Here is a 131,419-nt window from a genome sequence, read left to right as displayed (position 1 = left end):
GGGACGGCCCTGTCTCCCCTTGGCGGTGTTCGGGCCAGGGCGGGAGCACTGGGAGATTTGAAGAAAGGCTGAACGGGCCTTTGGGGTGACCTTGGGGAGAAAGATGGCCCAGGAAACAAGGAGGGTTGGTGGCCAGAGCTGAGGCTCTGCCAAAACCAGGGCTCGGAGTCACCTGCTGGCTGCGGGACGCCCCGCAGCCATGAAGGACATTCGCTCTGTGGCCTGGCGCCCCAGCGGGAGGGCCCCATGGTCCTGGAAGGCATGCTGAGGTCAGTGGGACTGTGCCGTCGTCGGTGGGCATTTGGACAGCCGGCCACCGTGCAGTCCGCCCCCCCAGAAGCCTCTCGTTTCCCAAAGTGCTGCTGCGGGGACCCACTCGCAGGTCTGGCAGGGCAGGGGGTTTTAGAGGCCTCGAGAAAGAGCTCTCTCCTTCAGGGGAACACATAAACCCGAAGGGTCGCTCTCAAAAGTCCCCTTGGGGACCAGGGCCTCAGGCCTCCTACTTGCTCCCATTAGCACTGGGGGGGCCTCGGGCCCACTCACCCAGGTTTAGGGTCTGGGGGGAGCAGCTCCTGAATTCCCCCCACAAGCTGCTGGGTTGTCCAAACCCCACCCCCAGGACGCTCATTTAGGCCTCCACGTCCCACCACAGGTGCTGGGACGTGCCCAGAGAAGGATGAGGGCAGGGGTCCTGGGGTCTCTGAGCAGTCGGCTTGAGCCCCCTCTCCAGCCAGAGGTGGGCACAGCCCCAGCCCCCGCCCCCCCCCACCACACGTGTGCAGCCCCCAGACCACCAGTGCCCAGTCAGAGACCACATGTGCCAGTGTCGTTTATTGGGGGGGGGGGCACCACCCTGGGCGGGGAGTATGCACAGCATACATAGCAGAGCCCTGGGTGTCAGCCCAGGAGCACCTAAAACGGCGCGGGGTGGCAGGGTGGGTGGTGGGAAGGTGGGATGTGGCGGCCCGTGCTTGGGGGCGCCCCACGGCCCCTCAATGTCTAGCAGACCTTCTGGGCCCCTGGCCTGGCCGCTCAGATCTTGGCCAGGGTGGAGTTGGCATCGGCATGCTCCTCTTGGATGGGGGTCCGGAAGCTATTTCCACCTGGGGAGGAGGAGAGGGGGAGAGGTGGGCAACGGCTCCACCCCTTCGGGAAGCCGTCTGGGCTGGGGACACACTGCACACTCACCGGGGGGTAGCCGCCAGGCTCTGTGGTGCAGGAGCAGGGCCAGTGCGGCCGCCACCGGGGCAAGCAGGCCCAGGCCCAGGCCCAGGACCGCGGCCAGCTGGGGACCTGTGGGGAGGCGGGGCCTGCTGGGGTTGGGGCCACCAGAGGAAGCAGTCCACCCGCCCCAGGAGGACCCCAATGAGGGCAGAGGGCGTCTCTACCCCATCCTCCCCCAGCCCCCTTCTTTTTTGGACTGGGAGGAGGGCCCTGCTGGGGCAAGGCCAGGCCCCCTTACCCCTGGGGGGCTCTGCAGGGGGTGTGAAGGGCTCCTGTGAGGTCCTAGGCCAGGCTGTGGTGGGCGGGGTGGTAGGGGGCCGGACTGGGGGGCCCTGGGTCTCCCAAGGCGTGGTGGCTGGGGGGCTCCTGTCCTCACACACGGCATCTGAGCCTTGGCTGGCCGGCCGCAGCGTGCGCTTTCCCGCCAAGGTGCAGCTGAGAAGGGCAGGGGGTGTGGATCAGGCCACAGGTCCGTACCACCACCTCCCCTGACTCCTGCCAGACTGACGGGATGGGCCCAGCACTGAGACAGGACCAGGGGATGTGGGGAGCAGCTGGGGACCCCGCCAAAGACCCGCCCAGGCCCCTCACCGCCCCCCCAGGGGGCCTCACACCCTGCAGGGTCTCCAAGGCCACCTGCTCACACCCTCACTCCCCATTTCCCCTCCCTCTGCTCCCCACAGTCTCCTCCCAGCCGGCTCCAGCCCAATCTTGCCCTCTCACACCACCAGCTTGTTCGTCTCTTCCCGCCCCCACCACGGAGCCCCCAGCTACAACCGACTGGTCTCATAAACTCCCAGGGCCTGGGAAAGAGTCTCACACACTCCTCACTCCGGCCCAGCAGCCAGGCTGGTGGAGGAGGCTGGCCCGGGGCTGAGCAGGCAGGCAGGGGCCACGGTGGGGCCAGGGTCATGGGCCGTGAGGAGCAGGAGTCATGAGGGGACCGGGCCATTTGTCAGGGCAGCAGGAGCCAGGAGCACCCCACCCCCAGCCGGCAGCTTCCTGCTCCCAGGCCTGGCCCCTTGATCCCCAGGCCCCCAGGACACTCACTTGGTCCAGGGCTTGCAAGCCTGGTCATCACCTGGGGAGAAATGTCCCGGTGGGCACGGGGCACAGTCTGCAACAAAGACAAGGACAATCTCAGTCCATCTCCCGCCACCTCAGGGACCTGGACGCTGCAGCCACTGGGGGCTGGTCCTGGAGGGCTAGGCGCTCACCTACCGTGCCCTCTGGAAGCCCCTCCCTGCCCACATCCACCCACTGGCCGGGACCCGGTGCCCCGCCCCACCCCCTTCTGGGCACCTGTTTGTTGGGGGAAAGGAACGTGGTGGCAGGACTGGGATGGGGGTACAGGGGAAGTGAGAGCGTGCGATATGGAAGACATGCTTCTTTTACAGCTCCTGAGGCCCCCCCAGGCACGTGAGCCTGGCCTCTCACACACACACTGCCCCCCACCCCGCCCGGGGCTCACCACACACACTGCCCCCCCACTCCGGGCTCACCGACTCCACGAGCGTAACCGTCCTGGGGCTCGGTGCCTGGCCTGCAGCGGCAGACGGTGTCCTGCGTGGGTGTGCATCTCTGCCTGGGCTCGCTCCCACTTCCTGTGGGGGGGGGGGTCAGGTGAGGCAGGCACAGCTGGCAGGGATGCAGAGAGGCCGGAGGACAGAAGCCGAGGGTCCCCGGACCAGCAGCCCCACACACAGCCCCTGGAGGCCATATTCCTCTGGCCCCTAGGGCATCCGGTGGCCGCGGCAGCCTCCCTTCCCACCTTCCCTCAGGCCTGCACCAGGACCCTACATGGCCCTTGGATCCAGGTCTCGTCACCCCAAAGGCCACCTGGCAGGCACCTGCTCCTCCCTGACTCCGCGTGGCCTCAGCCCCCCTGGGAGGAGGACAGTTCTCCTTGGGGACCTCCGTGGTGTGGCAGCCCCACTATGGTTTGGGGTTTGTTTCTGTGGCACTGGGGGCCTCACGAGAGCGCTGGGCGGGGCAACGGGACGCAGGTGGGGGGCCAGGGGCCAGGGCCGGGGTGGCGCTCACTCTGGTTGCACTGTGTGCAGGGCTTGCAAGGCTCGTAGTTCACGGCCTCATTGTAGAAGCCGGACGCGCACTGGAGGCACTTGGTGTCCTGGTCACTGCTGCAGCGACTCTCCATCCCATAACCTGCAGGACGAGGAGGGTGGACTCAGCCTGCCCAGCCTCTGGCCCGGCCACTGTCCTGAGTCCCCTAGTCCGTGACACCTGTGTCCCAGGACCCCATCTGCACATCCCTGTGTCCCAGGCCCCCGTGTTTCTATCTCCCTCTCCCCATTCTTCACCCCATGTCTCCCATCCCCATGTCCCTTGTCCCCATGCCCGTCCCCCTTTCCCCATGCCTCCATCCCTATGGCCCTTGTCCCTTTGTCCCCATGTCCCTGTCCCCCTTTCCCCCTCCCCGATCCCCGTGTCTCCATCCCTATGGTCCTTGTCCCCTTGTCCCCATGTCCCTGTCCCCCTTCCCCTCTCCCCGATCCCCGTGTCTCCATCCCCATGTCCCTTGTCCCCATGTCCCCATGTCCCAGGTCTCCATGTCCCCTCTCCCCATGTACCTCATCCCCATGCCCCCACAGGCATCCCTCCCCAGTTCTGTGGCCAGACCACTCACCTGGTGGGCACTCGCTACAGCACTTGCCGTCTTTGGGGTAGGTGTTCCCGACACAGTGGAGCGCGGCCGCAGTGCCCAGCACAAGCCCCAGGAGCTGGACAGCTGAGTGAGGCGCCCTGGGCCACTGAGCCCCCACAACCACCCTCATCTCTGCCCGGTGCAGGAGTCTGGGGTTTTTCCTTGCAGGATGTGGCTATAAGGGCTGCGGGGGAGGGGTGGGGAGGGAGGGAGGAGGAGGGGACCAGGAGGACGGAGGCCCAGGAAGGGCTGGCGACCCCTGACCCGGGCTGGTGGCAGGAAGGCAGCCTGTCTGGGATGTGGGCTTCTCTTCTGCCCCGGGGCCCGGCCCCCATCCCCTCAACGACACCTACTAACCTCAGGCTCAGCCAGCTGGCAGCTGGGCACCAGCCCAGACCCCTCCTGCAGCATGCAGACAGACCCCGGGGCCAAAGTGCGGCCCCACAGCCCCCTGGCCCCTGCCAGGCCCATCCGGTCTACGTCCACCCCCCCCCCCGACACGGGACCCCTCTGGCTCCCATCTCACCAGGGAAGCGGGGCACCCTGGATGCCTTCCTGCCCTGCTCTGCCCACTCAAGCCACTTGGAGGAGGGTTGGTCTCAGAACCCCTCCAAAGCCCGCTCCTTCTGGGCACCCACTCTCCCTGTACAGGGCAGGGTCGGCCCCTCCGGGGGAACAGGCGGCTGGCTATTCCTACCCCCCCCCCACACACACACACACAAAAGGCCACATTCACGCCAGTCTTCACCCCCTCAGCAAAAGGGTGCACAGAGGACACGGGTGAACGGAGGCAGCACACTGGGTCGGGAGACAGGCCCTTCACCATCTGGACCCGTGACTGGGCACCAGCTCAGGGGGAAGAGAAGGAGTGCTCCCGCCTCCAGAGCACGGTCCCTGGCACAAGTGCCCAGAACTAGCTCAGAGCAAGCGTGCACACGTGGGAGCACGTGGGAGAGCGTGTGCAGGTGTGGAGCAGTGTGGCAAGCAGGCAGGTGCGGACGCAGGGGGGTGCTGGTGTGGGAGAGTGTGCGTGAGGCTGAGTGTGTCTGAACACCGCAAGTGTCAGGGACTGAACTGTGTCCCCACGTGCTGAAGCCAACCCCCAGCGTGGCAGTGTTTGGAGATGGGGCCTCTAGGGGGGTGGTTAGGGCTAGACGGGGTCAGAGGGCTGGGCCCTGACCCCACAGGACCGTGGTCCTTTTGGGAGAGACCCCAGGAGTGTCTCTTCCCACCTTGAGGGAGGGAGGGTCTCTTTGCCTCGCGAGGACGAAGGAGAAGGCGGCATCTGCCACCAAGGAGAGAGGCCTCAGGAGAGAGCAGCCCTGCCCACACTTGACCGGGGCCCCGGGACTGCTGTTTAAGCTGCCCCACCCATGGTGCTGTGTTCGGACGGCCCCACGGACCAAACGCCTGCAGATGCATCCTGGGGGCAGTGTGCCCAAGAGCACGTGTGAACCCGTGTCCGTGCGCGGGCACATGTGTGTGTCACCGGCCTCACGTGCCGGGACCTGTGTGAACACCCAGGTACTTCTTTGGGGTGGGGGTGGGGAGTCCTGTGAAAACAAACCATCAGCACCCACTCCGACTCCCCGGCCGGGCAGAGGCCAGCAGGACAGCTGTGAGCCCTCTGCTGGCAGGGCCAACTCTGCCTCCCCAAGAACTTTAGAGGCCACATCAGGCTCTCCCACCCTGCCCCACACCCACCCTGGGCTTAGGGTGTCCCCACAGCACCAAGGCAGCAGTAAAGACTGGAACGACCCAGTGTGATCCTACGGAGCGCATGGCGCCCTCAGACACAGATCCGGGTGGGTCCAGGGCAGGCAGGGAAGGCCCGCGGGGGAAGGACACAGGCACACGCATGTGCGCACACCAGACGAACGTGTGCATACGTGTGCATTTTCTCTCACACCCCTCGAGGAAGGGGACGCTCTACTGTGTCATTTTTGTACCTTTCACATCACAACCGTGAGATGAAATTAACCATTCAACAGTTACTTTAAAAAGTTTCAGGCAGGGGGCCTCCCTTGGGGATGGGACGAGAGCGGGGTAGGAGCTGGAAATCCCCCTCCCCGAGAAAAACAGGTAAGGAAGCTGAGCTCCCCCGGCCCGTCTGTGGGAAATTCCTCCTGGGCTCTGCGGGGCAAGGCTGCCAGGGAGGCGGCCACGGCCCACAGCGGCTGGGGCGGAGGCAGAGGCAGCTCTCCCAGCGGGCAGGGGGCCGCTCAGGGTCAGCCTTCGCCACGCCTGCCAAGTGAGACGGGGTCCACACAGGGAAGGGGATCAGGGCGTCCAGACGGCCGGGTGTGGGTGCGTGCGCGTGCGTGCGTGTGTGTGTGTGTGTGTGTGCGCGCGTGCACGCCGTCTCCCACAGGTGGTGAGAAAAACCTTTTCTTAAATTGACAAAAACAAACCGGAGCCTCTGAGGTTGAGGGAACAACCCGGGGGTCTGGTGGGCAGCGCTCCCCTCTCCGGCGGCGCCGGCCTCCACCGCCTGAGGCCCTGCACACCTGGCCCCTGTATCCGCATCGGTCCACAGCGGCCCGTGGAGCACAGACAACTAACTGTATGTCACCCGCTCGATCCACCGCCATCCTGTGGGCCCAGCCGACCCCCCCCCCAGCTCAGCCCACACCCCCAAGTGTCACACACCTGCTTGCTGCTGATGCACCCACGTGGGCCTGGCCACCATGGGGACCCCTCCCACCACGCACTCTCGTCCCTTCTGAAGTCTTTCCTCTTGTTTGCCTAGAAACCAGCCCAGGTGTCACCGCGCCCTTGTTCCTCTGCAGCGGCCCCGCTCCCACGCTTTTCGGAAGCGGGTCCCTGTGGCAAGGGTGGACCCGCTGGCTGGGCGAGCTGTCCACCGAGGAGCCACGGACCACGGCGCAGGGCTCCTGAGAGGATGGCCAGCAGGGAGGGGGTGGGGGGAGCAGAGACCGGAGGTGGCAGCTGAGAGGCGTGTGGGGTCAGGGGCCGCGAAACACTCACAGTTCAATGCCCTCTGTCCCCAACGCCAGTCAAGCACGGGGCAGAGCTGACCCCCAGGAAGGACTGGGACAGCATGTGTGAGAAATGCAGGTCTGGTGGAACCTCAGCCAACATCGCTGTCCTGTCCCCAGGCCCTGACCACCGGCTCAGGGAGACTCCAGGCCCCCACAACCGACCGGGCTGGGGGCTCTGAGGCCAGTCTCGGTGGACTCCTGAGTTCTCACCACCCCCCACCCCGGTCCCTCCCCTAAGGGCTTGTTCTCAGATCTTCCCTTTCTACCAGGAACTCCGGTTCCCTTGCCCCGCCCCCCAGCCCCTCCCAGGGGGTCTCACCCAGGCCCAGGCTTCAGGCTCCTGACTTTAAACCTGTAGCCCACACCCTTGGCTTCCTGCGAAAGCCATCTCCCACGAGCTCCCAGAGGTCCCCGTTGTCGGTAAACACATCTGTCACATGCAGCCCCACCCAGGACCCTGGTCCTTCCCGCACCTGCCTGACCAAACTCTCTGTTCTCACCAAATCGCCCACCTCAAAAGCGCTAAGTGGAAGCCACCTAGCCACAAACGTTCCAAAATCATTGTATGGGCTTAAAAAAAAAAAGAAGCTGGGAGAAAAAGGCAACTATATTTTAAAGTAAATTCGTAAGATTCTTGTCACAAGTGTTTGTGTTTTCGGAGACCGAGCGTCCTCCGCTCGGAAGGGCAGGCACCCCCAGCCACTGGCCACCGGCAGCACATTCGAGCACGAGCTCCACCGCTCGGTCTTTAAGGAGGCGGCAGGAGCCGCGTCACTTCCCACAGGTGTGGTGAGCCCGCAGGGCGCCACTGCGGTCCGTGCCCTCGCACGACGGCACCCGCTTCCCAGAAGTGACACGTGGCAGCACGTGGGGCCCCGCGCACAGGGGCGGCCGGCCCGTGGCGCGCCTCGGGGGCTCCGGCCTGCTCGAGCACAACTTCGAGGAGCCCGGACCCGGGGCCCGAGGACGGCAGGAGGGAGGGAGGCTTCCGGGAGGGGCGGGCGGCGGGGGGCTCGGGCTCAGAACTCCTCGTGCACATTGCGGGCATAGTCCATAAGCTTGCTGCCCGTGAAGAACTCGCTGTACTTGAGGACCTCCTCGGGCTCCAGGTGGTGGTTCTGGTTCTCGTCGGCGATGGCGATCATCTGTTTGGCCTCGTTAAGGGCGTTGTACTCATTCATGGGGTCCATGTAGTCCTACGGTGGTCGTGGGCACCGCGTCAGCGCGGCCCTGGCCGCCAGGGCCCCCCTGGCCCGCCCGCTCCCCGGCGGCACTGGGACCCCTGGACCTCAGGTGCCACTGTCACAATGGCGCCCAAAGTCCGCGCGTGGTGACACGGCTGAGAGCCCCCACCGAGGTGGACGCCCCCGCCCCACACGGACACCCGGTCAGCGAGGTCAGCACCTTGTGCCTCAGGCAGCAGCAGCAAGACTGGAACCCTCTAACCAGCTACAAAGAGCAAGTCCTTGTTTAAGCCCCGCCCCCCCCACCCCCCCAATGGCTGATAGCACAGAAGCAGCAGGAAGGGGATGGCGGCGTGTTCCTGGATGTTCTGGAAGGCACACACCAGGCTGGAAGTGGCTCAGGGCCAGGGAGCCTCGCCTGTGTGGGTGCAGGAGATTCACTGCCTCCCCGTCCTCACCAGGGAGCCCCCACCATGGGAGGGAGGGAGGGGAGCTCTCTTGGAGCGCAAGAAGCTTTGAGTGGCCACCCGCGGCCTGGCAGTGGGGCGTGCGGGGCACAGACACAGGCGGAAACATGGACCAAATCAGCCACCGTTCGACCCCTGAACCACAGGTGTCCGTCCTCCAGCTATCAGCAAGGGAGCAGAGAATTCTGATGTGCGACAAACGAGTCATACAGCAATGGGGGAAACAAGCCTGCATGGCACCAGTGAAAACACTTCGGGGGAAGATGGTGGGTTCCAACGTGGCCCACGGCCCCAGCGTCCAGCCACATGCCCACTGGGGAGCGGCTTCTTGGAGCCTCGAGAGGCCAAGACACCCGGACACCCCAACCAGGGGGCACCCTGACCAGGGGCAGGCACAGGCACCCTGCTCGAATCCCCTCTGAGTGCCAAAGGCGACCAGGCTGGTGGGGTGGACCCCCACCCCTGAGGGAGCCCGCTTCTAGGTGCCACTAAGTGACCGGCCACAGCCGGACCGGTGCCGCCTTCCCGCCCACTGCAGCCCCACGGGAAGCCTCGGGGCCCTGAGCCCAACCCCAGAGGCGCCCCCACGCCCCCCACCACCTGCGCTCACCTCCAGCTCCGCCATGGTCACGATCCCATCATGGTTGGCGTCGATTAGCTCCTCAAACTCCTTTTTCCGGTCTCTGACCCAACTGTCATCGATGTCCTGGCCCTGCTGGTTCTCCACCGTGCCCGCGGGCAGAGAGATGAACTCAGGCAGCGAGAGCTGCTTGTCACCGTCCTGGTCTGCAGGACAGAGGTGTGGACACTCAGACCCCAAGTGAGCACGGGACCACCCAGGCCCACCCAGAAGAAAGTCCATCAGACAGGTCTGCTGCCAAATTTTCAGCCTAAAGCAGAACAGGTGTGTCTCAAAACAGGTGCCCAGGAGCCTGGTGGAAGTCAGACGGCCCAGGGCAAGTCCTGACCTTCCCTCACCAGGTGGCCACACAGCCTCCGAGACCCCCAGGCTGACCCCTGACGGGAGAGTCGCTGCAGGTGCCAGTGGGCCCCTCCCTCCAGCCCAGCTGCCCCTACCCCCACCCCCACCCCGGGGGCGCCAGGGCCTCCGGCCAGGCCTCACCCAGGTCCCGGACAATCTCCTTGACCATGAACTTGAGCATGCCACGGCTGTGCTCGGGGTGAAGGAACGACAGGAACTCGTCCTCAGTCAGCAGCAGATCCGAGGGGGGGTTGTCCGCCTGGTACCAACGGTCTTTGAGGTTCTCCAGGACTTCCTGTGCTGAGAGAGGCACATCTGTGAGGACCCAGGCCCCCACGGCACCTGCACACACCAGGAAAGCTCTGAGGTGTGCTGCCCGCAGAGGAGGGCCCGCTCAGGACGCTGCGGCAAGCGAGGCCTAGCGCCGCTCTCCCGAAGGAGAGCTCGGCCCTCAGGGAGGCAGAGGGGGCAAAGCCCCCAGACACAGACCCTCCCAAGACACAGACACAGGTCCCACAAGACACACACACATATGCCCCTGGACACAGATCCTCCCCACCAAATACAGGGGCTGACCCTCCTCCAGACACAGCCCCCACCCCAGCTCACTACTGCTGTTTGCTCCTCGGGAGAAATGGAAAAGCACGGTGGAGGCTGACTCACCCTCCCCGCGCACCTACAGGAACAAAGCATAACCTTGTTCCTTTCCATCTGTTTCACGTGCGCCTTACACGGAGGGCAGGGCTCCGGAGGAAAACCCAGCTTCCAGATATGACTCAAGCATCCCCCGCACACTCTTGCCACACCCCCGCTCTCCCTCCGTGGGAAGGCCCGCGGCCTCGCAGGCTCAAGGACCGTCCAGCTGGAGGCCAGGCGAGCAGGAGGGGTTCAGGCAGGAGGTGTGTCTGCACCGCACCACCGTCACCAGGAACAGGGACTCCCGGGCCTTGGCACATCACAACAGGGGAGACAGCTGCATCCCACACGGTACCCGTCGCCTCAAGTCTTAGCGCCTTCTGATGAACACCAGATCCCACGGTGGCCTACCCTGAATGGCGAATCCACTTAAAGGGAGGTGGGGTGACTGGCTCCCTCCTGCCCATGTGCAGGGCCGAGAGAAACAGGGGCTGCTAGCACACACTCGCCTGCAGGCTGTCAACAGCACCTGACCTGGAGAACGGTCTGTGCAGCCATAACCACTTAAGGGTCTTGAGATGAGGTCACCAGGCACTCAAGGTGGGCCCTGAAGCCAACAGCAGGACTCCCGGCAGAAGACGACACACAGAGACTGCGGCAATGCGACCACAAGCAGGGACAAGGAGGGAGGCCGGGAGGGAGGGAGGCCCGTGAGCCCACAGGCACCTGCCGAGTGAGGGTCCCCCGAGGAGGCAGACCACCACGTGGGGACCCCCAAGCCTACCTCTGAGCCCCTGCCCACCCTCCCCCGGCCTCCGAGACCCTCGGCGCCGCTCCTCACCTGCAGTGCCCCACCGACACTAAAGAAGGGAACAGGGGCCTTGAAGACATGTGCTGAGGTGACAGAACTCACACCCCTGGAGGACAGCCCTGACCCCAGACATGGCCAAAGGAAAGGCGCTGAAGACAGACTAGCTCCCGAGAGCAGGCAGGGACAGGGGGCCTGCGGCCCACACCCCAGCGGCCGCCCCAGAAGCTGATGCCAAATCACCAATGCTGGCAAGAGGGCAGAGGCCCCCCAGGATGCCCAGACACCTCCAAATTACACCTTCGGGGAACAGCCGGAACCGCAGGACAAACCGTGGGAACACAAAACACAAACAGATATGAAAAAGGCAAACAACCAATTCAGAAAAAAATAGTAACATCCAAGGAACAGGGTTTAAAAAGGACAGAACTAAAATTCTGGATGACGTCCTGGGAAGTGGGAAAGGCCGACTGGCGTCGGAGCGCATTCAGAAGCCTCCTCACTGTTTAACTTGAGACTCTGCTGAGTTACACGTGCTCCAGGAACAGACTGAGCAGGAAAAATAAAGGCATGAGACATTAACGAGGTGCCCGTGACAGGTGACCCCCAAGGAGACAGCTGGAAGGCTGGGAACTCAGACACTACCAGACCCTGCAAGAAAAGGAAACTACAGACTGGTGTCTCTCATGCAAAAATGCCCCACATCGCCTGGGTGGCTCAGTCAGTTGAGCGTCTGACTTCAGCTTAGGTCACGATCTCACAGCTTGTGAGTTCGAGCCCCATGTCGGGCTCTGTGCTGACAGCTCGGGGCCTGGAGCGTGCTTCGGATTCTGTGTCTCCCGCTCTCTCTGCCCCTAACCCACTCACATTCTGTCTCTGTCTCTGTCTCTGTCTCTCTCAAAAATAAATAAACATTAGAAAAAAAAATTTTTTTAAATGCCCCACAAAGTATCAGCAAATTGAATCCAAAAACACAAGAATTATATCCTACGACCAAGTGGGAGTTACCCCAAGTATGCATGGCTGGTTGAACATCCAAAAATCAATTAATGTAACCATCACATCAACAGGATGAGGAAGAAAAACCACATGACCCTATCAACACAGAAAAAGCATTACACAGAATCCAACACCCATTTATGATCCAAACTTCCAGCAAACCAGGAACAGATTAGAATTTCCTCAACTTGACAAAGAACATCTACAAAAAACCTACAGCTCACGTCATGCTTAATGGTGAGAAACTTGACACTTTGCCTCAAAGATCAGAACAAGAAAAAGATGCTTTTCAACACTGTACTGGAAGTTCCAGCCAACGCAGTAAGATAAGAAAAGGAAATTAAAGGGGCGCCTGGGTGGCTCAGTCGGTTAAGCGGCTGACTCTTGACTTTGGCTCAGGTCATGATCTCGAGGTTTATGAGTCTGAGCCCTGCATCAGGCTCTGTGCTGGCAGCACAGAGCCCACTTCAGATCCTCTGCCCCACCCCCACCGCCCTCCCCACATTTGTGTGTGCGTTCTCTCTCTAAGGTAAACAAACATTACAAAATAAAGAAACAAACTTTAAAAATTAGTTAAAAACAAAAAAGAAAAAAAGGAAGTTAAAGATACCCAGATTGGGAAGGAGGAAATAAACGGTCTTGGCTCACAGATGTCACAATTGCCTGTAGAGAAAATCCGGAAGAGCTGACAAAGACTCCTGGAGCCACTAGGCAATCGTATCAAGACCACAGGACGAAGGTTAACGCAGAAAGGCCATCACTTCCCTGCACACCCGCAAGGAACACGGGGAATCGGGATTAAAGACTAAAGGGAAAATCAAACAGAGAGAAGGTATGGCTACAGTCCCGACACAGGACACAGGGGTCCAGGCCTAGATACACAAACACTGGCCCAGACAAGAGGGCCCATCGTTCATCTGGAGACACAACAGCAGTGAACACCCGTGGCCCAGGGGACACAGCGGCACCCTTCGCAAAGCAGAGGCCACCAGCACACTCACCAGCACAGCCGGTGGACACGTGAGAGACCGTGTCACAGGCAGAAAGATGCCGCAGAGAAACTCCCACGCTTGCGCATCCACCAAGAGAAGACACCGTGGGACAAGGGTGGGGACGGTGACCCACCGAGTGGAGGAGGAACAGGATATGCTGGGCCCCGCAGGGGCCCCCAGGTAGGACGGGGTGACGGAGCAGAAGGCAGTCACTAGGGAAAGGCGCCAGTGTTCTCCGGCCGCGCTCTAGAACTTGGCCAACACCCTAGTGCACCGAGTTTCTGTCCCTGAGGTTTTAAAGGCATGTCTGTGAAAGGCTGAGGGGCGGGCAGAGTTCTGTGCCCCACCCGCCTCACCCTGCGGGCCCTCCTCCTGGCCCAGACCCGCCCTCTCCCCGGCTGGGGTCCCCCTCGCGGGCTTGCGGCAGGGCCTGGGCGCTCACTCTCCTCGTCGACCTTCAGCTCCTCGCCATTCTTCATCTTCTCCTCGACTTCTTTCTCGTTGTGCCCTTTGCTCACCAAAAACTTCACCTTATACTCGTCCCACGACACATGGCCTAGAAGCAAAGACCAACCATTAGGGTGTTTGACGACGGACAGTTTTACAAAGACGTGAGCAGTGGAGCCTGGCCGGCGCCATCAGTTAAGTGTCCGACTCTCGGTTCCAGCTCAGGTCGCCATCCCGTGGTTCGTGAGTTCAAGCCCCGCTGAGCCGTCAGCACAGAGCCTGCTGGGGGTTCTGTCTCTCTCTCTCCACCCCTCCTCACTTGCGCAGTCTCTCTCAAAATAAATAAGCGAACTTCAACGAAATGGTAAAGGATAAATACACGAGAAGAGGTATGTAACCATTTTTAGACGTCAGGCAACTGAAGGAGCAGAAGCAGGGGAGCGGCCGGAACCCAGCCCGAAGCCCCGGCCCACCCCCTGCACCCCGCCCTGCCCTCACCGGCGGAGGACACGGGAGCCGGGAGGGCGGTCTCGCGGGCAGCATCAGCGGGCGCCCACCCCCCCCACCCCTGCCCTCTGCGCACCGCCCCCTCCTGGCAGCCCGAGCCCTGCTGGCCATACCGTCGCCGTCGGGGTCCACGGCACGGAAGTGCACCCTGCTCTCTTCGATGGCCTCCTGGAAGTGCTCTGCCGTCTTCTCCATGATCCAGTGCTGCATCTCCTTGGCGCTGATCCTCCGGTCGGTGTTCACGTCGACCCTGCGGGCAGAGGGGCAATGTCACACGAGGCCTCTGGAACCCGGAAGCACAGGTGGACCGATGGACATGAGGATGGCTGGCAGGGCTCCACCACCGCGAACGGGGACACGCTGGCGTGGATGGACTGGGACCCTGCTCGTGGCAGACGCCGAGGCCCGAACCAGAGCCGCGAAGCCAGAGCGGGGTCGCGCTTCATACGCGGGTGCAGACGGCTAGCTGATGAAGCAGACGGCTAGCTGAGGCGCAAGCACGTGTCCACGTGTGTGCGTGGGCCAGCCCGCCCCCGTGCAAACACGAGTCAGCGATGCTCACGCGTATGCACCGCCTAGTGCACACAAATGCACACATATTAGCACGCGTGTGCGTGAGTTAACACGCCTACGTATACACACGTCGGTACGCACGCACACGTTATCTAACTGCGTCCGCCAACAAGACCTCAGGCCGCGACAGCCACAGCAAGCCGCACACCAGTGCCCAGGTCCTGGCTTCTAAACACCGTCCTTCAGTAAAAGACACCAGGGCTCCTTGGAGACGTGGCTGCCGCTACGGCTGAGGCGGGCACACGACGAGATGAACCTGGAGCCCCCGGCAGGGCCACAAAGTAAGGCGGTGCCCCCGAAACAAGCAAATGAAAGAGCCCCCAACGGCCAGGGCAAAACAACACAGTGCGGGACTGGACCCCAAGTACATGACACACATCCAGGAGTCCCTGCTGGTGGAGGGGACCGCTGATAAACGTGAGCACGTGGGGGAGACAGAACTCCTCCCTCCAGAATTCCAAATACTACAGCGGTTCTTCCCCGCCGCTCCCCGCCCCCCGCCCCCCGGTCCCGGGAGGGAGGCACAGCTTCGTCCCCAGCCCCGCAGGGAGACCGCCTCACTGAGTGGCTGCTGCCCAGGAAGACAGGAGGGACACCCGGCAGGCACCACCCGAACCAGGTGACCGGCCAACAGGACCCCCTGATAGGATGTGACAAGAGGGCCACCTCACCTCTGGGGTGTCCTTTCCCCAAGCCACAACCCCCCTCTGACCATGAGAAAACACAGAGACAAACCCGAAACGAGGGACATTCGACACAACACCTGTGCGGTCCTCCTCAAAACCGTCAAGGTCATGGCAAGCGAGAGCAGACAGCCACCCCTCAGAGAGACTGACGGGCAGCCAGCGTGTGAGCCCACGGACACTGTCGTCGCAGGCGGCAACGCGGCTGCCGGTCTGGTTTTCTGCACTTCAGGTGATGTGACCTTAGCATCATGACCCCTGAGCAAGCGCCCGCCTCTCCACACTGCAGGCCCCTCGTGGCTCCAGGCACACAGGCCAGCGGGCGCCCAGGTGTGGCCCGGAAGCCCCCCACCCCCACACGGACATCCGCACACCCGGCCCTCAGAGCCCTGCCAGGTGTGAGATGCGGGTGGGGCCCAACCCCAAAGGGGCTCTGAGCACACGCCAGCCCTCATGGCCCCGGCCTGGCTGTGGCACCAGACTCCTCGGTATCGCTCTGTACCCATACCCACCTATGTGCCAACCAGCTAAAGAACCAACCCTCAACACTTAAGGTGTGTGCACAGCAGGAAAGAGTCCCACCTCCCCACTGCGCGCCTTGCTCCTTCGGAACCTTGCTCCGGTGTCACGCACCTGCTCCTGGCACTGAGTCTCTGGGCGACATCCCACCCTCTCTGGATTCTGCCCCATTGCCATCACCTGTCCAGTAGGCCCTGCCTGGCCCCTCTGGGGCCCCTCCCTCCCAGAGCCCTAGGCCCATCCACCAGACCCTCCAGGCCCCCGAACACGCAAAAGTGCCAAGGGCTCTAAGGCACAGAAGCCAGGCCAGGAAGAACCCACTGCTGTTTCAACAGCTGAGTTTGAACCTGTTCGGATGAAGATCTCACAACAGGCAAGACATTCACAGGTTCAAAGTTCTCAGGGACCCCATCAGGGCCCTCAGGGACCCCAGGGACCCCAGGGACCTCAGGACCCAGGGTGGGGCCACCCTCTCTCCCGAGAATGCCCAGAGCAGGCCTGGGTAGATCCCCTGGACCGGGTTTTTAGCCCAAAGACTGGCTGTGGGCATACACTTCGCCCCCGGCCCACCAAGTGGTGCAGCCCACCCTCCCCAGGCTGCCGGGAAGGCGGTTCTCAGTGTAGGGATGGGTACTCCCAACAGACTCCTGGGAAGAGCCCAGCGCCCTCTGCATGAGCTGGCCGAATCATGAGCGGCGCCCACCTCTGTCCTCGGTCTCGGCCAGCCCACCGACGGACTGCCCCCAGCGGGCAGCCCACCTGCTGCTCCCCCTGCCCCCACCCCCACCCCTGCACCCCGTGCACAGAGCACCTCACACCAGCGGGCCTCCGGGATCCACATCTCTCACCAACACCCATCCAGGGAAACCCCATCAGGGCACCACGGAGAGGAAAGAACGGGCACGCCAACCTCGCTGCCTTCTGTGGGTCGGCCTCCATCTGACCGCCAAGAAGGAGCCACCTGCCGCTGGTGGCTCAGTCCCCAGCTTTCCTCTGCTCACTGGAAGCAGCAAAGCTCACTCCGGACGACAGTGATAAAATCTGTATGCTGGACGAGGCTTTGACGCACAGCTGACCGTCACCGTCCTCCAGGGCGGCGTCTGAGGGGGCCGTGCGGGAAAGCGACGCCCTCTCTCGCCACAGCCTTCTGGCGGCTTCTCCTTTCTCCTCACCTCTGAACCCCCCAGGCCCTGGTCTGGCCACGGTCCTCTCTCTGGATCTGTCACCCAGCACCCAGACTTGGCCTTCGACGCCGAGGACAGAGACACGCCTGCTGGCCGCTCCCCCTCAGCCCCGCTCAGTGACCGGGGCTCGGCCTGCAGGAGCGTCCCACCCGCCCGTCCTTCCTTGCCTCCACCTGCAGCTGCCTGGTCTCCTCCCACCCACCCACGGGCAAAACCCACCACGCCCCTCAGCCCCGCTGCCCTCCACCTGTGCTCCGCCCTCATCCCACCCCGTCCCGTCCTGCGAGTAGACGGCAAGCACACAGCAGGTCCCGGGACTTCGTTCTCACCGTGCCCGGGAAAGCGGGGCTCTCAACACCCCCCTTCACAGACAAGGAAGCTGAGGCTAGTGGGCTCAGGAAACAAAGCCCAGTCCAACTGCCCAGGGCCTCCTCCTGAGCTCAGGCCCCAGCCTCGAGGCCCCTCACCTCCCTCAGAGGTTCCAAAGCCCCAGGCCACGTGACCTCTGTGTGTGCTCGCAGCCAGCGCGTGTGGCCTGTGTGTGTGTCCACGGCCCGTGTGACACCCGTGTGCGCTCAGAGCGGCTCCCACAAGAGAGTCAGCCCCACGTCCCAGCTCCTCTCAGTCTCTCTCCTGGAACCGAGAGCCACGAATCCTGGGTCCTGGCACAAGACTGTGCCACCACGTCACCAATACCGTGGGAGCCTGGAACTCACCAGGCGCGTGCTGAGGCGCTGGGCCCCTGACACCTGGGGACCCCACCCAGCCCCAGCACGCGACCCGCCTGGGCTTGGGCCACAGTACGTGCCGGGTGAGCAAATCAGTCGGACTCTAACAGCCCCCCGCCCCCCAGGCCTGGACGCCTACTTGGAAAAGATGACCATCAGCTTCCTCCTGCTCCTCCGTGGCTCCGCGTCCTCCTCGAACCCGTCCGTGTCCTTCCCCAGGAAGACCTCCTGGTGGAAGTCTTTGTTGAGGTGCCCGTCCATCTCCAGCTTCACCCCATTCAGGTGGTCCGGGGGCAGGATCTCCCGCTCCTCCCTGTTGCCTGCCCTCTCCCGAGCGGATGAGTGGTTGGCAGGCCGGGCAGACACATCCATCAGCAGGATGACCCCCAACAGCCAGAGGCAGTGAGACGCCAGGCCACGGAGGGAAGCCCGCCTGGACGCCATGGCCACCTGGGTCCGGACTCCGGGATGTCCCGCAAGTGTGGCCAGGAGCTGGGGAGAGAGGGGCGGGACAGGTGAGGAAGCGAGGCCTGGGGTCGCAGCCTTCCCGCCACCCCAGACGCTGCAGAAGGCCAACCGCCCATGGCTGCCAGACCCCAACGTTAATGGTCTACGAAGAGAACACAGCCATCGTCCAGGGGAGCCTCAGCAGATACTTCACTGAAGAAGCGTTCACTTGCGACGTGAAATAGAAGCTCTGGCTTGATGGGTTCCGTACTAGACGCGCTACTTTTTCCTTTGCCAAAGATGCTGGGTTTCCGGCCCTTCTCCCTCCTACTCACGTAAAGCTGCCCCGTCTCAAGGGCTGCCCAGCACCACTAAACCTGCCCCTTTTCAATGCCTACAGCAGGCGTTCCCAGAACAGTCTCTCTCCACCCCTCCCGCCATCGACACTGACCCCAGGGACGTGGGAATTCACTCTCCGAATCCCAATTCAGTATTTGTGAGCTCTGTGAACTTGGCTAAGCTACCTGACCTCCCCTGCCTCAGTTTCCCCGATGTAACAGGAACACCCAGCAGCCCCTCCCCCACCCCGAGGCTTTGTGAGAGCTGAGCCTGGTGCCAGTGCAAACGCCCAAACCCGCCCAGCAGGGCACCAGCCCCTTCCCACCTTCCCACCCCCGTGACCTCTGCAGATGTGCACACACGTACACAAACACATGCATACACGCACATGCGTGCACAAGACAGACACGCGTAAGTGTGCACATGTCCATGCCCATGCATGTACAGGTGTTTGTGCATACACACCTACACGTGTGCACCCACATATACGTGCACGTGTGTGCACACATCCTTGCTCGTGTTCACACAGGACCAAGACTGGCGCACCAGGAAGTCTGTCGTCCTAGGTATGCCTGGGCCTGGCAACGATGAAACGAGGCCACCTTCCCATCCATGTCACCACGTTAAAGATCCCGGGGCCACAAGCACTCACGCCTAGCACTCGGCCATCCCAGCCTCCTCCCATATCTGCTCCTTTGCCTGGGCCCTCCTGCTCTCCCTCACCCTCCGGGTGCCTCCAGATTCCCTTCTGGCTGGCGCTGGGACAGTGCTGCCCACTCCGCTTCCCATGGACACCTGCATTCCACACTTCCCAAAGAAGGCTCCAGCTCCTTCTTGCCCCTGACATAACCCGGTCCTCGCAGGTGCAGCTGAGACCCTCACCTCCTCCGGCAGTCTTTCCAGGGAGGAGCGGCAGAGGGAAGCCGCCAGTACCCAGGGCCCAGCGGCGGTGGCCCTGGACACACTGGCCACAGGCCAGGGTGCCCTCCCGCCGCCAAGCTGGGGCATATGGGGCTCAGGAGGTACAGCGCCTGCCTATGCTGGCCAGCAGCACAGCCACCACACCCCAGCCTGAGGGCACACAGCTCGAGCCCCGGCTGGTCTGGGGGCACTAGCAGATGCCACCACTTGCTTCCTCGATGCTTCCCTTTGAGGCTACCTGCTCTCCTCACCAGCATTACTCTCCCGACACGTGATGCCTTGATGCATTAACCTTCTGAAGCTGCGTACCGTCTGGGCCCTTCGACAAGCCCTTGGTCTCTCACCTCACATGTCTCACCCCTCTGAGGGAGGGCCTCTCACAGGGTGGCAAACGTCCCTCTTCCCAGGCCTGTGGGGCCTGCGATCTCCCCACGGGCACGAGCACCCGCCAGCTGCCCCATGGTGCTCTCTGTGCTGTGACTGCCCTTCAATCACATCTACCGGAACGCCACACCCTCCCCCACGTCGCCATCCAACGGCCGTCACACCGTCTACACCCAGCAGGCACTCCACAGAAGTGAGCGAACACATACAGCTATTTCTGCCACATCACAGTATGCACGTTCCTGGACACGTCAGCGCAAAAGAGCACACAATAAAAACACAGGGCCCATGGGAACAGAACAGGGCACGTGACTCAAAACCAACAGGACTGTATGTAAACAGACCACAAGGAAGTGGTGCCTGGCAAGGAACCCACAGCTCTGGCAAGCAGGTCACGGGGGTATTAAACCAAGAGGAGATGCTCTGCGCAGGTGCCAAGGAGATGCCAGTGGCGCTGGCCTTACGGTGGGCCCGGGAGGAAATGCAGCGCCATAAGCCAAGACCTGTATGAGCCTGCGGCCACCAAGGTAGGGAGCCCCCGACGCAGGTGCTCATGCTGGGTTTTCTTCCCATGGCTGAGGACGGTTTCCTTTCCTGCTGGAGTGTGACTCCAGTGCTGCGTCCCAGCTCTCCTGGCTAGGAAAGTGTCGTGCAAACCCAGAGAACTTTCCCCTGACGCTACTGTAACTCTCCCTGACTGTGGCCATAAAAACACACTGTGTCCAAACAGGCTGTACTTTGCTCCTTGAAAGAGCAAAATCAACTGTCCGCTTATCTTCATGGGTAGTACACTACGTTCTGTACAAAAAGTAATGCCAAGATAACTGAACGGACATCAGGAAGTCCAGTGAAACTTCCTCCTCTCCGCTTACGACAGTTACCTATCTTGGTAAGCACAAAAGGAGCAGCGCGGCTGAATATCTCAGTCAACTGCTCAGTTCCTCGTCCCCTGCCTGCCCCACCAGAATGGGATTTCAAAGGGCAGGGGCTTTGCCCCCTTGACTAGGGAGTCGCCCTCCTCTAGAAACGACGTCAGGGGAGGGTGTTAACGCCGCCCCAGGGTGACCAGCTTAAGTGGAGGCGACACTTCTTGGCCATCCTGGGGTGTCCGTTCAGGCGAAACTAGATCTCTTGCCGATAAAAACGCGAACCTTATTCTCACAGCTCTGTTCCGGTTTTAGGAGTCCCGCTAAGAGTGTTCCTAACACCTGCCACTGGCTGAACCGGAAATCAAGGGCTTTACACGCATCATTCCAAATCTTCGCCAAGCCCTACCAATTAGGGCACCTTTTACAGACTAGGAGAGGGAGGTCACCTCGCTGGTAAATACCGGGGTCCACCCCACTTCCCTGCCGACCTGTCTCCCCCAGCCTCAGTTCCCCGGCGGCATCCGTCGGTGTGGGCGGAGAGGACAGGAGCCCAGGGTCCAGCGGCCCGAGGGCGCGTCTGCGGGCCTCCCGACGCCCCCCGCCCCGGAGCCCTCACTCACCGGCCTCCCTCCCCTCGCCCAGGATCCGCCAAGCGGGGCCCGAGCGCCCGTGACGCCTCCGACGGGACGCGCCTAGGCCGCGGCCATCTTTCTTCCGGGAAGAGGCGGACCAGGAACGGCGCGCGCTGGCGCGACCCCGCCGTGACGACGCCGGCGCCGCCATCTTTCCCCTGGGCGGAAGTGGCCGCGCGGCCCTCCCGAGGCAACCAACGAGAAGGGCGCGCGTGCCCACGTGACGGGAGCCCACGTGACGGGCGCCCCGTAGCCCTCCGCGTCCGCCGCGGGGGGACGCGGCCTGCGCGCCAGCCGCGGAGCCTCGGGCGCCTCCCGTGCGCGCGCGCGCCATGAAGCTGTTGCGGCGCTCGTGGCGGCACCGGACGGCGCTGGCCCTGGGCGGCCTGGCGCTCTGCGGCGCCGGGCTGCTCTACCTGGCCCGCTGCGCCGCGGACGGCCCCCGCCCGCCGCCCGGCCGCAGCCCCCCGCCCGCTGGGCCCGCACGCGCCGCCGCCTTCCTGGCCGTGCTGGTGGCCAGCGCGCCCCGGGCGGCCGAGCGGCGCAGCGTGGTCCGCGGCACGTGGCTGGCGGCGGCGCGGCGCGGCGGCCCGGGCGACGTGTGGGCGCGCTTCGCCGTGGGCACGGGCGGCCTGGGCGCCGAGGAGCGGCGCGCCCTGGAGCGCGAGCAGGCGCGGCACGGCGACCTGCTGCTGCTGCCCGCGCTGCGCGACGCGTATGAGAACCTCACCGCCAAGGTGCTGGCCATGCTGTCCTGGCTGGACGAGCACGTGGCCTTCGAGTTCGTGCTCAAGGCCGACGACGACTCGTTCGCGCGGCTGGACGCGCTGCTGGCCGAGCTGCGCGCGCGCGAACCCGCGCGTCGCCGTCGCCTCTACTGGGGCTTCTTTTCGGGCCGCGGCCGCGTCAAGCCCGGGGGCCGCTGGCGCGAGGCCGCCTGGCAGCTGTGTGACTACTACCTGCCCTACGCGCTGGGCGGCGGCTACGTGCTCTCGGCCGACCTGGTGCACTACCTGCGCCTCAGCCGCGAGTACCTGCGCGCCTGGCACAGCGAGGACGTGTCGCTGGGCGCCTGGCTGGCGCCGGTGGACGTCCAGCGCGAGCACGACCCGCGCTTCGACACCGAGTACAAGTCCCGCGGCTGCAGCAACCAGTACCTGGTGACTCACAAGCAGAGCCTGGAGGACATGCTGGAGAAGCACCAGACGCTGATGCGGGAGGGCCGCCTGTGCAGGCAGGAGGTGCAGCTGCGCCTGTCCTACGTCTACGACTGGTCCGCGCCCCCCTCGCAGTGCTGTCAGAGGAAGGAGGGCATCCCCTGAGCTGCGGCCGCAGCCGACCCGCCGCGAGTCGCACGGAGGCCGGGAGAGGGGCCCCAAGGCGGCCGCCGCCGCGACGGTCGTTCAGGGCCCTGTGAGGCAGCCGCCGAGGCGGCCTCCCGCCGGCCTTGCACGGGCACGGCTGACGGGTTCTGGCCGGGTGTCCGGAAGGAGCCCAGCCCTCAAGGGGACCCGGCTTCTGCGGCGACCGGTAGGGTTTTCAGGCAGACGCCAAGCGGCGGCGGACGGCTCGCAGGTCCCAGCTCCGGTGGGCGCGCCCAGGGCCGTGCACCCCAGCGGCCGCCACCGGGCCTCGCTCGGGAGCATCTTGTTCTGGGCCTGGGAGGCCCCTGGGGCTTGCCAGGGCAGCACCTTACGTCCAGGTAGAAACGTCCGGTCCCTGGATCTCAGCCGGCATCGGTCTGGCTGTGAAGACGCCCAGCTTTGGGCGAGCTGGCAGGGCTTTGCCACCGCGCCCCGGCCTGTCCTTCTCCCGACGTAGGGGCCAGCAGCAGCGAGAGGCTGGAGCTGACGGGCACTTGCGGACCTGACCACAGAGAAAGAATCTGGACTCGTTCAGGGGTGGGGACTGTGCCTTGTCCTGCATCCTGTGGTGACCGTCCACGTACGAAATCACTGCCCAGAGAGCCGCGGCTGCAGGGATCTGACCCTCGGGCCCTTGCATGTTGCGCCTTCGCTGCGACGCACTCCAGTGGCTTTTCATCAGAATTGCTGTAGCCGTATCGAGTTAGGTTACCTGATTCTGTGTTTCATGTTGGTACCATTTGTCATGTGCAAGTCTAGGGTTTACACTTGGTGTCACTGTTTCACAGCCTCAGTGGTGTTTTGGTCTGTGTTGCTCCAAAGTGAATCTGTGATCAGTGTGCTTCGGCGCGAGTCTGTGACTTATAAATATTGTAAATTCGTGTAGATAAGAGTTTTAAGTTGGGAGCGTGTGGGTCTCAGTATATTTTTTAAATTATTTAAGGGAAGGCTTTTCTATCAGAACTTGGAATTTGTGGATTAATCTGTTTTTACAGCTTGAGTTGTAGGCTCGTTGCTGCATGTGTGTTTAAATGTGGAAGAATTCTAAAATTGCCCATTTCTCTTTCTGGTTGACACTGGAAAGTCGGTCCCATTGTCTCTTTCTGAAAAGACTCCTTTTAAGGTTTCCTCGCGGCCGTGCAGGCCAAAGTGTTCCTCACATGCACATCTGTTATTTTAGACTCTGGGCCCAAGTTCCAGGAATCTGAACCCTTGCAAGTATCGGTGAGGTGTCTGTTGTTCTGTCTTTAGAAAGGCTTCACCGGCTGCCACGTCCTTTTGGAGACAACGCATTTACGTGCACCGCCCCCCTGACCGATCACCCCTCTCAAACCTGGACACATCCTCGGAGACTCGGGCTCCCTTTTTTCCCCGTTAAATGTGAAAGTGAGCGCTGTGACCGTCACAGAAGTCAAATAGAGAGGCTCCGGGACAGCCGCGAGCCCCTCCCGGTGCAGTGGTGTGTGGTCCTACAGAGCTCTTCTGGGGTCTGACCTGGGTTTGCTGTCTGGGGAGCCCGGCCACGCGGCCAGTGTCCGCAGTGCACCTCGGGCAACACAAACAGAAGGCACAGACCTCTGACCTGCCACTCTCTGGTGTTCTCGGGCCGTGGATCATGAGAGCGGGCGTCTTAGCTTGGGCCGCGGTGACAAAACGCCACAGATGTGTGTCCCTCACAGTCTGCAGGCTCTAAAATCACATGTGATCGGCCCCACCTGGGCTGGGTGGTGAGGGCCCTCTTCCCGGCCTGCAGGCGGCTGCCTTCTCACCGCGGCCTTGTGACGGGAGAGAGCCAAAGCGAGTGCCTGGTGTCTCTTTTTACAAGGACGCTGATCCCCCCAGAGGGCCCACCCGCATGACCTCAGCTACCGCCACCTCCAGATACTATCACATTGGAAGTTGAGGCTTCAGTCTGAGTTTGGGGGGATGTAGTCCACAGCGGCAGGTTTGGGTTATTTTTGTTGAAAGGTAGAAGGATATCCGGAGTTTGGAGTCTTGGGCCAGAAGGAAGGGGGGGATGGTCTTGTGGTTGCGATTCTCCTACCTTTAGAAGGTGGAAGCCGGGCCAGAGAGGTCCCAAGATCTGACAAATTCTGATTACAAGGTGAACGTCGGCTTTCTGATTGGCCAGTTCGAGCCAGGACTGACCTTCCCCGTGTGAACACCTGGTTCGCAGGACAAGGGTTCACAAGAGGAGCCAGGTTTGGGGACACCGGGGTGAGCAGAATGGGACCCTGCCGACCTTTTTCACCTGAACGTGTTGTGTGAACGTCGGGATCGTCGAAGGAGTTGGCGTGTGCCCGTGTCCATCCTTCTTCTGCAGACAGCTTGCCGGCACCCACGTGCCGGGGGCAGAGCCAGGCTCCGAGCCCAGGGGTGGACCTCTGATCCCTGCCCTGCGTTGCAGTCCTGCTATAGTTTCCGGTTTCTCCAGAGCACACCCCATGGGAAGGAAGCATGGCAGCCATGTCCAAGGCCTCCTTGTAAAAAATCTAAAAACCCAGAAGTGTCTCTTGAGGTGAGGGGGACCTACGAGACTGAGCATTCGCTTGAATCACATGAAGGTGCCAGTATGCAACCAGTTTTGACAAAAATGGAAACTTCCTATTGTTCAGCCGAAATCATTAAATTTCTATACAGAACAAACCCTCTCCTGGGCTGACTGTGCACATCATTACTGCAGTTGTAACGTCAGGATTCAGACCACACGTTCGATCTGATGGCCAGGGGTCCCTTCCTGGAGTGACCCTCAGCCATCACCTTGCCGGCAATACTGGGGCCCACGGACAGAGCCCGCCCTGGCTGGCGGGTTCTCCAGGTCAGGGTGCCCCCCCCTCCCAGACTGCACCTCCCGCCCACTGAGCCACACACTGCAGGCTGCACACCACCTGGACACGTGTGTCCTAAAGGTCAGTGGCTGAGCCCAACGCCGGCCCAGGGCCCAGGACACGGTAGGCTCTTGGGAGATGGGGAGTCAGACCACCGAACTGGTTTTTACTGGGGGTTTGGGACACAGGACAGCCCACTCTCTCCCAGCCAAACCAGTCTCTCTTTAAGTGGCCGTCAGCCCACACTGGCAGAGAGCATCAGGCCCGGAGGGGCATGGGCCACCCAGCACCACCTCGAGTGGTGCCCCTCTTCTCATGGAGGGCCCTGGCCCCGCCCCTCCCTCCCCCGGGGCCAACGTGGAGAGCAGGTGTCAGGAGAGGACGCGAGCTGTCGGGACACCAGGATAACACGCCAGCGCCTGCATTCAGCACTTCTGCGGGCTGGCGTGCAGCCCTGGCAACGGCCCCTTCATTTTCCTGAGAAAGAGGAAGAGACGGGGCATAGAGACTGAGCGCTTTGGCCAAGGTTCCAGGACTAGAAAATGTCGAAACTTCAGAAACGTTGGCAGTAACAGGATGAAGCTCCAAAGAGTTCCATCAAGCAAGAAAAGCCAATCCCAAAAAGTCTGCGTGCCAGCTGCTCCTTGATGCTTGCGCTCCGGACCCAGGGATTTGGAGAGAGGCTCAGGTTGTTTTTAGTCAGTGTGCCCTGGGTTGAGCTAATGTCTCTCTCCTTCTCTGAGCCTAGGGAGCGGGCGGGCACCTCCTGTGTCTGTCCTTAAACCACGGCCCGGCCTCAGAACAAACCCTGGGCTCTCGAGGGGTCACAGTCCAAGCCCTGTGAGTCTTCCCGTTCCTGAGACCCCATGAGCCTCCACTCCAGGGTCTCCCCCAGGGGTCACCTTCCGGCCACCCAGAGGACCTTCCCCACATCCTACAGCTTGGGAGCTGAAATAATCCCGTCACCTGGCCTCTGTGGGCACCCGTGCCCCCATCTTCAGGGCCAGGGTGGGCTCACTGCCAGCCTGGGCTACCCCCTGGAGCTCCCTACCCTCCTCTGCTCTCACCCCCACACTCTCCTCTGACCCAGCCCTTCCTGCCCCCCGTCTTTCCTGTGGATGGTGCCGTTGGCCCCCGTCCATCCCCGTTCCCCCACTTCATGCCCTCACAGTCTCCTGCAGAAGGCCCAGCACTACCCCCCATGGCCACACCGCAGCCAGGTAACCCTACTCACTGGGCCGACTGCTTCTGAGATCACCCAAAGCCAACAGAACAGCCCACCGCCCCGTGTGTCCTGGGGCCTCCATGCCCTGGGGACTGTCCTCTGCTGGGTGTCTCTGGAGCCCCTCCCCCCCCACAGACCCTGCGCCTCCCCCACTGTGGGGTCCCATTGCAGGTGGTGCGGTGGGTGGTGTGGCCTGACGAGCTGTGCGGGGGGGGGGGGGGGCAGGGAGGAGAGGGGGAGGGGAGAGGGAAGACTGACAGCGTCAGGCCTCTGCTCCGGCTGCAGAGAAGGAGACTCGCAGTGGGGCCTCGGCAGGCATCCCATGGACCGAGCTCAGGCACGCTGCTCTGCCCGGGGCCTGGTCCAGCGGGCATCACGGAGGCCGATGGCCATCGGTGCAGGGCGCCCACTCCCAGCTCCTGGCCTTCCCCTTGGCCCCCGAGGGGCCCAGAACAGGAAATGAGTGAAATCAGAGAAGATCAGCAGTTCTGCAAGGCTAGGACAGGGCACCAGGGTCAGGAGAATGTGTTCTGGGAGGTCCCAGGGATGTGGGACCCCATTCTGGATGCCAGCCTCAGCTGCCCAAGTCAGAAGACTGGGCAGAGGCGTGGTCCCCAGTCTGAGCACCAGCAGGTGCCCAGGGGTGCCCATCTAGCCCCAGGTCCCTGGTGGGGACCTGGAGAGCATCCCGAGCCTGGGGTGGGGCTCCTGACAGGCAGCTCTCAGGAGACCCAGCCTCTGCAGAAGCTAATGGTGGGGTGGAGTGGCTTCTGCCCCTCCCCCGCCTTGACACAGACCTGAGGGCTACACCAGGGCCATCTTGGGAGTAGGGGGTGTGGGGGGGCCCAGGAAGTGACGAGGGTCAAGGTTCTCTGCAGAGAGGTCTCCACTTGAGCTTGGAGATGAAAGCTACCCCCAGGAAGGGAGCCTTGGCAGCTGGTGGGGGGGGGGGGGGGGCGGCAGCAGGAACTGGAATCCAAGGAGGTCTAGGCAGGGGTGGCAGTGGGGGAAGCTGCTTGGCCGGTCGCCGCCACTCAGCAGGATGGTCAGGGGCCCTCCCACACACACCTGTGGCCACCTGCCCAGGTGCCCCTGTCGCCCCTGGCCCCAGGTGCCTGCACTTCCTGTGCACATGGCCCCAGAGGCCCTTCTCCCAGCCAGCAGGGTTCACAGATGGCTGGGTGGCAGGGCCCGCCAAGCAGAGCTCAGCTGGTGGTGGCGCTCACAGGCCGGGGAGAAGCCAGGGCCACGGAGAACCCGGACCAGGGACTAGCCCGTCTTCCAGAGTAAACACCACAGGCTGCAGCCAGCAGGATGGGAACCCCGCGAGGACCCTCACCTGCAGCCTGCCTCCCACGACCCAGGGCCTGGCCCAGCCCGGTGATCCAAGCCCTGCCCCCGACCTCCAGCGGTGTCCGAGGATCTCAAAGGCCCAACCCCCGAGGGGCCCGGCACCCTGACGCAGGCACCCACTCGATCCTTCAAAGGAAGTGACAGGTGGATGGCCAGAGCCAGGCTCAAGCCCGCGACAGGAGTCACCACGTCAGGCCCTCTGAGCATATCTCCAGGCAGGCCCCCACCCTGTCCCTCTGGCCCCAGAGGAGGGATCAGACGACCCCACGACGAAGGTCCCGAAGTGCATCCTTGGGTCTGGCCCTGGTACAGGCTGCTGTGAGGGCCCCCTGCGGATGGGCTTCTGGGGCCCGGAGGTGGGGGAGGGGGGCAGGGATTCAGGGCTACGGCAGGGGGCCAGGAGGCAGGCGAGGGGCTGCAGGAAGGCCGAGCGACTGCTTCCGGAGATGCTTTACTTCACAACTGGAGTTTCGCTTGGCCCTCTGACACCCTTCCTGTTCACTCCTGCTCTCGCTGCCACCCCCTCACATACCCAGGTTCCAACAGAGCAGCCTGGAGGGGCCGCGAGTGCAGGTGGGGGTCCCTCCTACCCTCGAGGCCGCCCCGGGTGTGTGTGTGACCTGCCGGCTGTTACAAAACTGACATTATCAACCAGAGGAACCCATGAGTCACTGCCCCGGGGCAGGGGCTGCACCCCAAACTCCCCCGAACAAAGGCCTTTTGTCCCCAAGCACCACACCCCCGCCCCTAGGCCAGGCCCGCCCGTGCACACCATCAGACTCACAAGTGGGCAGACGTGCCGATGGCGGGAGCAGGCACGGGCTCGACATCCGGACGTGCTTCCCAGCCTTGCTTAACGTGGCTGCAGGGGCCGGGCTCGGGGAGACCCTGAGATGCTGAAGGCCTCAGCTCCTGGCTGACCCTGAGGCAGGGCCCTAAGGTCATGCGGAGCTCGGAGCCGCCTGAACTCAGAGCCCATGGAGTGCACCGTTCAAGCCCGGCCAGTGAGCAAGACCCCGGGGTGCAGTGCCCCACCCTGCTCCCCAACAGAGGGCTGCCCGGCCTCGGATCGGAGGCCTCAGGTGAGACAAGGCGCACCCCCGCCCCCCGCCATCCCAGTGAGCTTCTGTCCCAGGACAGTGCGCTGCGAGCTTCTCCTTGGGGGTGAGGAAGCCCTCTCCCTTGCCCCCAGCACCCAGAGTCCCCAGCTGTCGCAGAGAGTCCAGCTCGAGGACTGACAGCAGCACATCCCCACCCCGGGGTCCAGCGGCTTTGTGACCACGCGCACAGCCCCGCCAGCCGGCCTCTCTGATGCCCAGGACCGAGCACAGCCGTTCCCGAACTCAGGGACTGGCTGGCCAGGGGCTCCAGCCACTGGGCCCCAGACACCTGCCCTGTGTTTGCTCCCCAGGGGCCTGGTGATTCTAGCTCAGCACACAAGCCCCGGTCCCAGGGCAGAGACAGAGGAGACACAGAGACTCCACCCCACACACATCTCACACACAGCAGCACCGGGCAGCTCCCCTGGCCCAGAGACACGATCGCAGCCGCAAGGACAGCAAGTCAGCACAGGGAGCCCCGAGAGAAGCACGGACACTCCCGCCCAGACCCCCCCACACCCCAGGCCAACTCTCAGTCCCTGGCCCAGGCCGTAGGAGTCGGGACGTCCCGACGGGGTGTGAGAACCTCCCAGGTGTGCTTGGAGGACAAGCAGCCGCCCTTGGAACAGCCCTCCCACTCACCAGCCCCAGGTCCAACCCCGAGGGGGGGAAGTCACGCCCAAAGCTGGGCCCTGGCCACCAAGGGCCAGCCTGTCCTGGCTGTATCCTAAAGTCCACACTTCTTCCAGGGCCCAGGCTGGGGGGGGAGGGTGCTCTTCTGGAGACCTCACCCCTACCCTGTCCCATCCCACGGGCCTCTCAGAGGAGGACCACGGGAAGAGGGGACGGGCAGCCTTCTCGCTCATAGCCAGGACGCCCGCCCCATCCTGCCCCTCCAGCCTCCTGCCACGGACCGAGGTTGGGGCCTGGCTGCTAAGCTAGTGGGGGCTCCTGGCCCCCAAGAGGGCTTTCCAGCTGTCCTGAGCCAGATGCCCACATTCCTGTCTGCCCTCAAACACAGCACATGGAGGGCACTGGAGGGGCAGGCCATGACCCGGCCCCGAGACACCCCACCCCCAAGGCCCCAAGGCCTACAACCAGGCCATGGACCCACGACCAGGGATCTGGCAGCGGAGGGCTGGGGGGTGCCAGAGGAAGCACACCCCCTCCCAGGGGCCCCTACCTAGCACAGCAGGGCCTAGAGCCCTCCCTGGCAAGCCCCAGGGTCAGATGGAGGTTCTGGGACTGAGCCCTAAAAGAGGTCAGTGAAGTCAGCCCATTACTTCCCGCTGCTCCTGGGCAGGGCTTGGGGTCAACAGTCAACCCGAGGCTCTCCAGAGCTGTGTGGCCCAGCCAGACGCTCAGGCCGCCCCAGAGCCCAGCTATGAAACCAGAAGAGACCAGGCCCAGGAAAACGGCCCCATCTCCCAAGCTCTCCCACTCCCTGGAACCCTGCTCAGGCTGGGTATCACTGCGAGGACCCAGGGCCACTTAGGGGGCTCCAGACCCTTCCCAAGGCCCCAGGGAGCTTTTCAAACACCACAGTTCGGGCTGAAGAGAATACAGCAACAAGCTTCCACTGAAGTAGGTCCCAGAGTCAGCTACTTAAGAACCTTGATCTTTTCGGGGCGCCTGGGTGGCGCAGTCGGCTAAGCGTCCGACCTCAGCCAGGTCACGATCTCGCGGGCCATGAGTTCGAGCCCCGCGTCGGGCTCTGGGCTGATGGCTCGGAGCCTGGAGCCTGTTTCCGATTCTGTGCCTCCCTCTCTCTCTGCCCCTCCCCCGTTCATGCTCTGTCTCTGTCCCAAAAATAAATAAACGTTGAAGAAAAAAAAAAAAAAAAAGAACCTTGATCTTTTCCATTCGACAGAACACTGCTTCCCTTTGTGTCTGTGAGGGCTGTACCTGGGAGCTCCTGAAGGCAGGAGAGATGAGAGAAAAGGATGCAGCTCGGCCCAGGGTACGCCTGTGGGAGCCTCGCCCTGCACTGGCCCCTTGCTCACACTGGGGGGCCAGCCTGTGTCCTTGGGGGCCTGTCTGAGCCCGGGGCCCGAACGCTGTGACCACCCCAGCTCACAGCGCTCGAAGCTGATTGGCGGTCATGACGGCCCACCCCGGCCCCCCATGCCTCTGCTCTCACATCCTCAGCCACGGAGGCTCAGCTGGAGACAGCACATTCCAGGGGACTGCAGCAAAGTGGCTAATGACCTCTGATTAGGGTGGCAGAGACAGGGGGAAAGACCAGACGGACCGGGAGGCAGGTGCAGTCCGGTGCCACAACCTGGCCCTGGCCCCCTGCCCCCTGTGGGCTCCAAGGGGCTGGCCTGGTTCGTCCTTATCCTCGCGTCCCCACCTCTCATCTGTCATCCCCTGTCTGTCACTCTCTGCAGGCTCTGGGTCTCCGTCTCTGTCATCGCCGCCCCCAGAGCAGCTCTGGGTATGTGAGACCTGCCCCCTCCCGGACCAGGCTGGGCGGGGGACTGGCTGGTGTCGAAGGACCTGCGGGAGAGCTCCTGGATGCAGTGAGGCCCCGGGCCCGGCTGAGTCTGGCTGGGTGCTGGCCACGATCCCTCAGTGTCCCCTCCCACTGTGCCCTGGGCAGCCCCATCAGCCCACAGCTGTTACTCCTCTATAAACTGGTGCCCATGGCCAAGCCAAGCTTGGCCGGCCTGGTACGGGACCTCGGTCATGGGAAGTGGGGGATGGTGTGTCCTCCCAAGCCTCTGCCTCCCCTGCGTGCCCCTCCTCTCCCAGCCTCCTCACTGGAGACCCCAGGAAGGCACCCGCGCCCCACCCCCACAAGCTACCAGAGTATCCCCACTCAGACCAGGCCGGTGCCTGCAGCTGAAGCAGAGACAACCCCCACTCAGCCCCCCAGCCCCTGACGCCAGCCTGGGACGACCAGGGAGAGAGGTGGGGCGGGTCATCGGCCAAGCCCTGGGCTGCACGGGCTGGCGCCAGTCTGGCACCACTGCTCTCCCGCCTCATTACCCAGCAGGCTGCAGGGAGGGTCCCTCCCATGCTCCGCCCCCCCCACGCCATGCCCCCCCCACACACACAGGGGTCAGGGTCCCCAGGGGGAGAAGCTGAACGATGGCCCTTGGGCTCCAACCTCTACCTGCCCCGTCCCTCCGTCTACAGGGTGAAAGAGGCCCTTCCCTGCTCAGCCTTGGAAATGGGGCTTCAGGCCCTGCTGCTGCGGACCCGAGCCCCACCTCCAGCCCCCAGGCTTCTGTGGAGGGGTCAGGGGCCTCACCTCAGCCCTCCAGGTGGGGCCGCCTGCCGAGGACCCAGGTGCCAACCAGAGACAGTATCTCAGCAGCTCTGCGGAGGCCCAGACATCCCAAGATCAATTTACATTCTTTGGTCTGGGTTTGCTGGGGCCAAGACGGGGTAGGGGTAGAGGGCCCCACACCCACAGGACGGGCGGGCACGGCCTTGGCCGCCCCACCTGGGGCTTGCATCCACCTGATGTGGCAGCCACCAAGGAGAGTGGGGAGTCAGCGAGGTGCCCTGCCGGCCTGGGCCTGGACCACCCTGGGCCCCGCCCTGCAAACGCAGGCGCACTCGGCACCCCAGTGTGGGCAGGAACGCCCTCTGGGCTCACGTGTGGGGTTTGGTGACCTGCACACGCACGTGCAATCTTGTGTGCGGCCCACACCCGTGGGCTCCCCGCACCTGCCCCACGGGACAAGGCCCTCCCAAGGGCTCCCCACCTTGCGCTCCGCACCCCAGACAGGCACAGCACGCGGCATCTGGCCACCATCCGACCAACTTCTGGTGCTGAACGGGTCTGGGCCCCTGGCCCTTCACGTGTCCACAGACCGCTGCCTCCAAGGCTGGACATGAGGCCACACGTCCTTCCAGGGCCACACCTGCGCCCCCCCCCCCATGACTACAAAGTGACCAGGCGACAGGGAGGGCTGAGAGCTCTTTATTGCTGTCACCACAGGTTTTACAGAGGACAGTGGGGGGCGGGTGGGGGGCCCTGTCTGGCCCTCACGTGCCCAGGAGCAGGCCGGAGAAGCTGGAGCCACTCTGGATCGTGAGGGCTGTCCCAGAGCCGTTGTCCACAAAGATGGAGGCGTACTGTCCGGCCTGCAGACACCCCACAGTGGACGTCACCACCCACGACGCCCGCCTGCCCGGGGGAGCGCATGGAGGGATGAAGCTCAAGCCCCAGCACACAGCACCCACCCCAGGGGTCATCTGGCCGATGCTCCGGGCCTCAGATCCCCCCCCCCTCCGGTGCAGCCCTCCCCCGGCCTCACCTGCACCCACCCCAGGGGTCATCTGGCCGATGCTCCGGGCCTCGGATCCCCCCCCTCCGGTGCAGTCCCCCCCGGCCTCACCTGCACCTACCCCAGGGGTCATCTGGCCGATGCTCCGGGCCTCGGATCCCCCCCTCCGGTGCAGCCCCCCCTTGGCCTCAACTGCACCCATCCCAGGGGTCATCTGGCCGATGCTCCGGGCCTCGGATCCCCCCACTCCGGTGCAGCCCCCCCCGGCCTCACCTGCACCCACCCCAGGGGTCATCTGGCCGATGCTCCGGGCCTCGGATCCACCCCCACCCCCACCCCCACCCCACCCCCGGTGCAGCCCCCTGGCCTCACCTGCAAGTGCAGCAGACCCTGGACTTGCATGGTGAAGACCCTGCCTCGGCTCTCCAGGCCCGAGATGGCCTCCAGGGACCTGGACAGGGCGCGCAGGACAGGGGTGAGGGCACAGCTGACTGCGGGGCCAGGACCCCACCCCCATACACAGTGCGGTCGACACTGGGGCACCACCCCCCGCGACCGCCCAGCATTCAAGGTGCCCCCTAGGAAGGCCCACTCACATGTGTCGATGACACAGGGACTCAATGCAGACGAGCGCCCGCACTGTGTCCCGAGCCCGCAGCCGTGCCCTGCCCTGCGGCTCCCTGTGGTCTGTGGAGACAGGGCCTGGCCTGCAACAGCCCTCAGGGAGGACGGAGCAGAGAGGGGCGGGGGGCTGGGACTGGGGGCCTTCAGGACGCACTGCCAGATGTAGGCCCGGGAGCGGCTGAGGGCTGGGGGAGGGTGGCCCTGAGCGAGACCCCCAGGGAGGTGGGGTTGTAGCAAAGGACCCGGGCCTGGGGGCCGGCCCCACTCACCCACGTGCAGGCTGGCAGAAAACTGGAAGATGGCGGTCACTGGGGCTGTGAACCGGCCCGAGGCCAGGCTCAAGCCGGACCCCCGCAGGAAGGCGCCCTGGGCAGTGGGCTGGAGGGACAGCAGGTGAACAGCCAGCTGCAGCGCCTGGGCCCTCATCTTGCACATCCAGCCTGGGGGAGGCGCCTGTGACCAACAGCCGCCACCCCGAGCAGGCCCCAGGTGGGCAAGGTGGGGGGTGACCTACGCGTCTACGCCCCTCTGGGCCCCCGGGCACAGGCTCCAGGCCCCGAGGGATGGATGAACCCTCAAGAGCCCCCACCTGGAAAGGTATCCCTGCCTCCCGGCCACCTTGGATCCCACCCAGTCATGGCACACGAGACCTGCTGACCCTGACCTAGGTCACCTCCCCCTGCATGTATGTGCTGGGTGGCTGTCCCAGGCTGGCTGTGAGCACCGCCCCCCCCCCAGTGGTGGGGAGCCCACCCAGCACCACGCACCCCGCTGGCCCGTGCTGGTACATGAGGAAGGCCTACAGCAGATGCCCCAAGAGGACCGGGGCCCCCCCGAGCCCCCGAGCCCACTCACAGCCTGGAAGCCACGCAGCTCCAGCAGTGTCCTCTCGTCCACCACTGTAGGGCCCTTCAGTCCACAGTGGAAGGCCTCAGCCACCAGCCACCTGCCTGTCCCTTCAGGCAGCAAGGGGCTCAGCAGCCCCAAGAACCGGCGCTCGGTGGCCTCTGAGGGGAAAAGAGTGAGGCAGCACCTCGGGGTCAGTGTGGGGTCACCCCCGGGGCCCCAGGCGGGAAGAGTCAGAGACAGGGGCCTCACCTTTCAGCATCTCCTGAAACTCTCGCAACAGGGCCTCCTGGTTGACTGCTGCACCGGGGGGGCCGGGGGGCCCAGGGGGCCCAGGAGGCCCTGGGGGGCCAGAGAGGCCTCGCTGCGGGGAGGCAGGAGAAAAGTGAGGGTCCTAGTTGGAGCCACAGCCACCCCTGCCCTGGGTTCAGACCCCGGGGCTCACCGACTTCTTGTCCCGGCCCCGGCACCGTCTCTTCGAGGCCCCATCATCTGGCCGCCGGACAAAGTTCAGCCATGTCATGTGGGCATCTGAGAACTCAGGCCCCAAGGCCTCAGGCGGCTGCAGGGCCAGGGAACAGGGCTAGTGTGCTGGCCACCGGGCCCTAATGAGTCCTGCCCTACTGCCCCCAGCGGACAGCGGGGAACCTCAGGGCCCAGGCCACCTTGGGCAGGACTCAGGGTACACACAAGAAAAGTGGCAACGGGGCACCGCGGGCCACCCCTGGGGACCCAGACCAGGATGAGACACAGGACAAGGGCTCGGGGCTTGATATCCAGGCACCGTGGTCTGGGTTCTGTATTAGAGCGACCGTGTCCCCTCCCACCGGACCCCGTTCCCAAGCGGATGGGCACACCTGTGTATACACAAGGCCAGCCCCACAAGTCTCAACAGAGGCCTGGCCCTGGCTGAGGCGGGCAGCAGTGAAGAGCAGTGAGTTCTCTGTGGGGCTTCTCGAGAATCCCAGAGCCATGCGAAACCAGGGGGAGGACAGGCACAGGCCTTGCTTTGTGTTGGACATGAGTGTGTGAGCTGGTGGCCTTGGCCCCCCAGCCGGCCCTGCTGTTCAGGCTCTGACCCAGCCACAGCTGGGTCACTGTTGGGAGCGAGGTCTGGGAGAGAGCCACCACCATGGGGCTCGCAGAGTCCTGGCCGCTCTCTTCAGGCTGACCCAGGCAGGGCAAGCTGAGCAGTCCTGACCCAGGGTCCAGGCCGGCAGTCAGCCCTCAGTCCCTAGCATAGCAAGAGCTAGGCGCCCGGGACAGGTGCCGCCTCCTGACCTGGGAAAGCCAGGGCCTCCTCTCCATAGACCAGGCCAGGTCTCTATCCTGGGGGGGATGGGAAGGGCAGGTAGGGTAGGGTAACTCCCACCCCTGGTCTGGGCCCCACCCAGAGAAGAGAAGGACGCCAAGAACTTCAGAATGTCCAGGAGCGCCTGGGGGGCTCAGTCGGTTGAGCGTCCGACTTCGGCTCGGGTCATGATCTCGCGGTTCATGAATTCAAGCCCCGCGTCGGGCTCTGTGCTGACAGCTCGGAGCCTGGAGCCTGCTTCGGATGCTGTGTCCCCCTCTCTCTGTCCCTCCCCCACTCATGCTCTGTCTCTGTCTCTCAAAAATAAACAAACATTAAAAAGATTAAAAAAAAAAAAAAAAACTTTGGAATGTCCTGGTTCCTCGCATATCTGGTATCTGCCTGGTCCCCTGGCTGCCACCCACCCTGGCCACGCTTGAGGGACCCAGGAGCCCTGAGAGACCGGTACATCAGTGGCGTCTAGGGGCCAAGGGCTGCAGGAGCAGGGGACAAGTGGAAGATGAGCTCATCCCTAGCAAGAAGAGCAGGAGCTCGTGTCTGGGCAGGGCTGTCCGGGGCACGTGTCCCATGGCAGCCCCCCAACCCACGGAGACCACTCCTGGAATAGAGATTCTCCGTTTGTCCCCAGGCTGACTCGTGCCAGGCAGGGCAGGGAACGGCCACTAAGCACCTTCCCCTGGGTGACTGGCCGGAATCAGCCCCAGAAGCTGCGGGGAGCCCACTCTTCTCCGGCTCGGCCTGCCCGTCTGGCAAACGGGGCCCCGGGCTCCAACGGGCCGCGTGGGCTGAGAGCAGCCTGGCTGGCCGCCGCAGAGACGCCCTTGGGAGGCGGGAGGCCAGGATCAAAGGCGTGAGGGCTGGGGGGTGGGGGACCTGTCCCAGCAACGGCCTCTCCCTTCCCAGTCCCGCGGCCCCCAGGTGGGCAGCTGCACAAAGCCACCAGGCCTGCTGGAGTCAGCTCCGAGACCCCCTCTGGAGACACTAGGTGCAGGAAAGGTGGAGGACCAGGGCTGAGGTGGGTGCGGGGAACTTTGGTCTCAGAGAGGACCCAGGGCCAGACTGGGGCCAGAGGGACTGCAATAACCAGGAACACAGCCCGTGCCAGAGGCCGGAGAGGGTGCTGGCTACGCAGTGAGCGATCAGGGTAAGGACCTCCAGGAAGCACAGGGTCCAGGCTAGCCTGGGCCTCTCCAGCCACTCAAGTTGTGGGGGACCTGGATTCCCAACGAGGAGTCTAGAACTCCTCCCCACCCACTCCTGAATTAGCAGTTACACCAAACGGCAGCACGTGGAACCTAGGGCTTCAAAGGGTTCACTGTAACCCCTCTGGGAAGTCCCTCTCCTCCCCCGCCCCTTCCCCTGGGCCAGGGGGGCCCCATGGATGCCCCAATAGCAGCCGCTGCAAATCGTGCCCAAAGTCCCACTTCGTGGGGACAGGATGGGGAGGGCTGCAGAGCCGGGGGCCCCCCTGAAGTCTCCAAAGGGCGTGCACACCCGCACCCACGTGCAACCGGCCCGCATGTACCTTGGGGGAGCCTGGCAGCCCCTCGCTGTTGGACGCGGTGGCGGTGGGGTGCTCGGTGCGCTGGCCGGGCTGCCGTGGCCTCTTGGGCTCCCGCCGCGCCCCGATGCCCCCGAGGAGCACAAGCTGCAGCCAGAGGAGGGCCGCGGAAGCCCGGGCCCAGTGCATGGCGGCCGGCCCGCAGCTCCGGACCTCGGTGATGGCTCAGCGCTGCGGGTGGGGACAGCCCAGTGTGCCCATGGGGGCAGCAGCACAGCCGCACTCAGGGCCCCGGTGCGGGGACACGGCCCCAGGGGGCGCCTGGCTGCTGCCGGTGCATGTGCACACAGGGTGAGCTGGAGCAGCGGCGGGGCGGGCACGACGACGGCAGACGCGCTCCTGCTCCCTTAGGCTGGGGCCGGCGCCCGCCTCCCCTCACGCTCGGCCGCCGCCAAATAAACCCTCCCCTCCTCCCCGAAGCTCCAAGGGGGAGGGCTCACACTCGGCTGGTCCGCCGGCGCCGCCGAGGGCTCCCAGGCCAGCCCGGGGCGTGGACGGGGCGTTAGCAGGGGCCGCGCCTCCCGCAGGCGCTCTGAGCCTTTGGAAACAGCCCCCACCCTTCCCCCCCCCCCCCGAGGGCCAACTCACCCTGGAAACTGTTAACACGAATTCACCCCACCCGCCTCCCAGCTCAGCTCCTGACACCTCACATCCAGCCCCTTCAGGGTGGTGGCCCAGGGTAGGGGAGCCCTCCATCAGGACCAACAGCCCCAACTGCCCTTCCTCCGTATGACCCACCTCACTCGGGCCCCCCAAGCCCTCTACACAGCAACCCCTACCCCAACGTCCCGGCGATGCCCCGAAGCCTGGCTCAGATCCCACTCGAGAAAGGCGGGACCCAGGAAGCAGGACGGCTGACCCACCAGGCTCCCAGCCTTGTCCTGGCAGTGGGCGCTTGCCCTCCACTAGCGGGGAGCCTGGCTAGTGAGGGGAGGGACTGACTGACCTCAGAGCAAAGGCACGGTGGGTGGCCCCGGCCGCCCCAACGTCCTTCTGCCCCCTCCTCTTCTTGGGGCACGAGGCCAACTGTTACTGCCTGAGGGGCTGCCCTCACCCAAACAGGCCTCTGTGCTTCTGATCGTCCTGAGCCAGCAGGGGAAAGGGAGCGGAGTCCCCAGGCCTTTGCACCCCAACCTGGAGGTCAGCACAAGTGTGAGCCCCTGGGTGGCCGTGTGGCGCCAGAGGAGCCGGTTCCCTCCACAGCTGTCCGCCCAAGGAGAGGGAGCTCGGGATCTCCCCTCAGCTGGACCTGAGCAACAGTGGGCGGGTCCCCAGGGAGAGCTGGGACCCATCCTGAACCACCTCCAGGGTGCACGCCGCGGGCAACGGGTCCGCCAGGGCCAGCTCAAGCCAACAAGCCGCACAGACTCACTCGCCCCGTGGTGAGGGCCTGCGTGGGGACCGAGGCTAGGACGGGTCAGAGCCATGGCTATAGCCCCCGCAGGAGCTGCTGCTTGCAGTCCGGCCTAGAGGAAGGTGGGGCACACCGGTCCTGGTGGAGTCCTCCAGGCACCCCTCAACTTCCCGATGTCTGCCAGGAATGCTGAGGCGCCGAGACAAGCCTGGTGGGGAAGGTGTGAGGAATGTCCGCCCAGGGTCATCAGTCCCCTCTGCTGGCTCAGGCAGAGATGGTCGGTCACCTCCAGGGACAACAGAGGCCGGCTCTGGTGAACCCTGAGCTCGCGACTGGGAGCCTCAGGTCTCTTGGGTGTCCAGCTGGTGAGCTCCCAACGCCCGGGGCCTGAGGAGGGCGCCGGGTCCTGAGGGGGGCGCCGCACTGCAGAAGATCCCCTTGTGCCCTGCCCCGTGGAACCCCAGATGTGCCCTGCACCCAACACCGGCTCAGGAAAGGTAGCCAGGAAGACTCCTCCTGAGCTGCCAGACCCCCCTTCGCAGGCTGGGTACCTGTGCTCCCATCAACTGCATCCTGACAGTTTGATCCTTCGAGGCTCAAAAGTGCGTCACCGGAGTGCCATCGGCAATGCGCCGTCTCTGGCTGCCGTGTGGACACTGCCAGCTGCACCAGCCTCCGGCACGGTCCTCCTAAAGGCAGGCCAACAGCGGAGGGCCTCTGAAGCAGGATGGGGGAGCCACATGGCAATGGGCCTCAGACAGGTCCAACCATGCCTGAACCATGAGCTCTGCTCCCATCCCCAGGCACCTTGAGAACAAGCAGGAAGCAGGAGCCACTTCCTCGGCCCACTGGTCCAGCAGTCTCGGCCAAGTCATGCTCTGCGGGAGGTCACTGCCCCCTTAGACTTGGGTCCAGTGTCAGGGAACCAGCTCTCTGCTTTCAGTGCCCCCTCCCCCACATCCCACGGGTCCTCCCAGGGCCCAGCGCCCCCAGTGAGCACGGGGGCTGCCGGGAACCACCAAAGGGACCCTGCTCTCCAGCGTCCACGCCTCACTGCCGCAGACATCAACTGCCTGCACAGGAGAGGCTCAGGCCAGCTGCCACACAGCCACAGCCCAGATGCTGGGTGCCGTCCCTACAGCGGGCTGCCTGAAGTCATGCCCTTGGCACCGGGAGGGCCGCTCCAGCCTCAGCCCAGACCTGTCGGCTGCCTGGGAAGTTTCTTGGGGGAGAAATAAATGTCGGGTATGCCCTTCTCTGGGACCACAGGGCACACCTCCGGGACTGTTTCACCGGCGTCCATACAGGACCAGTTTTTTGGGGGGCTTCTCCCCCTGGACCCAGAGACTTCACAGCACGGCTTACACTCAGGGGTTCAGCCGGGCCAGCTGGGGAAGCACACGTCCAATGGGTGGCCTGAGGGGGTCCAACTGCCCTCCACCGGGGACCCCACACAAGAACGAGGGGCCAGGGACTCCTCCGAGAGGGAGCAACACGTGTAGCCCCACAGGACAAGTTCATCTTTGTTTCTGAATTTTTATTTATTTTAAGCAATCCCTACACCCAACGTGGGACTCAAACTCACAACCCCAAGATTAAGAGTCGCACGTTCTTCCGACTGAGCTAGCCAGGTGCCCAAGTGCATCTTTAATCTCGGGTCACTTCAGACAGCACACCGCCTTGGACCCTTGGTGAAGGCTCCGTACCGCACGGATCTACCTCTACTGCTGACAAAGGGTTTTTGATAGTTGAGATTTTGCATACAGCAAAGAAATAACCCGCGTCGAGTAAAATGTTTGCTAAGCCATCTACCTCCTCAAAAACCTCAGGAAACACTAAGTGTTTGATCAGATGCCCACCTCCACAGACGCACCCTTGAGCCAGGTGTGGACAGAGGGCGAGGCCCGGCATCCAGCACAGCAGAGCCTCGCCACTGCCCAGCACCGCCCACGCAGGGACCCAGGCCCAGCAGCATTGCCACCAGGGCCCGCGGTTATTCCTGGGGCACCACCGAGCTGCAGATGCGGCAGCTCCAGCCCCCCCACCCCTCACAGGCCCGACCGCTGGCCTGCCCATGGGCTAGCGGCTAGCCGGGCACCGGGCTGAGACGGACTTGCATTTCCGCCAACAGAGACTCAAACGGCACAAAATTTAGGAACAAAGATATAATGAAAGATTTTTTTTCACACGAGTGGGTTAAATACACACAAGTGGTAAATTATAGGGCAATTTTAAATAAACTGATCAAAACCCAAAGTCGAAGATGTACAAGCGCGTGGCTGCACCTGAAGCCCCCTCTGGCCTCTGGAGTGAAATCACAGCACCTCAGCCCATGACTCACAGACACAGTGCTTCCAAATAACGTGCAAGGGAAACGATCAAGCAGGCGCTTAACGGAAGACATCAGCGACCCGGGGAGCCAGCTTAACCCCACCAGCCCCGCCCGCAACTCAGGCCAGTCCTCCCGGGGCAGCCTTCACCTCCTCTTGATGCCCAGTTGCGTGTGGTCTTCTAGGGGAAGAGCCCACACCGGACGGGGAGCAGCTGTGAAAAGGAACACAGGAGCCTATCTTCAGGGTACACCCAAGATCTGGGCCAAGTGTGAGGGGAGCCTGTCAGGTACAGAACTCCACGGGGCTGCTGGGGTCAGAGGAAATGTCCTGTGGGTACCAAAGGTCACCCCTGCAGTAGCCAGGAACCTGGAGGTGGCAGTGGGGAGCCCAGCCTGGCATAGGTGTGGAGGAAAGGCGGGGGGGGGGGGGGGGAGGCGGGGAGTAAAGTGAAAGCAGCCTTCGGGACCGCAGAGGATAGGGTGGCTCTTTGAACAAAGGACGCCACCTTGTGGTCAGACATCAAGCGGATGTGGAATTTCAACTTCAGCAAAACAAGAACCCACTCTCCTAGGAAGGATTGCTTCTTTCCAAGAGAATGCAAACACGTTTCAAACGCTGAGGCCAAACCCCCACGTCTCCTGGACCCCCGTCCGTGGCCGTCCTTGGCCAGCCCCTGGGCCCCCTGGCCAGGCCCCTGAGCCCTCTGGCCAGGCACAGCTGTGGTAACTGCTCCTGCCTGGTGAGCCAGGGCTCCACTGGACCAAGAATTGCACGCAGAGTATTTGCTAATCGAGTTTTGTATTTTTAAGTGACCAAATCTAGTAAAATGAAAAACAGGTTTACTAAAACAGGTCCGAAAGACGATACAGGAGATTAAGCTATAAAACCAAAGCATAAGGTCCCTCCTCGACACCCAAGCTCCATGGTTCCCAACAGACCCCAGGGCGAGGACAGGGAGCGGAGAATCTTGCACCTCCTCTAAATCCAAATTACACGCTTTGGTTTTTGTTTTCCTTTTAAAGGTTTTTAAAAAGCTAACCCCAGAAGTCAGGCAGGTCCACCCTGCGCCTGGCGGCACGTCCAGCCAGCCCATGGCGAGCTCGGGCACGGTGCCCTCGGTTCGACCACCTCTGCCGGCTGTGGCGCGGGGCTCACTCCTGCGCTATGCTTCTCAGCACGTACTTGACCGTGTAGGCGAAGGCTGCAAACCCAACTATAACAAACAAGTTCGCCAGGGCGCCGCCCAGGAGTCCGTGGTGCCGGTTGGCCTGCTGGAGGCCCGCGAGGTGCGGCCCGGCCCCCGGCGCGTGCCCGTTGAGGAGCTGAAGCCCATTCTGACCATGGTGTGTTTCTCCGTCTGGAACCACGTCTGGTAAGGGGAGAGCCTGGGGTCGGCTACTGAGTTCGTCTTGAGCTTTCTGTTTTTGTTTTATTTCCTAAGATAAAAACAGAAAGGAACAAGGCTTGGTCGAAATAAACTGCTTCCTTTAGGACAAGGGAGGGTCCTGAGATCCACCACAAAGATCCTGCCTGGGAGGCCAGTGGTCACCGGCCCGACACTCACCCTCGGAAGCGGGAGGCGCCCTTAACTCTGTTTAACAGATGAGGGGACCCAGGGACTCGTCAAAAACACCAAGCCTGCGCCGCTCAGGGCCTAGACTGAGCATGTCCAAGCGACACAGAATCACTGTGGCCTCGACCTGGGTGCGGCCTACCCTGCTCCAGAGCGAAGATGAGGGTACATGCCAGCCCCTCTTGGCAGGCCCTTCCCCACAGCCCAGCAGCCCACCCGAGGAGCCCTGCGCCCTGAGGAGGGGGGCAGGGCTGCACCTGCCAGTCAGCACCTACAGGTGCGCGTGAGAACAGGCGCCCTATGTGCGGTGTGTGTGCAGCAAAGGGACACACAGCAGCACAGTTCTCTCTCCGGAAGAATCAAGTCTGGAAGTGCTCCTGGCGAGGGCATCGCAAAACGCACCGCCAGCATCTGTGCCTTACCTCCACGACTTCAGGGAATAATTCACAGAAGACTTTGTCTTTTAAATTAAACACTAAACTTTGTGCCGCCAGCTGTCTTTTCTAGGAAGAAACAGAAGGGAAATATCAGCCTGAAGATTAATTTCAACTCTTTCAAATTCTACACACATTTTATCCTCAAAAGCTGTTGTCTTCGTGTTGCTGAAAGCACTCGATAAACTCGCCGTTCACCACAAACTAATTCAGCCTCATCAAGGCTTACTCGTCTTTCACTATCATCAATTAACGACATGAAACTTAGTTCCCACTTAGACGATAAGAAAATAAAGACCAGTCGACAAGGACCAGACACCGTGCTGTCCCTGGAGGAAAGCCCGGCCTGCTCTTCCCACTGCCGAGGACATGAGCGGGAGCCCCCCAACATGCGAGCCGTGCTCTCCACCCCTCACCGTGAAGTCCGACGTCTCTATACTGCCCAGGGTGGGGCCCTTCTCCACCATGAAGCTAAGGAGCCCAGTCAGGATGGTGGAGACGGACCAGGCCGGGTTCCACGTGTCTGGGTGGAAATCCGTGATGGAAAGACACAGCCTGCAAGACAGGGACCCACTCAACAGAGCACACACACTCGTCATGACCACATTCACACTTGAGAAGCACGGCAGAAATGCCTTACCTTGTATTGCACTTGAATCTTCCATTGGGTGTTATCATATAAATACTAGGAGGTTTAAAAGGAAATTCTCTGGGAAAAACTAGTTTTCCATGGTAATAGCCACCTATAGCAAAACAGAGAAAGAGCCTTGTCACGGTCTACAGTGCACCCCCTGTGGGGGCAGCCCCAGGTACCAAGCTCTGCTCCAGCCCTCAGGCTGGTGCCACGACCCTCAGTCTCCCACTCTGCCCCCACCCTGCCAGCGCCGCCCCCCTCATTCCGGGCCCAGCGGCTGACCACCCCCGGAACACGAGCATCTTGCTGGCAGTCTCACTGGGGGCTCATGACCACAAATCAAGAGTGGCCCTTGCCCCACATGCACAACCCTGCTCACCCTTCCCGGGCCCCCTGTCACTGAGAACTGAGCCTCAGAGGAAAAGCCGTACCCAGCTCCTCACTGGGTCCTCTCGCCCACCCCTGAGCAGGTCAGCTGAGGTCACCCCTATTCCAGACCCCTCTCCCGCACTCCTGGTCTCTCCTTCTCCACCGAATGACACCCTGCAGCAACCAACTGCCATCATGTGATTCTCCCATCTCAGAAAAACAAAAACCAGGGGCGCCTGGGTGGCTCAGCCGGTTAAGCATCTGACTCCGGCCCAGGTCACGATATCACAGTTCGTGGGCCTGACCCTGCATCGGGCTCTGTGCTGACAATGTGGAGCCTGCATGGGATTCTCCGTCTCCCCCTGTCCCTGCCTCTCCCCAACTCGTGCTGGGCCTTTGTCTCTCACAAATGAATGTTTAAAAAAAAACACAACAACACACCTGACCCCACCTCACTCCCCCTCCTGCCAGCCGCTCACCCTCCTTTATGTAAAACCCCTCGAGAGCTACATCCAGGTCCACCCTGCCGAGGCTCCTGCCCCCACCGCGGTCCCCCAAATCCGACACGGAGATCAGCAGAGCCCGCCCCGTACCTCACAACCACGCCCCCGGCCTCCTTGGGCGCCACCCCACCTTGGCTCCCCACTCCCGTCCCACTGCCCCGAGCACTGGCCACTGGCTCCTCTGGTGCCCTCCCTGACCCCTCACACTTCTGGCTCCTCAGGCTCACGTGACACGGGGGTATCTCCAACTGGCACCTGCACCTGGCCCTCTGGGGCTCCTCCCCCCACTGCTGACCCACGGGCCGACCATCCGGGCGACACTGCCCGGACAGGTCCAAGACACAATACCCATTTCCCTCGAACAGCAACGCCACCCTCTTAGCCGCTCACACCAAAATCTGGGAGGCCCCGCTGCCTCCCTGCCCCCACCCACCGCCATCACCTCACACCTCCTCCACCAGCAAGCCCTGTTGGCCATGCCTCCAAACCGATCCAAACTGCTCACTTGGGATGACCGCGCGGGCCTCAAGGCTCTCGCCCCTGCCCACTCGGCTCACGGTCCCACGGGCTACCTCACCTCACACCCTTCTCTCGGGGCTGCACCTGGGAGCCTACTGGAAACGCAAAGCCCCGGGCCCACTGCAGGCAGACGACACGGGACGTGACTTGACCGGACACCCAGTGATGCGTGTGCACGTGCGTGCCTGCGCAGCGAGGCTTCAGGAGTGCCGCCCTGCCCTCCACCCGGGCCCCCTGCCGTCCCCAGCACCCTGGGTGGGGCCCCACCTCAAGGACCGGGACGCACCACACACGTCTGCTCTCACGCCACTCGGGTCGGGCCTCCCCACGTCTCGTACGGATCGTAGCGCCCCGGCCGCCTCACGTGAGTGCCGTCTCCCACTCCAAGCTCTGCCAGGACCGGAGGGATGACGTGAGCGAGTGTCCCCCGTGAGGCCGACTCAACAGCCAGACGGGCCCCCGAGCGAGAAACTAGCACTATGAACGACACTCGAGGCACAGTCAGCCGAAATCGCTGAGAAAAGCCCAACTGGAAAATAAGCAAGAGATACCAACAGGTGCTTTTCTCAAGAGGAAGCAGGCTCGGCTGACGTGCGCTTGGAGCTGGCCGCTCAGGACACGGCTCCGTCCGCAGCGGAGGGCAGGTGGGCAGGAGGATGCGGCCTCGCGGCGAGCCCGTGAACGTCAACACCCACACTGACCCGGCAGCCCCGCCTCCTGCGTCCACCCGAGAGACGCCAGGTGAAAGCCGGCCAACGCCCGCTACCCTCCGAGGGAAGGGCTCGCTCGGCAGGAGCCGCGCAGAGAGGCAACCGCACAGGGAGCAGACGGCTGCCGCGCAAACCGGGGAAGCGACCGCAAGGCGGGCGGCGCGCGCCGGACCGCAGACGCACGCGACCCCCACGGCCAGACGTGCAACGTCAAGCGTACGAGATGAACTCCGGGAGGGTCTGTGGGGGAGGCTCATCCTGAGAGGTAAGGAGGCAAAGCAGGGGACGTGGGAGGGCGGAGCCTCACCCAGAGGTCAAGCCCTTGGGGAGTGCAGAGAAGAAGCGCACGCACCCCCATGCCAGCAGCTCCCACATCCTTCATTCCAAGCGTCCATAGCCAGACGAGCGACGAGCAAAGCCCTGACCGAGCCCTGGGGGCGGAAACCCCAGAGAGCACGGTGGCCCCGGAGAGAGGCCAGGGAGGACAGCGCCCGGGAAGGGACGATGTTGCACCACGCACCTCCTCCACCGAACTGCTTCTGCAACTCCGTTGCAACAACAACAAAAGATCCGTGGGCCACCGCGGTGCCAAGCAGCTCCTGGGTTCTCTGTTCCACTGACCCGCATTTCCCTCCACACTCGGCTCACCGAAGCTCAGGCATCTCAAAGCCAGGCAGACTGACTCCTCCCACTCCGTTCTTGTTTCAACTGCTCTGGGTCCTCTGCCTTTCCGTGTACGTTTTACAATAAAAATCTCAGAATAAATTTGTGTACGTCTACAAAAAACTGTGCCAGGACTTTGATAGGATTGGGTAAAATCCACAGATCGATTCAGGGAGAATCCTCAGCAACGCCTGTACCAGCGGGAAGCCACTTCTGAACCGTCAGGATCGGTGTGCCTGGAATCTGCCAGGAGTAGCGTGGGCGCAGAGCCCAGAGCAAGGACAGGCCGAACGGACATGGCCAGGGTGCAGCCATGAGAGACTGAGAAGGAGGGGTCGGAACATCCAGAAGCCAGAGAAGGAGCAGGTGTGGAGGAAGGAGCCCACACCACCAAAGTCCACAGAACCCCAGACACCGAGGCCGGAGAGCCATCCCTCGGATTGACAATTCAGGGGGCCCCTCATCGACCCTGAGGAGAATGGTCAGCAGAAGGCAGGGCTACAGAGTGCAGAGTGCAGCCCTGAGCGCAAGAGAGAATGGGCAGCAGGGGAAGAGACAGGAGCAGGTGCTGAGGGGCAAGAGGGAGGCAGGCAGTGGAGGGAGAGAAGGCTAAGGAGGGGGAGAGAAAGAAGAAAGAAGGGAAAGGAGGAACAGCAGGAAAAGCTGGTCTCTGAGGAGACAGCCTGAAGGCCATGACCAGCAGGGAGATACACAGGGCAGGACCACACATAAAGAAGCCCTGGTGACAGGGTTGGGTCTGGGGGTTGGGGGGGGGGGGGGCGGTGGTCTCCTGTGGTCCCAAGCCCAGCAGCCTCCACTCGGGGCCTGCCCTTTCCTCCCCCGCCACCTCCACCCCTGTCCAGGTTCACTTCCAGCAGCAACAGGCCTGGTTACAAAATTACTAAATGTTCACAATTTATTGGAAAAATATTAAAACTATTAAAAAAAAAACCTTAAAATCCCACTTGTGAGAAAAAAAAATTCTCATTCCTAGTTCGTTAGAAACACACGTGTATTTAACAAGTATTTTTTTTTTTAATTTTTTTTTTTTTTCAACGTTTATTTATTTTTGGGACAGAGAGAGACAGAGCATGAACGGGGGAGGGGCAGAGAGAGAGGGAGACACAGAATCGGAAACAGGCTCCAGGCTCTGAGCCATCAGCCCAGAGCCCGACGTGGGGCTCGAACTCACGGACCGCAAGATCGTGACCTGGCTGAAGTCGGACGCTTAACCGACTGCGCCACCCAGGCGCCCCAAGTATTTTTTTTTTAATGTTTATTCTTTTTGAGAGAAGGAAAGATGGAGTGCAAGTGGGGAAAGGGCAGAGAGAGAGGGAGACACAGAATCCGAAGCAGCTCCAGGCTCTGAGTTGTCAGCACAGAGCCCGACGCGGGGCTCGAACTCACAAACCGCGAGATCATGACCTGAGCCAAAGTCGGACACTCAACCGACTGACCCACCCAGGCGCCCCCCCCTTTTTTTTTTTTTTTTTAATTTTTTAATGTTTATTTATTTTGAGAGAGAGACAGAGAGCAAGCAGGGGAAGGGCAGAGAGAGAGGGAGACACAGAATCCGAAGCAGCTCCAGGCTCTGAATTGTCAGCACAGAGCCCGACATGGGGCTCAAACTCACGGACCGTGAGATCATGACCTGAGCCGAAGTTGGACACTTAACCGACTGAGCCACCCAGGCGCCTCCTTAACAGGCATTTTAATTATGACCTGTCCAGGCTGCCCTGAAGCCCATCTGCTGCTGCTTTTCTAGGAACCCCACCACAAGCCCATCAAGCCCACACCCCGCTGCTGGACACTCGGGCAGCCCCCAGTGTGACACTATTAACACACCCACCCTACAGAAAGGCTTCTGCACCTGTTTCCCCAGGACACGTCTTCCCAGAACAGAGACTCCTGTGTCAAAGGAGAGTCCTCATAAGGCTGGTGACACCTTCAAGAGAGCCAGGCCAGTTCCACTCTTAACCACCCACCCACACCCACAGATTTCCCCTCATGGTCCAGAGCAGTGGGTCTCGAATGTGCTTCCCAGCAGCCGGACTCTTTTCCAGTGAAATCTTACGCAAAACCCCCATGTGGAGGCAGATGCCACTCAAAGTGAGGACCCAGTGGCTGGAGAGCTGAAGGTACAGCCCGGCCACAGCTCTGCCCTGGGCTTGCCCCACCACGGCTCATCCCTCGACCTGGCCTAAACCCTGAGGCTGGTGCCAGGCTCCCTGTAGGCCCCCGACCCGCTGACTGAAAAATCCCAGGTCTACTTTGTAAATGACACCAGAGGACACTGGGCAGCATCACCAGGTCAGCCCCGGCAGAACAAGGAGAGCAGAGGTGCCCGGCTGTGCCAGGGCAGACCCTGCACCCTCCCCGTGAGCCTCGGGGCCCCATCCACACGAAAGGGCTACCACGTGGCTCAGAGGGCTCGGCAGAGCGAGTGCTCGACAACCACGGCTTTCTTTCCCGACAACATTCGTGCGGGTCTGAACACAGCAGGAGAAAATGGCTGCACTGCACGGCTTACCAGGTCTGTCTTCCGGCTCTGGCCCCACTCACGTCAGAGGCTGGGTAACCTCTGAGACTCACAGAAAGCCCGTGAAGACTAAACCGCTTTAGGATCTGAAGTAACGAGGACGGACTCCAAGCAAGTGCAATGTTACTAACGGACATGCAGACTAGAGCGTGAGTCACAGACACGAAGTGCTTGACAGGAGAGGTCTGTTCAGAAGACAAAAAGGTCTCTTGTTCCCCTCGCTCAGATTGAAGACTGACTTACCTTCATAAGGAGTCATCTCTGGGCCTCGGACCACATAGTGCCTGAGGGAGAGAAGAAAATGAGCTGGCTTTAGGGACGGCAAACACTCCGAGTTCTGAGTCCCTCCGTGGCCGGGGTGTGGGGTCCAGCCGAAACCAGACGTGCGAACATCCCAGGTGAACTTGTGCTGTGGTCTACGCACTCCTAACGGGGTCTTAGGAACTGTATCTTTCACGTCCTCCACAAAGCACTTTCGTGCCTGCAACACCTAAGAAACTAACACTCTCTAACCGTGAAAGTCCAGTAACAAATTTTCAAATGCTAATTTCACACACATTCTTGAGATGTACTTAGAAACTTGCACTTCTCAGTGTGCCCAAATATCACGAAGTAGGCCAAGCAGGGAAGGGCTGGTGACATGAGGTGGCTCTGTGTCCCCCAGTGTTGATGTTCTAGAAGAAGCAGACGCGTGACCTCAGAGCAGCTGGCCTCACGCAGGAGAACAGGGATAGCCTGTAACTGTCACTGAAGTCCTCACACAGAGCCCAAGCCCAGGTGGACCCACGTGCTTCAGACCACGAGCGGCGGCACTCACAGATTCCACTCTCCCATGCAAATAAGGAGCTTCGGCCGCACGTCAAGAGGTGCGTGGACTTAAGCATTTTCAAATATAAGAGAAAAGCACAAAAGGGAACGCAGAGCCAATCAGACACAGCTGTTAGCACGTCACTAAGCATCCCTTCGGAAACCCCTCTTCCCACAAATGCCACTTGAACGTCGTGGATGAAACACATGCCAGCTGATATGTTTTACTACACAAACACTGCCATCCTGTGTTGGTGGACCAGGAACAAGCCTCAGAGCTTAAGCATGTGACACACCCAGGAACGTGGCCTTAATTTGTCACTGCTCCCAATTCCGGGGTCCAGTCTGGGAACACTGGGTAGGGGCAGCGAGCAAGAGCAGAGAGCCCAGCAGCCTGAGTGGCCAAGCAGCACGGCACTCGGGGGACACCCCAGCAGGTGATAGAGCCCAGCCAGCAGGCCGGACACGACTGTCCCCAGCCAGTCTGGGAACTGGATTCCAGAGTGGGGAGAGGGGCTCACCACCCTGATGCAACATAAACTGTTTGTGCCAACGATACAACATGGATCGTGCTAGAAGGAAGCCGGCCTCTCTGCTGGGGGTCTGGAACACTGGGAGGTGCCGGGCAGAGGCACGTGACCTGCTCCAACTGGCAATCTTGCGTCCTGGGTCTCTGATAGGCTTCCCTGGGGGACAGCACCTCATGTGTGTGGTCACAGCAGGGCTGGGGGGGCTCGTGTCGGTCTCCTATGGACTCCGACCCCAGCGCACTGTCTGTCCCTTTGCTAATTTTGCTGGTTTTCCATGGAAACAAATCTCAGCGATCGATCCTCCTTGTGAATGACTGAACCTGGAGATCTGAACTCACGGGCAGAGAGAGGCTCCCCAAACGACGAGGACGACCCTGCGACTGCTGTGGGAGCTGTCCCCCTCCATCTGCCAATTCAGGGGGCCGGGGAAGCTCTGTTGTAACCCCAAAGCCTCAGTCCCGCGCGGCCCTTTTCACCCTGAAAACCCTCCCTCACCTGCCGGAGCAGCCCCTCCTCCCCAAGCTGAGGAAGGTAGATCCAGAACCCGTGAACACCTGTCCAAACACCTGTCCAACCTAAAAAACAGCTTTTCACCCAGTTAAACTCCTTTTCTCTGGACAAAATACCCTTCACACAGAAAATGCTTACTACCTCAACCCTACACTTTACTTCCCACAGAACCGATAAATCTGGTAAGGGCAGCATTTCCGTAGAAGCACGTAACCTCCTAAGGCCACACCTGAGCACAGCCTGAAAGTCACTATGTAGCAAGTGTGCGTGAGGCTCAGAGCCTGTTACGTCGGCCAGGGCTACCAAGCACTTGCCCCAGCCAGCGCCAGGAATCCAAGCATCAGGGCCCCTGACCCTGTGTCACAAACTCTCTAAGACAGGACAGGCCACTCTACAGCACCAGGACGCAAAGAGCAAAAGGAGAGTCTAGAAATGCAACTTCTCCACCAACAGCCGTGAGACCCATGACGTGCCCCGAAGCCTCCCCTATGGATCCCACAGACCCACCCGAGAGGCGCTCCCCAGCGTGCTCTCTCCAGACCCAGGGGACAGAGGTCAAGGAAGACCCCACAGTGGCCCCAGCCGCCGCCCATCAGGAAGACAACCAGGCCCCATCCGTAGGCCTCAGCCTGCCCGCGTCTGAAAGCGGTACAGACAGATGCACCCTTCCCAATGCCACGACAGGACAGGAGCACCAGGGCCTCCCCGTCAAGCGAGCAGAGAACCCAGGTGACAGTCGGCGTGGGGTGAATGGTCACGTGGAGCCTTACCATTCAAGGATATTGGAAGGGAGGGGCTCAGCACAGATGTAAGGCACCGGGTCCTTCTTAATGCGAAGATAGTCCTGTTTCAGCCTCTGGGTCGCTGTCGTCGGAGCTCTTTTATTGCTGCTGCTGCTCATCTAGGGAAAGCAAACGTCTGTTTCCAAAGAACGACAGACACGCCCTGCCTCCTCAGCCACAGACAGCTTCAACAGTCCCACGAGGTTAAGCCCAGCCACCCAGAAGCCAGGCCTGCGGGCTGTCCTGACTTGCCGCCCACCCCCACACCAGCAGGACTCGACGAGTCTCCTTGGGGGTCTGCCCCCCACAACCTTCGTTTATGTGACACCAGGTCAAAGATAAAAAACGAAACAAAACCAAAGCCCCGCTTCCGTCCTCAAAGAACCTACCCGGGAGAAAGACCTCGAATTTAAAGGGTCCTAAGGACCGGTGTGCTGAGGCCAGCATGGCCTGGTGCTCCTGCGCTCTGTGCTAATGAAATGTTTACACCACAGAAATCAGGATGCACCCCAAACCAGCCCCCAACAAAAGCCTGTTGTTAAACATTTTCCAACATATCTACTACTGCTCAAAAGTTAATGGGGGGACGGGGGACCTGGGTGGCTCAGTCGGTTAAGCATCTGACCCTTGATTCGTCTCAGGTTATGATCCCATAGTGTGAGCCCCACTTAGGATTCTCTCTCTCTGTGTGCCCCTCCCCCACCTGCATGAGTGCTGTCTCACAAAATTACTTTAAAAAAAAGTAACTAATGGGGCGCCTGGGTGGTGCAGTCGGCTAAGCGTCCGACTTCAGCCAGGTCACGATCTCGCGGTCCGTGAGTTCGAGCCCCGCGTCGGGCTCTGGGCTGATGGCTCAGAGCCTGGAGCCTGTTTCCGATTCTGTGTCTCCCTCTCTCTCTGCCCCTCCCCCGTTCATGCTCTGTCTCTCTCTGTCCCAAAAATAAATAAACGTTGAAAAAAAAAATTAAAAAAAAAAAAGTAACTAAAAACCAAAATGGATCGGAGGAACAGGGGAGACTGGAGAAAGATGGGGGGCCCTGAAAGTCTGACATTCACACTGGGAAGAGGCAAAAGGAGCACCCTCCTGATCAGAGCTAAGGACACGGGTAGAGGCTTCAGACAGCATCACGGGTCCAGGGAAGGGCACTGGGCCACTGTGTAAGGAGCCACAGCACAGTCAATGGTGGCTGACAAGGCTGACCAGGGAGGCAAGGCCACGCAGCCAATAGCACTGCAGAAAGTTTTTAGGTCCAAGTCTTAAGAGAGACCAGCTTTTCTGTTGGATCACCAGGGACAGGTTAGCAGAGCTTGAAGGAGACAGCATGAGACAGATGAGATGGCACCGGAGAGACCGGACAGCACTGAAGGCTGAGGACCAGGAGTGAGGTCGCAGCCATCATTCAAGAGAAGAAACGGCCTGGCTCAGGGGGTGGGGGGGTGGAGCCTGGGACACCTCAGTGATGCTCGGAGGCAGAGGGGAGTGATGGTGAGAGAGGAGACAGAGCTCCCCACCCTCACAGGCATTGGAGCAGCTCAGCCTGATGTGCTCTGCATGCAGAAGTTTCCCCTAAGACAGCAAGGCAAAAAAGTTCTGCTGCTAAAAATAAAGTGTGAAAGCTGCCAGTCTAAAATATGATAGAGACAGAGGACACATGGGGGTATGCGGGAATGGGAAGGGACAGCAGCTTCCAGACTAGAGTGGTGGCAGATCGAAGCCATGCCTGTCCTGCTCTCCTCCACGCCACTGAGGCTGCCACTCAGCCATCTCAGGCCATCTTGCCAGCACACTGGACATCAGCGGCCAGGATCTCGACCCTGACCTCCAGCCTGCACAAACCTGAAGTCACTCTCCGCCCCCCATCATCTCCACCTCAGGGCCTTTGCTTGCTCATTTCCCTGGCGACAGCCACAGCTCCTTCCGATCCGTCAGGTCAGAGGTCTCTGGACTCCTGCCCCTTTGCTGGCTCGATTCCCCTCAGAGCACTAAACCCACTGCACTACAGCGGGGGCTTGGTGTGCTTCCCACACCCCAGGGCCTGCAGAGCGGTCCTCCTGCACACGTCATTGCCCACCCTTTCCTCCTGTTCCCACTCCACTCACCCTAATGCAGGGTCGTACTACCTCTCCCATCAAGCACCCCAGACTCGCCACTGGCCCCCCAGCTTCCATTCTCCCCTTTTCAGCCCACCCCGTACACTTAAATCAGATTAACTTTCTCCACCCACAGTTCTGATCACAGCATTTCAAGACCTCCCCACAGCCAAACAGACAAACTACAACACCTCCCCCTTCCTGCCAAGCCCCCGACAAAGAAGCCCAACGAGCCCTCCTAGTGTCTGACTCCCAACCCCCTCCTCACCCTAACCCTACGGCTGTCTCTCAGCCTGGTCTCCACTGGCAGAAAACCCACCTGTGCCCTTCCTGGCCTAGCTCAAAAGCTAAGTCCCTCAAGAGCCTCCCTCATTTCCCTAGTCAGATGCCCCCACAGGCCTCCCTGCGACCCAGCTCCACACCACACAGGTGCCCTCCAGGCGCCAGCAGGAGCAGGAGCAGGAGCAGGCTGGGAAGGGAGTGCTCTCCCGCGCAGCCCTGCCCCCAAGCTCCTGGCCAAGCCAAAGGGGCCAGGCGGCTCACCTCACCGGAAGCAGAACCGCCACACTGGACTTGTTGGGTGTGTTTTACATGTTCACCCTATGGCTCAGCCGGCTGAGCATCCGACTTCCACTCAGGTCAGGATCTCGCAGTTTGTGAGTTCGAGCCCCGTGTCGGGCTCTGTGCTGACCGCTCAGAGCCTGGAGCCTGTTTCAGATTCTGTGTCTCCCTCTCTCTGCCCCTTCCCCGCTCATGCTCTGTCTGTCTCTCAAAAATGAACAGACATTAAAAAAATTTTTTAAATGTTCACCCTAAAATTAACACTCTGTACTACGCAAAAAATTCCCTGGGCAATTCAAATACCACCGTGTTTGTGCGTAATTATGTGGCAAGGCTGGGTGCTTAATGAAGCTTACAGGACAGACACACAAAATAAATAGATCCTGCCTGGTCAGTCACAAACTTTTCGCTCATTCTTGCTCTCAAAGGTATCAACTTTTTTTTAAGTTTATGTATTGGTGAGAGAAAGAAAAAGCACAAGTGCAGGAGGGGCAGAGAGAGGTGGAGAGAGAGAGAGAGAGAGAATCCCCAGCAGGCCCCACACTGTCAGCGCAGAGCCCGATGCGGGGCTTGAACCCACAGACTGAAAGATCACGACCTGAGCCAAAGTCGGGCGCTTAAGCACCCAGATGCCCCTCAAAAGCATGTTCTTTAAAGTCACGTTTATGATTCAACTACTCAGTTCAGGACAAAGGAAAAGCTCCCTGAGGACCCCTCCTTCGCCCCTCTCAGTGCCCTCAGGGGCCCCTCTGGTCTACGGCACCTGCACAGACCCGTGAAGCAGGTCTCAGGTTCCCTGCAAATCCCCACAGATGGGGAACATGAAAAGCGTTATGCTGAAAGAAAAAGGGTGCAGCATGAAAACAAATGTCAGGAGTAAAGTGTCAGCACACGGGAGGTAAGGGAGCGCTGCCTGAACCAACGCCCGGCAGGCCGCGAGTCCCGCCAGCCTCACACGGACACACCTGTCATCTGCCCAGCACCCAAACACCCTGCTCCTCTCTTCTCCGCACCTCTCTCCCACTCTGAGTAAGCGTAATTCAGGTGACAAAGTGGCATGAGACCTTGGCCTGACCGACCAGATGGGCACGTGACACTCCCAAGCCCGAGCCTTTCACGGAAGTCTCTCCTTTCTCCACCAGGATTGCTTCACAGGCTGGATAGGGGCCCAGGGCCGGTGGAGACAGTCCCACTACCACTCAGGCACCTGCCACACAGGTCAACACTTCAGAAAACAGCAGACTGCTGACTGCAAGCCCGAGGCGCCATGCCCGAAGTCTACACAGCAAGTGTTCCAATGATGCTCCTTTCTACTAAAGCCAGATTACACCAAGTCTCACTGACCTGACCTGGAACAAACACAGTACCCACCTGGCCCATCGCTGCGCTGTGTTCTCACGCACTTAGTAGCTCTACTCCCACTAGGCTTTACCCCTCTTTGGCTGTTCCATGCCTGGGCCCAGAAAGTGGCTGGGAACTGGACTTGAATTAAATACAGACCAGCTAGGTGGCATCCAGTGAAAAAGGAGCTACAAGTTCACGTCTCTTGAAGCTGAGAGGGTGCAGGTAACCGGCAGAGGTGGAAAGTGGGCCGGCACAGACGAGGAACTGGCCCAGGGCCCAACGTGAGCGCTAGTCGGCAAGGCCCACGGTGGAGCCAGCCGACTGGAGCTTCCCAGCCTTACGGCCTGAATTTTCTCTCAGCTACTACCCCAAGAGGCATAACCCTAAGGACACTCATTCCTGCTGGAATTTACGAAACAGTCTGGGTACTGATTACGGGTGAAGCGGCGGGCTCGATGGCAGCCACCCCAACACCAATTCCCAGGATACATTTACAAACCAAGATCTATGCCGGCTAGTCCTGGAGGTGCCCGCAAGCGTGCCACTAACAGGAGGGCCTTCCGTGGGAGCCCCAGCCGTGAGGCCAACCAAATCCCCAAGCTGGCCGCAGGACCACCCCGGCCCGGAGCCCCGGGCGCCCCGCCGTAACCGACCTCAGGTTCCGCGCACGGAAGCTCCAGGCCCGGGCCCCTCGAGCGGCAGATCGAACGGCGACAAGCCTCGCGGCGGCCCCGTACCCTCCGCGCGGGCCGGTTCCAGCGGGGCGGACGCGCGGCCGAAGCCCCGGTTCAGGCCCGCGCCGCTGGCTCACCTCTCCCCGTCGCCGCGCGTGGGCCGCCGCCGCGCTCAGGCTCGCCGTGGTCGAGACCGGAGCAGGGAAGGAAGAGCGTGGCCCGCGCCGGAGAGCCTCACCGCGCCGGGAGCGAGCCCACCGCACCGCTGCAGCGCCTCCGCCACCGCCACCGCCACCGCCGCCGCCTAAGCTTGCAAGATGGCCGTTCACGGGGCGGGCGGGGGAACTGTGCTCACCCCCACTTCCGATTCCGGTGCGCCGTGCCCCGGGGTGGCCGCTCTAGCCGGCCGGGCGGACGTCGCCTGCGTCTCGCTGCCGCCTCGCGCCCCGCAAGGGGGAGAGCGTCGGCGCGTGCGCACTAGCGGGCAGCTCCTTGGGGCGGGGGCCGCGGGACGGTGGGCGCATGCGCTTCGGCGGGCAACTCCGGGCGGTCGGACCTCCGGTGTCTCCGCTGATCTGGTCAGGCCGCCAAGGCCCTCCTGGGCATCTTTCCGCTACAGCGTTGTCGGCGGGCGGCCCCAGGGGTTGTCAGCGGCCGCAGGGGTCCCGGATCCCCTCACTCTGCACACTACCTCCCCATGAACCCTGGCCGAGAGCGGGGCGCGCCAATCCCAGGAAGACAGACAAGCTCCGTCAAAGGGTGTCTCCGGAGGTGCCGGCGTGAACTCCTCCTTGAGTTCACTGGGACCCCGACCCTCCCACCATGCTACCCTCCACGGGATGGGAGCAATCCGGCCTGGGGAGCGCAGTCCTTGTGCCCACTTAACAGGAGAGAGCTGGAGGCGCTAGAATCCTCCGGCCCCATCAGTAACTGAACCTGCCCGGGGCCCCTGAGAGTCACGTCCTGAATCTCCTTGTCTGGCCACCAGTGAGGCATGGGGATGGGGAGCACTGCCAGAACCTGGGCCAGGTGGGGTCTGCCATGGGCAAGCCTGTCCAGCCCCTGCCTATGGGGAGAGCTGGCCTCATAAAAATAGTTTCACTGTTTCCCCAACTGAATTTTCCACCCAGCCCATGAATGGGGTCATTATGCAACAGCGGACACTGCACTGAGGCTTGCTTTCTGCTCCCACAGTCCCCTCCCTGGCCCTGGGGGAGGGGGAGGCAGAGCCTGGCCACTGTGAGTATGCCTGAAGCAGTTAGGTGCAGCTGCTGCTCCCAGGGCCAGCATCAAAAGGGTCCTGATTGCAGAGGCCTGGGGCTGGCCCTCTCTGCTCCTCAAGAGTGCCGTGGGGGAAGGCTTGGAGGGACGTGAGGATGGCACACAGGAGGTAGGAGAGTTGGTGTCTGAACGCGGGGTGGGCTGGGCAGCTGAGTACGCCAGCATACGTACTGCCTACTGCCCTCCCTGGAGAGAAAACCCGGGACAGGGCCAAGCGGGGGCTGGGGTATCCACTCATAGGTTGTTTCAGGGGAAGTGCTGCATATCGACTATGAGGCAGGTGGTAATCGTCAGCCTGGACAGGTCTGGAAACCACGTGCCGACTGCATGGCTCTGTGGGACAACGCTGGTGTTCCAAACCCTTCACCAAGCCCCTGAGTGCCTCTTGGTACAGGCCACAAGTCAGCGAGGTGACTGATCACACAACCATTAACAGATGCCAGCAGAGGGCAGGCAGCCATGCTTACCCTTGACCCTGGCCCACCCGGGGCATCTCAGGCAGGATCTGGCCCCAGGCCCTGGGCAGAACCCAGAAGGAGTGCCCATCGTCCCCCAGTCTGCTGCCAGGTGAGTCGACCCGTGGGAATCCAGCCTGCTTCCGCTTTCTACCACGTCACCCAGTCCTGGCCTGCCTGCCTGGTGGGGAGGCCGGCAGTTTCTGGAGCTTGGCCTCCTGCTGCGACACTGCGCATCGTGCCTGTGCCTTCACTCCTCTGCCTCCTCCGAGAGCTCTGCCGTCCCCATGCAGGGCGGGCCCAGCTCTTTTTAGCACATGGAAAGTTATGTAAGGGAGGCTACCCCAGGGCACCTGGGGTTCAAGCACAGGTGTGTCTGGCACGCACCCACGCGCACCTGCAGAGCATAGGCAGTGGCGGTACGGGCCTGGGTCCTCGGGCAGGTAGAGGCACTCTCCTGCCTCAGTTGGTCCCTGTGTAAAGTGGGGGAGCCAGTGGGGTTGCATCTTGATGGAAAAGCTCAGCTCAGAACCCCCCAGCATCAGTCCCAACCTCCTGATCACCAAGCACCCTTGAGTCACACCTGAGGAAGAAGGTTCCCGAGACAGATGTGGCCACCAGGTCCTGCCAAGACCCTCGCCCACCGGCCCCACCTATGCTGCCCTCCGGGCCAACAAGGCCCACGCTGCCCAGGCCTCTGGCCGGAGAGCTGGTGGCCTCAGCAGTCAGGCAGGAGTGGGCAGCTAGGCTGGCAGTTAACGACAACTGAGACCTTCTCAAACCCCAAAGCCACCCTTCTGGAGAAGAAGCTGGAGCTAACCTTCCTGCCAGACTTCCGTCCAACCACTGCCACTTCCGCCAATGGCCAAGCTGCAGGGAGAAGATGGCCATGCTCACTCCTGAGCATCTTGGGTCCAGGATCCGTGCTCCGTGTCAGAAGAGCTGCCAGGAAGCCAAGAGGGTTAGAGCCAAGAAAACACCCCCCCCCCCACCACCACCACCACCACCACCACCACCACCACCACCACCACCGGTTGCCACCCCCGCCCCAGGGCAGGACCTGAGGGTCTCAGTTGCATGTGACCAGTAGGGACCATGGGACCAGGGCTCAAGAGAGGGTACCAAAGAGCCAGCCTGGAGGTGACCAGGCAGGAAGTGTGCACACCCCACCCCTTCCAGTGGGAACACTGGGCAGACCCTGAGCTCCACCCACCCCCAACTGCCCGGAGGCACCTCAGGGAGCCCCCTCTGTGCTGGCCAGAGCCTCTGCTTAACACTGTGGTCAGTGCTTGGGGGAGTGAGGGGACTCTGCATTTGCACCAGGAAGGCCCCTCACCCTCCTGGAAGCAGGTGGGCCAGCCCCCAGGCCCAGGGAGGATGACCCCCACCCGCCCATGCCCACCGGGAATCCAGCACACATGCAGGGGCCGGGGGCTCGACTTCACTTCTGTCACACCAGAATCTCCTAGGACCGACTCTGAGCTGCCCGAGGGTAGGGCCACCCACGGAGGAATGAGCTGAGCCTGAGGGCCCCATGCAGCACCAGCACCGACAGTGTCCAGGACAGCCCCAGCCTGGATGGGGACACCTTGGCACCCCTAGACCCAGCCTCAGTGGAGGCTGGCTCTCAAAGTCCCGATGGGGGGTGTACTCCAGGTGGGGCCAGCATCCTACTGTCCTGCGGAGAGGGTGGAGTGCGTGGGGCCTCTGAGGCGTCCACACATCCCTTCAACACACAGCTGTAGAGGAGTGACCGCATGGGCCCACACTGTGCCAGGGGCTGGGGACGCCCTGCCTGGCCCCAGCCCTCAATCCTGCTCCTCTGGGGGCCAGTGAGGCTGGGGAGGCAGGAGAAGGGATGTGCCCGGAAGAGAGGCGGGGTTGCTGGCCTCACTGCCACTAGATGCAGTCTCTGTGTCCTCTCTGCCCTCTCAGAGGTGGGCTCTGGGGTGGCCTCCTCCCCTCCACACTGGTTGCTGACCCTTGGCCCTGGCGCCTTCTGTTGGCCCCTTGGCAGTCCTCAAGGTGTTTCCCCAGGAGGAGGGAAGGAAGGTTTGTGCCTTCTGCCTGGATGAGCTCAGGGCACTGAGCTTCCTCGGGGCACTCGACTCGAGTCCTTCAGGGCACTGGGCGTCGATCGGCACAGGCGTGCCTCTGTCCCTGGCCAGGGCTCCTTCTCCCACAGGAACGCAGGGGCTCCCTCCCAGCTCCCTCCACGCTGCCCTTGGCTGGCAGGGACTCTGGCCAGACCTGAGCCGGGGCCTCCAGGGCCGTCCTTCCTGGAGGCTCGTTTCTTCAGCCCCCTGAGCCACAGGTTACCCCTGTTCTCATTCCAGAGCACCTGGGACCTTCCCGTGCTGCTCGGAGGCCTCCCGCAGGACAGTGTGTGCCCCACCCCCTTGGTAACATCGCCTGCCCCACAAAGGGAAATTGCTTGCGTGGTGGCAGAGGCCTGAGACACCCCGGGCCCGTGCTGAGGTTAGGGGCTATGATGCTTGGGGAGGGACCAGTGATATCAGCTGGTCCCACCTCTGAGCCTTGTGCAGGAAGAGGAAACAAAGGCCCATTCTGCACTTGAGGAAATGGGCTCAGAGAGGTTGAGTAATTTGGGCAAAGTCCCACAGTAAGTGACAGAGATGTGATTTGTACCCACACCCGCGTGAGTCCAAGCCTGCTCTCCCCAGGCGTGAAGGCATGACTTCCCTCTCTAGGCATCACCAGTGGCCATCTGCCTCCTTCCAAAGCCACAAGGCTGATGACCCCACCCCTCCTCAGAGCCCAGGCGTCCCAGCAGGGCCTATTGGAAGTGGGGCTCCCTCCCTCATCCCCGCCGAGGGCCTCCGCACCCATTGGGGGCAGGGTGTAGACCCTGCCCTGGGGAGGGGGCAGTGGGGCCTGAGCTACGCCCTCAAACCTGGGGTCAGGCTGAGGATCTGGCCGCTTAGGATGGTGAGGCCTCTGGGTCATCCTGGGGACATGCTAGACGCCCCCCCCCAACTGGGCCAGAGCGGTGGGGTGTCCTGGGTTGTCCTGCCTCTGGTGCACCGTCCGGCCTCACACAACGACAATGAGGCCAAGGACTTCAACCCCGCCCCCCAGACCGTGTGATTTGGCCTTGAGTGTGGTGTGTGTTGTCAGCATGTGGTCTCAGCGCGTACGTGACCAAGACACGTGGTGTCTCATCTTCGTTGGAGGCGTGTTGTCTTAGCGTGTGGTGTGGTCAGCGGTGGCCATATTATATGGTAGGAAGGATGAACTGTGTGCCACAGGCCACCAGGTGCTATCTCCACACCCAGGCCCTGGGTTGTTCCCACAATTAGAGCCTGTCCCAGCAGCTGGGCGGCTGGCCCTAGACACCTGAGTTCTGGGAGCGGAGGCCCCTGCCCAGTGCCCCTTGGCCACAAATACCTGTAGTCGGTGCTCGCAGTGTGAGCCAGGCAGGCGGTGGGGAGCAGGCACCCCTCCCGGGCCCGTCAGGAGGCAAGCGGGCAGACAGGCGAGGGGCCAGGGCACTGCAGGGTCTGCTGGGAGTCAGGTGTCTGACCCAAGAGAGATCTGAGCGTCAGGAGCTGGGGGAGGGGAAGGTCTGCTCAGAGAGAGGCAGGGCAGCCATCCAGGGGGGGCTCTTCTCCCTCCAAGAGCCCTTTACCCCTAGGCCTGGCGCCCAAGGCTCTGGGCAAGAAAGGCTCACCCAGGGGGAGGACCCCCATCCCTGCCCTCATGGCTTCCCCTTCCAGGTCCAGAGTGGGTGTGCCTGCCCCCGCCAGCCAGGCCCCTCCCCGCCTCACCCCACACCCAGCCAGCCTGTTATAAATAGGAGGCTGCCTGGCCAGTGTCGGGCCACATCCCAGTTTGCCTTGTTACCCACTACAGCGTCGTCATCAGGCCACCCACCACGGGAGAATGGAGGCACCTGCACAGGAAGGCTCCAGCTTCAAGGTACCCAGGGGCACCTGATGTGCCCATGCCGGGGCAGGGAGGGAAGGTCTTCTCTGGGGGTCTCTCTAGCCTGAAGTGGAGGGCGCTGTGTCCCACGGGTCACCTGGAGCACCAGCATGCACAAGGGGCGAGAGATGAGGGTCGTGTAGTCCCCACTGAGGGCTTGGTGCGTGTGACAGGAGAACGTGTATTTGCACACGCACGTGCGTGTGCGAGTGTGTCCGAAGGGGCCGTCGCCCCTGCTCCTGCTGTGTCTGGCTTGAGGCTTCTCGGATCCCGAGTGCCCACATTCACCCCAGTGCATCCGGGGCCCTCTTCCCAGGTGTCTGGACCCTGCCCCTATCTCAGGAAGCCCTGGGGGCTCTCACTGGTCCTCCAGATCCCCATCTTCAGGGCCTCCCCTTTTCCTGCCCTGATAGCCCCAGCTGGGGCAGAAGGGGGCTGGTTTGGGCTACACGTGTGGGGGAGGGTAAACATGGTTCCTGGATTCAGAGAGAACCTTCTGGAGCTCCTCTTGCCTAACCTATAACACACAGCTGAGGCTCCTACCTCACCCGTGAAGGCCCGCTCTGATCACGGGGGACACGCGTGTGAGCGGAGCTCTGTGCACGTGAGACCCACCGTTAGCACCCTGTGCTGGTACCTGCTCCTGGCCAGGCACGAGGGAGGCCCGCAAACCTGAAGCTGGGAAGGGAGGCCAACCTACCCGCACCTGTACCTGTGGCCCTGCGAAGCCGTACCTACAGCCTGCTCCAACATGCAGGTTCCCGGAGCTCACGGGAGCAGCCCGTTTGGGTGTACCGGGCCGGGCCTGTGCTGGCAGATGCTCATCCGCTGCCCCTGGCTCAGCCCCCTCCCCAGGTGCCTCAGGAGGGGGCCAGAGCTCAGGAGGCCATACCCTGGGTGCAAGGAGGCCTAGTGATTCAGATCAAGATGCGGACAATGTGGAAAGTCCGCCGGAAGCCCGTGCGGTGACTCAGCACGTGTTCAGGGCTCGCAGGCCTGGCCTAATCAGGGTCCCATGTCCCTGTGTGCTGGAGGAACTGGGTGGGGGTCTGGGGGCCCTGGTCTGTGGCTCTACTTCTCTGGGGCCCTCAGGTCCCCACCGCTGGCTGGCCCACTGACCCCTGCCTGCTCTTCCTGAAGCCCAAGGTCCACAAACAGGGCTTCGCTGGGGACACAACTTGGTAGATGACGCCTCGCTGTGGGCCCACGGCACTGAGCGACACTCAGGCCTGACCCTTGGCCCAGACGTGGCCGAGCAGCCTGCTTCTGTCCGTCCCAATCAAATGTGGCCGTACTGGCCACTGAGGGTTGGTAGAGGCCACTGGGGCCCAGAGTCTGGTCTTTCCAGGGCCCCAGACTTTCCACATTGGCTCTGGGCCAAGGACACAACCCAGACAAGCAGGCCACCTGGCCTGCCCCTCCCCCAGAGGCCCCTGCCCCACTTAGGGGACAGTAGCAGAGACCCACCCAGCCTCAAGCCAGCCTGCAAACAGTTTCGGGCAGGGCTTAGACACCATACCCTCCACTGTCCCCATCCCCACCAGCCAGACCCAGCTCTGGCTGCGATGAGGCATGCCTGAGGAGGCCGCCTGGTGCCCGGCCAGGGGTTGGGGGGGGGGATGGCTGCAGGACTGGTCCCGAGCCTCTGATAGGGCCTCTTTCAAGCATCAGCAGGCTGGGCTGTGCCACAGGCGGCCGAGGGACACAACTGTCCCTAGAGTTCCCGGGGACAGAGAATGGAAGTCCTCCCAGCCTGGGGTGAGGAGGCCTGAGTGGGAGTCAGGCCAGGCACCAGGCAGGGGCCACACCAAAGCTTGCTTCTTGGGCGCAGGCAGGAGCTATGGCCCAGGCATCCGGTGGCTCCCCGGAGTCCCACGATGCCCAGCTGCCACCGCCACCTCAGCCCCAGGACGAGGAGGGGCAAGGGGAGGGGCTCGTGGAGCTGCACGCCTCCTTCCGGGAGCTGTTCACCTTCTTCTGCACCAACGCCACCATCCATGGCGCCACCCGCCTCGTCTGCTCCAGCCAGAACCGCCTCAAGACGGCATCCTGGGGGCTGCTGTTCCTGGGTGCCCTGGGTGCACTCTACTGGCAGTTTGGGCTCCTCTTTGAGCAGTACTGGAGCTACCCGGTCATCATGACCGTGTCCGTGCACTCGGAGCGAAAGCTCTTCCCGTCGGTCACTCTGTGTGACGTGAACCCACACAGGTGAGGGTTCCTGACTCCTCACCTCTGCAGCCCGCGGGTGTCTCCCCAGGCGGGGTCACAGTGGAAGCTCCGCTGGCTCAGGAACCCTGAGCCTCTGGTTGGGGAGTGGGGGGTGGGACGGGTACCAGACAAGGAAGAGCCAGTTGGAGCTTGCAGTGGTCAGTGTCACCCAGACACCCAGGTGCTGGGCCGCCTGGAGCAAGGGTTCGGGTTGGGGGGTACCGGCGAAGAGAGCAGGATAACATTCCAGGTGGGGAGGCAGAGGGGGCAAAGAGGGGGGGAGCAGTGGCTGTGCCGGAAGGTTGGTGGAGTGCACGCGGGCTCCAGGCCAGGCTGGGGGCGGGGGGGGGGGTGCCGACCTCACTCTGCAGCCCAGTTTGAAGCTCAGGCTTCCCGAGGATGGGGCGAGGCCGCTGTCCCCAGCGGTATCCCGTGACTGATGCGGGGGACTTTCGGGGGTGGCCCTGGCTCAGCTCACCCCTCTCCCTCGCCCTGACCTCTCCACCCGCCAGGCCGAGCTCAGTCCGCCACCATCTGCAGGCACTCGATCGGTTCGCCCGGGAGAACATCCGCTCTCTCTACAAATTCAACTTCAGCGAGGACGGGGATGGCCCCTTTGCCGACGACCAGGGCCCACGGCCTGCCTTCTACCTGGACCGCAGCGTCCGTCTGCAGAGGCTGAGCCACCCAGGTGGCCAGAACAGAGTGGGTTTCAGACTGGTGAGTGTCCCTAGGCCTGAAAGGTCCTGGCGAGCCGTCATTCTGCAGGGCTCTGCATTGGGCGTGGGCAGGCAGGGAGGCTGTGCTGTGCTGACCCCATGCCCCTCAGTGTAACAGCACAGGCGGAGACTGCTTCTACCGGGCCTTCTCGTCAGGTGTGACAGCCGCCCGAGAATGGTACCGCTTCCACTATGTGAGCATCTTGGCCCTGCTGCCCGCTGCCCACGAGGACAGCCACCAGAGCCACGGTGGCCACTTTGTCTTCTCTTGCCAATTCGACGGCCGGGACTGCCAGGCCCGGTGAGTAGGGGTGGGGCGGGCGGGTGGCTGCTCCCCTCGCTCCACCCTGCAGATGTGGGTGCCACCGCTGAGTTTCCTCCAGAGATGACGCAGGTCAGAGTCCCTCAGGCCACATGCAGTGGGGTCATGGGTCAGAGGAGGGTGCTGGTCTGAGTGTGGCTCCCGGCTCCAGGCACTTCCAGACGTTCCACCACCCCACCTATGGCAGCTGCTATACCTTCAATGGTGTCTGGGCTGCGCAGCGCCCGGGCATCACCCATGGTGAGTGCCAGCCGCAGGCGGAGTGGGGGAGAAGGCATCCTGGCCAGCCTGGCCTCACCCCGCTTCTTCCCCCAGGAATCAGCCTGGTCCTCAGGACTGAGCAGCAGGACCACCTCCCGCTGCTGTCCACGGAGGCTGGCATCAAAGTCATGATTCATGAACGTGACCACACACCTTTCCTGGAGCACCAGGGTTTCAGCATCCGGCCGGGGACCGAGACCACCATCGGCATCCGAGAGGTGGGTGCGCCCCGTCCCGCCCACTCCCCACTTGCCTGCCCAACCCTGGGGCCTCAAGGGCCGGGACAAGAGTGGGACTGTAGCGTTCTCCCTCCCCCAGGACGAGGTGCGCCGGCTGGGGAGCCCCTATAGTCACTGCACCGATGGTGTGGAGGGTGTGGGTGGGCAGCTGCTGTACAATGCCTCCTATACCCTGCAGGTGAGTCTGGGGCCATGGGGTGGGAGGAAGGGAGCGTCTCAGGGAGGACCCAGGGGAGGCCGGGGGAGAGGACGGTCAGGAGAGGAAGTTGGGGGGGGAGGGACGAAATGGGGAGAGGCGGGGAGGGCTGGGGGAAGGGGGGAGGGGGTGATGGAGGAGGGCCCAGGGAAGGCAGGTGCGCTGCTGAGAAGGAGCTGAGCCAGGACCTCCTGCACGCTCTGGCGGAGGGATGGCTGCCTCTGGAACCTTCAGCCCGTGTCCCCTGCTGTCCCCCCAGGCCTGCCTGGTATCCTGTTTCCAGCAGCTCATGGTGGAGACCTGCTCCTGCGGCTACTACTTCTACCCTCTGCCGGCAGGGGCCCAGTACTGCAGCTACTCCCGGCACCCAGCCTGGGGTGAGACCCGCCCCGCCCCGTTCCGCCCCGCCCCGCTCGCGCCCGCCCCGCCCCATTCCGCTCCGTTCCGCCTCGCCCCCTCCGTCCCGCCCTGCCCGCTCCCCCCCCCCAACCCGCCCGTTCCACCCCGCCCCGTTCCGCCCCGCCCCGCCCCGCCCCGCCCGCTCGCGTCCGCCCCGCCCCGTTCCGCCCTGCCCGCTCCTCCCCGCCCCACTCCGCCCTGCCCCGCCCAGTCCGCTCCACCCCGCCCCTTTCCGCCCGCTCCGCCACGCCCCCCTCCGCCACGCCCTCCCCTGGGGGTGGAAGGAGGTCAGGCCTGGTCAACCTAGAAAGCTCTCCTCCACGCCACCCTGGGTCGGGGTGATGGGTTCATCTGTGACCCCCCCCCCCACCTCTGCAGGCCACTGCTTCTACCGCCTCTACAGGGACCTGGGGACACACCGACTTCCTTGTGCCTCCCGCTGCCCCAGGTCCTGCAGGTGAGTGGCAAGTGCTGGGGTTCAGGGTCAGGGGTCACTGCCATAGCACGACAGCAGGAGTGTTATGGGGATCTGCCTCTCCTAGGGAGTCTTCCTACAAGCTCTCTGCCGGGACCTCGAGGTGGCCTTCCTCCAAGTCAGCTGTGAGTCCGCTGAAGGGGTGGGGTGAGGGGCTGACAAGCTGGTGGGCCTCACAGGTCCCAAAGAGCCCACCCTGGACCAGGCTGTACCCCTGCTCTTACCCCTGCCCCACAGCACCCTGAGGGCTGGGAGGAGCAGTGGCCACAACGAGGCTTCTGTGTGCAGGACTGGATCCTGGCTGTGCTGGGCAAGCCAGGCCGCAGGAGCTCAAGCCAGAGCAAGAGCCCAAGCCCAAGCCTCAGGTGGGTGCACTCCTCCTCCTCCAGAGGTCTCGCCCGGGCCCCTCCCCCTGAGAGCCTTGACCTTCTGGGCCCCAAGGAGGAGCCCTGCCCCTCACACCTCTGCCTTGCCCCAGGAGCAACATGGCCAAGGTGAACATCTTCTACCAGGAGCTCAACTACCGAACAGTGGAGGAGACACCCGTTTACTCGGTGAGCCAGCCAGGAACCAAGAGCTGTGGTGGGGGCAGGACCAGCCCTGGTCAGACCCCCCGGGGCCCGGCCATGGCGCAGCCCTGTGCACCTGCTCACCGCCCACTGATGCCTGCAGGTGCCCGAGCTGCTCTCAGCCATGGGCAGCCTCTGGAGCCTGTGGTTCGGCTCCTCTGTCCTCTCTGTCCTGGAGCTGTTGGAGCTGCTGCTCGATGCCGTAGCCCTCACACTGCTACTGGGCTGCCGCCGGCTCCGCAGAACTCGGGGGTCCCAGACAGGGGCAGCCACAGTGGCGTCCCACGCCAAGCCGGAGGCCAGCCAGTTGCCCACTGACTGCAGGAACGACGTTAATCATCTGGGGGGCCCTGCCGGCCTCTTCTCCCATGCCGCTTCTGGGAGCTGTGGCAGGAATCTTTGCTGAAGAGTTAGGCCAAGTGAGAGCCCCAGCCTCCTGACACCTGAACCAGCCTGAGCTTGTTCTGACCCTGAGGAATATGGGAGCGGTGGGCTCTCCTGGCTGCCCAGAGTGAACCAGACCAGCCCCACAGAGCCACCACCAGGCAGCCAAGCCAAGCCCAGGGCCCAGGAAGCAGCAGCACGGAGCCCGCAGGCAGGCAGGCAGGCACCAGGGTGCCCAGCCCATTGGGCCCTCTCATCAGCCCAGGGGTGGCCCAGGGGTGGCCTCACTCAAGGAGGCCCAGGGCAGGGGGGAGGGGAGTGTCCCCACCACTCTGGATGCCTGCGTCTAGTCTGTACGTACCCGTGAGTGTGTGCATGCGAGGGGGTGGGGGGGACCTCCACATGGGAGTGTGCCTGTGTTTGGTGTCACTGTCACGTAAAAACGTACGTGTGCTTCTGAGTGTGCCAACATATCTGTCTACACCTATGTGTAGGTGTGTGCGGGCATCAGGCAGAGCCTTCCTTAACTCAGGACAGGTGGAAGGAAGGGTAGGGCCAGGCCAAGGTAACCTTGGTGACCTTGGGCTGCTTTGTAATAAAACTTGTGATCTCACCTGGTGGCCGAGTGTGTGCACCTCCCCAGTCACCCTTCCTGAGTAAGCTGGAACCCCCAGGCTGCACCACCACACCCCTCAGAGCCACAGACATGCTGTGGGGGCCAGGGGGCAGGAGGGCAGCTGTGCCCACCGCTAGCTTGCAGAACCAGGGCTTGCCCAGGAGACAAGACCAGACCCAGATCACCCCCACCGCTTTGCATCCACTCCTACTCCCTCCAGGGGCCACAGTCCAGGCCAGAGAAAGGCGGAGGGCCCAGGGATTGGGGCCTGTTGGTGTTGGGAGTCGATTTCCATCAAAGAGGCCACAGGTCCCCAGCAGGTCCCCAGCAGGCAGAGGCTGGGTTCTGACTTACTGTGTCCTTTGGGGGCACTGGTGCTACCCCACTCAGGGCCACCCCTTGGAGAAGGCAGGTGACCCGGAGACACCCCCTCCCCAGCTGAGACAGAGTGGAGTGAGGCGGGTGAGCCAATGACAGGCAGGGGTGCAAGCAGCAGTTTATTAACTGTGATCTGGAGCAGGGGGCGGGTCCTGCCAGCCCGAGGCCCTGATGCAGGTGGTGGGGTGGGAGGTGGGGGCAGAGCTCAAGCAGGGAGAAAGGAGGGAGTTAATTCTGCTCTGTAGGGGTCACGGCCAACAGGCAAGGGAGATGGGGGGGCGCTTAGTCAGCACCCACCTTGCCGCCAATGGAGCCTCCCTGGACAGTTTTTGCATAGTGACCGGCCAACTGGCCTTGGCCTGACCAAGGATGTAAGTTGGGGAGAGGCCCAGCCACTGCCCCAGGGCTCCAGGAAAGGGGAATGCAGAGCGAACACCTTGGTGGGCCCTGGGGAGTGAGCTGAGCGACCCCTGGGCCCATCCAAGGGCCCAGCTAGAGGAGCGAGGCAGGTGAGGGGCAGAACAGAGCTGCAGGAGCCCCACCCCTCCCCCCCCCCCCCAGCAGCAGGCAGAGCCGGGCCCGTCCAGGTGGCCCTCAAGAGTCCACAGAGAAAAGACACAAGACAAAGTGAGAAAGAGATCGTTGTAGAAAATCCGCTCGGTCTGTGACAAAGAATGTCGGATGCAGGGGCGGAAAGTGCCAAAGTCCTTTATGCACCGGCTCTGGGCCAAGCGCCTCTGGAGGAGGCAGAGACAGGTCTCGGGCTGCCCAGGACTGGGGCCTGCGTGGCCAGCCACATGGCCTCGGGACGCCCGCGTCCAGCCAGGGCTGAGGCCCCAGGCCACAGCCCACCCCACCCCCCCCCGCCCAGCACCCGAGAAGCCCAGCCTGGATGCCGGTCACTAAGTGAGGTACACGGGTTGATTCCCTGGATGGGCTGTCCCCTTCTGCCCTTGAAAGGCGCTGGTGGCCAGCCACCAGCCCCAAGGCCTAGCAGAGGGGCTCTGGGGGTGTGTAGGAGGGACCCAACTAGCAGGTCAGTGTTCCATGGCAGTAAAGGTGGGGGCACGAGGTGACACCGGCCCCAGAGCGGGGGAGGGAGGGTGGTTCTGAGGGGCACAAGGTGACACGGGGCCTTGAGAGTGGTTTGTGACATGAGCGACCCGGGCTCCCGAGGAAGGGGCCACCTGAAGACGGAGGGTCCCCGGGTGCGGCGAGGGGCATCAGATGACGCAGCACCTCCCAGGGGGGAACGTGGGGCTTCAGAAGACCCCGTGCTGGGGTCCCTCTCACGGCCCTGGGGGTCGGGCGGCTCCCGGGAGGGCAGAGCAGGCGGCTGGGGCTCCAGGGAATGGCCGGGGCGTCCCGGGCGGGGCAGGGGCCTGGCCGCCCTAGCTCTCCTCCAGGTGGAGGCTGATGAACTCCTGGATGCACCTGCGGTACTGGAGCTCCGTGGGGCTGCTGCCCGCCAGGGGGCCCGGCTGGCCCGGGGGCGCCTCCGCCTCTCGCATCTCCTCAGCCATGCGGGCCAGCCGGAGCCTGGGGGAGGCGCGGCGGCGTGAGGTGTGGAGGGGCGGGGAGGGCGAGAGCGGGACGCGCTCCTTCCCCCAGAGCCCCCAGCCTTCGCGCCCCACCCCCGACGGCCCCGTCAGCGCTCACAAAGTGACGATGTCCGCGTTTGCCTCCTGGATCGCGATGCTCAGTGGGTCCTGCTGCTTGTGGTCCAAGGCGTGCTGGTCGGCCCCCCGCTTCAAGAACAGGCAGACCTGACTGGAGAAGGGTGGAGGGGACGGGTCGGGGCTGGCCGGGGGCGGGAGGAGGTGGGGGCCCAGCCCCCCTTCCCTGGGCGGGCAGGAGGGGCGCCAGAGACTCACCCCGTGCGTCCCAGGAGTGTGGCGTGGTGCAGCGGCGCCCTGCCCCGGCTGTCTCTTTGGTTCACGTCTGCTCCGTTTTGCAGAAGGAATTCACAGACAATCAAGGAGCCCTGGGGAGCCGAGTATACAGTCAGGTTAAGCTGAGGGAAATGGCTCCTCTCTGATCTCGGGGGGGGGGGGGGGGGGGGGGGGGGGGGGGGCGGGCACAAGGGGCCCTTGTGTGGGCGCCAGAAGAAAGCGGGGCTCTGAAGATGCACCTGTGCCCTGTGCCACCCCCCTGCGCCTGCTCACCCCCAGCACAGCCTGCACCAAAGGCGTCTTGCCCTCGTCCTCCGCGTCGGCCCAGTTGACCTCTGCCCCGTGCGCCAGCGCCATGGCCAGCGCTCGGAGGTCTCGGGTTCGCGCCGCTCGGTGCGCCAGTAGACCAGGGAGGCAGCTCGCGCACGTCCCGCCAGGCCCCAGGCCTCTGCTTCTCCATCCGCCTCCCCGCTGGACTCCTCCGACTCTGCACCCTCTACGGGGAGAGGTGCTGCGGTCAGGGGCTGTGACCAGGCCGGGGGTGGGGCTGGGGAGGGCCGGGGCGGGGACGGGGGGGGGGGGAGGGGGGAGGGGGGGAGGGGGCACACCCACCCTCCTCAGTGACACTGTCCACAACAGAGCCTCCGCCAAAGGCTAGAACGTCAGAGCTGCCATCAGAGCTGCCTCCTAAGCCACTGTCGCTGCTCAGACCTGCGGGGTCCGGGGACAGAGGGGGTCCTTAGAGCTCCTGACTCCTGCTGGAGCCCTGCGGGAAGGCTGGAAGCCCCATCCATCCTCCAGGGACAGGATCTGCTGCCACGAGGGGAGGGGAGCCCTGCCTAGGATGGGGGGGTGGGGTGGGGAGGGGAGAAAACCAAGGAAGGGCTCAAAGGAGCCAAAGTAACGCATCAGAGGGCACAACTCCAGGGGAAGCCACCCCCCACCCCCCAGCAGGTCAGCCCCGGCAGGATGGATGGGCGGAAGCATGACCATGCACAGAGGATATTCAGCCCTGTCTGTGCTGAGTGCACCCTGGGAGGTCACTGTGCAGCAAGGGGTCTTTGCCAAGCCCTGGGACACCCCCACCTCCTTTCCCCCTCCCCCACTATGCTGAGTGAAATAGCTGGCTTACCCAAGGGCAGCCCCAGGCTTAGGAATGGTGAGGCAGCGCCCTCTGCTGCCTGAGGGCACGCCCTTGTCACCCCCAGCACCCCTGTCTGTTCTTGGCCTGGGTCCACACCTTCTGCCTACACTGCCCAGAAAGGCTCTACAAGTGCTCCAGACCACTGGGTGCTGGTAAATCGTTAACAGGAAGCCCTTGGCGGGAAACCCTGCTCGTAGCATGTGGCCCCCAACTCCAAGAGGGGCTGGGAAGGGTGCACAGTTCTCTCACGGGCTGGCTCCAGCACACAGCTGTCCAGGCCCCCAGCATGCACATGCGTGCACACACACACACACGTACCTATATGCCTATGCGCACATCCAGCCACACGCCCACATACACTCCAATGTGCGCACCGCGCACACAATTCATACACATCACTCTCGAGGATCAGGGCCTCGGTCTCCAAGTCAGTGGCCAAGTAACCCCAGACCCTTGAGATGCTATCTCAACCTTATCCCTGCTTGACCCCTGAATTCTCCCCAGCCCCAGCCCAGTCCTTCCTGCAAAAAACGCCTGTCCCTCTGGTCTCCGAGCACATGGCTAAGGCTGTCCACACTCACCCACCTCAAGATGAGCATGCCTGGCCCTGCTCTGCTGGCCTCACTGAGGGGAGTCGGGTGACAGGGGCCAGGGCCCTCACGGCACTTACTCCGTGGACCGGCTGCAGCAGCCCCAGCATCGAAGTAGGAGAAGAGGGAGTCCAGCTCATCCGGGCAGAAGAGAGAGTCCCTCCGGAACTTGCGCTCCACAGCACCTGCTGCGGGGAGGAGGGGAGACTGAGACCCAAGGCGAGGTAGGGTGCCCAAGTCATGCTGGTAGTCCCTGCCTCCCTCCTCCTCCCTGCTGGAGCCCGTCCCCAACTCTGCGTGGGCACGTGAGCTCAGGGAGCAGCCTGCTGGCACCTGAGGACAGAGCAGCCACAGAGGGCAGGATGGGCTCCAGCCGGACCTTGCGGCGGGCAGTGGGGACCCGGGGGGAGCTGTGGTGGCGCTGGCACTTTTGCGCCCTCCAGGGCCGGGGGACGTCCCGGGCTGGTGCCGACGGTGGCTTCCGCAGGAACTTCTTTTCCACATACTTGTCCTTGATCCAGGCCTCCTTGTCCTGCCTGCACCAGGGATGGCCGTGAGGCTGCACCGCGTGGGTGGGGGCTGCCCTGGCCCCGTCTAGGCTGCCCCCCCCCCCCCAACCTCACCTAGGGCTGCTGGCTGTGGGCTTCCTGCCACCTGGCCCCTCACACTGAGCCTCGTAGATCTGGTTCACGGTGCTGTTTCCAAGCTCACACATCAGCTAGCAGGAGAAGGGGTGTGCGGCATCAGCCCCAGGTCATGCCCCTCCTTCTCACCCCCACCCCCAGGCTTGCAGACCCGGGGAGCCACCACCCCCCGCAGCCACCACCCCCTGCCAACGGTCTGAGATGGCCTCCACACATACCTTCAGCAGCTCTGGCTCCCAAGAGTCCAGGGTCAGGGACCGCACCTTGGAGCAGTGGACACCCAGGCTCCTGGGAGGTGAGGAGGCAGGGGTGAGTCAGGGCGCGGCTCTACCCCAGCACCTCAGCCCCAGCCCACCCAGTGGGCGCACCTGTGGATGCCGGAGCACTCGATGCAGAGCAGCACCCCCAGGTTGATGCTGGCCCAGCGGGGATCCGGCTGGCCACAGTCCCCACACTGGCTATTGCCAGCCACGTTCTGCACACGCTGCAGCACGCTCTCGCCCTTGACGCTGCGCTCCCGCGAGTCCGTAGCAGAGTCGATGCTGCTCGTGGACGGAGACGCCGTGCGGTCCAGCCTCTGGGGATGGTGTGAGGGGCCACTCAGCCCTCAGGAGTTCCAGCCTCGATCACCCTGGTGGGCCCCCTCTCCCCCCCCACCCAGAGATGCCGGCACAGGCTAGGACGCCCGAAGCGTAAGCCTGCGTGTCCGTGTGTGCACGCATACTCACACTCACGTACACACGACGCGCACACCTACGTGTGCATGAGCACGTGCTCACACTCACATGCACGCTTGCACGCAGCCTGCAGGGGCTGCCTCTCTGCAGCACGCAGGCACGTGTGCACACACGTGGAGGGTCCCGAGAGGGCCGCACCTCACTGTAGCAGCTGTCCGGGCTCTCCCGGTAGGCAGAGGCGATGCTGGCCTGCACAGCTTGAACCCAGGCCTGCCGCAGCTTCTCTGAGTCGGCCTGCAGCATGCAGCTCCTAGGGGAAGGGGACCATCAGGCCGGGCGGGCGGAAGGGCTCCCTCCCCCACCCCGCCCCGGGTTGGGCCTCCTCACTTGGTGGGTGACACGACCTCAAAACAGAACCTCCGTTCGATGTCCTCACATGGCTTCACGGAGCACAGACGGAGGTCATCCACCACCACGGTGAGCACGTCCTGCGGGCAGCACCACCGGGGCCCTTGCGCTCAGCACGCAGCCCTGGCCCTGCGCTGACCACCCATTTATCGCTCCATTTTAGAGACACAGACCATCTGAGACCCAGGTGGTCTCTGCCCTCGGGCGGCCCATTCAGGCTCAGTGCCCTCAACCCTGTGCAACCCCCGCCGCCCAGCCCGCCCCGGGGTCCAGGCGGGGAGGGGCCGGGCTGTCACTGACCCAGCCCCAGCAGCCCTGAAGCGCACCTTGAGTTTCTTCTGGTAGACCAGCTGGCTGTTCTGGATGGAGAACCAGCGCCTGGGCAGGTGGATGGGCCAGGAGTGGGTCAGGCAGGGCCAGCCCCCTGTCTAACCCCGCAGACCCCCTGAGCAGGCCCCTCCCTCACCGGTTCCACGTCTTGAAGGCATTACTGGCCCTCTTGAAGAGGTAGCCCTCCATCACCACACCGCTGGGCGCGTCCACATCAAACTCCACTTTGGGCTCATCGTAGGAGAAGTCCTGGGGGTGGTTGGAGCCCAGCCCCCAGTGAGTGCCCGGCCTGGCTGCGAGGACACTGCTGCCCTGCCAGGCTCCCCCAGAGCCAACGCTGAGGTGGGGCACTCCTCTGACCCCAGCACGGACCTTCACCCTGAAACCCCACTGAGGGCAGACGCCTCACACTACAGCTGAGGGCCCCAGCCCACACCCCCAGCCTTGTGGGGCCAGCAGGCTCTGGGATCAGGAAGGAAGCTTCCTGCCCCCATCCTGAGTCCCCCATTCACGTTGCCAGCTGGGCCTGCTCCAGCCAGCCTGACAGAGAGCTCCATTCACAGAGACTGAGGAGACACTGGGCGTTGTCCTGTGTGTCCGGCGGCAGGAGAGGAGGCCCGGCCACCTGCTCCCCTGGCTGAGTGGGGGCAGAAAGGGACAGCTGCTGCTGTTCCCGCGGGGGATGCAGTCCAGCTCAGCCCAAGTCCCCGCTGGTGCCAGCCGCCGCCGCGTGCTCGCAGCAAAGTGAGGTGTCCTTGGTGCTGAAGCTCTGCGGGGCGGGGGAGGGCAGAGGCCCCGCCCTGCCTGCTCAACTGCTCCCCCCCCCCATTCCCTCCCCCAGGGCACTCCCACTCACCTGCAGCAGCGTCTGAGGGGGCCAGGAGCAGGAGGGGGTGCAAAGAGGGAGAGAGAGCCGGATGAGTGGGCTCCCAGTGGTCTGGGAACAGTCACTCCTACCTGCAGCCCACCTCTACCCTGGGGCTGTCTGGGCAAGAGCCAGCAACTGAGGCCTCAGAGACCACCACTGGCCTCAAAGGAAGGAAACCCCGGGTCCCCGCTCTAGCCCCAGCCCCAGCATCTGGAACCCGGATGGGCTGGCTCCCCTGCCCACCCAGGCCTGGCCTCTAAGTGACCCCTAAGTGACCGATGCCCCTTCTACTCTGCCGTCTGAGGCTCCTAAGAATGGAGACCTCTCTGAAGAGAGTGGGCAGCTCAGTCGGCTCAGTCGTTAAGCATCCGACTTCAGCTCAGGTCATGATCTCACGGGTTCGTGAGTTCAAGCCCTGTGTCAGGTTCTGTGCTGGCAGCTCGGAGCCTGGAGCCTGCCTCGGATTCTGTGTCTCCCTCTCTCTGCCCCTCCCCGACTCGTGTTCTCTCTCAAAAATAAATAAACGTTAAAAAAAAAAAAAAAAAAAAACCCGGGGACCTCTCCTTCTGAGCACACATTTGTAAGCGAAGCAGCGTGGGCAGGCCTGGGGGAGAGGGGTACTGGCTTCTTGGGGTCCCCCTCCCATGCACGGAGGTCAGGGGGTGCAGGGCCTCACCCGCTGCTGGATGGCAGCATGCTTTCGCTCCATCTCACGCTTTTCCACTGCCGAGTCGATCACCAGCTGGTCTAGCTGTGGGGGAGGGGCACCAGGGAGGGACATGAACATTCTTCCTGAGACCCGGGTCTTGGGTCTCGCCCCACCCCGCGGGCTCACCTCGGCTGCCAGTTTCTTCATGTAGGGGTCCAGCTGGTGCAGCAGGCTATAGCCCTGCTGGAAGAAGCTGTGCTGGGCGTGCATGAAGGACAGCATCTGTAGGCAGGGGCGGGGGGGGGGGCACAGGTGGGACCAGGCCCCCAGGGGCCCAGCAGGTGCACTCACATCCCCTGCACCTCACGGCCTGTACTCAAGGCCAATGCCCCCCCACCCCTACCAACCAGCCACTCACAGAATCCAAGATCTCAAACTTCTTCTTGGCCTGGAGTACGTTGATCTGCCAGGGGAGGGGTGAACGGGTGAAGGGTGTCAGGGACGAGGCAGCCCATGGACTGTCCCTTACCGCAGAGTCCTCTCAGGCTTGCTTGTGGTTCCCCGAGACCCCCGGCTCATCTTCAGCTCCCTGCACTTGTGCCAGCCTCACCCTCCCGTGGTCAAGGAGTCCCTCCCCACGTCAGGACCGTGGGTTCCTCCCACGGGCAAAGCCAGAAATTCTCAGACCTGCTCCCAGGCCTTCCAAGGCCCCCTCCGCAAGATCTTCAAGGCCTCAGCCCCACCCCTGTCCCCGGCCCACCCTTGCCTGGGCACCCCGCCACCCTGTCCCTTCCCGAGATCTGGCATCTCGGGTTTTCTGGAGGCAGAGGGGCCCCTCCGAGCAACAGCCCTGTCTGTCTGTCTGTCTGTCGGAATACGGAGCGGCCTCCACCCCCTTCCAGGCCACAACTGCTCTGTGCCCAGCCGCTGACCTGGAGCACATAGTCTAGTGCCAGGTGACGGAAACACTTCCGGGTGAGGGTCAAGGCACCTGTGGCCTCCTCCACCTCGTGGGGCCGGTGCCGTGGGGCCTGGGCATTCCTCACGAGGGACAGCTCCATGTCCTCCCGAACTTTGTCAAACTGTTTCTTGGTCTCCTTGAATTTCCGCACGTCCCTGAGGGCCAGCAGGTGTCAGGCCAGGGTCTTGGGAGGGGTGCATGTAGGATCTCCCACGTCCATGAAATGCTCTCCCTCTACTTGTGCCCACTCTGTGCCCCCAGGCAGGGCCTCCCTTCCCCACCTGCCAGTCCCAGCACCCCACCCCCCCCCCCCGCTACGGCTCTCCTCCTCCTCCTCCTTCTCTCCCCTCCCCTATTCTCCTCCTCCTCTTCCTCCTCTCCCACCAGGGCCCCTCCCATGATCCAGGGCCTCCCCCTGCCCTTTACCACCTCACTCCCAGGACCAGTCCAGCCTAGGGAGACCCTCTGCCTCACCCTGGACCCCAGACTCAAACTCAGATTCAATTCTACATCTTCACCTGGGGGTGCCACAGGCACCCCAACTGCACATGAGGCATAGAGGTCAGGCCTCAGTGCAGCCCCCACCCCTCCCACAACCTTAATGCCTTCTATAGCCCACCCTCACTCCTTGCCCGAGGCCCTCCTGGCTACCCTGTGTGCACCTTGACCCCTCACCCTGCCCTCCAGGCACTGTTTCCTTGACCCCAGGCCTGTCCTGCCTCCAAGCCTTGGCTCCTGCCGAGTCCCCCACCCACAGTCTTGAAGGCAGGCCCCAGGATCCCCCCTCCCAATCAGGCGTAGCTGTACCTGCTCCCTGTGCTACCACAGGTGCCACCACCAGCCCCTCCCAGGGCCAGCAGAGGCCAGGCCTCCCACAGGGCTCTGGGGGCCACTCACTCTTTGACGAAGTTGTGCAGCTGCTGCCGCACAGACCTCTGGGCCTGGTCAAACAGGATCTGTGGGCCAAGGTGGGGGCGGTGGGGTTAGGGCTCCAGGGACCAAGCCCCTGTCACTGCAGATGAGGACCAGGGAAAGCCCCGCCCAGCCCTGCTTGGGCTCCAGCTGTTTGCCCCCCCAGAGCCAGCCTCACAGGGTCCAGGGGACTGGGCGTGGCCCAGAGGCCACAGCTGTGCCCACCTGCCCATCTCCCCCACTGGGCTCTCAGCCAGACTAGAGACCAGAGCACCACCCCATGCCAACTCAGGGCAGGCATACACAAGACACGGCCTCCCGGCCCTGGGAGGCCACCTCAAGGATGGCCAGGCCTACAGGAGAAAGAACAGGATTAGAGCCCAGAGCTTCCAAGGGACTCGACCTAGGAACAGGTCAGGGGTCCCTACGGCGCTGACCAGACCCATAGTCAGATCCTTCCCAACATGGGAGGAGGGCTGGGCCCTAAATGGGAACAGACAGACTGACAGACAGTGCAGAATGAGCTATCCTGAGCTGGTTTATTTCTAAACTTCCCCTGCGGGGGTGGGGCTCCTTGTTTAGTCTGGGATCTGGTTCCCAAGCCAGGGTCTGACCACCCACATGTGCCTTGGGCCCTATTCTGTGTGTCCTGTGCTGGGGGCTCTGAGGGGCTTGAGGTCACCAGACCCAGCCTGGGTAGCAATGAGATTGGCAGTTAACCAGGGGACGTGGGGTCAGCCTAGGAGATACTTCTGCCGCCTGGCCAGAGACCCCTGCTCAACTGGGGGACCCTGGACCAGCCTCTGAGACCCCATTGCCCTCAGGCCTCGACTATGCTGCCACCTCCTCCCACCCCCAGGATCCAAATAACCTCCCCACTGCCTGGCCCTCACCTGGGACACAGCAGAGCACCTCAGTGATGTTCCCCCCACCCCCACAGACTGGAAGAATAGGAACGTGGCTTCCCAGCAGCCCGCCAGCTCAGCTCCCTCTGAGCCAGCTGACAGCCGTTCCAGGCTGGGCGGGGCCTGCGGGGAGCCGGCGGGGGGGGGGGGGGGTGGAGGGGGCGCCTGGGATGGGAAGCCAGAGGGATGTGCCCTTGGACAGGCCCCCATACATCACCGCACTGTGGCCAGGGCTTACCATGTGGTAGTTGACCATCTCCTGCAGGCTGTCTCCAAACCTCTGCAGACATTCCTAGGGGGAGGCGGGGCAGGGGAGACCCCTTGCTCAGATGAGACAGCTGTGTTCCCAGGGTGGCTGGCACCTCCACCCACAGGTATCCGAGCCGCCCACCCCTGCGGCCCAGCACAGATGCCCACCTGCTCCCAGGGCCTGGGCACAGTCAAGGGGCTGCCTGCCCGTGCCACCCCTGTCTAGAGGTCAGAGATCAGCCGCCCCCTCACCGAGATGACGGTGTCGCCCTGGCACTGCTGGGACAGGTCTCGAACACCACTCACGAAGAGCCTGTTGGTCGTGACATAGGCCTTGCCAGCCTCGATCATGCCACTGCACAGCTTGACCAGCTACGGATGACGGAAGGAGCCACATTCTCATGGCCTGCAAGGGGCGGCCCTCGCCTCCTCCAAGAGATCAGGCCACAGAGGCGGGAGCCCCCCAGGGCCCATCGGGGCCCGGGACGCAGGCAGCCGTGTGAGCCAGCCCTCCCTGTGACCCACCTGGAGCCGGGAGGGCAGCAAGGTGGCGGGTGGGTCTTGGCTCCAGAGCAGAAGGCTGGAGCAGGACAGCGAAGCCCAGACTGGGGAACCCAGGGCCCAGGTGGGCATGTGGTCCTAGCCAGGGGGCTGGCAGGACCAGCCAGTGAGGGTGCCCAGGGATGCTACCCCTCCCTCCTCCCTCTTCTCCTCCCCTGCCCCTGCCCTCGGGCCCCCAACCCAGCCACTCAATAGCACCCTCCCCACCCCGTCCCTAGTAACAATCCCCACCCCTCGCCCAAAAGATGGCAGCGGGGGACTCACCAAGGCCTACCCCCTCTTGACAGGAGACACACGTGTGCCGCACGCGCCCCCTGGGACAGGTATGATAGGTAGGGTACAGCCGGGGAGAACGAGGCACAAACCCAGAGGGAGGGGCCGAGCCCTGATCACACACGCACACAGACACACACACTCATACACGAGCCTGTGTGTGAGCCAGGTCAGGGCCAGGCACGGGGGCAGAGAGAGCAGCCCAGGACCCTCCATTCACCCCTGGGCCCCGCCTTCACCTTGTCTAGTTTTGCCTCGATCTCCACCACGTCTGTTTCCACCTCGTCAATAGTAGCCCTGCAACAGGAACACAGGTGGCTGCAGGCCCGCCAAGCCACAGCGTCCCCAGCCCCACGCACCTCTCTGTGAGGGTCTGCAGTGAGAAGGGGCCACTCGGCTTAGGCCACCCGCTCCCCTCAGCCCACTCGCTGTCCTACGCTCCTCAGACATGCAGGAAATAGAAGCTGGCAAAGGCCGATGCCCCCTGGGCAGAGGGTGTGGGACTGGGACCCAGGTCCAGCTGACTCCAGAGCCGCCCAGCACCCACCACCACTCCCATCAGAGAGAGGCCCAGTCGGCTATGATGGCAGCTGGCTGCTGTGGCCCCAGGGAGAGAAGGTCATCAAGTCCCTGAGGACAGAAAGAGGGGCTGCTGGTCACCCTCCTGGCCCGGCCACTCCAGGGCTGAATTGACCCCAGATCCCACCTAGGTCCTATGGAGCCTGGGGCCAGCCAGTCTCAGGGCGCGTAAGCATGGGCCAGCTAGCTGCTCTCTCCGGTCCCGGCAGATTATGAGACCCCAGAATAACTGTTGGACGGGTGCCCCCTGACTCCTCCAACCTCAGAATACCAAACAGCACAGTCTGCTCAAAGGGAGTGGTGGGTCAGGCCTCAGAGGAGCCCACTCCCACCGGGACAGCCTTACAATGGGGCTGCCTCAGGGAGGGAAGAGTTAACGAATGACATCACCAGAGAAGCCACAGACGGGAGAATCCCCGGAAGGCAAGGCAGATGGATCTGGCACGTGACCCCCTCCCCGTGTTCTGGGAACAGGAAACAGGGAAAGAGGGCCAGGATCCTGGCGCCCCCCCCCAACCCACTCAGCTGGTGAACTGGGCCCATCTGGCCTCCAGGGGATGAAGGACAACAGGGAATCAGGGCCGGGGCTGACAACAGGGCCAGAGGTGAGAGGCAGAGATCCAGGGACAGGTCTTAGGTCAGGGTCAGGCAGAGCAAAGGCCATCCAGGTCTAGTGTCCCCCCCCCCCCCCCCGCTGCCCTCATGGCCAGCCGGGGGCGGGGGGGGGGGGGGGGCGCTGTGTTCCAGTGTTTCCCAGTCCCTCACATGCCTACAATTTGGAGTTGTGGGGAGGGTGCCAGGCAGCCCCAGCCAGCGACTTTGGAAGTTCCCCACCGCACTCACTCCCTGGCAGGACATGGGCTCCTCTCTGAGCGCCATCCCTTCCAGTGGAGCTAAGGGGACTCTGAGTTCCAGAGAAGGTACGAGACACGCACCGGGAATGGATGCTGCAGCAGGAACCCTGGCTGCCCCAACTGTCCTGAGCCGCTGCACAGAGAGCTGCTGCCCTTGGGCAAGGCCGGTGGAGGGTGGGGGGGGGGTCCCCCACAAGGGTGGGGCTGCACCAGATGCTGATGAGTGTGCTCATGGGAGGCAAGTGGGTGCTCAGCAGAGAGCAAAGCACCAGCACCCTGTCCTGGGAGCCCTGGCCCCCAAGGACCCGAGACCTCCTTTCCTGTCCACCCCCCCTCCAGGATTTCTTCAGCAGCTTGTATGACAAGGAGGAGGGTGAGGCAGGCTCTCCCACCAAAGCCATGACTCAGCGCCTGAAGCCCCACCCAGGGGAGGGGGCACTAAGAACTAGGGGGCTGCGCCTCCAGGCCTGTCTGGAAGAGTCTGGACTCTCCCACGTGCATCCCAAGGCTGTGGGGCTCTCCCGAGGCCAAGAGCATGTAGGCAGGGTCCTTCTTCCCAGGTCTGAAGCCACCTGGCCTCACATCACTGGCCACAGTCTCCCACCCAGCCCCACTCTGGCTCATCTCAGGCCTGCCACCGGAAGTCCCTGTGGGGGAGGAGACAGTGGACCCCCAAGAGAACCTCAACGCCCTGTTAAATCACAGCCCAACCGCCAAACCAACACGGTGTAGCTTCTACGATCCAAGGTTCAGATGAATCTCCTCAGCCCCCCTCCCAGGCCCAGCTGGGCAGAAGCATGGCAAAACCCAGGCAGCCACTGCACCCACTGTGTGCCACAGTGGTGGCAGACCAAGCTAGTGGGAGGGAAGGCCAGGAGGTGAATGGGATGCCAGTGCCCCCAGTCCGACAAGGCAAGGTGGGCCTGGACCCCTCCACTCCGGGGGAGAAGGACCATGAGGTTTCTGAGCAAGCAGGAGGGGGGGGGGGTGAGGCTAGCGTGCCTCAGCCAGGACCAAGACCCTGGCTATGTCTCCCCCAACGGCCTGGGTCCTGGAGGGCAGTGGGTGGTGGTGGGGGCCCACGACTGTAGGTGCCTGAGCTGCTCACACCCCCTCCCTCAACCAGTCAGCAACAGAAGATGGGTGAACGCAGAGGATCCCCCCAGCCCCTCTGCCTGGGGCCCCTTCCTGGACCAACCCCTGACTCCTCATCCGTAGCCTCCCCAAGCCTTTGTGACTCTCTGTCCCTGTGTGATGGTTGTGCAAGGGACCCAGGGGGAAGAGCACCAGGGCTGAGGCTCACCAGTCCGTCCACACACAGGTCCTCATGCCGGCACACCCAAGACCCAGCAGGCACACACACGCGTGACCAAGGACACATGTACACAGAAGCATGGTAGAAACACTCACGTGCAATCAAATGTGCATGCAGGCAGTGACACAGAGTACACACACACACACTCAAATATGTATACACGATACACACAGATGTACAGATACATATGCCTACTGTCAGAATACACGTGTGTTTAGTGTCAGAACTCACATGTGCGTGATAAACACATAGTACGTGTATACATCCGTGTACATATCCACACAGAGAGGTTACAAAGTGACACGTGCACACGCACTCACGCAGGCACGCACCTATCCCTGGTCTGCATGTACACATCAAACATGCCAGCCCAGGGGTGCGGCCCACCCACACATTCACGTCCAGGATCTGGCACCTCAAGGGAGGGTCCAGAGGAGCAGAGCTCACGCATATGCACCAGAACACAAGCATATGCACCTGCCACACAGAGGGTGCTTCGTGGTGCACGTGGGTGAGCCCACCTGCACTACCAGGAAGGACTAAACAGACAAGCCCAGGGCTGGGTACAGGGCAGGACCCCCACCCGAAAATCCCAACTAGTCTTCTCAGCCTAGGGCCCACACCTCCAGGCCCCTAGGTCACCCCTGCCAAGCAGCCAGCCCTAGACTGAAGCGTGGCTCCTGCTGCCTGACCCCCATGCACTGCTTTGGGCACACGGACCAAGACACATTCCAGGGACTGACGCTCCTGGCACCCAGGCCACCCCGGCCAGAGAAGGACCGCAGGGCCAGGAGGGCCTCAGCCCCGTGCAGGTGGCCAGCTCGATGGTGCAGACACAAAGCGGGGGTGGACACTCCCACGGAAAGGTGGCTGTACCGGCGGCCACCCCACCCCCACGCGCGCACTCTCCGCGCGAGGTGACCGGCACAAGGGGCATCTTTTGTTCAAGGCCTTTGGGCCCGGGGCTGCGGGCTTTGTCCGAGGAGGGGTCCTCCAGCTCCCGCGCCCCCCCACCCCCGGCTCCCGTGCCCCGGCTCAAAGGCGGCAACGACGCCCCCCCCCCGCCCCGTGCGCCCACCCACGGCGACCCCGGGTGCCCCGAGGGGGCGGCGACCCCCGCCGACCACAAAGGGCCGCACCGCCCCTGGGGGCGCACCTGAAGCGCGGCGAGTCCTTGATGCACTCCTCGAACTCCACCGTCATGGCTGCGGCGGTGCGCGGCGCTCACTGACACGAGGACCGCTGAGCCCCGAGCGGCATCCCCGGCCGGCCCGCTCGCTCGCTCCTCCGTCAGCCGGCCCGCCCGCGCCGCGCTCGGCGCCCGCCCGCCCCGGAATGAGGCCGCCGCGCCGCCGCCCCGCCCCGCCTGTCACCGCCGGGGAATGTCGCCAAAGTCCGCCGCCCGCGCGCGCCGCCGGCTGTCACGGCTGGGGAGCGTCGCCAATGTTCGCCGCCCGCGCTCGCCTCCCGCTGTCACTGCCGGGGAGCGTCGCCAAACTCCCCTCCCTGCGGCCACGGCCACGCCTGGCTCCGGCCCGGACGCCCCGTCGTCCCGCCGCCCCGTTCCCAGGCCACCGCGGGCTGGGAAGAGGGTCGGGCCCAGCGACAGTCGCCGGTCCGCGAGGGGCGGGGAGGGCGCGGGACTGCCCGCTCCAGCGAGGCGGCCGTTACGCAAGTCGGGGCGTTTGCGAAAACCGCCTGCGCGGATCGTGGGCACGGACCCACTCCAGGACGGTGGGAAGTGGGTGAGCGGGCGAGAGGACGGATGAAAGAGCGCCCGTCCGCGGGAGCCCCTCCCTGGTGCCACCGTCCGAATCCGATCCACGCGCTCCTCAGCCCGCTGGCAGTTTGCACCCGCTCCCTAAGTCCGGCCCCTCCCCTGCTCTGGCCTTCGGCGGCCTTGGGGCGAGCGAGTGCCTTGCAGGGAGGAAAGCTAAGGCGCAGGCGCAGCCGGGGGGCGTGGCCAGGCTGCTTCCGTGCGCGCGCGCAGGGCACACACGCGGATCTGCTCGGCCTGGCCCTTCTCGACCGGTCCTGGCTCTGCCGACTCCAGCCATGGGCCCTGCCGCAGGCTCGGTGAGGGCGCGCTACCTCGTGTACTTCCAGTACTTGGGCACGGAGTTCAAGTACGTCTTCAGGACCTCCCATCCATGCCCGCGGCCCCCAAGTGTATCCCGGCATCCTAGGTGGGGCCGGGGAGGTGGCGGGGGAGCTAATTTAGGACTCGACGCCTGGGAAGGGAACGGGCTTGTGCGGGGCGGGCCTCCGTCAGCTAACCTGAGCCCGCCTCTGCCCGCAGCGGGGGTCGCGGCCATCAGGGGCTCCCAGCGCGCCATCGGGGTCCAGAACTACCTGGAGGTGAGCTCCGCCGGCCACCCCCTCAGAATGGAAAGAGGGAGACCCGGGGAATGGGCAGATGGGAGCCCCCGGGTCTCTGGGCTCCGGCCTTCGCCCTGCGCTGCCCACCCCGCCCCAGGCGGCTCTGTCCTCGCAGGAGGCTGCAAAGAGGCTGAATTCGGTGGTGCCGGTCAAGTTCACCATCTCCAGCCGCACGGATGCTGGAGTCCACGCGCTGAGCAACGCGGCTCACCTAGACGTCCAGCGCCGCTCAGGCCAGCCCCCCTTCTCCCCCGAGGTCCTGGCTGAAGCTCTCAATGCCCACCTGAGGCACCCGGCCATCCGGTGAGCACCTGTCTGCTGTCTCCAAACTGGTCCACTGTGGGTGGAGACCACGAGTCAGGAAGGACTTGGTGTCTGCACAGAACTTGGGAATGATGGAGATACCAAGGGGTCACTTGGGTCCGTGGGTGCATAGGGGTCATTCTGGTATGCCTGATCGTGCTCCCACAGGGTACTGCAGGCCTTCCGAGTACCCATTGACTTCCACGCCCGCCATGCTGCCACATCCAGGACCTACCTGTACCGCCTGGCCACCGGCTGCCACCGGCCCGATCAGCTGTCTGTGTTTGAACGAAACCGATGCTGGGCACTACGGGCAGGGTGAGCGTGGATGTGAGGGAGCAGGAGAGGGTTGCCAGGCACACCTGGCTGGCTACTCCCTCCTGACCACTCACCTGTCTCCCTGCAGCTGCTTGGATGTAGAGGCCATGCAGGAGGCTGCCCAGCACCTTCTAGGGACACATGACTTCGGTGCCTTCCAGTCAGCTGGCAGTCCAGTCACGAGCTCAGTGCGCACATTGCGCCGAGCTTCTGTGTCCCCTGACCTAGGCAGCCCCTTTGTCCTCCCCCAGGAGAACAGGTAATGAAAGGCACCTTGCACACTGGCCAGAGGCTGGGGGAGCTGGATTTAGATTTAGCACCTTCCTTGGTGAGGGTGGTGCAGGACACAGCTGGAGTCGGGTGCCCATCAGCAACCTCACAGGGGAGATGCTAGTCAGCTAAGTGGCATGGCCCCAACAACCATGAACCTACAGCTGTGCCCTCCCCGCCCTGGGCTGGGGTCCTGCCACACTGGGAACAGAGAATGCTTTCTCCCAGGGCTCCCAGCCCTGTCCAGCCACGGCTCGTGGACTAGTAGATGGATCTTGGCAGCTGCTGAAAACACTTTGCTGGAAGAGAAGCACCGGGCCAGTGGTCCCAGCGCTACCTGGCAGGCGGTTGGTTCCACTGTTCCTGGGGCCTCTGGCCAGATGTCAGCTGTCGGCTTCCCAAACCTTCTCAGTCTGAGCCTGCACTGAAGGGAGGAGGAACTTCTACATGATCAGCTGAAGAACCCCTACCCTGGGCCTTGGGTCTCTGGTAGAGGAGTTGGTCATGCTCACCTCCCTGCCCCAGAGCTGCCCTAGGACCTGTGCCTCAGCAGCACCTCCACCTGAGAGCCCTGTCCCCACTGCCTAGGCCTCTCAGAAGGCTCTGCAGCCCCTCCCGTTCACAAGGTCTCTCCCAGCAGCTTCACTTGAGGGCAGGGTGGCCAATGGAAGCCCCTAGGGTGGAAGAGAGAGTGGAAACCAGTCTTTCCTAGCTCCCTCCCCCTGCCCCCCTCCTCTGGGGCCACAGTGCAGACTGGGGGTTGTCCTGGCCCAGGTGTCACAGGTACCTCTATCTCTAGGTTGCAGTTCTGGAACCTGGAGTTTGAGAGCCAGTCCTTTCTGTACAGACAGGTGGGTTTTGCCTGGGCCTCCAGGGATGGGGGCGGACCCGAGGAGCTGGGTCACTATGGCAGTCTTGGCCTCGGATTGCAGGTTCGGAGAATGACAGCTGTGCTGGTGGCTGTGGGGCTGGGAGCTCTGATGCCCGCTCAGGTGAAGGTGATTTTGGAAAGCCGGGACCCCCTCGGCAGACACCAGACACGTGTGGCCCCGGCCCACGGCTTATTCCTCAAGTCAGTGCAGTACGGGAGTCTCGGTAAGGGTAGACAGCCTGGAAAAGTCCCTGCATGCACCCCAATGACTGAGCCCCTCCCAAGGTGGGGTGCTTGATGGGAGGAGGGGCTCCTGGTAGCAGCACAGCTGCAGCTCTCCTCTGTCCTAACAGGTGGGAATCCAGCCTGTGTTCAGCAGGAAAGCCAGGGCCCTGGAGGCAAGGAAGCCCCAACCAGGTTGGACAAAAAGTCTCCAGCTCCTCCCAAAAGCAGGCAGCCTGGAGTGAGGGGTCTCCTTCCCCTGGGCCCTTAGACCCAAGCCATACTCCTGACCCGGCCCCTGTGATCAAGTTCCCAGTAGGGAGGGAGGCTGAGGGGGCTCGCCTCAGGGAGCGGGGAGGGCCTTGACAGGCAGAGGCTCTGCAGCCCAGAGGAAGCTGTGGCCTGGACAGGCCCAGCCCCTGTAGAAAACCTCCTGTGCCCTGCAGGATTCACCACGTGGGAGGCACAGATAATCCCCAGATGCCCAGCTGAGATCAGGGCAGCTGTGACATACTAGGCCCTGCCACTGGACCCTGCCCAGCTCTGCATGCCATGGAGCAGCAGGGACCAGCACTTGGCCGTCCGGAGCCACAGCAGGCTTCCCGCCTCCCACTGGCCCGTACCTTCCAGAAGTCCCCACCTTCCTGGGTACCCCGGTCTGCCCCAGGTGGGCTGCTCTGGGTAGACCGCAGGAAAAAGGTCTGGGCATCAAGAAGGGAACACCCATGTGGTCTTTGGTTCTCTTTTTACTGGACAAAATACCTCAGGAGCAACCACCCATCTCTTGGGGGCTCAGGAATAGAAATAAAGGGTGATGAAGTCCCCAGGCCTATTTCTTTCCTCAGCGAGAACTGGCCAATCACGTAGGCACATAACGCTGGTTGTGTCCTCACAGACAAGTGCTGTGACCAGCCGTGGGCTCCACATCCAGGGACACAGGGAAGACCTGAGGCACAGACGTGGCTCTAGAGGGAAGCCTAGGGCCCTCTGGCTGGTGATCAGCTGGCGGCCTGGGGTAGGCCCTTCTTGAGCAGTGACGTGAGGTGACTTCCCAGCTCTTCATCCTGTAGCCAGATGCAAGAGGGGGCAGTCATCTCACCTTCCCTGACCACCATACCTGGGCAGAGCAAGGTGATGGGGTAACCCCGCCTATCCTGACCTGCCGGGTACAGGGCCCTGGAGGCCACTCACCTGGTAGGTCCAAGAGACCAACAGCACCTTGGTGCCTGGGTCCTCGGAGTGGGCCGCGGCTTGGATAAGGATGGACTCCACGGTCACGGACCCGTCGGGAAGGTGCTGCACGCAGTGCTCCTTGAGGACGCTGTGGGGAAACACTGTGAGACCTGCCTCGTACCCCTCTTCTTACCCGCCCCAGGGCCGGAAAGGGTTGGGTACCCACCTCTTCAGGTGGCTGTAGACGCGCATGGCTGTCTCCTGCTCCTTGCGAGGGTCGTGCAGATGGACACGGCAGGTGAAGCGCAGCTGGTGCTCGGCGAGACCCAGCTCCTTGAGGGCCTGCTCTGAGGACACTAGCCGGAAGTTCTGCGGGACAGGGGCAGGTCAGGGGGCATGGAGCGCCCCGCCCCCGCCGTGCCCCTGCCCACGCGCACTCACACTGTCTTTCATGATCAGAGTGCCATGCAGGAGCCGGGGCTTTTTGGCATCAGGGAGAAGCCCTGTGGAGAAAGGGGCGAGGACTGGAGCTGCCATCGGGTCCACCCGCTGAGCCGCTCCCCCGCCCTGCCCTGCCCTGCCCTGCGTACCCTGTGCCATCTCCCGCTTCAGCAGCCCCAGCGAGATGCCTACAGGGATGCTGGGGCTTGTGGGCAGTGTCACCGTCTCACCGTTGGCTGGCATGTAGCAGCTGACCCCTGGGCCAGAGGGGGAGGGGCAGAAAGCCTGTCAGGATCAGCTGGCTCTGCCCATGCTGACCCCACGGGCATCCCGTGGCAGCCCACACCCCCCTGTGCCCCCCCAAGCCCTCCCCACACACACACCCCCCACATCCCGTGGCAGCCCGCGCCCCCCCACCCCCCACCCCCCACCTACGGAACTCCTGCTCAATCTTCTGCTTCAGGAACTCCATCTTCTTGGCCTCCCCATGCACCAGCAGCACGCTCTCGGGCTCCGCCTGGCCCACCAGCTGCATGATACCCTTGGCATCGGCATGGGCACTGAAGGACATGTACTCCACCTGCATCTTGACCTCCAGCTGCAGAATCACAGTGTGCACAGGCCCTTACCACAAGCAAAGGCTCAGAGGGCTCCCAAGCGAGCCAAGGTGGGGCCCGTGGAGCTATCAGGAAGTGGGGACTCACCACCTGCCGCCCCTCCATCTCCAGCTTGCGCTGCCCACTGAGGATCTTATGGCCCACGGTTCCCTGCACGCAGTAGCCAGGCATGATGACCTGTGGGGCAGTGAGGCGTGGAACCGGCGGCCACCCTGCAGATGACACCCCCCTCCCCCCCCATTCCTGCCTCGGGCTTCCTCTCTGTCTCTCCACCCCACCCCTGCTGCCTGTCTAAACCTGAACCTTTGATGGCCCCTTCCCCTTGCCAGCAGTTCCCCATCCCAGGCCCGAGTAGCACGTCAGCTAGGGAAGCCAGAAGGCTTTACTGCCCGATGCAGAGAGGCCGACACACAGCAAGGGTGGGAGCTGCCTGGGTCAGACACAGGGCCCTGGGATACTGAGCCCCATCCTGACAACAGCAGTGCCCCCAAGCCGGGTGGAGCCCCTGCTCCCCCACCTCTGCCCAACCTCATAGGCCCTCCTGGGAGCTACACCTGGAGCCCAGATCCCTCACCATGTTCTTCTCATTCCCTGCCCACTTCCGGAAGATCTGCAGGGACTGGCCGGCATGCAGCATGCCTGGTGTGGCAAAAACAACCTGCAGGGCAGGCAGGGGACAGTCAGGGCACAGTCAGGGCAGTGGACACCCACCTGCCAAAGAACCAGCACTGGCCACCAGTCCAGCCCCTCCTCTGCCCTCAGAGTCTTTTGACCCTGCACCCACCACCGGCCCCGTCTTCTGACCACCCCCCCATCTTTCCCTCAGCACAGTGCACCCCACTCCCTGAGGGAGACCTGCAGGCAGGGACCACTCACACGTCCCAGACACGGAGAAGGTGCACACGTGTAGACAGCCAACGCTGGCTGCCTCGGCCCAACTTGGCTACCATGGGCACAGGACAGCCATCCCCACCCCCTCCTGGCCAGGGCCTCACCATCGGACCCGGGTTGTCAGCAAATGCTCGGTCGAAAGCCTTGATGTGCTTAAACTCAAACATGTTCCTCTGGACAAAGGTCTTCCGGATCTTCTGGTTGGTCCAGGTTATGAAGAGCTTGTAGTAGTGGTTGGCCTTCTCCGTGAGGCCCGTGGAAAAGTAGATGGGGGCCTTCAGGTTCATGCGCTCCCTGCGGACCGCGCCAGGGCCACGGTGGAGGGGCTGCCGGGGCAGGGCCAGCCCGCGTCCCCCTCACACCCCAGCCCAGGCTGCATCACCCCCTGCCTGCTCCCTCCTATACATCCAGGTCCCACAGAGGGGACGTAGGCACGTGACTGGGGGGCCCGGTACGGGCAGGCGCCCCAACAGACGTCAGGTACCCTGACTATACTCTGCCTAGAGCTGGACACGGACATGCCGCTGGCACCCACTCAAGCCAGGGCTCCCAGAAACCGACTGGCTACCACCCACCAGAAGGTCTCCAGCAGGATGCAGAGCTCCTGAGCGCGGCCCAGCGCAAACACAGGGATCAGCACCTGCAGGGGAAGGGCAAGGCTGGCTCAGGCAGGAACCCCTGGCCATGCTGCCCACCCAAGTTAAAGCCACCTCTGATCACAGTGGGCAGGCGGTGGTTCCCTGTGGCTGCCTTCTCAGGAAGCGGCTACTATAAACACTGGCCCTGCTGGCAGCTCTGACGGCCAGGGCCTGCGTCCACTGAGAGGGCATGGCCAGGTATCCCCGAGAGTCAGAGGCCCTTTGCAGGCCACAGGTAAGGCCCCCACGCTCTGCCCTCAAGTCCTGCTCCCAGCCACAATACATCCCAAACTGACTGCGTGGATGCTCTGGCCGGCCCTGGGCTGGGACCTGAGATAAGGGATGAGTAAGAACCCCCGTGGTCTTCAGGGAAGTTTTTCTTCCTAATGCTGAGAACACATTCCTCCCCGCATGCCCAGAACACATGGCACCCGTCCCCTGACATGCCGGAGGTGGCGAAGGACCGTGTAGCACGGTCAGGGTGGGCACAAGGCCCAGAGCCCCGCCTGCACCAGCTACCTTCCCGCCACGCTCCACAGCCTCGTGGACCTTCTTCAGGAAGTCTCGCTCCCGGCAGCGCTTGGAGTCCCGGATGGTCGTGGCATATGTAGACTCTGTGATGAGCAGGTTGGGGCGGCATTTGTCAATCCAGGCAGCTCTATGACAGAGGTGGGCGTGGGCCAAGGTAGACAATCCGCATGGCTGCAAGGCTAGGCTTCAAGGCTTAGGAGCAACAAAACGGACCCCAGCCATAGCCTCCCTTGACCCTCTGACAAGCAGGAGGAAGAGACTCTGCCACGCACAGAGGACACACGGTGGACGCTGAAGGCACCCAGCACACCCCTGTGCATCACTGCACTCCTAGGGGGTCCACACAGGAAGAAACAAACACATAGCCTACTCACCCCAAATGCCGGTCCGGGGTCATATTATAATCACCCTGGCAAAGAATGTGGCAATAAGGCAGGTGCCTCCTCTCCCCGGCCAGGCAGCCCCTCCTGTGCCCCAGGTGCTTCCACTGACCGTGTAGACCACAGACTCTGAGCCCACTTTAATCTGGAACATGGCTGCCCCCAGCACGTGGCCTGCATAGTAGGCCTTGATTTCGAGCTCATCATCCACCTACAGAGAAGAGGCCTCAACTCAGGTCTGCAGGCTATGCTGGGTTGAAGACGATGGCAAAGGGGCCAGGGAGGTGGACACTGGGGAGGCAGAGGGCAGAAGGGAACATGGTTCTCATCACGTTTCATCATGTTTCATCATTTCCTGTTTCTCACACACAACGTCCAGTTCTCAACCAAGAGCAACCAGACATAAGAGACGAGACACCACCACAGAAAGCAAAACAACAGTCCAAAGAAGCAGACTCAGAGCTCCTAGAGTTTTCAGACATGGGCTTTAAGAGAGCTGTGACTAATACATTCAGAGACATAAAAAGGACCCAGGATGTTGACCAAAAAACTAGAAATCTTTTTTTTTTTTAATGTTTATTTTTGAAAGGAGAACAAGCAGGGGAGGGGCAAAGAGAGAGGGGGACAGAGGATCTGAAGCAGGCTCCATGCTTCAGCAGAGAGCCCAACAAGGGGCTTGAACCCACAGACCATGAGATCATGACCTGAGCTGAAGTCAGATGCTCAAACAACTGAGCCACCCAGGCACCCCTAGAAATCATTTTAAAGAGCGGAAATCTAAGCCAAAAATCATAATAACTCAAAGAATTCAATGTATGAATTTAACAGCACATTGCATATAATCAGAGTACTAATGCGCTAAAATATATAGAATAGACTATCTAGCACGAAGCACAGAAAGACAAAAGCGTCAGGGAAGGTCTGAAGTGAGAGGCCTAACATTCTGCCATCTGGAGCCCTGGGCTGGAGGAGAGCAACAGGCAGGAGTAACACTGGAAGAACCTGATGAAAGACATCAGGTCACAGATCCAAGAGGCCTCACACCTGGGCAGATTCAATGAGAACAGAACAACATTCAGGCCCATCGTAGCATCCAAAAATCCACCCCCCAAAATCCAAAGAGAAGAACACAACCCTACAAGCAGTCTAAGATTAAAGATGCTCTTCCAAACAGTGAATAGAAAGACACATCCAAAGTACCAAGAAAAAAATGACAGCCAAACTAGAATTCCACACGTAATGAAAAAAGTCCTTCAGGAATGAGGGTGAAGCAGACCCATCTGCAAACAAATAAAAGAGATTCGTGGGGGCGCCTGGGGCCTCAGTTAGTTGAGCATCCAACTCTTGATTTCGGCTCAGGTCATGATCCCAGGTCGTGGGACTGAGCCCCATGTTGGGCTCTGCGCTGAGCATGAAGCCTGCTTAAGATTCTCTTTCTCTTTCTCTTTCTCTTTCTTTCTCTTTCTCTCTCTCCCCCACGACCTCTAAAAATTTTTTTTAAATAAAAACAAAAATAAGAATAAATAGAATTCATTACCCATCGATCCACACTGGTGTTCTCTAGCAGGAAGACAAATTAGAAAGTGAACAACACAAGAAGTAGAGAGGGTAAACACAGAGAAGACTTTGTCGGAATTAGTCAAGAAGTCCTGCTGAGTTTCCCGTGTACCGAGCAAATCAAAGTCAAGGCGAACGACAGCCTAAGTCAGGGAAGGGACAAGCAGATTTACGACATTCTAAGAGCTTTCCAATACATAGAGGCGAAAGCTCTAAGTACCTTAGAGCGTCGTCACAAATGCGTTTTTGTAGCCTCTACCACTACGAGAATGAGAAGAGCATGAAGTTACTAACCAAATAAAAGAGAAGCAGAAATTTTAAAAAATTAATCCGAAAAAGGCAATGATGGAAAGAAGAAACACAGAACAGACAAGTCAAATAGGAAGCAAATGGTAAGAAGGTAGAGCTAAGCTCAAAGTTATTAAATGTGGAGTCCAAACGCTCCATCTGGACAGGTTATCAAGCTAGACTTTTTAAAAAGAAAAAAAAAAAGGAAGAAAGAAAGAAAAAGAAAGAAACCAACACCTCTTTTGCTCAGGCCCATGGTGCCGGCAGGACAGGCTAGTGTCAGTCCTCACACTGCCAGGATGCTCCCCAGCCACAGACAGGATTAGAAGCAGCAAAGCCAACAGGACAAGGAGGCCCGTGGGGCCTGAAGGCCAACCCTTGTGGAGGCGCTTCCCATGCACAGGGAATGTGCCGGAAAAAGTAGGGGTTGAAACCAGACAGCCAAATTCCGCCATCAGGAAGTGTATCAGGGTCCAGCTGATGAAGAACGACAAAAGAAATCTCAGCCTTTGTACCCAATGATGGCTGTTTGAATTTTATTGAGGAAAATTATGAAGTTCTGGTTGCTGGATTTGGTCACAAAGGTCATGCTGTCGGTGACACTCCTGGAGTTCGCTTGAAGGTTTTGTCAAAGTAGCCAATGTCTCTCCTTTGGCCTTATACAAAGGCAAAATGGAAAGACCAAGATCCTCAATTTGATGGTGAACACATGACAGTAGGAAATTTTCATACACAAACAAAAACAAAAACAAATTACATGCCACTTAAAAGAGCTACATTTAAAACATGATGCAGGGGCGCCTGCACGGCGCAGTCGGTTAAGTGTCTGACCCTTGATTTCGGCTCAGGTCACGATCTCACAGTTCATGACATTGGGCTCTATGCTGCCAGCACACAGCCTGCTTGGGATTCTCTCTCTCTCTCTGCCCCTCCCCACACACACATGCGCGCTGTCTTTCTCTTTCTCAAAATAAATAAACTTAAAAAATAAAAACAAATTAAAAAAACATCTGAAACGTGTTGTAGTAAAGTTGAAAATAAAGCAAAGCAATGGAAAAAGCCATGCCATGCAAACAGTAATGAAAGGTGGGAAAGGCAGGGATGGTGTAATGGTACCAGAAACACAGACTTTAAGGTAAGAAGCGTTATTAAAGATAAATACACATACTTGTATTGACGAGAGGTTCAACCAGAAGGATAAAACAACCCAAAATATGTAGGCATCCAATAACAAGCGAAACCCACTGACTCTTAAGGAGAAACAGACAAATCTACAATCCTTGTGCTAAGTTTTACCCAATTTGATTGCATTTGCCTGCTTAAAACCTTAACCTTCCTCCGTGACCCACATATGACACTTACCGAGACAAAGCCCAAGCTCCACAGCTAGTACTGGGTGCCCTCCAGGGCTTGCCCATCTCACTGTCCGGTCTCCACCTTCTTACATGTGTTCAGATGCACGGCTGGGTGAGCAGCAGAAGCTCTGTGCACTTGATGGGCCCTCTAGCGCCCCCCTCCCACCCTGAATCTGGGCTGGGTCCCTACGTGCTTGCCCGCTGCTGCCTCCTAGTGGCCCCGCAGTATCAGACAGAGAGTGGGACGGGGTCTGTTAGGACCCTGACCTGGACCGTCTGGTGGAGGTGGACAGCTACCACCTTTTTCATACAGTCTTTGATCATCTGGGAGGTAAAGAAGTTGGCCTCGCCCTTCTTGTCCACAGCAATCTTGCGGTAGTCCTCCAGCAGGATGGGGCAGATGGCCTGGGTGGGGTGGGTCATGTAGATGGGCCCGTCGTAGCCCACCATCTCGCTGAAGTAGGGAAGTGCCCCACAGTGGTCCAGGTGGAAGTGGCTGAGGGTGCAACATAGATCAGCCCAGGGTCACTGCTCCCCGAGCAAGCCCGCCCCCACAGCCCCTCCACACCAGGGCCCCACCGTGTGTCAGATGCTATCCTAAGTACTGCAGAGTGAGGAGGCAGCAAAACAGATGAAAACTGCTACCTTCCTGGAACCTACAATCTAAGTGTCTGGTAAAGCAGTGAGCATTAAAGAGGTAACGCTTGCATCAGAGGTGTACGTTTTCTACGGTCAAATAGAAAGTAGCTGAGAAGGGGACAGGGCATCAGGAGAGCTGCCCTCTCCGGCAGATGGATGGAAAGACCCCCATGGCATGTGAGCCAGGCCAGGAAGGCACTGGGGCAGAGGGAACAGAGTGCTGTGGGTCCACAAACGGAGCAAACCGCTGCATCAAGCCCATGTCCAAGAAGGGACTGAGTCCACAGGAGCCTCACAGCAGCTGAGGACGAGGCCGCCTTGGGCCACCAGGTCCCTGGCTTGCAAGGTGCGGGGAGAAGACCAGCAGGAGGCTGCCCTGGTCATCTGGCCACATGGCAAATTGAAGGTCAGGAAAAGGGCTGGACCCACAAACTGTGGGCTGTCTGGGTGGAGTGTGAGGAAGAGGAGGAAAGCAGGAGCTCCATTCAGCCAGGCTGGGGAGTTCAACCGTCACCAGAGAAGAGCCGGACCATGAGACCAGAGGTCAGGGGCAGGGTGGATGAGGGTGTATGGGAAGGTCTGAGGACTGAGGACGAGCAGGGAGGGTGTAGTCACCGCTGCCAAATGCTGTTGAGAGGCTGAGTGAGGAAGTCTGAGAAGCAGCCCAGGGGTTCAAGGTGAAATGTGCCATCTTTGCATTGGGGGCAGTGGCCTCCCTGCCACGGGCCTATTGCCCTAACACAACCTCATCTTCTTGGGGCACCTGGGGCTCTCATCCATGACACTCAGGGGCAGAGCCAATAGGCACCCACAGCACAGAGCGCCCCTTGCCTCCACAGGGCTGATCAAAGCCTGTCAAGGGGCAACCATGAACACCTATAAGCTCACGCAGACACAGCCTCCAGGACCACCGTTCAGAGGTGGAGAGGGCCAGCCCTGGGGGTGAGTCACATAGGCAACCTGGAACAGAACCTGGGCCCGCAACACCCCACAGCCTGCAGCCTCCACGGGCCCCGGGGGCTCTCCTGGGCCCACTAGGGCCCCCCAAGTGGGGTTAGATGTGAGCCGACATCATACTATGACCAGCAGCCAATGGGCACTCACCTGATGATCACACAGTCCAGGAAGTCGGTCAGCCGGCCATTGCGGGTGATGTAGGAGAAATCAGGGAAGCGCCTCTGAGAAGCCAAGAAAAAGGGTCAGAACGCAGCTGCCCTGGGTCTGCAGGTGATGGAAGTGGCGGGCAGCCAGCACTCCAGGGAGCGACTCCCAGGAGTGGGGAATAAAGGCACAGGCTGAGCCTGGGCACTAATACCCCCACCCTGGCAGGCCACACCAGGACCATCGACTGTTCACAGCCTCTGAAAACCCAGGGAGGGGTCAAACCGCCAGAACCAGTAACCAAGCCAGAAGCCCTGCCTGGGAAGCACTGAGCTGCCCCACATGACCCTGCAGGAGCCCGCGAGCCCCTGCTCTGGTACAGATCAACGCTTCCACGCAGGGTACCCCACCTGTCAAGTGGTGGGGCCCGGGGCTGCCAGGGAAGGCAGTGACTCCAGACCCACCTGCCTCCTACCACTGCCCACTTGCCCAAACTGTCCCTACTCTATGGGTCAGAGCCTGAGGCTCTAAAGCCTGGGATCCTACTGAGAACAGCAACAAGGAACAGGTAGCGTGAGGTCCCTCCAGGGACCTCCACCTTCCCTCAGGACTCACGTCGTCATTGAAGCCCATGTGCATTCCGCAGTCCAGCATGACATTCTTGCCCCCGATGGAGACCAGGATGCAGCTTCGGCCCACATCCTGGCCAGCTCCTGAACGGGAAGGTGGGATGAGGTGCTGCCACCCCCTTCCCACTTCCCCCATGTCCGTTTCCCTGCTGCTGCAAGTGATGGCCCCAGCCGCCTGCCTCAGGCCTCCAGTGGGTGCTCTGGGTCCCCGGCCCTGCAGAACCCTCAGTGGGTTGGGGAAACTAGATCCCCACGGCTGCTGTGTGGACAAAGGGTGAGGCAAGAAGCACTGTCACCTCCACACACAGGCCAGGGAGATGTGCAGGGAAGGGACAAAGGGCCAAGCGAGTTCCAGCCCATGTGCCCTCCCCTACTGCACCTCCGAGCCTCAGGCCCTGCCACTACCACCTAGGTCAGACAGAAAACGCCCCTCACCTCTCGAGGGAGCAGCCCACCTGCTGCCGCTGACCTCAACCGTCAAAGGCCAGGGGAGGTGCAACAGGTGCTGGACCGTGGTCCTGGCACTTAATAGGGGCAAGCTGATGCTCCACGAGGCCTCGCCACCCCTCGTGAAACCTCAACTGGGGTGACATCTGAGCTGTGGGGACCCTCCCCCAGGGCCTACTCCTAGAAGGCATCAAGCGCCTCCAGGTGGTGCCACTGCAGAGGGACACTGTGCAGTAGCTTTAGCCCAGCCATGGGGAGACAGGGCCCCAGCTGTCCAGCAATGACCAGCTACAGTGGCCTCAGTGCAGATGCCCCATCACTGCACCCCCTCAAGACATCCCCAGTCCAGACTTAACCTGAGTCCTATCCATGTTCTTGACTTCGAGTCCTACCAGCTGCTCCAGCCCCAGCAGGACACATCCCAGCAATCTCTTCTGGCCATGTGTCATCTCCTCTGGGGTCTGGAGGCCCAGGAAGAAAGGGACATACCCTTGCATGATGTCACCAAATGACCTGCTTTCTATCCTGATCCTACAAGCCTCCCTCTACCAGCCATGCGAACCTTCCATTAACACCACACACACTAGGGTGACCAGGCCATGGCTCAGAGCAGGACCCTGGCTGGTCCTTGAGAAGCTTCAGTCACCCATGACAATAGGAGGCGATCCTAGCCAAGAGCTCAGCCACAGGCCTTGTCCTGAAGGTCTCTCAAAGGCCTGCTCCTGACCCATCAGGACGATGGCAGTGTCTCAGCTGTCTGCCCACTGCTACATCTTCAGCCCTAAAGCTGTGCCCAGAGGCCCTCCAAACATTTGTGACAGGGGAAAGGGGAGGGCTGCCTCTCTTTACAGAGGACATGAAATCACAGAAGTCATAGGATCAGTTCACAGGCACATGGCTCCTAAGCACAGGGCCAGGGACGGTTTCTGGACTCCAGAGCTCAGCTCTGAGACACTGGCCACCTGCTCCCACCAGGACCCACAACAATCCCGGGGAGCAAGGATGGAGGCCTGAACTGGGCAGGAAGATGGGGAACAGTCGACGGCACACAAAAAGAGGCAGGACTCCGGAGAAAATAAAAGAGACGCCATGCCCGCAGAAGCTTATGTTCTAGGGCAAGCAGACGATAACCACATAGATAAGACGCACTGAGTGCGTCATGGAGAAGATTAAGGCAGAGAAAGGAACCCAAAAACTTCCAGAACCATACCAGGTAAGTCCTCCACAAAATGACTTCTGAGTAGTGTGCAGAGGGACAGCCAGGATGGGAGGGGCAGCTGTGCAAAGGCTGTGGGGTAGGACAGCCTTTGGGACTCTCCGTATCTGACCAGAGAGCCCATGACGTACAAACCGGCAAAGGAAAACGAGAGAAATAGTTCTGCTTTGACGGTGCTACGGCCTTGGGAGCACATCCAGGTGCAGATCTGGGGTAACAAAAGCAGTAGAAAGAACTGTTCAAGGAGAACAGGGGACGAATCGTGAAGGGGCAGGCTGGAAGGAGGGTCCCGCAGAGGCCCCTGGAAGGGAGCCAAAGGCAGGGAAGAGTGTGGGTCACAGCAGCCAGAGGGGACCCTGCGCCAACAGCTGCCAGAGTCTGTAGGAGTGACCTGTATGGCAGCAAAGAGATGTGTACTCTGACCTGGCAGGCGAGGGGCAGGGGCCTTCATTGTGACTGTCAACAGCTCAGGGTCCACACAAAGGACTGGGTGGGCTGTTTTGAGGAAGAGCTCCACCATGAGAAAGGATATGCAGCTGCGTGGAACATCTGTGCAGGAAAACGCTCCCCACACACAACCCAGTGTAGGAGGCAGGTTCTGGAACAGCAGAGCAGGAGTGCTGGAAGGATGCCCAGAGACACCTAGAGGGTTGGCCACCAAAATGATAACCCAGTTGTTTCTGGGACTCTGGATTCCCAGTGATCTTTCATCCTTCACAGTGTTCTGCACTGTCTGGGCTTTTAAAAGTGTCCGTTTATATCTTTTACAAAATTCAAATTTTTTTTTTTTCTTTTTAGCGTCGCAGGGATCATGTAAGACAAGGGCTGAACTGAAAGTGAATGGCTGTATTGGGTAAACGGGAAGCTGCAGGTAACGGGTGCGAGACGATGGAGGAGGCGGAAGGAAGCAGAGGCAGGGAGGAAAGGCGACCTAAAGCATCAGTCCATGTGGACAAATGCTGGCGCAGCGATGATGGAGACCCTCTGCCTCTACGGTGACGGCGTCCGGAGGGGAGGCCCCAGGAGAAGGTGCAGAGACAGTCTGCTCAGGCCTGCTTTTCAGCGTGAAGAAAGATGGGGACGCAGCGGGCCGGGACCGACCCCAAAACCGTCCCTCCGGTGCTCCTCCGAGCTTCTCCACACAGGGCCTGAGCCGGGAGCGGGAGCCGGCCCGAGGCCTCCGAGGACGACAGCTGTGGCCTCTGGGAACCTGGCCGGCCCTCTGCGCCCCCGCGGCTCGTCCCCACACCACCGCCCGGCCCCGCGACCGCGAGGCCGGCCGAGCGCGCCTCACTCACCCAGGGGAGTGACCCTGATCTCGGGCATGCTGTCGGGCGGGCTCCCAGGCCCCGTCGCCTCTGCGCTCACCGAGCCAGCGGGACCACTTCGACGACGAAATCACGGACCCAGGACCTCCGCCGCGCGCCACAACCCACGACACCGCACCGCGCAGGCGCGATCCCAACGGCGCCAGCTTCCGGTGCGCCCGCCGGAAACGCCGGCCCACGCGTTGAGACTCGGGATTGGGCAAGCGGCAACCAATCCCGGACGGCAGGGCGGTGGTCGGGGGCGGGGCGGCGGGTCCCGCGGCGCGGCGGCGGCGGCGGCGGCGGCGGCGGCGGCGGCGGCGGCGGCGGCGGCGGCGGCGGCGGCGGCGGCGGCGGCGGCGGCGCAGGTGAACGGCGGCGGCGCAGGTGTGCGGAGGGCTGCGGGCTCGGGCCTGAGGCAGGGGAGCAGATACCAACCGAACTGGACAGGTGGGCCTGGGCATCGCCAAGGGGCTAGACGCGGGAGGGGGCGGCCGAACACTCGGCTTCCACGCCTCCCTGGACGCTGGGCTCTTGCTCAATCCTTGGGCCTCAGCTGGAGCTGGACCCACCTAGGACTGGGGCCCCACTCTGCCCGAGCCCCGGGTCCGAGCCCGGCGCCACCTGGAGCTCCCGAGTCCCGGGTCCCAGCCCGGTGCCACCTGGAGCTCCCTTCCCGAACGAGACTTAGAAAGCTTCCTGAACAGGGCCTCGCTCCTGCCGGCTGGGCCTGGGGTGCCAGGGTGAGTGCCCCCTTCTCCTGTGGGGACCTTCAGCCTGCTGTCAGCCGTGGAGCTGGGGTGCTCAGGCAGCTCTCCTGCCGAGACTTGATCTTGGGGCAGTGAGCTGACCCTGGGGAAGCCTTGGCCGTGCCCTGCATCACCTCCTCAGAGCTGGCAGGCTGCCTGCCCCGGCTGCACAGCCAATGTCCTTCCTGTTTCCAAGCTCTGAAGGGTTCCCAGCAGATCCTCTTGGCTGCTGGCTCAGGTTCTGGACAGGAAGGCCAGGCCCACAGGATGTCTGGTGGCCAGGAACGTAGCCCTGAAGGCTCCATAGACCATCTGCTCAGTGGACAGAAGACAGGCCCTGAGAGAGGGGAGGGGCGTGCCGGAAGTCTCCAGAGCACCATTTTCCTGAGGCCAGGCACAGCTGTCCCCCACACCTGAAGACAGGGTGAGCTCATCTCTGGGGGCTCCGCCCAATGCCAAGCACATGGCCCAACCCATGGGGCCTCCAGGGCCTCAGCAGCCACGAGACCCCAACAGATGCTCTTGGCAGCCTGGGTGGCAGACAGGGCAGGGCGTGCTGGCCCATTTCCCCAGAAATGAAGGACCAAGTCTTAAGACATTGAGTTACCTGCCCCCAGAGTGGAAGATAGAACCTGCAAGGGCACCCAGGGCACCTAGCCCTGGCTAGGGTTCTTGCCACAGCTTGGGCAGCCTCCCTCCCTCCCTCAAGGAGAAGCCCTGCAGGGCTTCCAGCACTAGGGACCGGGACCCCCAGGCCCAGTGGGGTGAGGGCTCATCCTGGATGGTGAGGTGCAGCTGAGTCCCCAGGGACCATCAAAGCCCAACTGCAGTGCTGACCCTGGGTGCCCAGGACAGCAGAGGCTGGGTTGTCCAGTGGCACCCACTCAGTATGTGGGCACTTGAATGTTTATGGAGTGACTGCATTAACGTGAGCAGAATCTAGGGCAGAACTCTGGCCTGGGGCACTTCCGGAAGGTTCCCTGTGGCTGTCTTCAGAGTGTAGAAGGACCTTTGACCCAGCTGCCTTTCCGTGTGGGACCTGTACAGTTCCAGTAGGAAAAGATTGGTGTCTGTCTGTCCGGCAGTGCTGACTCTGTAGCCTCTGCTCTGGCTTTCAGGACGCAGCAGTGAGCAAGGAGGGACTCAGCCCACCTGGCCACCCTTCATGGCCCTCCACCTCACTCTACTGTCTCTTTTTCCATAGTACTCATCTTTTTTTGCTCACCGTGTTGGAATTTTCTGGTTTTGTTTCTGTCTGACAACCTCCCCAAGAATGTTGCCCTGATAGGCAGGGCTATGTGTCTCATGGGGCGTCCAAGTGCCTGGGAGAGCAATTGGCTCTGGGCAGGGACTCAGCAGGTGTTTCTGCAACTGGCAAAAACAGGTGCTCTGGTGAGAGACAAGCAAGAAATGAGCAGGAACACAGGCTGCAGGTGAGATCGGCACAGCGATGGCGCAAGCCAAGTGACACGACAGGGCCACGCTGACATCTGTGGGCACGTGTTCCGGGCCAAGGGCAGCTTCAGGTCACTGAGTTCAAGCTTGTGGCCCGAGCAGAGTGAAGCAGGCTCCAGGGGAGAAGGGGCCTGGCCGGGGGATGGATCCCACTCCGGGCCTTCTTGGGGGGGTGGGGGGGCAGCGGGATCCCAGCTGTTGCTTTCTGCCCCTCCCCCCACCCTGAAGTAATGACTCAGGGAGCGAGCTGACTCACAGGGACACAACCCCCCCGCCAGCCTGGCTCCCTGTGTGTTTCAGTGTGTGTTGGAAAATGGGCGACCTGGAGTCGGACTTCAACCTGAAAGTTGTCTTAGTCAGTTTCAAGCAGTGTCTCAACGAGAAGGAGGAGGTGCTGCTGGATCACTACCTCGCTGGCTGGAGGGGGCTGGTCAGGTACATTCGGGGGCACTGCCCTGTGGGCCCCCACACAAAGGTGGGGCCTTTCTGGCCACACTTCCCGCATGCTATGCTATGCACTGTGCACACCAGGCTCCTGCCTGCCCGGAACTGGTCAGCCGTTCTCGTTCACCACCTGGCTGGCAGCACCGAACCTTACCACGCCTGCTGGCACGTGGACATGTACCCCAGGAGGTGGGGGGAAGTCTCCCCTGCACCCCGGGCTGAGCTCCTGCTTCCCCTCGAGCAGGTTCCTGAACAGCCTGGGTGCCATCTTCTCCTTCATCTCTAAGGATGTCACCACAAAGCTACAGATCATGGAGCGTCTGTGCAGTGGCCCACAGCAGGAGCACTACAGCAGCCTGCAGTCCATGATGGCCTACGAGGTGGGCAACCGGCTGGTGGACCTCGAGCGTCGTTCCCAGCACCCCGACTCAGGCTGCCGGACGGTGCTCCGGCTGCACCGCGCCCTGCGCTGGCTACAGCTCTTCCTGGAAGGTCTGCGCACCAGCCCCGAGGACGCGCGTACTGCCGTGCTCTGCACCGACTCCTACAACGCCTCTCTGGCTGCCTACCACCCCTGGATCATCCGCCGGGCCGTCACCGTGGCCTTCTGTACGTTGCCCACACGCAAGGTCTTCCTGGAGGCCATGAACGTGGGGTCCCCAGAGCAGGCCGTGGAAATGCTGGGCGAGGCCCTGCCCTTCATTGAGCGTGTCTACGATGTCTCCCAGAAACTCTACACTGAGCATTCCCTGCTGAACCTTCCCTGAGGGCCAGCGGGTGAGGTGGGGCATGTTTCTCCTTTCCACAGCTGGGCTGGGGCAGCCAGAACCCATCAGGCCCACCATGGAGATTTGTGGGTGCCCCAGGAATGGGAAATACGCTTTCCCCTGCCAGCTGAGCTACGGGCCCAGCATAGCCCACTCGGGCTGAGCTTCTGGGCTGCAGCATGGGGGCTGTGACAGAGAAGGCAAGCCCTGGCCATCGCTCCTCCTTGTTGTCTTGCTCTGCCCAAGGGCACCTTGGCTTCACCCTCAACCAGGTTACATGTGTGCAACCAGGCCTGGCCCGGATGGGTAAAGTGCCGAAGGCGGGGAGGGTAAGGGCAGCATCCGTGTTCGTGCGAAACCCTGAAAAGCTGCCCCCTGCCTGTGAGCCAAGTGTGTGAAATGGGGCGAAGTCACAGGTCCCCACAGTGCAGAGACTTCGTCCTGCTTGCCAGCAAACTCACCCAGCAGGTGGTTCTCTGTCCCTGGCCCATCTCGGTGTCAGGCCCTGGGTGCAGTGCCTAGGTCCAGGTGCCCGGGCCCCTCCACACGGGGTTGGCTGTCCCCAGGACAGGGATGGAACCCCTGGGCAGCAGCGGACAGGCTCTCTCCCTGTCCCTCACCTCCTTGTTAGCCAGGGTCCCACATGTCCTCAGCAGCAACGTGCAGGAGCCAAAGCCCTGAGCGGAGGCCTGCCCTGCCTCTAGTTCCGCACACTTATCAGCTGCCCCCTGCAGCCACCCTGTCATTCAGGTGCTCCCCCAGACAGCTGCCTGTGAGTCTGCACAGCACAACTCCAAAGCTCCAGAGAGCCCATGACTCTGCTGGTCCAGTTCTGGCCTCTCCCTCCCCATCATCCAACAAGATGCTGCGTTCCATCCTCCCCGTCCCTACAGAGTTCAGGAGACCCGGGATGATACGGCACACGGAGAGAGCCTGGACCCTTTTGCCCAGCTGACAGGCCAGCCGTCACCAGACACTTGGGGGCCTAGCGTCTCCTACTGGCTCTTCACTGTGAGCTCAGGGCCCTCAATGCCGAGGGGACTGCATCCACCATACGGAGATGTGCGTAAGTGTGAACTTGCAGAGACCCTGGGAAAATGTAATACGGGTGATGGATTTTCAAACATCAATAAATTCCCCTTCTAGAGCAGGTGGTACGCTCCAGGATGGGGGCTATTTGCTGCGTCAAGCAAGCACTAGCTTACTGAAGGGGAGGCGTGACCCCGTGGGGGCTTAGGCCCCACTGCCAGGCTCACAGGGCAGCGGCAACCATGGGGACACGTGGTAACCATGGGGACACGTGGCATGTCTCGGCCAGCAGGGGGCTGTCCTTGCGCAGGCTTTAGCTTGCCCCCCACCCCGAGCCCCCGCCGAGGTCCACATTATCCCCATTTTGTAGTTGAGAAAACAATCACACAAGGGCCTGGGTTGGAAGGGCAGGTCTGAGGCCAACTACACAGCTTGTAAGGAGAAGGTGGAAGGGGAGCTGCCTTGTGCCACACGGTGGTTGGGACAGAAAGAGAACACGTATCAGACCCGAACAGCGGTGTCCCGTGCCACCTCCGCCACCTCCAGGTCTGCTGCTTCACCCTGTCCAGCGCTACCCTAGACCCAGTAGGGACCGCAGCACCGTGTGGTGCCAGAGCCTGCGAGGACAGCCTGGGGTCCACGAGGACCAGAGAGCCAGTGCTGCACGTATGTGCACACATGCGCATGCAAATGTTCAGGTGCCACGCACTGCATACGTGTCATGCGTTTGTGTGTGTGGTGTGTGCAGGTACAGTGCATCAAGTGTGTGTTCTGCACATGTGTGCACGTCCCGAGAGCACCTTGCAGCGGGGGCCCTCCCCACAAGCAGCAAAGACCAGATCCCAGACCACCTCCTATAAACATCTGCCAGGCCCCAGCCAGGGCGGGGTCCACCTGGAGCTCTCCCACTCCACTCCAGGGGCGTCTGCAGCCTCCCCCAGTTCTTCTGGGTGCCTAGTGGGCACATCCACCCCTGAGCCTGGTGTCAGGTCCCCAGGCGCCCAGAGGCTAAGTAGGAATGCTGGCAGTCCACTGAGGCTCCCCTGCACACACCTGGTGCTGACCCAGCTTCAGAGGCCCATTTGGTTATGGCCTTTCCTCCCTCATTTGCATGCACTGTCCTGCAGGCCCAGCTGTGACCTTTGTTCCCAGAGGGAGGCACCTGCTGTGTCAAGAGCCTAGGCTCGGTGTGGGCACAGCCAGGCTCAGGGGCCCCAAAGTTTCCAGGCCTCAGACACTTAGCAGGGCAACAGCCCAGACCTTCCAGTTGCACTGTTCCCACCTTGGGGCCCTCCCCACCCCAGCCACAGGGTGGAGACCAAGCTGGCGGGCTGGTCTGTCCCCTGAGGCTGTAGATGGAGTTCCCCACCCCTGGCTGCTAACAGCCCTCTCCAGGGCTGGAGACAGGTGTTTCTGTACCTACTCCTCGGGGCACCGGCACCTCCCACAGGCAGCTGGAGACCCCAGGACCCTCTCCCAGAGACATCCTGAGTGTTCTCCCTCCCTTCCAGGAATGGGGTGGGTGCAGAGCGGTTTGGGCACAGGCACGGAACAAGATCGTGGTCCGTGGTTGCTCAGCCAGGGAGCCTGGTTGTGACATCAGGATCAAAGAGTCCAGAGAGTTGCAAACCTACTGGGCGGGGAATCAAGGGTGTCTCCAGGGGCCCCCCGGGCTCAGCAGGTGCAGACAGGCGAGGACTTTGCTAAGCAAATTCCCTGCACACACCCTACCCCACTTCATCGTATCTGGGGCCCCCACCCCGTTCTCTCATTTGCCATCCCTGCCATGCCCGGCCTCGCTCTCCTGGGCCTCACGGCTCTCCTGGGCCTCACGGCTCTCTTGGACCATGGGGAGGGCGCAACGTCGTGCTTGTCACAGCAGCTCAGGATGCAGGGGGACTATGTGCTGGGTGGGCTCTTCCCTCTGGGCTCTGCCGAGGGTACGGGTCTTGGCGACAGGCTGCAGCCCAATGCCACCGTGTGCACCAGGTAGGAATGCAGGGGGTGGGGAGCGAGGCTGGGAGTGGCTCGGGTTGGGGGTGCTCCTGAGTGGGGATGAGGTGTCGGCCACCCGCAGCCCTGTGTGGCCCCAGGTTCTCGTCTCTGGGCCTGCTCTGGGCGCTGGCCGTGAAGATGGCGGTGGAGGAGATCAACAACGGGTCTGCCCTGCTGCCCGGGCTGCACCTGGGCTATGACCTCTTTGACACGTGTTCAGAGCCCATGGTGGCCATGAAGCCCAGCCTCGTGTTCATGGCCGAAGCAGGCAGCTGCAGCATTGCCGCCTACTGCAATTACACACAGTACCAGCCCCGCGTGCTGGCGGTCATCGGGCCCCACTCGTCCGAGCTCGCCCTCGTCACCGGCAAGTTCTTCAGCTTCTTCCTTGTGCCTCAGGTGCGCCCCCCCCACCTCTCCCGGTGCCACCCACCCCCACTGGCCCTGCCCACCGGGGCCCCCACATCAGGAGCTGCGTCCCGGCCACTGCAGGTCAGCTACGGCGCCAGCACCGACCGGCTGAGCAACCGGGAGATCTTCCCGTCCTTCTTCCGCACGGTGCCCAGCGACCGAGTGCAGGTGGCGGCCATGGTGGAGCTGCTGCAGGAGCTCGGCTGGAACTGGGTGGCGGCGGTGGGTAGTGACGACGAGTATGGCCGGCAGGGCCTGAGCCTCTTCTCCGGCCTGGCCAACGCCAGGGGCATCTGCATCGCGCATGAGGGCCTGGTGCCACTGCCGCCAGGCAGCCTGCGGCTGGGCGCCCTACAGGGCCTGCTGCGCCAGGTGAACCAGAGCAGCGTGCAGGTGGTGGTGCTGTTCTCCTCCGCCCACGCGGCCCGCACCCTCTTCAGCTACAGCATCCGCCGCAAGCTCTCACCCAGGGTGTGGGTGGCCAGTGAGGCCTGGCTGACCTCAGACCTGGTCATGACGCTGCCCGGCATGCCTGGGGTGGGCACCGTGCTGGGCTTCCTGCAGCAGGGCGCCCCGATGCCGGAGTTCCCATCCTACGTGCGGACCCGCCTGGCCCTGGCCGCTGACCCCGCCTTCTGCGCCTCGCTGGACGCTGAACAGCCAGGCCTGGAGGAGCACGTGGTGGGGCCACGCTGCCCCCAGTGTGACCACGTCACGCTAGAGAACCTATCGGTGGGGCTGCTGCACCACCAGACCTTCGCTGCCTACGCGGCTGTGTATGGCGTGGCCCAGGCCCTCCACAACACACTGCGCTGCAACGCCTCGGGCTGCCCCAGGCGGGAGCCTGTGCGGCCCTGGCAGGTAAGGCCGAAGAGCCCCCACCCCCCCCCCCCCGAGAGCGGGGAATTTCAGTGGGGAATCTGGGCTGGCGGCAGCTCCGGCCGGCCTGGCCCGGCCCCACCCACCTGCTCCAACGCACCCGTCAGCTCCTAGAGAACATGTACCACGTGAGCTTCCGTGCTCGCGGCCTGGCACTGCAGTTCGACGCCAGCGGGAACGTGAACGTGGATTACGACCTGAAACTGTGGGTGTGGCAGGACCCGACGCCCGAGCTGCGCACCGTAGGCACCTTCAAGGGCCGCCTGGAGCTCTGGCGCTCTCAGATGTGCTGGCACACGCCGGGGAAGCAGGTGAGCACTGGGTGGCCGGTCCCCAGCTGCACAGCAGCTTTCCCCTCAGCCGGGAGAGAGCTCTGGCCCTGCCTGGGGCGGGGACCGTCCACAGGTCCGGGTGGGTGCACCAAGCTGAGCACAGCCCGAGCCCCGAGGCCCTATGCCAGCAGCCCGTGTCCCAGTGCTCCCGGCAGTGCAAGGAGGGCCAGGTGCGCCGCGTGAAGGGCTTCCACTCTTGCTGTTACGACTGCGTGGACTGCAAGGCGGGCAGTTATCAGCGCAACCCAGGTGAGCACCTCCCTGAGGCTGAGCAGGGGCGGGGACCCACACGGTCTCACGTCCTGGCTCCAAGTCCAACTCTGAGGCCACGGCGGGTGGGAGTGTGGTGGCAGAGCCCGTCCCCCCAGTGCCCCCTCTCTCCTCCCACACCACAGATGACCTCCTCTGCACCCAGTGTGACCAGGACCAGTGGTCCCCGGACCGGAGCACACGCTGCTTCCCCCGCAAGCCCATGTTCCTGGCATGGGGGGAGCCAGCTGTGCTGCTACTGCTCGCGCTGCTGGCTCTGGCGCTGGGCCTGGCGCTGGCGGCCCTGGGGCTCTTCCTCTGGCACGCGGACAGCCCGCTGGTTCAGGCCTCAGGTGGGCCACGGGCCTGCTTTGGCCTGGCCTGCCTGGGCCTGGTCTGCCTCAGTGTCCTCCTGTTCCCTGGCCAGCCAGGCCCTGCCAGCTGCCTGGCCCAGCAGCCGCTGTTCCACCTCCCACTCACTGGCTGCCTGAGCACGCTTTTCCTGCAAGCGGCCGAGATATTTGTGGGGTCGGAGCTGCCACCAAGCTGGGCTGAGAAGATGCGCGGCCGCCTGCGGGGGCCCCGGGCCTGGCTGGTGGTGCTGCTTGCTATGCTGGCAGAAGCCGCATGGTGTGCCTGGTACCTGGTAGCCTTCCCGCCGGAGGTGGTGACGGACTGGCGGGTACTGCCCACAGAGGCGCTGGTGCACTGCCACGTGCACTCCTGGATCAGCTTCGGCCTGGTGCATGCCACTAACGCCATGCTGGCCTTCCTCTGCTTCCTGGGCACTTTCCTGGTGCAGAGCCGGCCAGGCCGCTACAATGGTGCCCGCGGCCTCACCTTTGCCATGCTGGCCTACTTCATCACCTGGATCTCCTTTGTGCCCCTCTTTGCCAATGTGCACGTGGCCTACCAGCCTGCCGTGCAGATGGGCGCCATCCTCCTCTGTGCCCTGGGTATCCTAGCCACCTTCCACCTGCCCAAGTGCTACCTGCTGCTGCAGCGGCCGGAGCTCAACACCCCTGAGTTCTTCCTGGAAGACAATGCCAGAGCACAGGGCAGCAGTTGGGGGCAGGGGAGGGGAGAATCGGGGCAAAAACAAGTGACACCTGATCCAGTGACCTCACCGCAGTGAGCCTACTAGACTTAGTTGAGATGCCCCCAAACTGAGTTCTTATGAAGCAACCCGGACAGTACCTCAACTGCTGAGACCACCCCCAGTTCTAGATCTTGACAGCAGGCTGACCGCTGACCTGGATGCCACAATGATCCTTGGGCCTGCAGCACTCAGGAAGGTCCTCAGCACCCACCTGGGGCCCCAGAGAGACTCTGCCCCTGTCCCAGCCAAGCCCTGGCCAGGGCCTACCCAGGTGATCCAGCCCTACTGTCCCAGAGTAAAGCCAACAAAAATTTCCTCGGGGCTCCTTAGCTCAGGCCAAGAGCTCAGGAAGGCCCCTAGCCAGACCACTTGAAGGCCAAGCTGGGCATCACTTGCCTGGCCAGGCCCAGCCTGGAGACCCCAGCCAGCACCCCCTCCAAGCATCACAGGGGTGGGAGGTTGGTGGGTGGTGGTCGGCTGTGCTGACTCCTCCGCAGAGGCACGTGACAGACCGTGGTTCCCAGAGTGGTGCAGGAATAGTGAGCAGGGCAGAAGCCCACTTAGTGGGGGAGGGAGACACCCAAACTCTTCCCCTCCCTGGCCCAACCCAAGCGGGTAAAATGGGGTCAGCCGCCACCAGCACCGTGGACAGAGCCCAGGCAGGGTGGTGGTGGGACTCAGCACCATGGCCAGCACCCACGACGAAGACCCCTGGAGCCGGGAGGCAGCACCACGGACAGAAGACCAGCCACCGGGACTCTGCTGGCAGCCAGCACCGGGGACAGAGCCTTGTGGCTGACCGGGAACCCAGAGCGCAGCACCTGGCCAGTCCTGGGTCAGCTCTTAGCCAGGCCCTGGGGAGGCTGGACAAGTCTTCTAAGGTACCCCGGCAGGAGAGAAGAGACAGTCCACACGTCAGTCCCATAAAATTAAATGCTTTTTAGTCTTTAAAATAGCATTTACACAGAAGCAGCTCTATTAACTATCTGGACGGACACTCTGACTTGATACAGTATCTACAGCGCAGATGTGTGCAGGCCAGAAACGCCAGGAAGGAAGCGGCGTGAGTGGGTGGGCAGTCACCTGAGGACAGCAAGGAAGGGTGGGCTGCCTACCCCCTCTCCCCCAGACCCTGCCCCTGCAGCAGCTGCGTGCATCTGTGCCCTCTGCCTCTCAGGGTCACATCCCCACCACTGCTAACTCAAACACATGCCTCTCCTGTCTCTCCCTCACCAACCCTCCCACTTTCAGACACAACCTGTGTCCCTGCATTCAGTCTGAGTCCCGGGGGCAGGGGGGCAGCTGACCTGGCCACCACCTTCCCCAGGGCACACAGGCCAGACAATAAATAAATAAATTAGATCCCTATCCTGGGCATCCACAGAAGAGCCTGGGGGCTCTGATTCCACCTTTGAGGGGTCCGACCCAGCCCAGGAGAGAGTGGTGGGGCCTGCGTCCTGGGCAAACAGGGGGCCCAGGGCCAGCAGCTACTTCTCAGCTTAGTCTGAAGCCCTGTGCATGGCTCTGTGGGCAACTGGGAGTCCCAGAGGCACTCCAAGGGCACCGGGAGGTGGAGGACCCTCACCAGGGTCTGCATGGACACAAGCCGCTCTGAACAGCAACGTGCAGGCCACCGAGTCCAGATCGTGGTGGTCTGGGCTGCCCTCCGCCCATCCCCCCAGCCTGCTCCCACTCTCTGTCCAGGCCTGGGCCCCAAGACATGGCCCCTTGTGTGCCCCAGAGCACAGGCTGGCTTGAGGCAGGACAGCCACCAATAAGGCAAGCCCACACAAGCTCCAGGGGCAGTGCCCGTGCAGGAACGGCCAGGACCACCAGCTCCCCCACCATGGGGCCCAGCTGAAGGCACTCTCTCCTCGGTCACATGATGTCAACAAAAAATTCACAGGGGTTTCCCATGGCCTTCTGGAAGGACTGGCGGCTGCCCGTCAGCTCTGGGGGAACAGCAGCCAGCTCCCGGACGGGCGGCCCCCCGGGCGGCCCCCCCACTGCCGAGTATGCCTTTGTCAGGGGGTACAGTGGGGGGAGCCCCGGGGCGGCAGCCGAGGCCTGACTGTGTGGGCTGCTGCCCCGGCTGAGCTGACTAGCCGGACGCTCCCTCCAGCCGCTGCCAGCGACCCCACTCGGTGCTGCATGGTCCGACTCGCTGCCACTGCCTCCGGCTCCAGCCGCCCGGCGCTCCTTCTCGCGGCCCAGTGCCCGCCGGCTGCTGCCGCCGGCGCTCCGGGTGGACCCACTGCTTTTGCTTCCTGGAGCCAAGGAGTGGAGGGAGGAACGAGATGGCGTGAGGCCGTGCCACTCCCAGGACAACCGGGCGTTGCCAGGGCAACCAGGGGCAGAGCCTGGTGGTCTCAAGCGGGGTGGGTGGGAGGGGGGCAGCCATGCAGACGGGAGGGCAGGGCCGACCCCACTCAGAGAAGCTAGAGCAGCTGCAGCAGCACGGGGCGGGGGGGGGGGGCAGTGTGGGGGGGGGCGCAGGGCGAGCGGCGGCAGGCAGGGACACTCCGGGGCCAGCACAGTGCCTCCTCTCACCCCAATGCCTGACCTTGCAGCTGAGGACCTGAGGCACCAGTGAGGCCCTGTGTGCCTGGTGCTCCCATCGGCCATCCTGGGCCCCCCCCCCCCACAAAGACCCGCCTTCCGTCTAGCCCCAAGGCCCTGGCCAGCTACTCAGCTCAGCCCCCGTCCTGGGCTCCCAGGAAGAGCGGGGAGCCTGAGAAGGCCAGCTGGCTGGGAACATGCCGAGAGGGACGCCGGGCAGGACCCTGGCTTACCGGCCCGGAGGGTCCACTCCGCTAGTCCTTCAGTCTAAGGCTTGCTCAGCACAAAGCAAGGGATAGCATGAGTCACACAGCAGGCCCAGCCCGGTCACCCTTCCCGCCCACAGGGGCATGCCGCCACCAGCTGGGCCTATCCAGGGTCCACAGGCACCCAACACAGCTTCCCCTTGGGCACCACTGCCCTCTGACTTGCTCTCCTCTCTCTCCCACCCCTTTCTGGGTCTACTGGGCTGGCTGCCTGACCTCTCTCTCCTGGACAGCGACACAGACAGCCTCAGGCCACTCCTCCAACAAGCCCCTCCTCAGCTCTCCACACATCCCAGAGTGGATGCGCAGTTGTCTGTGAAAGCGTCCCCTCTGGCTCCCTGCTGGGCTGCAGGTGCCGCGGCGAGGGTGGGGGAGGTCTGTCCTCCACCGTGTCCCAGGGCCCCTCCACCGCCCTTTTCCGCGTCATCTCCCGGCCTTTTGCTTCTGCCACACCTGGACCACCAGCCCCTCCCGCACACACACAACCACCGAAGTCTGCAGGGTTCGCCCCGTCCCCCTCAGCCACTCACCCCTTCCAGAAGGAGCACGCCCAGGGCCTCAACACAGAGCAGGCAGGAGCACACAGGGCGGGGGGGGGGGGGGCGGGCACATAGGGCAGAGCCAGGCGGCGGGGACAGCAGGGAGCCAGGCGCCAGGCAGGCTCTCACCTTCACTCTGCTGACTCCCAGCACTGCCGCTGCCGTAGCTGAAGCCAGGGTCCTGGTATGCAGGTGGGAAGCAGGGCGGGGGGCCCGGGTACTGGTAGGGGTAGCCCTGACCCAGGGGCCAGGGGGCGGCCGGATGGGGCAGCGGGGCCAGCGTGTCCTGATCCGAGGCCCCACTGGAACCACTGTTGAGGTTCAGGGCTGCGAGATCTGGCAGGAAGGGAGGGTGGCTGAGGGCGGGGTGGGCAGGCCCTCTGGGGACCCCCTGCCCCGCAGCCCCTCACTCACTGCTGCACAGGTCCCCGAAGACGTAGTAGCACTGCTCCGAGAAGGTGATCTTGTTCACCGTGTGCCGCAGGAAGCCACGCTTCAGCATGCTGCTGGCGTACTTGCGGGCCTCGCGCCGTTCCTTGAAGCCCTCCACGTGCGTGTACAGCCAGTCCACCACGTCCGCCCCTGGCCCGCGGCACGTGTCAGGGCACGGAGCCTGGGGGCGCTGACCCTGCCCGCCCGGAGCCAGCCCAGCGGGGACCCCTCACCGATGACGGCATTGGCGATGGTGATCTTGAGCCACATGCGGTCTCGGATCTCCAGGCCCGAGTCCGGCAGCTTCATGACACGCACCACGGCACCCATGTCACTCTTCACCGTCAGCGGCGCCTCCTCCAGCTCTGCAAGGCAGAGCCCCCCCTTCAGCCCCAAGCAGCTGAGGGCAGGGGGGAGGGCTTGGGGTGGACCCCGGGCCCTGCTGCTGCACCCGTCTCAGAGACCGGGCTCCGCGTAGGGTCTCTGGTCCCAGAGCCCAGATGGCAAGGCTGTCTCGTGACGGTGGGGCCCACGCCCACCACAGGATGGGCCCTCCCAGGGGCTCGGAGCAGGCGTGGGCCGGGGAGATTGAATCTCTTGTCTCCTGCCCCTGCAGATGCTTCATCGGGATCTTGGGCCCAAACCAAGGTGGAGCCACCCCCGCCCTGCAGGTCAGACCCCCAAGAAGAGAGATCAGGCCTCTCCCCACCACCACCCCCTCCCGCCACTCCTCCGCTAGCTCAGGGCTGTTAGTCGTGTTAGCTGCAAGAAAGCAGGCGGGGGTCACACACATGGGGGACAGGCCACTCCCCCGGTCCCCGCCGAGGCAGAGCCCTGGGCAGGGACCACAGGGCTGTCCTGGTCCTCTGGGCACCTTTCCACCCACCACACAGGCAGCAAACCGGAAGGAGGGTGCGCACGAGGGCACACACGGGTCAGACACACGTGTCGGCAGTGTCCATCCGTACGTGTGCCCTGCGCCTGACTGTGCTGGGTGGGCACTTAGGACGGGTCCCCCACCCGGGTGCCTCAGGTCCCTGCTCTCCTGAGCTGCCACTTACGCGGAGCGCCGGGCACAGAGCTGGTTAGTGAGGAGGAGCTGGTGCGTGTGACGGCGCTGGAGCAGGGGCTCGTACCGTAGCGGGGCAGGGCTCCGGTCAGCGCCGCCGTGTGGGACAGCCAGGCGGCAGGGTCGATGGGCCGAACCGGGTCAGCTGGGTGGCCACCGTGTGGTAACGCGTGTGGTAACGGACAGATGGACAAACGGACGGGCGGATGGTAGGACACACAATGGAGCACGGGGGCACAGAGGAAAGGACCTTCAGGCTGGGCGAGCGCCCTCATCCCCCTCCCCTGTCAGCCCTGAGGGGTCACTTACCCCTCGGGATGGTGAAGTAGCTCCGGGGGGTTGGGTCCCAGCACTTGGCCACCGTGAGGCTGATGGGCCTGTGGGGTGGGGCAGGTCACACGAGGAACGCCCCGTGCGGGCCCCCCAACACGCCACCTGCCCACCCCGCGCCTCACCCCGTCTGGGACACGATCTCCCGCAGCACCCGCACAGCGTCATCGTTGCTCATGCTCTCGAAATTGATGTCATTCACCTGGGGGGCAGGGAGGGGTTCAGCGCGGTGGGCTGGGGGTGCCGGCCTCTCGGCCCCCCAGCAGCTCCCGCAGCCCCGCACCTGCAACAGCATGTCCCCGGGCTCAATGCGGCCGTCGGCAGCCACGGCCCCGCCCTTCATGATGGAGCCGATATAGATGCCGCCGTCTCCCCGGTCGTTGCTCTGCCCCACGATACTGATGCCCAGGAAGTGGTGCCTCTCTGCAGGGGCGAGGGGTGAGCAAGTGTCTGCTGAGGGGGCCCGGCCCAGCCAGGCGCCCCGCACCCCACCGGGGAGGCCCCACGGTCTGCTGAGGGGGCCCGGCCCACCCAGGCGCCCCGCACCCCACCGGGGAGGCCCCACGGAGCCCTCACCCATGTTGAGCGTGACGGTGATGATGTTCAGGGACATAGTAGAGTCCGTGATGCTGCTAAAGGAAGAGGCCTGTGGAGGGGCACGAGTGAGGGGGTGCGGGTGGGGGCTGCCGAAGGGCAGACCCCACCCAGCGCCTGGCTGCCACCTACACGGTCCGTCTGCCGCAGGCGCTGCTTCCGCCGCCGGCGCTTGTGCTTCCGGATGAGCCGGGAGGAGGTGCTCTGCTCCGTGGAGCTGCTCAGTCTGGGGGGGCATGAAGGTCAGGGGCCAGGCCACAGGCTGCAGGGCTGAGGCAGGTGGGGAGAACAGGGCGCCCCCCAACACACACACGCAGGGAGTGGAGGCGATGGGCGTTGTCCCCCCCCCCCCCGGCCCCGACCAGGCCAACTGTGGGAGACACGGGGCTGAGGTACAGTTTGCTCAGGAGAAGGCTCGGCTTCTGGTTGTGCACACACGACACGTACACACCCCACACCTGCACGGAGCACTTCTCTCGGGACAGACGGAGACACAGACGCTGAGCCAGCACATTCGTGCACGTACACCTGTAACACACCCACTCGACACACACACCCATTCACGTACACGTGCCCGTGCAATCAAGCACACGTCCAGGGTCACACACACCCATGCACACGTGCGCGCGCGCACACACACACACACCTGTACACACCTGCACACCCATGTAGAATGTGGCCATGCACACACACACCCGTTCACACACATAGGCCCATGCCCATACGTGCGCACCCATTACACACCTACGCACACGTGCCCCCACACACCACGCCATGTGTGCGTACACCTATAGCACACCCGTGCACACCTGCATGCACACCCACGCACCGGCTTGTGTTGTCATCCTCGTCTGAGTCGATGAAACTACTGGACTCAAGCTCACTGCTCAGCACGGTGGACGCGCTGTCGGCGGGCAGCCCCAGCTCTCGCCGCCGGTCCCCCCTCGGGTGCCCATTGGTCCGGGCAGCTGCGGGGAAAGCCAGTAGGGCAGCTGGCCGTGGGGTCCCGTGTTGCCTCGAGCACCAGCTGAACTAGGAGCTGGCCAGGTGACTGTGGGACTGCTGGGGGGCGGGATCACCGGGGTCCTGTGCAGACGGGCCTAGGACCTCCACCCGGGGTCCCCTACTGGTTGGGGGCAGTAACTGGGAGCAGGCAGGGCCATGGGGTGCACCATAGGGGCCCAGGGGTGTCCGCCGTGTGGCCCTGTTACCCTCTTCACGGTTCCGGCGTCGGGCTCTCTCCCGCCGGTGGCTGACCATGGACTCCGTGCCAGTGTCGTTGTCCATGCAATCACGGCTGCTCGCTACATTGGGGCTGTGCCCACAAGAGGGGGTGGGCCAGGGCAGGCTGTACCTTGGACGCCCTCCCAGCTCCTCGCCCCTTCTCCCACCCGCCCACCTACCTAGATCGGGCCTCTCTGCCCGCCCCGCATCCGCTGACCAGTTTCTACTGCCCGTGGGTCCCTGGTCAGCTGCCCCTCCTCCCGAAAGGCCTGGCCGGCAGCAGGCCCCTCAGCACCACCAGCCTCAGCCCCCCGCCCACAGTCCTTACTGGAAAGAAGGGGGCCGGGAATCCCCAATGCCGCCCGTCCTCTCAAGAGGCGGGGGCAGGTCTGTATGGCCATCAGTGCTCTGAGACCCTGCGTCCGAGTGCGCGCCCTCAGCCAGGACCAGCTGTGGAGGAGAGCGATGGCTCAGGGACGCCCCCCCCCCCCGCCTGCGGGCCCACCCCCCACCCCCACCCCCACCCCCGCCACGGGCTCACCCAAGCCCAGCCCCCACCGTAGCCTAGCAGCCTCTGCCAACATCCCACGGACTCACCCAGGAGACCACGCGGCCGTTGAAGCAGGGCAGCTTGGCGTTATCATCAGAGATCTCCTCCTTTACCACCCTGTGGGCAGACACGGCCGTGAGGCCACCTGCACCAGGGCCTGCTCACACCAGCGGACTCCGGAGGTAAGACCTCCCCACACTCTTGTCCAGGGTGCGTGCCGGCCCAGGGCGCACAGCCCCACGCCCAGATGTCACTCTGTGGATGCTGCTGCCCAACACGTTCCCTTCCTGGGGACCCCTCCCAGGGCCCGGGTCAGAGAGAGGTCCAAACTCCCGACCCTCTACCAGCAGGGGGTCATCTCCTACAGCCCCCTATAATGCGAGCATTAATCTTGCTTTGTGTTGTGTGCCCCACGCAGTGTGGATCCGTGAGGGTGGGGCTCTGTCTGGCTTTTCCCCTCCACCTCCCCTCCCCCAACCCCAGCCCCAACCCAGAACAGGGCCTGTTCACAGCAGGCCTCCATACAGATGTGAGGACAGTCAGTCAGACCACACGGACACAGGCAGGTAGAGATGGATGGCAGACAGGCCTGCACACGCACACGGAGGGCAGGCCACAGCCCTCCTGACCCATCTAACTGGCCAAGGAGACAGAAGCAGACCCCCCGACTCACTGCAACAGCCCAACCCAAGGACTGAAACACGGCCAGGCACAAGGCTTTGGGGCCCACCGTGGAGTCTCAGCCCCAGAGGCCAGCAAGCCCCAGCAGCCATGATGCCCCGCAATCAGCCCCCGGCCTATGTTTCAATGCCACACTTGCTCAGGGGGGTTTAGGGGTGGGGAAGGTACCCAGGCAGGACACAGAGGACACTGGGAGGGAAGCATACAATGCTGTGGTCAGACACAGGTTTGCGAGGGGGGCGGGGTGTCAGGTCTCAGATTCAGAGGGCCAAGGAGAACAGCAGCCCGCACAGATCACAGGGGCAGCTGGGGAGGGGCGGTGGGGCAGAGCAGGCAGGGGTTACGGCCCAGACGCACCCCCAGGGATGAGGGCAGGCAGGGTCAGGCCTACAGCAGGAGGCACCCCTACGCCCTACCCCCCTGGAGCCCAACCCTGCCCAACACAGAGAGATTTCCACACCCGGGACTTGGGCCCAGTGGAGAAACAGGAGCTAGAACAGGCAGGAAGCAGCCTTGTGACCTGCTGAGCCCGGACACCTGGTCTCTACTAGTCCTGGGCAGCAACAGGTGGCAGGAGGTCCCCACAGAGCTGGCACCGCACACTCCCCTCAGGGAGCAAGGCCCAAGTCCACCACCCACCACCCAGGCCTCAGAAGACAAAAGACACAAGGCCAGCCTGGGCGGGATGGGGCACCCTGCCAGGGTCAGCCACACACGCGACGATTAGGTGGACACCCCAGTGGGAGAAGGCCCCACGTCTGCCGCCCCAACTTACGATTGCACCACAGCCCTACGGAGTTGGGCTTCCAGGGGAGGCCGTGACCCAGCCCCGGACTCAGCAGAGGCCACGTAAGAGGGTGTCACCACAGCAAGACCTGAGGTGGCCTAGGGACACCTGGGGCTCTGCCAGCCGCAGCCAGCAGACAAAGCCCTGGAGCAAGCCCTCCTGGGAGCCCAGCAGGCGGAGAGCACAGTCTCTGAGTGAGGGCAGCGACAGAGACTTGGGAGGGACCTGATTCCTGTCTCACAGCCCAGGTGGCCCAGCCTTTCCTGCCATTCCCAAGCCCCCGCCCTTTCTGACTCACCCCCCCCCCCGCCCCAGCAGGCAGATGAGTGCCCCAGCCCCCACACCACAGGGCCTGCCTGGCTCCCCCAGGGGCAGACGCGCCAGAAGCACCCCAGGTCTCTACTGCTCACCTGGCCAGGGCCTAGAGATGACCAATCAGCCAGGGTTGTCCCTGACCCCTGTACAGACGCCCCACCCCCAGGGCCCAGAGTCCCTGCTTCCCTGGCCCCCCCAGCCTGTCCTCCAACCAGCACGACAGAGCATCCTGCCTTCCACCTGAGGCCTGGGGCACTGGGGGATACCACAGTCCCCCACCCAGCTAGGCCAAGACAGCCAGGCTGGGGGAAGGGGCACCAGAGCCCCCAGGACAAGGGCGCGGGTGCTTTCCCCAGGATACACGATGCTGCCCACCACCGGCCAGCACGATCTCTGGGTGCTCCAGGGCAGAGACAAGGGTAGGAGGGGCCTCGGTGGAGCTGGGGGAAATGCCTCCAAGCAATTCTGGGGCTCCCTCCTGGGCCGGGCCTCACCAGGTGGAAGAGCAGGCCTCAGGAGGAGTCTCCACCGACCCTCAGGGGTGGCCATCCAGGGGCACCCCCATTGGCATCACGCCCCCAACCTCAGAATTCCTGGCGAGATCCCGGTTAACCTCAAACTTGTGGCTGTCCGGCCCCGCCTGCCGCCCCCGCAGACTCGCCCTGGCAAGGAATCTTTGCAGAGCAGGGCCCTTGGAACCGGGCACAGACACAGGCCCAAGGGGACCCCCGGGGCCCTTGGAACCGGGCACAGACGCAGGCCCAAGGGGACCCCCGGGGCCCTTGGAACCGGGCACAGACGCAGGCCCAGGGGAACCCCCGGGGCCCTTGGAACCGGGCGCAGACACAGGCCCAAGGGGACCCCCGGGGCCCTTGGAACCGGGCACAGACGCAGGCCCAGGGGAACCCCCAGGGCTGCCAGAGGCCACAGCACGCCACAGGCCAGCCCTTCCCAGTGGGCTAGCCACAAATGTGTCCCCAGAGGCACAGGGTCCCCTCAACCAGACCTCCCCACCATGGAGCGGGAGGCCGCAGAGCAAACTAGACACAACCGGGGAGACCTCCAAGAGTCCCCCTCCTGCACCCACGAGTCAGGGATCCTCAGCTCCCACCTTGCTTTCACCTGCCCCCCACCACCACCTCTTGATCCTAGAGCTCCCCCAAGCTCAGCTCTGCAGACTCCACCCAGGGGGCCCCGGTCCTCTACACCCTGGACTCTCCCGACACCACTAAGGCACTGACCCCAGATGGACCAGCTGCGGAGGGCAGAGTGGGCATTCACCCAGGCAATCTGGGTCAGGCCCAGCCCCCATCCCCTGCCCCACAGCCCTCACACGGCCCACGGGCAGGTGGCTCCAGCGACCGGAGCTCCTGGCCCAGCGATGGAGAGGCCAGGGCCACCGCCAGGCAGACAAACTAAGTGCCAAGCCCAGCCAGGCCTGGAATCAGCAAGGCAGCCCTGGTGGCAAGGGCACTTCAACGTGTGCCTCACCATCTAAACGCTAGGCCCAGACCCCTCCCTGCACCATGGCTCACCAAAGCCAAAGCCTGGCACCTCTGGGCCAGCCCACCATAGGCCCAGAGACCTTCCCCAGCTCTGCTGGGTCAGAATGGCTGTGACCTGCATGGGAAAAGTGGGACGTGGGCTCAGGACTCCCCACCCACCTGGCCAGAAATGGGAGTGGGACCCGGCCCAGAGCAGGTGGCCATGGCCACAGCTCAGACTCCCCTTTCCCTCACTAGGTGTCCAGCTGTGGCCAGGAACATGAGGCTCTGGGAACTCAGGCCCTGGCCCACAGTGGGAAGGAAGGTTGGGGCAGGAGGCTCACCAGGGTGTTCCTCACAGCGCCTGATTCCAGGCTACCCCTCGCATGGTAGGGCCGCTGCCCCGGCCCAGCCGGGACTGCTAAGAACACGCCCTCACTCTCAGCCTCTCGCCAGTGGTGGTGGTGCCCAAGAGAGTCTAGTTGTCCAAATGTACCTCAGGCCCCCTGAGAACTGCAGAATGGCCCCAGCGTGACCTGCCCTGGGGCTGTCCAGTATCCATGCAAACCAGAGAATCCAGGAAATGGCCTCAATGTCAAAGTCCCGAGACACAGTCGCACACAAGGACACAGGCTGCCTGAGGGCGGCCAGGCCCACCTGCTTAGCCCATGAGGCCTCTGAGTACCCCACCCCCCAGCACTGCTGAGCTGGGGACTCAGGTTACCCATGGCTGTGCTAGGTCAGGCCTCGGATAGAGCTTCAAGTGGACAGCCAGCCTCCTGCTCACAGTTCCAGAAGCCCAGCCCAGTGCAAGCGGGAAGTCCCCTCAGCCAAGACAACCACCACTAAGGCTGGACGTGGGGACACTGACCCAGAGGCTGCCTGGAGTCAGCAGATGGCCTAGGCTGCTCCCAGGAACCCAAGTACTATGTGGCTCAACAGGGATAGAGACCCAACAAACGGCAACACTCAGGGGCAGGTGGAGTGACAATCCAGGGTCCCCAGTGACCCTTGATCTTTGCTCTATCCTCAGGACCCTGGAGAAGGGGTCCAGAGAGAGGCTGCCTTGAGCCTCTGGAAACCTCTGCAGACCCCAACAGACATATCTGTGTCTGTCCCAGAGTACCTCATTTCCCCCATGCTAACTACAGAGGACCTACTGGGCAGCTGGGATACTGCCCCTCTCCTTCTCCCCCCACCCCTCCACTCCTGTGACCCCGGGGCCCCATGAATCACAAGCCCTCCAGGCCAGCTCTAAGCACCTGCCTTCCACGGAAGGGGGGTAGTGGGATCCTGAGTCTGACAAGTGCCAAGGTAGGACGTCAGCTCACTCTGGGCCACGGACCTTGACCACCTGAAAGTCAAACACACTCAGGCACACAGGCCCAGGTCCAGAGTGGGGGCAGAAACGAGGACCCTCTCCCGCACACTGGCCAGCACTCTCAGGCTCCTGGACAGGCAGTCAGGGACAATCATTCGTTCCCAGCTCAGGCCACAGACAGATGGGACTCACGGCAACCCCAGGGAGCGGAGGCACTGCCCCAGTCACAGCCCCAAGATTCCCCAAGGCCCTGCCCCGGTGCGGACAGGTGCGGACACCCGTCCTGGCGCACAGGCCCCACGGCCCACTGACCCGAAGTCCTGGTCCATGGACTTGAAGAAGAATTTGTAAGCGTGCACGGGCCGGTTGCTGAGCACATTCTTGAAGTCGGCCAGAGTGACGCGCTCGGGCGCCACGGGCAGCTTGACCAGGTACGGCGTCTCCTCCTCATCCATGTGATAGATGATCTTGGTCTCCGCCATGGCGCGGCGGCGGCGGCGCGGGGCCCGCGCGGCGCTCCCGGCCCGGCCCGGGGCTCGGACGCCGCCGCCTCGCCGCTGCCGGCCTGCGCCCCGCCTGCCCGCCCGCCCGCTCCGGGCCCGGCCGCTACCAGGCCCCCGGCGCCCCGCCCGGCCGCCCCAGCCCCACCCGCCCCGCCGGCCCCGGCTCTCCTCGCGCCCCGGCTGCTGCCCCGCGGCCCGCGGCCGCCCATCCGCCCCGGCCCGGGGACGCAGGCAGGGAGGGCGTGCGAGGCCCGGCCGCGTCCGTGCGCCCCGCCGCCGCCGCCGCCGCCGCCGCCGCCGCCGCCCCCTCGGGCCGCGCAGTTAAAGGGACCGCCGGCCCCGGGCTGAGCGCGCCCGCCGGGGGGCGCCCGAGAGCGGGCGGGGCCTGACGTCACCCGGCCGCCCGCGGCGCGGGGCGGGGCAGGGCTGCGCACGCGCGGAAGGGCGGGAGGGCGGAGCGCACGCGCGTGGGCAGTGGCGGGGCGGAGGTGGTGGCGCCGGCGCGCCGCCCTCGCGGCTGTCGTGGGCCACCGGTCCCTGGCCCGGCACGAGGGGACGTCCACAATGTGCTCGGGTCTCACCCCACGCTGGGCCTAAGGTCTCGGTCCGTGGGCGGACAGGGGGGCGTCCCCCGGAGGGAGGCGGCTGGGGACCCTCGACGTGCAACCCAGCTGTCAGAAAGGAGACCCCGCCCCAGGCAACGCCAAGCCCCTGGCCAGGGCTCCCTGGGTCCACTGCGGAACACAGAAGTGTGGCTGGGCCGGGGTTCGGGTCCTCCGCCCCCTCGCGAGGTCTCCCAGGGTCCTCAGGTGCTCAAAATCATATCGGCGGGCACCACGGGAAGCTGGGGATACTTCGGGCCGGGCCGTGAGCCGAAGACAGCCCGGTCTCTGCGCCCCCGCGCCCACTCCGGGCTCTCGCGCCCTCTGCCGGGTCCCACGGAGGCCCTGAGAAACACGGGCCAAGTGCATGCAGGTGCTGGCGTGAAGGCGGGAGTGCTCGCGTGAACACGTGTATGTGCTGCTGACGGCAACAGCGGAGGTCAGCGGAGGTCAGCGTGGGCAGCGGTGCACTCGCGCGTGTGCATAGAGGTACCCAGGCAAGGTGCTTCTGGTAGCAGGTGAAGAGATCCCCCGACCCCCACCCCTGCATCTGCGGATCCAACCAGCCTGGGGTCCTCTGTGAACCACGGGAGACCCAGAGCAGTGCCTCTCGGGTTGTGGAGGGTACAACCACACGCTGCTCCAACTGGAGGTAAAGGATCTCCCGCGCCGCCCCCCCCCCCCCCCCCCCCCCCCCCCCCCCCCCGGCTCCGCGTCCGTCCCAGGAGGACAACTTGAGGCCACTAGAGGGAGTCCCACATTGGCCAGAGTGAGCAACAGGATAGTCCCCAGGACAGGACCCAAGAGTGATGTTGAGGGGGATGCCCCTCCTGGTGTGTCCCCAGCACTTCCCCTGAAGCTGGCTGGAGCTTGGGTTCTGCCATCTGCCTAGTCATGGCTGTCCTTGAAGGGTGGACCAGCACAGGAGAAAGCCCATCAGTCCACCACTGACTGGCGGGGCCAGACTGAAGAAGGTAAGTCCCTGAGCCCAGGCTGGGGACCACCCCTGGGTCAGCCTGGGCCAAGGGTGCTGACCTCCATTCTCCTGCGCTCTGACAGGGAGAGCAGGCAGGGATCTGTGAGGTTGACCTCCACTTAACAAAGCCTGTGCTTTCTCCCCTTGGGGCTCCGTTTCCCCAGAGGTAATCTGAGGATACTGGGCAGTATGGCCTTGGATGAAGGGTCTGCCATGGCTCTCTGCTGGGTGTCTAGGGAAGGAGGAAGATAGTCCCCACCCGAGAGCTCACTAGTGGCCCAGCATCTCGCGGGCCGGATATAAATGACTGCTGGTCACGTACATGCAGGGGGTCTGATGCCCCATCCGCGCTTTGGCCCCCCCAAGCCTTTCTTTCTCACCAGACTGCCCAAGTCATAGGACACTGGTAGCTGGAGGCTAGAGACAATACCAGAGTGGATTCTGATGTGGTCAGGCTGGCGCACAGCAAGGAGGGGTGAGTCTGTGGTCAGAGCAGTGCAGCTACTGTGGGGCTAGGGGTCACTAGGCTGAGAGGGAGGCCCATTATCAAGCAAGCCACAGCCCCTTGGCCCAGCCTCGCTCCCTGCCTTTGCCACTGTGGGACCCTTGCAGGTGTGTGGTGAGAAAATAGCCATTCTGAGGTGCTGTCCAGGCATTTACAGCAAGACAAGCCTGCTCACACTGAGTCCCGACACTGAGCTAAGAACCCAAGCTTAGGGTGTCCACCACAAACTCCTGCCTCGTGTTTCCCTAGGTACCTTTTAAACTGGCCGTTCAGAATTGAGCCTACAAAAAATTAGTGACCCCTGCCCCAGCCACGTTATAAGTAATGGGCGTATGGCACCCTGCAGTCTCTCTTCTGCTCTCTCCTGATCTGGGATAGAGAACTGCCCTCCCCCTGCTCACTGCACCCCTGTTCTAGGATCGGTAAGTAACAAATCTTTTGACTTCCTTTGTGTGAGTGTACTGAAACTGTGCCTTCCCCAAAGCAGCCCTGGGGTTTTCACGTCCCCAGAGTGGGAGCTCAGATGCCAAGTTACCTGCGGACTCCGTGTGGGTGGCTTGTGCACCCTAACGTAGACAGTCATAAACTGCACATGTTTATTTAAGAGAGAGCACGTGCGCAAGTGAGTGAGGAGAGAGAGAGAGAATCCCACGAGGGGCAGAGAGAAGCGGGGCTCGTGCTCACCCAAGGTGGGGCCCAAACTCACAAACCGTGAGATCATGACCTGAGCCAAAGTCAGATGCTTAACCTACTGAGCCACCCAGGTGCCCTAAGCTGCATGTTACTGACACACGACCTCCGGTTTCCAGCCCTTGCTGCCCTGGGAGGGATTTAGAGGAGGGGGGCATGTTTGGAGAAACACAGTCCTCTTCCTCCTGCAGCCCCCTCCCCTCCCCCTCACAAGTGTCCTACCTTTCGTGCCCACTCCTGCTTCCCCCCTTTTTACCCTCACACATCGAATCCCATTTCGGCGTCTGCTTTCTCAGAGGGCTGTCCCCTGAGCGCATCCTGGCTCTCCTCCTCCGTGTCCAAATAAACCCTCAGAAGAGAACTGAAATTCCTTCACGACCGACCAGGAATAGTGCCATAGGATTGACCTTGATGTGGCTCTTCCCGGGGTACCTGGACTCAGACCTTCCACTCAAAGAAATGGGCAGTGACAGCAGGGCTTCAGATGAAGGAAAGCATTTTGAGGTTCCCAAAGCCCAGACTCTGCCCCCGGGACATAAGCAGGAGCCACAGAGGCATGCATACCCGGGCCGAGTCTAAAAATCACGTGGTCTTTATTGTGACGATGGCAGTTTCCTAGGAGGAGCAAACGTGGGGTGTTGGGAGTGGCAACACAAGCCACTCTAGAACCATCTTTACCCTTCCCCTGTCCTCAGCCAAAACAGGCCGAAGGAGGTCCCAGCCCCAGACTCCAGCCCAGGGAGGGGCTATGGGAGTGGGGTCAGGGTCAAAAGTCACACGGAGCCCAGTGACTGTCAAGGCAATTTGGGCGGAAGGCAGAGAAGGGGCCCCTGCGCAGCCCCAAGTACCCCAACACAGAGCAGAGGGGAATTAGCCTGGGGCCTGGAGTGTGCAATCCTCAGATCCCAGCCTTAGGGTCCCCCTAGAAAGGGGTGAAGGAGGGGTGGGGGTGCTAGTCCTGAGGCTGATCTGAGCACCGAGCCCCAGCCCACAGCGCCAGAGGCCAGGAGAGCCCAAAGGGTTGGTGAACATCAGTGGGGTCTGGGCTGTGCCTGGGGGCGGAGGGGGGGGGGAGGCAGGACCACCAGTGGGTGTGGGAGCCAATAGGCACCTGAGGGCTGCTGCATGGAGCAGAGTCCCAGAGAGCCCCCTGCTGCTTGTGGGGATTAGGACAGCTCCTGGGAGAGGAGTCCGGAGGCAGCCTTGCTCTGTGCCAGTCGAGGCCAAGTTCCAGAACAGCGGGACCAGCCGCTGAAGGGTGTAGGGTGAGCCACATGAGGGTCAGGAGGTCATCCTCCAAGACAGGAGTCGGCAGGGCTGCTGGCCCAGCCAGGAGCCCAGGGTCACCTTATTTGCAGTACTCCTTCCTGAACTCTGGAAGCCAAGGGGGACAGGTGGGGTAAACACAAGGCAGACATCCAGCAGGACCGCCCAGGGACTCCTGCTCCCCCCCGGGGGGGGGGGGTGTTGGCTAGTGAGCGTGGGTGAGGTGAGGTCCCAGCCCCGCCCTCCTAGCCACTCACCTTTGTCCAAGTCAATGTACTTGGCGGGCAGTGGGCTGTGGGCCAGCTCAGCCCTCTCCTTCAGGATGTTGTTTTTGTAATCTGGTGTAGGCAAAGAGTAGGCTGAGCCTCCTCGCCCCGCCCCCCGCGGGGCTGTGCTTCCCCTAGCCCAGGCCTGGAGCCACAGTCGGTCTTGGTTCTGGGGCCCCCCTCACCTAGTTGGATATCCTCACTCCTGTAAAGAGCCTGGTCTCCTGTGGCCACAGCAAACTCTGCCATGTTCACATCCTTCCTGGAGGTGCGAGGGTGGTGGGTGGTTAGAGCAGGCGGTGGGGTGGAGGGGGGGGGGTTCTGGTCCCCAGGAGAGCCTGGAGGGGACACTCACCCCTTTGGCTTCCCTGACTTCTTGTCCGAGTATTCGTAGCCTGGGGAGGGAGACTCGAGTTGGGTGCCGTCTCGCCCCATCCCCAGCTCCCTATGCCCTGAGGGGCGTTCCCATCCCCGCCGCACCCCACATCCCGCTTCTGGTCGGGAAAGGCTTGCTGGCTCTGGCCTCACCCCTGCGCCGGAGAGCCCCAGCTCACCTCCGCGGCGGCGCTGGCGGGTGGCCAGGATGACGGCGATGAACAGCAGAATGAAGAGGAGCAGCGTGGCCAGCACGTAGCCCAGCTGCTGGAAGAAGTGGGCCCGGCCCTCGGGGACGATGACGTTGATGACGCTGCGGCCGCGCACCAGCGTGGGATCTGCACGGGGCCGTACGGGGAAGGCGTCAGGGAGCGCGCGGCATGACCCGCCGAGCGTGCACCGGGTCCGGGTCCCGGGAAGGGACAGCCGGCCGCGGCCCACGGTGGGGCGGGGGGGGGGGGGGCTCCCCTCGCCAGACACCCAGGGCCCGGGGTTGGGGCGGGGAGGGGCCACGCGGCACCTGGGCCAGGGGCACCGCTGTGGCTGGAACCGTTGCCCGGCGAGTCCCGCGGGGGCGGCTCAGCGACCGGCTCGGTGACCGTCAGGTGGAAGATGCGGCGCTCGTGCAGGCCGCAGTAGTGGTGGTGCAGGTGGCAGGAGTAGGTGCCCTCGTCGGCGGGCTCCAGCGGCTCGATGCGCAGCGAGAAGTCGCCGCGCGCGAAGGCGTCCGCCCCCACCGCCACGCGGTCGCGCAGGAAGGGCGGCGCGTAGGCGCGGCGCTCACCCGAGGCGTACAGGTCCAGCAGGCGGTCGGCGCGGTCGTGCGGCACCCCGGGCGGCTGCCGGTCCCAGTGCACCACCTGCTGCGCCTCCTCCAGGTGCCGGTCGGTCCACACGTGCGCCCGGTTCACGCAGGTCAGCAGCGCGGGCGCGCCGCGCTCCACCACCAGCACCTCCTTCTCGCCGTCCCAGTGCGCGCCGGCCGCCCGGGCTGGGGGTGCAGGTGCGGGTCAGCGCGCGCGGGCGGGGAGGGGGCCGGCGGGGGGCGCGGGCGGGGGCGGGCGCACTCACGGTTGTCCGTGACCTGGAGGCGTATGGCCAGGGTCTCGTACAGGTGGCAGTAATGGTGGTGCAGGTTGCAGGTGTACAGCCCCTCGTCGGCCTCCTCCACCGCTGCGGACCCGAGACAAAACCCAGCGGTGGGGTGCGCGGCCGGCCCGCGCCCCCGCGGCCCCTGCGGCCCCCGCCGCGCGCCCCAGGCTCCTTACCGCGGATGAGCAGCGAGAAATTGCCGTCGTGGAAGGCGGAGAGCGGCAGCAGGAGGCGGCCGCGGTCGCGCGGCTCGTACACGCGCTGCTCGCCCGCGGAGTACATGTCTACGAGCCGGCGGGCGGGGCCGCCGCCCGGGCCGCCGCTGAGGTCCCAGTGGACCACGCGCTGGCGGTCGTGCAGCCGGTCCTGGGTCCACACCATTCTCGGGCTCTGGCAGCGCAGCACCGCCAGGGCGCCGGCCGCCCAGCTCACGGTGGACTCGGACACCACGGAGCTGGCGGCCGGCGCGGGCCCTGAGGGCACTGGTGGGGAGGAGGAGTCAGGGGGAGGGAAGGACCCGAGGGGATGGTATAGGGTGGGTCTGGCACGAGGGAGGGGGCGGTCACTAACCTGAGGACAGAAGCACAGCAGAGCCTAGAAGAAGAGGAGAGTCACACTGGGGGAGGGGGAGCGCAACCTGAACCTTTACAACCCCCCCCCCCCCCCCCGTCATCCACCCGGCCCAGGGCCGTCACACTTGGATCCCTGCGTCCCTCTATAGTCCCTGCCAGGTGGGTGTTAATGAACACCTGCCTCACAGGTGGGGATAAAGTCAGGAGAGCCAGGCCAAGTGGGCTGAGGGGGGTCTCCTTTAGCCCCTCATGACAGAGGCACCCCTCCCACGGCCCCCCCCACCCAGTCCTCACAGCCACCTCCCTGGGCTGCGGCACAGCACTCGCCCTTCTGGGGCTGGACGGTGGGGCCGGCTCTGGAGTGTGTGTGTGTGTGTGACCAACAGCCCCCCACAGGAATGGTGGCCACTGTCACCATCACTGCAGCAAGGCCCCCAGAGCACCAAAGCCTGATACCCAAGCTGGTTTGGGGGGGGGGAGGGGGCTCCTGCACGTTCATATCCCACGTGGTAGGTGCACCTGCCGAGGGCCATGCCACGCGAGCCCTTGAGGGTTCTCAGACAGCTGGGAGCCCTGCCCCGCACCCAGTTCTCAGGGTCGGAGCCCCCTCAGCCTTTCCGAAGGGCAGAGGTCCAAAGCACGAGCGGCTGGACCGTCCGCACCCCACCAGCAAGTTCCTGCTCCAGAGATGGGCTGAGCGCCCGGGACCAGGAGGAATGTGCCGGGTCAGCAGGCCAGCCCAGGAGGCGGGCTCAGGGGGCCTGGGAGCCAGAGGGGGTCTGGAACAGACCCTGTGAGCCGCACCACTCCCAGGCCCCCTAAATCCCCAACCTACTCCTTTTCTGGCCACTGGGAGAAGTGCAGACCTGAGGAGCTTCCTGGAAGAGTGGGGTGCAGGAGGGACCCCAGCGAGAGGCGCCCACCACCTCAGCCTCTGGCTCCCTAATCCGTGTGAGGGAAAGTTCTGGTGGAGATCCAACATAAATCCTCACACCCTCCTGGGTCCTGGGGGGCCCTTATCCTGGCGAGCTACTCCCTCGAGGCCCCCCAGACCAGCCCCTTCCCGGCAGGGTGGGAGTGTCCCACCCCTCTGCACTCAAGCTCAGACCGGAGGCTTTGCCCAGAATGGAAACTCCCGAAGACCCGCCTGTGCTCCCACTCCGGACCCTCACCCACCCCGCACTCACTCTGCAGAAGCAACAGTTCCCAGAGCAGGACTTGAGACCGCAGCTCCATGGCGCCCGCCTGGCCCGCCTGCCTGGCTTTGTCTCACTTCTGCTCCAACTCTCCAGAAAAACAGCCCGGCCCCCTCCCCCTCCTTAGCACCCGCCATGACATCACGGAGCCCTGGGCCGGGTCGACAGTCTGCAGACCGCCCCCTCTGGCTCTAGCTGGCCCCTAGTCTTCCCCGAATCCTGGTCTGGCCTGGTGGGGAGGGGTAGGAGCATGGTCACTGTGTCCGACAAGGTGAGGGGAATCTGAGCAGCCATCCGGCCTGGGGATGGCTCAGGCCCTGGGAGGATGGGGGGGCAGTAGCCCAGCCCTTAGAGGGGCAGGAGTGCTGAGGGCATGGCCCTAATGCTGTGGGGGCGGCTGTGACATAAGAGGCCCTTCTGGGGCTGCTGCAGAGCTGGGGTTCTGGGGCATACTTCACCTCCCTTCCACCTCTGTAGGCGGACCCTGGCCCAGGGGGTTCCCCTACGTGGACAGCCTGGCCGTCCCCTCTGCGCCTGCTGTGTCGTTCCAGGCATCCTGGGGCTTGGGGACCCCCAAGGAGCCCCAGCTACCAGACCCACAGCTCTTCCCCTTAGCCTCCTGGGGGGAGGGGGCGCTGCACATATTCACCCGTAAACCGAAGAGAACAGGAACACCAGCCCAGGAGCTTCAGGACAGCACAGTGGGCCCTGCTCTTGGTCAGTCATCTCTACCACCCAGAGGAGCCTGCCAGGTCATGAGAGTGGGGACCCTGAGCACTGAGCGCCCAGCGTTTGAGCAGCCCCTCCCCCCTGGCCTGGACACCCCCTGCGCCCCCCCCATCTGCCCACCATCAAGGGCAGACCTTGGTGTCCCTGAAACCAAACCCTGGTGAAGGTGCTCCCTGGAGCACCTCCTCCTTGCCCAGAGTGGGGGGGGGGGGGTGGTGCTGGGAGCCTGCCCCCCGGAAAGCACAAATTTGAAGCTCTGGGAAAAATTACCAAGTCACGTAAACAAATGCAAAATAACAGAGCACACACTGTGTACCAAACCCACTCTTTCTAGTTAAGCAAACCTCAAAAAGGAAAAAAAGGAAGAAAAAATCCAAACAACCGCAAAAACTCCACAGTGCATTTTTTAGACTGCCCATTTGAATAGAATTATGGTCACGGGCATCAGTTCCTGGTGGCTGGCATCTCACCCTTGAACCCTGTCCTGGTCCCCAAGTCCTCAGAGTAGCAAGAAACCCAGCCCAACCAGACTCTCAGGCTCCAGGTCAGCTGGGGAGACTGCCACTGCCACGGAGGGAGTGAGGGCCACGACAAGGGGGACCAGCCACGAGGGTGTGAAGAGGGCCCCCCAACCCAGACCTAATGAACCCATTTCCTCAGCAAGACCCAGGCCCCGGGGG

General features: G+C 62.8%; 13 protein-coding genes, 1 long non-coding RNA gene and 1 pseudogene across 19 annotated transcripts; 6 read left to right on the top strand and 9 right to left on the bottom strand.

Moving 5' to 3' along the window:
* Positions 1–816: 816 nt before the first annotated feature.
* Positions 817–4,266, bottom strand: TNFRSF4 (TNF receptor superfamily member 4). The gene is made up of 7 exons (XM_047083827.1): positions 3,872–4,266; positions 3,268–3,390; positions 2,727–2,828; positions 2,275–2,341; positions 1,463–1,659; positions 1,189–1,293; positions 817–1,103 (listed from the first exon to the last, which is right to left on the bottom strand). Exons 1-7 carry the CDS (start codon positions 4,017–4,019, stop codon positions 1,033–1,035), a joined length of 813 nt encoding a protein of 270 aa, XP_046939783.1. The 5' UTR covers positions 4,020–4,266; the 3' UTR covers positions 817–1,032.
* A 3,214-nt stretch (positions 4,267–7,480) lies between these two features.
* Positions 7,481–18,044, bottom strand: SDF4 (stromal cell derived factor 4). The gene is made up of 6 exons (XM_047083457.1): positions 17,740–18,044; positions 14,027–14,163; positions 13,402–13,515; positions 9,666–9,824; positions 9,153–9,328; positions 7,481–8,087 (listed from the first exon to the last, which is right to left on the bottom strand). The coding sequence occupies exons 1-6, from the start codon at positions 18,042–18,044 to the stop codon at positions 7,911–7,913; spliced, it is 1,068 nt and encodes a 355-aa protein (XP_046939413.1). The 3' UTR covers positions 7,481–7,910.
* Positions 18,045–21,457: 3,413 nt separating this feature from the next.
* B3GALT6 (beta-1,3-galactosyltransferase 6) lies at positions 21,458–25,202 on the top strand. Its single transcript, XM_047083458.1, has one exon. It carries the CDS (start codon positions 21,525–21,527, stop codon positions 22,512–22,514), a length of 990 nt encoding a protein of 329 aa, XP_046939414.1. The 5' UTR covers positions 21,458–21,524; the 3' UTR covers positions 22,515–25,202.
* A 7,786-nt stretch (positions 25,203–32,988) lies between these two features.
* On the bottom strand, positions 32,989–38,112 carry C1QTNF12 (C1q and TNF related 12). Its single transcript, XM_047083454.1, has 8 exons — positions 37,611–38,112; positions 35,219–35,335; positions 35,026–35,137; positions 34,783–34,934; positions 34,197–34,305; positions 33,900–33,990; positions 33,676–33,754; positions 32,989–33,160 (listed from the first exon to the last, which is right to left on the bottom strand). Exons 1-8 carry the CDS (start codon positions 37,773–37,775, stop codon positions 33,062–33,064), a joined length of 924 nt encoding a protein of 307 aa, XP_046939410.1. The 5' UTR covers positions 37,776–38,112; the 3' UTR covers positions 32,989–33,061.
* Positions 38,113–41,150: 3,038 nt separating this feature from the next.
* On the bottom strand, positions 41,151–56,882 carry UBE2J2 (ubiquitin conjugating enzyme E2 J2). 2 transcript variants are annotated; one of them, XM_047083440.1, is made up of 7 exons: positions 56,714–56,882; positions 51,895–52,025; positions 49,521–49,561; positions 43,981–44,083; positions 43,757–43,895; positions 43,329–43,409; positions 41,151–42,769 (listed from the first exon to the last, which is right to left on the bottom strand). In XM_047083440.1, the coding sequence occupies exons 2-7, from the start codon at positions 52,023–52,025 to the stop codon at positions 42,485–42,487; spliced, it is 780 nt and encodes a 259-aa protein (XP_046939396.1). In that variant the 5' UTR covers positions 56,714–56,882; the 3' UTR covers positions 41,151–42,484. The 2 variants fall into 2 exon arrangements, with proteins under 2 accessions (XP_046939396.1, XP_046939397.1); XM_047083441.1 differs by lacking the exon at positions 56,714–56,882 and adding an exon at positions 56,556–56,661.
* A 7,201-nt stretch (positions 56,883–64,083) lies between these two features.
* On the top strand, positions 64,084–68,406 carry SCNN1D (sodium channel epithelial 1 subunit delta). The gene is made up of 11 exons (XM_047083453.1): positions 64,084–64,465; positions 64,978–65,185; positions 65,295–65,485; positions 65,658–65,985; positions 66,086–66,184; positions 66,462–66,579; positions 66,980–67,058; positions 67,144–67,201; positions 67,365–67,441; positions 67,555–67,630; positions 67,749–68,406. The coding sequence occupies exons 1-11, from the start codon at positions 64,098–64,100 to the stop codon at positions 68,049–68,051; spliced, it is 1,905 nt and encodes a 634-aa protein (XP_046939409.1). The 5' UTR covers positions 64,084–64,097; the 3' UTR covers positions 68,052–68,406.
* Positions 68,407–69,129: 723 nt separating this feature from the next.
* Positions 69,130–84,141, bottom strand: ACAP3 (ArfGAP with coiled-coil, ankyrin repeat and PH domains 3). Its single transcript, XM_047083425.1, is given in 25 exon segments — positions 69,130–70,562; positions 70,683–70,793; positions 70,898–71,007; positions 71,189–71,344; positions 71,347–71,411; positions 71,528–71,626; positions 72,730–72,837; positions 72,983–73,185; positions 73,273–73,367; positions 73,512–73,581; positions 73,662–73,870; positions 74,169–74,280; positions 74,358–74,458; positions 74,705–74,756; positions 74,845–74,957; positions 75,565–75,576; positions 76,253–76,327; positions 76,412–76,507; positions 76,644–76,688; positions 77,158–77,341; positions 78,084–78,142; positions 79,242–79,295; positions 79,505–79,624; positions 80,326–80,383; positions 83,991–84,141. Coding segments are annotated over 25 exon segments (2,502 nt in total). The 5' UTR covers positions 84,038–84,141; the 3' UTR covers positions 69,130–70,414.
* A 69-nt stretch (positions 84,142–84,210) lies between these two features.
* Positions 84,211–88,021, top strand: PUSL1 (pseudouridine synthase like 1). Its single transcript, XM_047083438.1, is given in 8 exon segments — positions 84,211–85,192; positions 85,329–85,516; positions 85,685–85,834; positions 85,923–86,093; positions 86,904–86,955; positions 87,037–87,199; positions 87,329–87,391; positions 87,394–88,021. Coding segments are annotated over 8 exon segments (1,260 nt in total). The 5' UTR covers positions 84,211–84,889; the 3' UTR covers positions 87,564–88,021.
* Positions 85,546–85,984, bottom strand: LOC124514989 (uncharacterized). The gene is made up of 3 exons (XR_006962715.1): positions 85,909–85,984; positions 85,752–85,823; positions 85,546–85,598 (listed from the first exon to the last, which is right to left on the bottom strand). It is a non-coding gene; the product is annotated as an uncharacterized LOC124514989 (long non-coding RNA).
* Positions 87,926–100,517, bottom strand: INTS11 (integrator complex subunit 11). The gene is made up of 17 exons (XM_047083431.1): positions 100,399–100,517; positions 97,424–97,521; positions 96,812–96,885; positions 95,336–95,564; positions 91,981–92,079; positions 91,863–91,897; positions 91,477–91,615; positions 90,895–90,959; positions 90,424–90,613; positions 90,003–90,086; positions 89,516–89,605; positions 89,247–89,409; positions 88,961–89,068; positions 88,812–88,873; positions 88,597–88,739; positions 88,389–88,518; positions 87,926–88,261 (listed from the first exon to the last, which is right to left on the bottom strand). The coding sequence occupies exons 1-17, from the start codon at positions 100,424–100,426 to the stop codon at positions 88,196–88,198; spliced, it is 1,803 nt and encodes a 600-aa protein (XP_046939387.1). The 5' UTR covers positions 100,427–100,517; the 3' UTR covers positions 87,926–88,195.
* On the top strand, positions 93,931–94,412 carry LOC124515816 (40S ribosomal protein S23-like; annotated as a pseudogene).
* Positions 100,518–100,772: 255 nt separating the features above from the next.
* Positions 100,773–104,973, top strand: CPTP (ceramide-1-phosphate transfer protein). Of its 3 annotated transcripts, none has more exons than XM_047083444.1 (3): positions 100,773–100,857; positions 102,912–103,046; positions 103,300–104,973. In XM_047083444.1, exons 2-3 carry the CDS (start codon positions 102,925–102,927, stop codon positions 103,820–103,822), a joined length of 645 nt encoding a protein of 214 aa, XP_046939400.1. In that variant the 5' UTR covers positions 100,773–100,857; positions 102,912–102,924; the 3' UTR covers positions 103,823–104,973. The 3 variants fall into 3 exon arrangements, with proteins under 3 accessions (XP_046939400.1, XP_046939399.1, XP_046939401.1); XM_047083443.1 differs by having other exon boundaries at positions 100,789–100,857; positions 102,890–103,046; XM_047083445.1 differs by lacking the exon at positions 100,773–100,857 and having other exon boundaries at positions 102,774–103,046; positions 103,300–103,832; positions 104,557–104,973.
* A 533-nt stretch (positions 104,974–105,506) lies between these two features.
* On the top strand, positions 105,507–110,774 carry TAS1R3 (taste 1 receptor member 3). 2 transcript variants are annotated; one of them, XM_047083428.1, is made up of 6 exons: positions 105,507–106,840; positions 106,945–107,245; positions 107,339–108,118; positions 108,244–108,447; positions 108,597–108,717; positions 108,864–110,774. In XM_047083428.1, exons 1-6 carry the CDS (start codon positions 106,638–106,640, stop codon positions 109,850–109,852), a joined length of 2,598 nt encoding a protein of 865 aa, XP_046939384.1. In that variant the 5' UTR covers positions 105,507–106,637; the 3' UTR covers positions 109,853–110,774. The 2 variants fall into 2 exon arrangements, with proteins under 2 accessions (XP_046939384.1, XP_046939382.1); XM_047083426.1 differs by lacking the exon at positions 105,507–106,840 and having other exon boundaries at positions 106,967–107,245; positions 108,600–108,717.
* Positions 110,736–122,459, bottom strand: DVL1 (dishevelled segment polarity protein 1). Of its 2 annotated transcripts, none has more exons than XM_047083429.1 (15): positions 122,280–122,459; positions 117,427–117,496; positions 117,158–117,279; positions 116,817–116,920; positions 116,435–116,573; positions 115,738–115,831; positions 115,588–115,657; positions 115,295–115,434; positions 115,137–115,213; positions 114,991–115,058; positions 114,674–114,826; positions 113,846–113,977; positions 113,595–113,762; positions 113,310–113,516; positions 110,736–112,083 (listed from the first exon to the last, which is right to left on the bottom strand). In XM_047083429.1, exons 1-15 carry the CDS (start codon positions 122,447–122,449, stop codon positions 111,695–111,697), a joined length of 2,103 nt encoding a protein of 700 aa, XP_046939385.1. In that variant the 5' UTR covers positions 122,450–122,459; the 3' UTR covers positions 110,736–111,694. The 2 variants fall into 2 exon arrangements, with proteins under 2 accessions (XP_046939385.1, XP_046939386.1); XM_047083430.1 differs by having other exon boundaries at positions 114,749–114,826.
* A 3,843-nt stretch (positions 122,460–126,302) lies between these two features.
* MXRA8 (matrix remodeling associated 8) lies at positions 126,303–130,050 on the bottom strand. Its single transcript, XM_047083439.1, has 10 exons — positions 130,002–130,050; positions 128,813–128,836; positions 128,419–128,724; positions 128,222–128,323; positions 127,671–128,141; positions 127,330–127,488; positions 127,131–127,170; positions 126,961–127,037; positions 126,767–126,847; positions 126,303–126,617 (listed from the first exon to the last, which is right to left on the bottom strand). The coding sequence occupies exons 1-10, from the start codon at positions 130,048–130,050 to the stop codon at positions 126,592–126,594; spliced, it is 1,335 nt and encodes a 444-aa protein (XP_046939395.1). The 3' UTR covers positions 126,303–126,591.
* Between the last annotated feature and the right edge of the window lie 1,369 nt (positions 130,051–131,419).

This window comes from Lynx rufus, unplaced genomic scaffold (genome assembly GCF_022079265.1).
Source record: "Lynx rufus isolate CCGP_SWC_20201006 ecotype Redwood Valley unplaced genomic scaffold, mLynRuf1.p SCAF_2, whole genome shotgun sequence".
Taxonomy (NCBI): domain Eukaryota; kingdom Metazoa; phylum Chordata; class Mammalia; order Carnivora; family Felidae; genus Lynx; species Lynx rufus.
Note: the sequence above shows the minus strand (reverse complement) of the source record. Positions and strands in the feature narration are given on the sequence as shown.

Coding starts and splice junctions, on each gene's coding strand:
- INTS11 (XM_047083431.1), bottom strand. CDS start 100,426: ATGCCCGAGATCAGGGTCACTCCCCTGG. Junction 91,898..91,980: donor CAGAGTCTGTGGTCTACACG/GTCAGTGGAAGC, acceptor ATTCTTTGCCAG/GGTGATTATAATATGACCCC. Junction 88,262..88,388: donor TGGTCTCTTGGACCTACCAG/GTGAGTGGCCTC, acceptor ATCTGGCTACAG/GATGAAGAGCTGGGAAGTCA.
- C1QTNF12 (XM_047083454.1), bottom strand. CDS start 37,775: ATGCACTGGGCCCGGGCTTCCGCGGCCCTCCTCTGGCTGCAGCTTGTG. Junction 35,138..35,218: donor GGGGCCGGGACAAGAAGTCG/GTGAGCCCCGGG, acceptor GCCTCCCCGCAG/CGAGGCCTCTCTGGCCCCCC. Junction 33,991..34,196: donor TTCTGCCAGCCTGCACGTGG/GTGAGTGGGGCC, acceptor CTGTCTCCACAG/ACCACAGGGAGCCGCAGGGC.
- TAS1R3 (XM_047083428.1), top strand. CDS start 106,638: ATGCCCGGCCTCGCTCTCCTGGGCCTCACGGCTCTCCTGGGCCTCACG. Junction 108,448..108,596: donor GGCACACGCCGGGGAAGCAG/GTGAGCACTGGG, acceptor GCCCTATGCCAG/CAGCCCGTGTCCCAGTGCTC. Junction 108,718..108,863: donor CAGTTATCAGCGCAACCCAG/GTGAGCACCTCC, acceptor CCCACACCACAG/ATGACCTCCTCTGCACCCAG.
- DVL1 (XM_047083429.1), bottom strand. CDS start 122,449: ATGGCGGAGACCAAGATCATCTATCACATGGATGAGGAGGAGACGCCG. Junction 117,497..122,279: donor TCCATGGACCAGGACTTCGG/GTCAGTGGGCCG, acceptor GTCTGCCCACAG/GGTGGTAAAGGAGGAGATCT. Junction 115,832..116,434: donor GAGGATGACAACACAAGCCG/GTGCGTGGGTGT, acceptor ATGCCCCCCCAG/ACTGAGCAGCTCCACGGAGC.
- B3GALT6 (XM_047083458.1), top strand. CDS start 21,525: ATGAAGCTGTTGCGGCGCTCGTGGCGGCACCGGACGGCGCTGGCCCTG.
- MXRA8 (XM_047083439.1), bottom strand. CDS start 130,050: ATGGAGCTGCGGTCTCAAGTCCTGCTCTGGGAACTGTTGCTTCTGCAG. Junction 128,837..130,001: donor GGAACTGTTGCTTCTGCAGA/GTGAGTGCGGGG, acceptor CTCTTCTTCTAG/GCTCTGCTGTGCTTCTGTCC. Junction 126,848..126,960: donor GAGTGAGGATATCCAACTAG/GTGAGGGGGGCC, acceptor TGCCTACACCAG/ATTACAAAAACAACATCCTG.
- SDF4 (XM_047083457.1), bottom strand. CDS start 18,044: ATGGCGTCCAGGCGGGCTTCCCTCCGTGGCCTGGCGTCTCACTGCCTC. Junction 13,516..14,026: donor CGTGGACCCCGACGGCGACG/GTATGGCCAGCA, acceptor CTTTGCTTCTAG/GCCATGTGTCGTGGGACGAG. Junction 8,088..9,152: donor TGACCATGGCGGAGCTGGAG/GTGAGCGCAGGT, acceptor CGACCACCGTAG/GACTACATGGACCCCATGAA.
- CPTP (XM_047083444.1), top strand. CDS start 102,925: ATGGGCGACCTGGAGTCGGACTTCAACCTGAAAGTTGTCTTAGTCAGT. Junction 103,047..103,299: donor GGCTGGAGGGGGCTGGTCAG/GTACATTCGGGG, acceptor CCCCTCGAGCAG/GTTCCTGAACAGCCTGGGTG.
- UBE2J2 (XM_047083440.1), bottom strand. CDS start 52,025: ATGAGCAGCAGCAGCAATAAAAGAGCTCCGACGACAGCGACCCAGAGG. Junction 49,562..51,894: donor CCTTCCAATATCCTTGAATG/GTAAGGCTCCAC, acceptor TCTCTCCCTCAG/GCACTATGTGGTCCGAGGCC. Junction 44,084..49,520: donor AGAGATGACTCCTTATGAAG/GTAAGTCAGTCT, acceptor GTTTTGCTATAG/GTGGCTATTACCATGGAAAA.
- SCNN1D (XM_047083453.1), top strand. CDS start 64,098: ATGGCCCAGGCATCCGGTGGCTCCCCGGAGTCCCACGATGCCCAGCTG. Junction 65,486..65,657: donor GGCCGGGACTGCCAGGCCCG/GTGAGTAGGGGT, acceptor TCCCGGCTCCAG/GCACTTCCAGACGTTCCACC. Junction 65,986..66,085: donor CCACCATCGGCATCCGAGAG/GTGGGTGCGCCC, acceptor TCCCTCCCCCAG/GACGAGGTGCGCCGGCTGGG.
- TNFRSF4 (XM_047083827.1), bottom strand. CDS start 4,019: ATGAGGGTGGTTGTGGGGGCTCAGTGGCCCAGGGCGCCTCACTCAGCT. Junction 2,342..2,726: donor CGGTTACGCTCGTGGAGTCG/GTGAGCCCGGAG, acceptor TCTTTGTTGCAG/ACTGTGCCCCGTGCCCACCG. Junction 1,660..2,274: donor GCTTGCAAGCCCTGGACCAA/GTGAGTGTCCTG, acceptor TGCCCTTCTCAG/CTGCACCTTGGCGGGAAAGC.